The sequence below is a fragment of the Thrips palmi genome, unplaced genomic scaffold (assembly GCF_012932325.1).
Source record: "Thrips palmi isolate BJ-2018 unplaced genomic scaffold, TpBJ-2018v1 HiC_scaffold_1, whole genome shotgun sequence".
In the NCBI taxonomy this organism is placed as follows: Eukaryota; Metazoa; Arthropoda; class Insecta; order Thysanoptera; family Thripidae; genus Thrips; species Thrips palmi.
In genome coordinates, this window is record NW_023144620.1 from 9,104,715 (window position 1) to 9,240,849 (window position 136,135).

General features: G+C 55.6%; 11 protein-coding genes across 15 annotated transcripts; 5 read left to right on the forward strand and 6 right to left on the reverse strand.

Moving 5' to 3' along the window:
- The first annotated feature begins 402 nt into the window (after positions 1–402).
- LOC117643855 (larval cuticle protein A1A-like) lies at positions 403–4,088 on the forward strand. Its single transcript, XM_034382978.1, has 7 exons — positions 403–443; positions 528–695; positions 776–996; positions 1,218–1,231; positions 2,990–3,066; positions 3,459–3,560; positions 3,772–4,088. Exons 1-7 carry the CDS (start codon positions 432–434, stop codon positions 4,033–4,035), a joined length of 858 nt encoding a protein of 285 aa, XP_034238869.1. The 5' UTR covers positions 403–431; the 3' UTR covers positions 4,036–4,088.
- A 1,399-nt stretch (positions 4,089–5,487) lies between these two features.
- Positions 5,488–22,196, reverse strand: LOC117643864. The gene is made up of 5 exons (XM_034382990.1): positions 22,025–22,196; positions 7,224–7,395; positions 6,939–7,153; positions 6,332–6,545; positions 5,488–5,517 (listed from the first exon to the last, which is right to left on the reverse strand). Exons 2-5 carry the CDS (start codon positions 7,368–7,370, stop codon positions 5,488–5,490), a joined length of 606 nt encoding a protein of 201 aa, XP_034238881.1. The 5' UTR covers positions 7,371–7,395; positions 22,025–22,196.
- LOC117643871 (stress response protein nst1-like) lies at positions 14,389–16,365 on the reverse strand. The gene is made up of 5 exons (XM_034383003.1): positions 16,322–16,365; positions 15,774–15,869; positions 15,313–15,562; positions 14,800–15,161; positions 14,389–14,719 (listed from the first exon to the last, which is right to left on the reverse strand). Exons 1-5 carry the CDS (start codon positions 16,360–16,362, stop codon positions 14,389–14,391), a joined length of 1,080 nt encoding a protein of 359 aa, XP_034238894.1. The 5' UTR covers positions 16,363–16,365.
- Positions 22,197–22,480: 284 nt separating the features above from the next.
- Positions 22,481–24,845, reverse strand: LOC117654277. 2 transcript variants are annotated; one of them, XM_034400784.1, is made up of 7 exons: positions 24,457–24,845; positions 24,192–24,373; positions 23,976–24,118; positions 23,692–23,804; positions 23,452–23,586; positions 23,175–23,359; positions 22,481–23,097 (listed from the first exon to the last, which is right to left on the reverse strand). In XM_034400784.1, exons 1-7 carry the CDS (start codon positions 24,690–24,692, stop codon positions 22,871–22,873), a joined length of 1,221 nt encoding a protein of 406 aa, XP_034256675.1. In that variant the 5' UTR covers positions 24,693–24,845; the 3' UTR covers positions 22,481–22,870. The 2 variants fall into 2 exon arrangements, with proteins under 2 accessions (XP_034256675.1, XP_034256664.1); XM_034400773.1 differs by having other exon boundaries at positions 23,961–24,118.
- A 2-nt stretch (positions 24,846–24,847) lies between these two features.
- Positions 24,848–31,480, forward strand: LOC117654271 (phosphatidate cytidylyltransferase, photoreceptor-specific). 3 transcript variants are annotated; one of them, XM_034400758.1, is made up of 11 exons: positions 24,848–24,978; positions 25,685–25,777; positions 25,997–26,130; positions 26,242–26,338; positions 26,420–26,596; positions 26,686–26,888; positions 26,976–27,132; positions 27,214–27,366; positions 27,458–27,589; positions 27,679–27,813; positions 27,907–27,996. In XM_034400758.1, the coding sequence occupies exons 2-11, from the start codon at positions 25,694–25,696 to the stop codon at positions 27,994–27,996; spliced, it is 1,362 nt and encodes a 453-aa protein (XP_034256649.1). In that variant the 5' UTR covers positions 24,848–24,978; positions 25,685–25,693. The 3 variants fall into 3 exon arrangements, with proteins under 3 accessions (XP_034256649.1, XP_034256628.1, XP_034256639.1); XM_034400737.1 differs by having other exon boundaries at positions 24,854–24,978; positions 25,682–25,777; XM_034400748.1 differs by lacking the exon at positions 24,848–24,978 and having other exon boundaries at positions 25,694–25,777; positions 27,907–31,480.
- A 145-nt stretch (positions 31,481–31,625) lies between these two features.
- On the reverse strand, positions 31,626–38,189 carry LOC117654267. The gene is made up of 10 exons (XM_034400722.1): positions 37,872–38,189; positions 37,332–37,466; positions 35,857–36,023; positions 35,386–35,543; positions 35,223–35,300; positions 34,803–34,952; positions 34,578–34,658; positions 33,889–34,040; positions 33,508–33,714; positions 31,626–33,298 (listed from the first exon to the last, which is right to left on the reverse strand). Exons 1-10 carry the CDS (start codon positions 38,048–38,050, stop codon positions 31,873–31,875), a joined length of 2,733 nt encoding a protein of 910 aa, XP_034256613.1. The 5' UTR covers positions 38,051–38,189; the 3' UTR covers positions 31,626–31,872.
- A 1,274-nt stretch (positions 38,190–39,463) lies between these two features.
- LOC117640815 (39S ribosomal protein L41, mitochondrial) lies at positions 39,464–40,316 on the reverse strand. Its single transcript, XM_034377734.1, has 3 exons — positions 40,070–40,316; positions 39,866–39,966; positions 39,464–39,770 (listed from the first exon to the last, which is right to left on the reverse strand). Exons 1-3 carry the CDS (start codon positions 40,263–40,265, stop codon positions 39,486–39,488), a joined length of 582 nt encoding a protein of 193 aa, XP_034233625.1. The 5' UTR covers positions 40,266–40,316; the 3' UTR covers positions 39,464–39,485.
- Positions 40,317–40,636: 320 nt separating this feature from the next.
- On the forward strand, positions 40,637–45,770 carry LOC117640813 (symplekin). The gene is made up of 16 exons (XM_034377720.1): positions 40,637–40,666; positions 40,787–40,983; positions 41,077–41,310; positions 41,400–41,555; positions 41,639–41,787; positions 41,864–42,018; positions 42,092–42,226; positions 42,319–42,435; positions 42,529–42,681; positions 42,769–43,081; positions 43,169–43,315; positions 43,408–43,612; positions 43,695–43,890; positions 43,966–44,210; positions 44,296–45,220; positions 45,318–45,770. The coding sequence occupies exons 1-16, from the start codon at positions 40,637–40,639 to the stop codon at positions 45,408–45,410; spliced, it is 3,450 nt and encodes a 1,149-aa protein (XP_034233611.1). The 3' UTR covers positions 45,411–45,770.
- A 225-nt stretch (positions 45,771–45,995) lies between these two features.
- LOC117654073 (glycerol-3-phosphate acyltransferase 1, mitochondrial) lies at positions 45,996–70,123 on the forward strand. Of its 2 annotated transcripts, none has more exons than XM_034400242.1 (15): positions 45,996–46,235; positions 64,110–64,332; positions 64,579–64,692; positions 65,164–65,319; positions 65,412–65,584; positions 65,688–65,921; positions 66,009–66,196; positions 66,284–66,519; positions 66,603–66,810; positions 66,899–67,083; positions 67,179–67,338; positions 67,424–67,644; positions 67,731–67,832; positions 67,922–68,117; positions 68,205–70,123. In XM_034400242.1, the coding sequence occupies exons 2-15, from the start codon at positions 64,123–64,125 to the stop codon at positions 68,396–68,398; spliced, it is 2,577 nt and encodes an 858-aa protein (XP_034256133.1). In that variant the 5' UTR covers positions 45,996–46,235; positions 64,110–64,122; the 3' UTR covers positions 68,399–70,123. The 2 variants fall into 2 exon arrangements, with proteins under 2 accessions (XP_034256133.1, XP_034256123.1); XM_034400232.1 differs by lacking the exon at positions 45,996–46,235 and adding an exon at positions 58,147–58,205.
- Positions 70,124–70,299: 176 nt separating this feature from the next.
- LOC117654082 (Golgi resident protein GCP60) lies at positions 70,300–74,266 on the reverse strand. The gene is made up of 9 exons (XM_034400255.1): positions 74,049–74,266; positions 73,604–73,745; positions 73,296–73,436; positions 73,107–73,211; positions 72,938–73,025; positions 72,588–72,846; positions 72,382–72,503; positions 72,089–72,269; positions 70,300–72,000 (listed from the first exon to the last, which is right to left on the reverse strand). Exons 1-9 carry the CDS (start codon positions 74,227–74,229, stop codon positions 71,765–71,767), a joined length of 1,455 nt encoding a protein of 484 aa, XP_034256146.1. The 5' UTR covers positions 74,230–74,266; the 3' UTR covers positions 70,300–71,764.
- Positions 74,267–95,187: 20,921 nt separating this feature from the next.
- LOC117640269 (POU domain protein CF1A) lies at positions 95,188–101,215 on the forward strand. The gene has a single exon (XM_034376633.1). It carries the CDS (start codon positions 95,369–95,371, stop codon positions 96,698–96,700), a length of 1,332 nt encoding a protein of 443 aa, XP_034232524.1. The 5' UTR covers positions 95,188–95,368; the 3' UTR covers positions 96,701–101,215.
- The last annotated feature ends 34,920 nt before the right edge of the window (positions 101,216–136,135 follow it).

Sequence of the window (136,135 nt, forward strand, 5' to 3'; positions counted from 1 at the left end):
CGAGTCATTGAAATAGTTGGCGACGGTCGGTGAGCCCCGCCCCCCGCCCGCTCCGCCAGCAGCGACATCCACACGAGACGGTGAATCATTAACTTTGCGGATGACTGTTGCTTGTCCTTCCAAAATCAAAGGCTGTGGATTGTCGAACTTTTTCGAGAGTCTGCCACTGTTTTCCGCGTCTCCCCCAACACCTCGGTCTCGCTGCGGCCGCCCCGCCCCGCCCCGCCCCGCTCCCCTTTCCCAATGGATCCCACGAGCCCAGCCGCCGCCGCCCCTCCCCCTCTCCCCCAATCCTCTCTCTCATGATGGCTCAATGAACGTGGTTGGGGGCGGGCAGGCTGAGGCCCGGCTAGCCCGTATATAACCAGTGTCGTGGTGCCTAGTGAGTCAGAACCCGTCCATCGCTCACTCAAGCAGCAGCAGCCGCCGACATGTCTGCCAAGGTACGGTACAACGGTACAGTCGACTTCAACTGCATCCCGATACGCAGCACCTCAGCCAAAACCTAATTTTGTTCTCCTGTCCAGATCGTTCTCTCCGTCGCGGTGGTGGCCGCCCTGACCACGGCGGCGCTGGCCGGCGTGCACGGCAACAGCTACATCGAGATCGCCCATACCCCCGTGGTTCACCACGCCCCCATCGTCCACCACGCCGTCCCCGTCGTCCACGCCCCCGTCCACCATGAGGAGCACCACGTAAGTCGCGTGTTCCAATACTCATCAGCTCAAAGTTTGGCCTAAATTTTACAACTTTTCATCTTCTTCCTTCTCCTCAGGGCCCCCCCTCCCCCTACGCCTTCAAGTACGGCGTCCACGACGCGCACACCGGTGACGTGAAGAGCGCCTCCGAGTCCAGCCACGGCGGCGTGGTCAAGGGCGAGTACTCCCTGGTGCAGCCCGACGGCATCACCAGGACCGTGCACTACACTGCCGACCCCCACCACGGCTTCAACGCCCACGTGAGCCTGTCCGGCCACGCCGTCCACGGCTACCACCAGTAACAAGTTCCTGAGCCGCCTGGTCGCACTAGTCAGACGACCATCTGCCTCCGTCTCGACTGTCGAGAACGACTGAATGTGATTGAAAGATGAAATAAATTATATTGTGTTGAAGCGAACCTGTCGAAAGGCATTGATTTCACACCCATTTCCCCTCCTGACGGCAAGAGCAATCACTGCTAAATTCTTTGACAAGACACCACTTTTTTGTTCGTGTCAGAATCTGCCAAAATCGTGATTGCTGAAGCACACACCTTTGGTTATACTACGAAGACACCTCAGAATTTTCCTAAATACTTTCCGAGCGATGATCAGCAACATGATTGTTTCTTGAAATTTGCACAAACAAGCTGCGTTAAGTGACAAATTGTACGCAGTGTAAAATGACACCTGATAAAGTCTAAGAAAGAAAAGAAAATCCAACATGAATCCCTATTGAAGAACTTGGCGAGTATTTCCCACCTACATTTAGTGGAGCATAAAAAGACTGTATCTCAAGAGTACCTGCAGCAAGTTGCCGGTGGGCTTTGCCGAAAGTTGAACTGGATGCTGTGGCGAGCGACGCAGTAGCTAGCCAAAGTCAGAAAAAATACGCAACTCACAGAATATTTGGCCAACTTTGCCAAGCCGGCGCTCCTCAACTATGTGGTCAACCTGTTCCTGGGCCGTGACATGAAATAATTTCCTTCGGGGCCTTCGGGTTTGGGGCCAGTAACACCACAAAGCTAGTCAAAAAGTGATTGAATCTCCGAAAGTAGCCGTTTTTGCTGAATTTGGGCGGCCACTGTGTCCGATCTAGTTGCGGCCAACGGCGTCCCTCGACGCCCTAATATTCTTAAGACCCTACTCTTTCATGCGCTGTGTCGGGAAGACGTTGACCACAACGATTTTGGCTTTGACCGCAACGATTTTGGGACCAAAGTTGTTCAAAAAGTGGTCGAATCTCGTAAAGTTGCTGATTTTGCTGACTTTGGGTGGCCACTGTGTCAAATCTAGTCGCCGTAAAAGGCCTCCCTCGACGTCCTAGTATTCTTAAGACCCTACTCTTTCATACCCTGTATCGGGAAGACGTTGACCACAACGATTTTGGCTTTGACCGCAACGGTTTTCCGACCAAGTTGGTCAAAGAGTAGTCGAATCTCGGAAATTTGCTGATTTTGCTGACTTTGGGTGGCCACTGTGTCAAATCTAGTCGCCGTAAAAGGCCTCCCTCGACGTCCTAGTATTCTTAAGACCCTACTCTTTTATGCCCTGAACCGGGAAGACGTTGACCACAACGATTTTGGCTTTGACCGCAACGATTTTCCGACCAAGTTGGTCAAAAAGTAGTCGAATCTCGGAAATTTGCTGATTTTGTTGACTTTGGGTGGCCACTGCGTCCAATCTAGTCGCCGTAAAAGGCCTCCCTCGACGTCCTAGTATTCTTAAGACCCTACTCTTTCATGCCCTGTATCGGGAAGGCTATTGACCGCAAATAGTTTGGGAGCGGTAGCCTCACAAAGTTGGTCATGAAGGGTAAAAACATAATGATGATCGGGGGCCTTTTGCGATCTTATCTGCTGGGGCCTTTTCGGGGCCAGTCCGAGCCTGACTATGGTCGCCCAAGAAGGGAGCAATGCGTGTTGCATTTTCTGACATTTTGACCGTTTTCGGAGGCCGGCACTCCCAAACTAAGTGCGGCCAAGGCGCTCCTACAGCCACGAGCGTTAGAGAGCAGCAAAAGTGCCCCAAAGTAGCCGACTAGACCGTCGCCGCGCTCGTACTTTTGGAAATGCTCCAAATATCGGACCGGCCTCTCTCCTCTCCGCATGCGGCTCCTCCGACGTGACGCGCTTGAGGGCGTGCGTGCGTGCGCTGCGGGCGGGGGCGGGCCACTGGTTATGTGGAGGCGTGGGCGTTTCGCTGCTGCCGAATTTCAGCGCATCCTCCTCCGAACCGGATCGGGCCAACGCCTCCGAGCCCGGCGTATAAATAAGAGGGCTGCTTCCCTAGCCGAATCACCACTCACCTCTCTCCTCCTGAGCCGAGCAGACCCACTGCACCCTCTCCTCAACATGCAGTCCTTCACGGTAAGTCCAGAATTCTCGGCTGCGACTGCTCGTCTGCCAACGCGAACCGGAGCTGGAGACAGCGCTCTGGCCCCTCGTCTCCTGCTGCGGCCCTTGCGGCCAGCGTCCCCTCACTCCAATCGCGGTCTCCTTCAATCTGAAGGCGGAACGCGAAGGGCAGGAACGCTGTCTGCAAGTGCATGGAGCGGCATGAAGCCATAAGCGCCAGGAAAAATGTCCGGCCCCGTTGTCAGTAGTATGGCACTGTCGTTGTGAGTAGTATAGGTGGCCCACAGTCATGGGCCGCCATGTTGGAAATGCGTCCGCGCCCTTGGCGTTATGCGTCCGGTCCACGCGAGCCCTCGCACTGGTCACGTGGTCACACGGCACTAAGGCCTCCTTTCTGCCCCCAGGTCGTGGTCGTGCTGGCGGCGCTGGTGGCGGTGGCATCGGCCGGGCTCGTCCCCACCTACGTGGCGACCGCGGCCCACGGCTACGCCCACGAGGAGTACGACGTGAGTAACATCCGATCTGGTTGCGAGTTTGAGTTTGAAAGTCGACTCCAAAACGGAGTAAAGTCGAAAACCTGCTTCTTCGGCGAGCTGCTTCCGCCGTTCGCCAGGGCGCCAGGCGTAGGCCGGCCCGCAACACGCGGGTGTCGGGCCTGGCGGCCCAGGTCGGCTTCTGCAGGCGTTCCAGGCACTGACCCGCTCGCTCTTCCCGCAGGCCCACCCCAAGTACTCCTTCAAGTACGGCGTCCACGACGCGCACACCGGCGACGTGAAGAGCGCCTCCGAGTCCCGCGACGGCGACGTGGTCAAGGGCGAGTACTCCGTGGTCCAGCCCGACGGCATCATCCGCACCGTGCACTACACCGCCGACGACCACAACGGCTTCAACGCCGTGGTCACCAACTCCGGGCACGCCGTGCACGCCGCCGTCCCCGTCGTCCACCACGCCCAGCCTGCTCTGGCACTCACGCACTACTAAGTCAAAAACGAAAACACATAAAAACAGAATAAACCCTTTATTTTCGACTTAAATCCTGTCTTTTATTTTTGACCACGCGCCGAAAAATGTGAGCCTCGCAGTGCAAACGGAGCCTCGCAAAAATGCCGATGTGTTGGCGCCGCGAGCACCACCTGGCGGCAGTCGCCTCAGCCGCTCTGAACCTGAGAGACGTTGCCGTCGCTCTGTCTCTCTCTCTTTCATGAGACGGGCCGTATAGGTGCGAGAGAGGCAGAGTTATGAAAACGACTCTCGGAATCAGTGTGCTGCAGCCTCGTATTACGGCACAATAACCCACGCCCCGCGGCATGCCGTGCGCTGCAGTGCACTGAGGCCAATTACTACCGGATCAGCCGCTCTGCGCCCGGGGCGCTCTGGACGCGCATCGGGGGGCCTGCCTGGAGCCTGCTGGAACGGACGTCCGCTCCAGTGAGGTGGCGTCACATGGCGCGGCGTGGGGCGGCGAGGCGGCCAGGCGGCCAGGCGCGTGCGTGATTTTACGAGGGCCATAAACCGGAGCGGGCTTTGGACTGGGCCGCAGTGGTCGCTTGGGTGCATCTCCTCTATCAGCTCGCGCGCCACCGCGCGCCACCGCGTGCATCGTTCACACGTAATTCGAAGGGAGAAGGGGCGGAGTAGTTCTGTCCGGCTCACGGTGGGCCAGAAGACCGGCCCAGACGGCCAAACCTCTAGACGCGTTTTGAACTCCAGTGTCGCTAAATAGGCCTCGAACCGAAATTGTGACCCCACCAATGGATTGCTCGTTCGGAGACAAATCCATTGGTGGGGTCACACGTTCGGTTCGAGTCCCGGTTAGCGACTCTGGAGCTCAAAACGCGTCCGGGATTTTGACCGCCTCCACCGGTCTTCTGGCCCACTGTGCACCGTGGCCCTTGCAGCAATGGAACGAGGCGGGCATTTGGGCAATGGGTTGGCGATAGCATCGAGATGAGCTTCGGCCCGCTCGGCCTGCTGCACTACAAGCGTGCCAACACGAGAGCGCAGCCCTTGTCACGGCGAGGCTCTGAAATCGAAAGCGTGTAGCCAGCAGACTGATTTCGAGAGTCGCTTGCGTCGCTCCGTCTCTCTCCCACGTGCACGGGACGCTCCATGAGTGCGAGAGAGACGGAGCGACGAGAACGACTCTCGGAATCAGTGTGCAGCACAGTTTAGTTGCCAAGCACGAAATCCGATCCGTGCCGTGCAGAGAGGCCCTTATCGGTGGCTGCACTTTACACGCGCACCGCGACGCGCACCGCGGGATGGCCTGGCCTGCCGTGGGCCTGCCTGGCAGGACACGGTCCCTTCAGCTCGCGTCTTGCGTAGCGCCGGTCAGCGTTGCTCTGTCTCTCTCGCACTCCCGACGCGCCGGACGATACTAGAGCAGAATGAGCGAGAGAGATAGGGGGAGGATTAACGCAGAGGAGTCGAGTTTCAGGGGCACGTCCCCGTGATTGAATTTTTCTTCTCAAATTTTCAAAACCGTGTTTGTTGAAAAGAAGACGTTTTGTATTATTGAATGTCCTCCCGGGATGCTACGCGCACCTGGCTTTGGGGATTTGGGAAATTTTCTGGACGTGTAGGTGCGATTTGGAAATTCCAAGTGCATTGGCGAAGTACAAATGAGAGAGGCACGCGAGAAACTAGGACGAACGTCATGTGACCGGATTGCCTTTATTTTGCCGTGGACATGGCGTGCTGCTACTTCTTGGCGCTCTTGGGGTGCTGGCGCGCGGTGGCGCGGCGTGCGGCTGGCGGCGCGCTGGCGCTGCGGTGCCGGCTGCTGTCCCTGCTCGCGCCGCCGCGGTTGCCGGCGTTCCCGGCCGCGGACCGCGGAGCCTTCTTGCCGGGCTTGCTGGGGCTGCCCCGCCGGCTGGGGGGCTGCGACGTGGCGGCTGCGAGGCAAAGACACCAATGGCAAAATTTGACTCCCTGGCCCCGGACTGCCCTCTGAGAGAGCCGAAGTTTGGCACTTCAGCGGCCAGGACGAACCGGAGCGTGTGACCCCACCAATGGATTCCTCGTTCGAAGAGCAAGCCATTTGGTGGGGTCACACGTTCGGTTCGGGTACCATTTAGCGACTCTGGAGCTCAAAACGCGTCCGGGGCTTTGACCGCCTCCACTGTGTGTACTGACCCTTGGCGCTCTTGGCGGCGCGTCGCTTCTTCTTGCGTCCGCGGCCGCGCTCCTTGCCGGCCTTGTCGCCGGCCGCCTTGTCCTTGGCCGCGTCCCCGCCCCCCGCCCCCGCGGCCCCGGCCGGCAGCATGCTGGTGCGCACGAAGCAGTCGTAGGTGAAGAGCTTGCAGGCCGTCCCGTCGCAGAACTCGTCGCCGCACTGCGAGCACGTGGTGGCCTTGGTCTCCACCACGCCACTGCGCGACTTGAAGCGCTTCACCCAGGACGACGACGTGGCCGCGTACGTGCTGCGCGGGCCCTCGCGCTGCCGCTCGTACTGCAGCGTGGACCGCGTCAGCTTGCCCAGCTCAATCAGCCTGCAAAGCAAGGGGCTCGGGTTCAAGTACCGGTCGCGGATTTTATTTTGACGGTCGGCTCCGAGGGAGTATGCACTCTCAAAGCGTGTATCCCAACTATGAGGTCTATTCGAGGGGGTAACGACTTCGGGAATCCGGCTGACAGCAAATTGGGAGGTAATCCGGGGTAATCCGGGGTAATCCAGGAATATTTTTGTTGCAATCCGGAGGTGATTTGGGGGTAATCCGGGGTAATCCGTAATCCGGCTGACACGAAATTTACCAGTCGTTACCCCCTCGGGTCTATTGCACCTCAGAATAACAGGGATTGGTCTAAAAACAGCTTTAAACGACCCAAAAATAGGTTGAAATCGAAGAATTTCTGCCGTTATTGCGCGAGTGCACACGCCGTACCGCGAGAAGAACTCCTCGTCCAGCTTGGTCTTGGGCCGCAGAGTGGTGAGCATCCGCCAGTCGATGGGCACCGAGATGAGGTCCTCCAGCTTGACGGGCCGCATGTCCGCCGGCACGGGGTTGGCGAACGTGAAGTCGGCCACGTAGCGCAGCTCCTTCTTGGTGGGCTTGAACGTCCAGTCCTTGTCGCGGATCTTGATGTCGTCCGCGCGGATCTGCCGTTGTCAACGATAAGTTAGTCTTTTTTTTTCGTTTTAATTTCCATTTTGTCGTGACTTATGTTACCTTCTCCGCCTTGCTCTTGAACTCGGGCACCTTGTCCAGCAGCTTCTTGAGGTCTTCCTTGGTGCGCGCCACGGACTTGGACAAGTCCAGCACCTGCGCCACCTCCTTCTTCTTGGACAAGAAGTCGTCCAGCCTGATGCCCGACATCCTGGCCCGAGTCCTCGTTCACCTGCTTCAGGCGGAAAGAGGGATGAGCTCAATGACTTGCGCAAAACACTGGCCGTTCGTGGTTGGGAAACGAGGGTAAAGAGAAACAACAAACTGCGTACATGAGATAAAAAATTTATTCAAAGCAACAACTACGCGATCAATGTGTTAAGACGTCATAACCGTGAAACATGAGGACGTGAGGATCGCAATGGGGCAGTGGCGTGGTGAACGAAGAGAACGACGCTCTCGGAGACCTCTACGAAAGAGTCGCCGTCTCCATTAGAACATGGTCCAGCTGCTTTCGCCTCATCAAAAGTCCCTGAAAGACAACAGCAAAATAATGCAACGCTGTTGTTCTGTGCATGTGTGTGTGTTTTAATACAGCTGTTTTGTCTGTTAAGTACCTGTCTTAAAGAGGATAATCTGGTGAGAATGTCCTCTTTGGGACTGTCGCCGCCCGGCCGCTCCTCCAGGGGGGCCTCCTCCTCGCCGGGGGACGCGCCGCTGCCCCCACTCCCCTCGCTGCCGCCGCTGCTGCCCCCGCTGCCCCCGCTGCCCCCGCTGCCCCCGCTGAGCTCCCGAAGGGAGAACCGTCCTGGCCGCGAGGCGGGCGTCACCCGTCGGCCACCAGAGGCACTGTCCAAGCCGACGCCTGTCAACGAAGGGGGTGATGACAACCCACAAACCCAAATCCCGAACCTGAGCAGCAGACTGATTCCAAGAGTGGTTTTCGTTGCTCTATCGCCCCACGAGCGCGAGAGAGACAGAGCAAAGCCGCTGGGAATCAGAGTCTGCAGTTGACCGGGCTTACCTGCCGGCGCCGTGGCCAGCCGGTCCAGGTGCTCCTGCAGTCCGTGGCGGAGTCCCGGGCGATGCGCCGCTCGAGGTCCGTGGCCGTCGGCGGCGTCGGCCGTCCCCGGGTAGCGCCTCGACGCCCCCGACGTGGACGACGACGGCGGCGGCTCCCGGCAGATGCGGTACGTCCTGGACAGCACGTCGCCGGCGGCGTCCCCGGAGCCGGGGCTGTCCCGCATGGGCGGCGACGGCGACCTGGACACAAAGGCGGCCTCCGTGAGGGTGCTGACCGCGCTTACGGCATGATTGGCCTCCGCCGCGTCGCGCTCCGTCGCCTCCACGCCGTAAAGCCGCGCCCTTGCCGTCGAGACCGAGTCCGCGGCTCGAAAATAAGCAGCCAGTGGCGGCAACGCCGGGCAGCGCCGGGCAATGCCACAACATCCATCTCTCCGCCACTCACAATATATCTGTTGTACTCAGTCCCTCGCACAGGTTGTTACGGCCGCTAACACTCCGTTGCGACATTATTGTAAGTCAGTCCGGCGGCGTGCCACTGCCGCGGTTCTGCCGCGGGCCCCGCGCCGCGTGCATAGCCATAGTCAGGCCCTGCGCGGGCCGCGGACTAGGGACTCGCTGCCCTAGACTGCCGACGCGGCCGAAGGGGCCGAAGCCGAGACCGCCTAGGCCGGCCTAGGCCATCGGCTTGAACGCACACAGCTATCAAATCTCCTTGCGCCATGCTCCGCGCTGCTTGGTCCGCACTGCGCCGCGGCGTGGCTCGGCGGCGTGGCTGGGCTAGGCTGGGCGGCTTGCCACCGCCATGCCGTGCTTCACCACCGATATGGGCCGCCCCGCCGCGGCGCGCCGCCTCGGACAAGGCGTGCATCTGGACCACAATTACCTCCTGGTCCTGCTGGTCGCACGGGCCGCCTGGCCGGCACTGCATTACTTTGGGCAGGACAACGTGTTTACGCGGCAGCCTACACTGTACTGGTCGTGCACCGAGTGACGAAGGGCCCGATTCAGGCGGCCGTTTCCCCGCGCTGGTGCCGTTCTCGCTGTTCCTCCGTGCAATCATGATTCACATTCACATTCCAGCTCCCCCCCCCCTCCATGCGCCGCGGCGACAAAGGCACGGCACGCACGAGGGCCCTCCAAGCAGTACGTTATGCTCGAGCCGCACGCGCGGCACGGCCCGGCACGGCACTGCAGGCCGATCCCCAACAGTGTGCTTGCCTCTCTCGCGCTCACGGGGCGTTCCGTACGGGAGCGAGGGAGACGGAGCGCCGTGGCACCGTTCGGAGTGTGGCTGGAGTCGGAGGCACGGCGGCGGCGAGGGACGCGCGGACCGTGTCCGTCCGAGGGGTGGCCTAGGAGTCAGGGGCAGCGCCGCGGCCGCGCTGCCAGCGGCCAGCGGCTTGGCGGCCGTTGCTGCAAGGGCCTGGCGGCCCGGCTGCCTGGCCTGGCCGATGTCCTGCATGGGTATCGCGGTCAGTGTGCCGGCGCGGCCGCCGCGGCGCCCAGGATAGCGTGCCACTGGGAGGCCCAGGCCGAGGCCCAGGCCCCCGCCGGCCCGCCGGCCGCCCAGGCTTTGGTAATCTCATTCTTCTTCACGGTACGTCGCATACTGATGCACGCGGCACGGCCGGCAGGGCGGTAGAGCGGCGTGCAAACCCAACATTCTCTGAGATTTTCGGGCGTCTCTACCTCCTGAACGACTAGAGATAAAAACAATGAACATTACGCTCAGTCAGAACAGATTGAATTTAAAATCGACTTTCGAACCTTGGTCAACTTTGTAACTCTTTTTGCGAAATAAAATTCCAAAATTCACACAAGAATTGAAAAAGTAAGCGTTAAGTTTGCCGGCACGGCGGCTGCCGCTCTGCTTCTTCGCCTCCTCCGCGCGGCGGCTGGGAAGCGCGGAGCCCGAAAGGAAACTGCATTTCAATGAAGTGTTGGTCGATTTGTTTCCAAGCCGCCATGTGGCTATGCGGCTGCGGGTAACTGTCCGGCGAGGTCGCTGACCCGCGGCCAGGATAGGGGTTGTCCACCGCGAGTCGCCCGACGCGGCGGCGGACGCGGCGGCCGCCAGGGGATCGATTTGCTGTCATAATCAACTCGGCAGGTTGTCGCTGTCGGGGCGGGGTGGCGCGGGGCGGGGCGGGGCGGGGCGGGGCGGGGCGGGGCGGGGCGGGGCGGAGCGGGGCGGCGCGGGGCGGGGCGGTCCCGAGTACGCCCTGCACTGGGGCGGGGTGCACGCCAGCCAGGCTCGGCACGCCACAGCGCTGCCGTTCGGTCCGCCACCCCGAAATAAAGGCAAAGGTGTCACGGCCGCACGGCGCATTCATTGATCCCGAGCCGCTATTGCCACTTTCGACAGAAATAATCGGCTCCGTTTCATTGCTAACACCCGCCGAGCCGAGCCGAGCCGAGCCGAGCCGAGCGGCCGTCGTTTCGCGAAATGCCATTCACCTTGGAGCGGCGACGCAGCCGCGCAGGGAAACGCCACAGCGACGTCCCGAAGGCCCTCATCGCCTGCTTCGGCGTGCTTCGGCGTGCTTCGGCGTGCTTCGGCGTGCTTCAGGCTCCAATGCGGTCGCTTGCAGTGCAGGCGGCACGGCGGCACCGCCCGCGGCCCTTGGAGGGCCACGGCCACCCGCCCCGCCCCGCCCCTCCCTGGACACCGAGCTGTGCGTCAGTGTTATTACTGACTCGCACCGAGTTTGAGTGGACGCCTGGAATAGTTGTGCAAGACGCTCGGTCAGTAACCCGCAGCCCGCCGAGCCCACCTAGCCTCGCGCCTAGCCGCCCCCAGGCGAGTCGGGCGAATCAGGCGTCCCCAGGCCCGGGGCCCTAGTCCTAGTGCGAGTGCCGCCCCGCCACTGCTAGCCACCGCCGTGCCATTGCCACAACCAGCGTCATTACCCCCCCCCCCTTTCCCCTTTCCCCGTTCGCGTTTTGAAGGGCTGCGCGCGGCCTTGGCGTCGGCGGGCCTTGGCTGGCCGGCCGTCGGGGTTCGATTCCGGCTAATGGTGTGGCTGACCGGGCCGTGTCCTTGATCTCTGGCGGCAGCCACCTCCGCAAACCAAGGACACGGAACTTGCCCCCGCCCACGCTCTGCTGTCTAGGCTTTACCTGCGCCAAAAAAAAATTATAGATTTTTTTTTGGCAGATAATGTTCGCTTGAACTGTCAATAAGAGCAGTGTGGCTACACACTTTTTAACTTTGTTTTGATTTGATTTTTACCGTGCTTTTCTTGCGGAGCTGCGCGTGATATCTCACTACACGCTCGCGAGCCACAAAGTAAACGCCCTAACAAGGGAGAGTTTCTCCACACGGACTGAATCAATCACCATCGTGGCAGCCCGACGCACTGCATCTACATGCCCCAGCACAAGAGCAAAACACACACGCACTCACACAGACACACACACACACACTCACACACACACACACAGAGGCAAATGCATTCCTCGGCGAGCACGCGTACAACACAGGCAGAGCATGAGTGCTAATCGCTGGGCTGTGCAACGCGCAACGCGCGCACTCCGATGCAGACCGTGCGGACCGGCACACTGTGTGTACAGTGCACGCACGCAGCACGCAGCACGACCGCCAGCCCGACGCGCTCCTTCGTCTCGGTCAGGTTCGCCGCGCGGACCAGATAAAGTATGCAAAAGTTGCAGAGCGAAATGGGAACCGGCGGACGTGGGGCAACGGAGGCCTTGCCCGCGATGCCGACGCGTGGGGCACTGTGAACCCGAAGGCCCGAAGGCGATGATCATCGCAAGAAAGGCACGATGCACAGTGGGCAGAAGACTGGTGGACTGGCGGTCAAAACCCCGGACGCGTTTTGAGCTCCAGAGTCGCTAAACAGGACTCGAACCGAGCGGGTGACCCCGCCAATGGATTGCTCTCCGAACGAGGAATCCATTGGTAGGGTCACACGTTCCCATTTAGCGACTCTGGAGCTCGAAACGCGTCTAGAATTTTGGCCGCCTCCACTGATTTTCTGGCCCACTGTGCGCGAGGGCCGCGGTTGATAGCTAAAGCGAAACAATCCGGCAGGGGGCAACGGCCAAAGTGCGCAAAGGAGGCGGCCACGCCGGGCCACGCGGCCAGAAGAGCGATGGGTCGAAAAGAGAAGGGACTGAATGATGAACGAGCACGGCATGGGATAAGGTGGCCCCGAACAGTCCCTCGCCAACCGGTGCCACCCCCAGCCCCCTCCGCCGCCCCCACATGTAGTTCGGCCTGCCACGGACTGAAATGCCTCCACGCCGCCCCCGCCCCCGACGCCCCACTTCCAGTTGGCCTCCCTTATCACTGCATTCTGGCATTGTGGCATTGTGGCCGGCTGGCCGCACGCACGACCACCGCCATGATGTATGAGGTGGCGAAGGCGAAGCATGCGAAGCGCATGCCGCGACCGAATCACCCACTTTTCTCTTTTCTCTCAAGTTGCCACTCGTATTGCGTGGGCGCTAGAGTTGCCACCCCTTTTTTCCAAGCCGCTCCACTCCGCCGTGCTCCACTCAAGCAGCTCGCGACCCAGATCCGCGGCCATTTTTATCCGGGCCGCCATTTAATTTGCATTATTCAAGGAAAGAAAGCGAGTGTGTTTTCGCGCGTCCAGAGCGATACCCGCTTTGCCGAGCGCAGCGCAGCGCGGCGTTCAACGGAGGCGCTCTCGCCTCAAACGCCGCGAGGGGCGCTTATGGGGACGAGCACCCCGTCGAGGGGTCGGCGACCCCGACCCCGGCGAGAGGCGCGCCGAGGCGCTGCGGCCTGCTTCATGAAAAATGCATGACCCTCACGGGGGGCAAGTCCGAGCGGGTAGCGCGGCGGCGCCCTGGCGGAAAGGCCCGGCCAGGCCGCGGACAGACGGGACGGACTTGGTGGTCGATACTGACCAAACATTTAAACAGCCCGCCAAGACCTGCTCGTCTCGGTTCCGGGTTCCGGTGTCGGCCGGGGCGGCGGGGGGCGGCCCGACCCACGAGACAGCCTACCCGCTGGGCCGAGGCGCCCCGACGCCCCGAGGCAGGTCAACGGCCCGCTCGCGCAGAGCCGCAGAGCACGAAGGGTGCAAGTGGAGATAAGGGCGAACTCCAAGGGGGACCGCTTAATCAGCAAGCAGCGGCTCGGAACCGGACGGGGGCAGGGCGTCGTTTTTGTTTCTACCGTCCGCCCTGCCGAGTGATTCAGAAAAGCGGACGCTCTGTCTCCCTCGCGCCCTTGCGGAGAGCCCCATGAGTGCGAGAGAGACAGCCTGACGGCCTGGCACACCTGCTGGCGTCCAGCTCGCTGAACTGCACGGTGGTGCCGCTGGTGGTGCTGCTGGTGGCGCGGAGGTGCCGCAGCATCCGCTGGTGCAGGCGCTGCAGTCGCTGCAGGCGCTGCTGCCCGTAGTTGGGGTCCTTCTCGCTCTGGGTGCGGTACGTGGTGCCCGGCCGGTTCACGCCCCACTTGGGCCGCTCCCCCAGCGGCGCGCGCCCGCCCGCCCTGCAAACACGGTGGGTGAGAAGGCCAGAAGACGGGCGGAGGCGGCCGAAATCCCGGACGGGATTTGGCCTCCAGAGTCGCTAAATGGGACTCGAACCGAACGTGTGACCCCACCAATGGATTGCTCTCCGAACGAGGAGTCCATTCGTGGGGTCACACGCTCGGTTAGAGTCCTGTTTGGCGACTCTGGGTTTGAAAACCCGGTCCACTGGCCCACTGTGCAACGTGTCGTACCGCGATCGGTTGTTGGCCCCCGACGAGACACCGCCCGCGCCGCGACGCCGCAGCCCTGCCGACGTCTGGGTGGCCACCTCGCGCAGGCGGCGCCGGAACTTGGTGGGCGTGAGGAGGCGAGGCCCGTGGCTGAGGCCGTGGCTGAGGCCGTGGCCCGACGGCTCGCCCATCGGCATCCTGGACATGAGGAGCGCCATCTGCTGCGGCGTGGCGATCACCCTGGGCCCGGGGTACAAGGGCGCGGCGTGCACGGACTCCCTGGAGCTGAGGGCGCCCGCCGGCATCACCAGGGCCAGGCCGCCGTCGGGCAGCGGCAGCAGCGGCGCGGCGCTCGGGTCCACCTTGAAGCTGCGCAGCGAGAGGGTGAGAGTGAGACAGCGCAGGCCCCGTAATGGGAATGGAAATGCAAGGTAGGCCATCCCGCGGCGCGGGCCTGTGCTGCGGGCCTGCCACCCGCCACGGCGCTCACTGAGGCACTTACTCCGGGGGCAGCGTGGGCTGGAGGAACTCCAGCACCGGGAACCACCCCGTGGCAGGTTCGCCGATGGCAGGTTCGCAGTGCTGCTCCACTGCCGCCACCGGCGCGCCGTCCCCGCCGTGGCAGCGCTCGCCGTCCTGACTGGCCACCGCCGACTCCGCCACGTGCATGAAGGCCAGCTTCTCGGCCAGCTCGGCCGCGCCGTCGGACGCGAGGTGGCGTCTGGGGCTCGCCGGCGGCGTGCGCGCCACCCTGGGGGCAGGCCTGCCCGGGCTGGGGACGCTGGCGGGGGCCTCGGTGTCGCGGGCATGCTGCTTGGACTCGGCAGTCCTGTTTACGGAACAACAGTTGCGGCTTTCAAGCCAATAGACGCACTTTATTTTAAAGGAGGATGAACTGACGTGACTCACCTCGGCGAAACGGTCTCAACAGTCGGCGTCGTTCCCGGTGACGCTCTCGGCGACGCCCTGGGGGACACCCTGGGGGACACCCTGGGGGACACCCTGGGGGACACCCTGGGGGACACCCTGGGGGATACCTTGGGGGACGCCCTGGGGGACGCACGGGGCGTCGCCTTCCGCGGAGACGTGGCTTTGCGTGGCGACGCGCGCGGCGATGACGTCCTAGGGGACGACCTCGGGGACGACCTCGGCGACGGCCTCGGCGAAGACCGCTCCTTGGCGCGGGGGCTGCGCTCGTCCACGGCCTCGGCCTCGGCGACGTGCTTGCGGCTCGCCTTGCTCTTCTGCTCCCTGGCCTCGCGCTCCGCGGCCTGCAGCGCCTCCAGCATGGCAGAGGCGCGCCGAGCCTCCTTCTCCTGCGCGAGAACACGGCTTTGAAAAACAACGCATTCGGCCTTGTTTCAACTGACTGGCGGTAAGTGGCGGCGAGAACGCTTCTTTGCAGTGGGATGGACGCGCTACCTCCTTCTCGCGCTGCAGCCGCTGCTCCTGGTCCAGGCGCTGCCGCTCCTGCTGCTGCTCGCGGCGCAGGCGCTCCTCCTCCAGGCGCTCCTCCCGCAGGCGCCGCTCCCGCTCCTCCTTGCGCCGCCGGTCGCGCTCCTCCAGCTGCTTGCGGATGGCCGTCTGGTGCTCCATCGCCTTGCAGCGCCGCTGCTGCCTCTCCTCCAGGATGCCCGCCTCCAGGGGCACGTTCTGGCCGCGCAGGAACGACCTGGAACGATCAACGGCGTCACGTTTGAAATGAGGAAAAAACTTGGGGGGAAAATGGCGTTGGTACACTGGATGCAAATGCACCTGCAGACTGATTGCGAGGGTCGTTGCCGTCACTCCGTCTCTCTCGCACCGGTACGGGACGTCCCATGAGTGCGAGAGAGACGGCGAGACGAAAGCGACTCTCGGAATGAGTCTACTGGCGCACCCACCTGCAAGGGTTGTCGTCGTTCTCGCCAGTGCTGGGCGGCGAGCAGTCCTGCTCCGAGTCGGGGTGCGACACGACCAGGACTTGCGACGTCACTTCACTACAAAAGAAGCAGTGCTGCTGAGCGCTAGGCTTCACGGCGCTACGCTTGGCCAGCTTGGCTACGCTACCTACACGTCGTTGCCATGACGCCCCCAAACAGCTAGACGAACCGCAGCTCATGACTACGCTAGATTTCATGGCGGGCCGTACTCCGCTCCGCGCCCCGCTGGCGTAATATAAAAGACCGCCTATATTTACGCGCTACGCTGTAAGTATAAATAGGACGGCGCCGCGGGGAGGGGCGGGGCGGAGGGAAAGGGGTTCGCTATCGACCACCGTGGGCTGCCAGTGTAGGCGGGCCGCCACCACCGGATTTCCACGGATTTCCCCAAGACGAAGAGGGGGAGGGGGAGCAAATTGCACACTAAGTGTCAGGGTGAAATAAAGAGACAGCTAGAACCTCGCTAACGACTAGGTAATTTCAGAGGACGGCGACTACGGCCGACTCACCTGTCCCGGTCGCCGTCGATGCTCCGCAGCCCGCGGTGCATCCAGGCGGGCGCCCCGGCGCGCAGCAGGACGGGCGGCAGGCGGGGGGCGCCGTCGGCCTCCTCGCTCGGCTCCCACAGGTGGCCCACGCCCACGCCGCGGTCGCCCCAGCGCGCGCGGCTCGCGGCCGCCTCGTCCGCCCAGGACGCCGAGGACACGCTGCTGCCCGAGCCGGAGCCCGAGGTGCCCGTCGACCGGGGGGCGTTGGTGCGCTCGCCGCTCTGCTGGGCCGTCCAGCCGCCGCGCATCACGTAGCGGCGCTCCTGGTACGGCGCCGAGGGCTGCGCCGGGGCCTGCGTGGCCTGGAAGGGCGCCTGCTGCAGCCGCTGCACCACCTGCACGCCCTGCACGCCCTGCTCGTGCAGCGCGCCCGCCACCGGGACTCCGTGCCTGCGCGAACCGCCGGGGGAACCAAATGAGTGGTGTTCGAACCCCACTGATGTTTGGTGCACGAGCCAAACACGGCGGCTGGAGCCTGGCGTGCCCAACGCCGCCCTGCTGCTCACCTGTGAGGCTGCGTGCCGCGCTCCCAGCCCGCCGACTCCTGCCCCGCGGCCGAGTCACTGGCGTAGCCGGAGCTCACCTCCTCGGGGTAGCTGAGGGGGAAGCCGCCCGCGTAGCCCACCACGTAGTCCTCGGTGCAGCCGCCCTGGCTGCCGGGCCCGGCCTCGGCGGCCTCCTCGGGCGTGCTGTCCCCCTGCGACTGGAAGGAAGGGGCGGATGACAACCAGTTCGGAGGCTCGCTCCAGGACGCCGTCGTCTGTCCTACCTGGTACTGCACCGGCCTCCGGATGGGCGGCAGGCTGGGCCTGCGCTGCAGCGTCACATGCAGTGTCCGCACCTCCTCGCTGCAGCTCTCCATGTGCATTTTCCTGGTTTGGAAGGAAGGAAACATTGAAAACGAGCCGAGTCGGGCGGAGGGTAGGGGAAGGGACCGAGACTGAGACTCACCTGGCGGGCACGCCGATGTGGTCTGCTCGCGCCCGGGTGGGGTCGGGCCCCCACAGGCCGCAGAGGCCGACCATCTCCTCTGCAGCAAAAGAGTTATCGATGTGTTCGGGGGCGTAACAGGCTTTGTAAACGCTCACTTTCGAATCAGAAGCAAGATTCTATCAGCACGGCTCGCGCGTGCCTGCTGCGTGCTGCGTGGCCCCGCCGGCGTGCGCCGTGACTGTCACCACGCGAGGCACGGAATCGATGGGGGCACGCAGCGCGTGGCAACGCGAGGCTAGGCCCACGCACGCAGGAGCGCCGGGGGACTAGGCAACCATTCCGGCACCAGCGCGCTCCTGGCAGCTAGAGCGCAGGGCGCCGCGTTCGCTACACTGCACAGCCGGCCAGAAGACCGTCGCAGGCGGCCAAAACTCTAGACGCGCTTTCAGCTCCAGAGTCGCTAAACAGCACTCGAACCGAGCGTGTGACCGCACTAATGGATTTCTCTCCGAACGAGGAATCCATTGGTGGGGTCACACGTTTGTTTCGAGTCCTGTTTATCTACTCTGAGGGTATGTCCAGGATTTTGACCACCTCCACCGGTCGTCTGGCCCCAAGTGCACTACACACCCTGTACTCACCCCTCTCCTTGGCCCATTGGATCCTCTTCTGCTCGACGAGGGACATTGGCTTGCCGGCGAACGCGGACGCGTGCAGCGCGGCGCTGCTGGTCATGGTGCCGGCATACCAGCGCGCACACGCGTGCGGCGCACGGACTTGGATCGGTCGCGCCGGCGACACGCGAAAACGCCAAGGCCGTCCTCGTCAACGCGTGGGGACCCCTTGGGGACGCCGTGGAGGACGACGCGAGGCTTGACTCACTGGCGGCAACCCGCGCTACCCGCCGCTGTGCGCGGGGTCGTCTTCAAGCCGCTCCGGCGGCGCTCACTCCAGCGTCGTTGGCGGGCCTGGCGGGCTTCCGCTTCACTTCCGTCCGCGCGCCCCGACGCTCGGGGGCCGACTGGACTCGCCGGTAGCGGCAGGGGGGCTGAAAGGGGGGGGGGGGGCTTGTTCCGCGGGCGCGTGAGCGTGTGGCCGTGCGTGCACGCGGGAGGTGCATTGCTCCCTGCTCGCCCCGGGTTGGGTTGCCGCCGGCCTGCCACGGGGGGCGCTAGGGCCGCCGTTGCCCCGCTGGCGCCTGCTGGGGACGGCGGGGCCGCGAGGGGTCGCTGGGGGTGACAGGGGCCAAGCTGGGGCTGGGGCCGCCGGGCCGGGGCCGCGACGGCCGCGCAGCCCCTGACAAACTGAGGGCCAGGTCAACTCGGGGGTAACTCAGGGGTAACTCGGGGGTAACTCGGGGGTAACTCAAGGGGAAGTCGGGGGGAACTCGGGGGGAACTCGGGGGGAGGTCGGGGGGAACTCGGGGGGAAGTCGGGGGGAACTCAGGGGCAAGTCGGGGGGAACTCGGGGGGAACTCGGGGGGAACTCGGGGGGAACTCGGGGGCAAGTCGGGGGGAACTCAGGGGTAACTCGGGGGCAAGTCGGGGGGAACTTGATCGACTCGCCCAAACACTAGAAATACGCTCCAAACTAGCACCGTTGCCTTTGTCTCGTTGCCCCGATTCTAAAAGTGCCCCTACTTGCCCCTCTAGCTCAGCGGTTCCCAACCTTGGGGTCGCGACCCCAAATGGGGTCGCGAAAAAATTTTGAGGGGTCGCGGCGAGGTGGCTGGGGTCGCCTGGGGTCGCGGTGGTTTCCCGGCTGGCCCACACGCCGAGCACTGGCTGCTTAAATGGCGCAAAGTTGATCAAAACGGTCACAAATGTGTGTAAAAGATCGTGTTTTGGGTCGACTTTAAGCATCCACTGCTTCTGATCCGAGGCGGTAAATCGCCCTCCCTCAACGGGCAATTGGTCTTTGGACCTTCCTTTTGCATGCCTTTGTTACGGAGTGCGATTATCTGCCTTAGTTTGGGAGCAGTTTTGCCGCAAAGTTGATCAAAACGGTCACAAATGTCTGAAAAATCGTGTTTTGGGCCGACTTTAAGCATCCACTGCGTCTGATCCGAGGCGGTAAATCGTCCTCCGTCAACGGGCAATTGGTCTTTAGACCTTCCTTTAGCATGCCTTTGTTACGGAGTGCGATTATTTGCCTTAGTTTGGGAGCAGTTTTGCCACAAAGTTGATCAAAACACGATTTTTCAGACATTTGTGACCGTTTTGATCAACTTTGCGGCAAAACTGCTCCCAAACTAAGGCAGATAATCGCACTCCGTAACAAAGGCATGCAAAAGGAAGGTCCAAAGACCAATTGCCCGTTGAGGGAGGGCGATTTACCGCCTCGGATCAGAAGCAGTGGATGCTTAAAGTCGACCCAAAACACGATCTTTTACACACATTTGTGACCGTTTTGATCAACTTTGCGCCATTTAAGCAGCCAGTGCTCGGCGTGTGGGCCAGCCGGGAAACCACCGCGACCCCAGGCGACCCCAGCCACCTCGCCGCGACCCCTCAAAATTTTTTCGCGACCCCATTTGGGGTCGCGACCCCAAGGTTGGGAACCGCTGAGCTAGAGGGGCAAGTAGGGGCACTTTTAGAATCGGGGCAACGAGACAAAGGCAACGGTGCTAGTTTGGAGCGTATTTCTAGTGTTTGGGCGAGTCGATCAAGTTCCCCCCGACTTGCCCCCGAGTTACCCCTGAGTTCCCCCCGACTTGCCCCCGAGTTCCCCCCGAGTTCCCCCCGAGTTCCCCCCGACTTGCCCCTGAGTTCCCCCCGACTTCCCCCCGAGTTCCCCCCGACTTCCCCCCGAGTTCCCCCCGACTTCCCCCCGACTTCCCCTTGAGTTACCCCCGAGTTACCCCCGAGTTACCCCCGAGTTGACCTGGCCCTCAGTTTGTCAGGGGAGTCGGGCCGCGCAGTCGGGCCGCGGTGGTTGGTGGCGGCGGCCGGGTGGCGCCTTGGGGGTAGCGGGCCTGGACGGGCCTACCGGGTCAATGCGCAGGTGGCACCACCTGCAGGCTGATTCCGAGAGTCGTTTACGTCGCTCTGTCTCGCAACTTTAAGGGAGGCCCTAGGGGTGCGAGCGAGGTGACAGCGACGAAACCGACTCTCGAAATCAGTCTGCTGGCCCCACGGCGCACCACGGCGCGCTTCAGCCCTCCCCGAGGCCCTCCCTCTGTCTTCCAAGAAAACACGCGGCGCATGGCGCTGCAGAAGTACAGAATAAACACGTGAAAAAATGTAAAAAGAAATAGATTGGGGAGCGCCGAAGCGAGTCCACACCTTTCCCTTTCCCGCGTGGCTTACCTCGCCGAGCGAATCAGATGCCCCTCCCCTCCCCCTCCCCTCCGCCCGAGTCGCGTTCGAGAAGCGCGCGGCCGTCTTGGCGTGCCCCCGGTGCGTGACGGGGCAGAGCGCGCGGGCCGAGTCCGAAACGCGCCATAAAACGACCCGGCCGGGCCGGGCCGCCTGCAGACTGATTCCGAGAGTCGTTTTCGTCGGTCCGTCTCTCTCGCACCCATACGGGACGCCCTATGCGTGCGAGAGAGACAGAGCGACGAAAACGACTCGTCTCGGAATCAGTCTGCTGGATAACCTAATTGGCTTGCGCGGGAGGTGGGCGGTGCGGTGATACACCATAAGCCATGCCGCTGCACGGCAAGTCGCTGCACGGCAAGTCTCTGCGGAAGGCTTGGAAGTCTCCAGGTGCCTCCCGCACGCCGACGCGCGTGGACTGATTCCGCACATCGTTTCGTTGCTCTGTCTCTCTCTCTCGCCTTGCCATTGAGTGCGAGAGAGACAGCGCGCCCGAAAGCGACGTGAGGAATCGCTGGCTGACGTCACCGCGGCGGCGGCGGAGGAGGAGATGAGCGTGTTGCAGGAACAAGCTGTGAATCAATACTGCGGTGAATTTCACTCGCCGCCACCCTCGTCGTGCAGCAGGCGAAGCAGGCGACCGCGGCGTGGCGTGCTGCTTGCTGAAAACCGCGGCGGCTGAGGCACAGCGCGCAGCCGCCAAAACGCGACCGACCTCATCGGGGATCGAACCCGATCATGAGAGCCGCCCGCCAAAACATCACCGCATCCCGAGGCAAAGGGATAGGCAGGCAACCCAAGGAACTCCTGCTTAGCCTTTTCCTGGGAGGCGTCGTCGTTTTGTCCCCTTAGGAATCGATGGCTGTCGGATGGTTTGCCTCCGGTCCGGCGGCGGGAGCACTACCATTCGGAGGCCTTCGAGGGTCCCACACCTAACTGACCCTCAAGGTGAGATAGCACCCCACTCCACCGCTGCCCGTGCTGTGACGTCATCGCGGTTCGCGGGGAAGCACCACAGTGCCCTGGTGCCCTGGGCCTGCCCTGCTTGCTGTCGCACCGCGCCAAACGGGGACGGAGGGAAGGCCATCTCCCGCCCCGCCCCCTTCACCCGATCCACCGCCACGGCGTCGAAAAAGATGCCTCTTTTCGGCAGCCTGCTGCGAACGATGCGAACGCAGTGCAGGCATCGATCAAACTCCACCGCCACACTGCTCAGGCACTACTCACGCCGGCGAGCCGGAGCCAAGCAGCCAAGCCAAGCGAGCGGTGGTTCGCCTCGCCGGTGTTACCCTCGCCGGCCGACACTGCAGTGGCCGCACCGCCACGCCGGCAGAGGGAAGTACAAAGTACGCGCCGATGCTGACGGCACGGCCAGTCAATTGAACCTGCGTGCTTCAGCGATGCAGTGCAGTACCTGGGGCTTCTGCTGGCGATGCGTAGCGGTGCGTTCCCCGCGGCGGAAGGGCAGCACCAAGGCCCGGCGTGGCCCCTATGACTCGACAAAGAAAGCGTTTCGGCGTCGTCTCTCGCTGTGCGGACCTGCGGCGTCGGCGGCGTCTGCTAGGGCGGGGTGGTTGGGCCGCGTCCCCCTGCGTCCCGCCATGGCCAGGATCGGTTCGCGATTCGCGCTCCCGGCGAAGGTGCCGCCACGCCGCCCTCGCCGTCCAGGGCGCCGCGCCCCGAGCCCCTCTTCTTCCGCGTCCCGGACACCACCCACCCCCTCCCCCCTCCCTCCGACTTTCCAGTGCCGGGGAAGGGGGCTGGGCTTTTCAGTTTGTTGTGACAACCACTGGAAGGTGGTTGAGGGGGAGGGTGCACTTGGAATGCACCTTAGATGCACGAGGGCCTGGTAAATGAAATAAGGTCCAAGCCAACACAGAAAATTCGTCACTTTATTTGTCAGCCCTGCCACTTATGTTTCAGTTCGGTAAAATAACTGGACGGGCTACAAAACTGGCAATTAATTCACAGTTATCATGCATCATATTTTCTGTATCACATAAGTTAAAAACTTAACAAGAACACATGCTCTCATGCTTGAGATAACTCACAAGACAGAAACAAGAAACACTTAATTTTTTTAAAAATTGCAAAGTCTCACTCTCTTTGTCAGAACACAAGGTACTAAAAATATATGCCTACACACTAATACTTAAGTTGTACAGTAGGTCAGGTCACAACACTTTTAAAATCTCTGAAAGGACTTCTGATTTCCCCCTTTCAAGAGCTAGATCTACAGATAATATTCTTGCCCAGGCAACTATGCCCTTACACTATTTGCCGTCGGAAAGAATTCCCACAACCTCTCAAACTCCCTTTGAAATTCAGAGACAAGATCAGCATCCCTTATTACTAGCAGATTTTCATAATTGCCAAAAAAACTCTGCATAGTCCAGTTTAGTGAACCTGATAGTACAGTTTTCCCATCCACAATTATAAACTTATGATGGACGGTTTCTTGATCAGATTTCATATGAACTGGAATACCTGGGAAAAACAGGGGGAAAAGAAACAATTACATACCTTATTATTTAAACAATGATATTAAAAATTCTGAACTTTACCTTCTTTAATAAAATAAGGTATTTGGCTTCCAGTGCCTCTTGCATATGCTCTATCAGAGATGACTCGAATTTTGATACCATTATCATGACTTAGGACTAATTCATTGCCAACATCTTCCAGTGTCAATTGTTGTACACAGATGTCGATAGACACTGATGCTGATACAATATGGTGAAGAACAGCTCTGTTTAAAAACAAAAGAAAGCAGCTGTTAGTCAAGCCCTAGAAAAGAGGGCAAAATCAGGCTGGATATATTGATAATATTTTGCAACTTGCCTGTAAACAGTGAACATGCAGTCTGGGCGGTCACACTTTTTTTTTCGGTTAGCATCAGGTCTACACAAGAGGGACTGCTTCCTAAAAAAGATAGCTTGGAGAGAAGGTCCAACTGTCGGTCTTGTGATGTAAGTCCTTGTTTAAAAAACAAAAGTAATGCAAAATTACTTTCTTAGAGAATTTAAAAATGATAAACATTGCAATAGGTATTGTAATTACGACTAACAATAGCAACCTTACTTTTCATCCCCACCAGCACCCCCAGCATGAAGGCATTCAAATTCTTCAACGAATTGGCTGACTAAAAATTTGTCTGTGCTGATGATGATATGGTCCCAGTTTGCATGAAAGCTCTGAAACAAATAAAATGAAGCACGAAGATACAAAACGTGATATGAAACGAGAAGAATCTAGTCTCCGAGACTTTTATAAGGGGCACTTTTGAAGCAGAGGGTTCTTTTTTTTCTCGAGATAGCTCAATGAATAGACCAAAACCTCAATTACTACACCTGAATAACACTTACAGATGTAGTCCAATTCATCGAACCTGTGATTAAAATTCTGTTGTCGACAATTACAAACTTGTGATGCATAAGAAGGTATGGAATTACAAATTTTGATGGAACTGTTGCAGGTGAATGGCGATCTTTCACTGTCACAAAGGCACCTGTAACATTCACATAAGGCTTGCCAAATAATGCTCAACATTCTGTTTAAATGAATAGCAAAAGCACACTCACCTTCTGATCGAAGTAATTTCACTGACCTATCCTCCTCGTCATTCCTCATTCCAAACACACATCTAACCTTCTTCCCATTTTTGAGGAGATTCAAAAACGCGTTCTCCAAATCTGGATGTGTCAAAGAATACAGACACACATCAACTGTGTATCTTGCTTCACTAACAATCTTTACTATTTTCCTGCAAAATGAGGGAGAAATATCGTCATTGAACAAAGAAGCAACAGGCACCTTAGACATGTGGCTTTCAGTATACAAACATACCACAAATGTCTCAATGGGCATTGCTCCACAAGGCATGTGCTAATGTTGTGGTCTGGGCAAGAATAACACTTGGCTCCAGATTCGTCAAAGAACAGTATCATGTTCTCCTGCTGCTTCTTGAGCCTCTTCTGCCTCGGCGATTTTGCCTTCACCGGCCGGGACAGACAGTAATAACCGAGAGCACTTATCAAAGAAACACCTGCGACCGGCAAGCCGATAGACCTCCAGGAATCCATGATGAACAGCACTCTCGGCGAGGTTTCAAGTTCTAACAGATTTCAGTTTTAGCATGTGCCTCGTGCTTGCTTCCAGGGTTCCTTCCTCTTCCTTCCTCCTGTCACTTGTCACCTGTCAGCAGAAAAGCGCTGCGGGGGGCTGCGGGGGTGAGGGGAGAGGACGTAAACAAAGAGTTTGTTTTCTTCTTCTTCTTCCATGGGAAAATTCTAGGCAGGCGCTCGAGCCTCGAGCGGAGCGGGCGGCACTCTCTCGACAAGTCTTGGAAAGCCAGTTGAAACCAGAGCGGTGAGTATTTTTGAAAACGTTCGCCTTCTAGACTCAAAGGATGTAGGCGACTCTTCTTTCATTGGCAGGCCATTTTGTCTGCTTCCGAAAATAGCAGAATCCTGCGCTTCTAGCAGACGATTCGGATTGTCTTGCAAATGTCAAAACAGATGGAGAAAAGTGAAACTTCTTTACTTAATATTTAGACAAAAACATAACATTTCCCAAAAAGAAAGATATTTGTATTGGACGTTTTTTTTATTCCTAGGGCTTTGAAAATGTTTTCCTGCTTTTAACGAATGAAATGACACGAAAAACCGCTCTTCTTTGACTCTTCCTTATAGATTATGTTGGCAACGATCCTTGTTTTTCATGATAGGCAACAACACAATCCGTTCGCACATTTTCAGAAGCTCACAAAAATTGTCAAGGGGATAGATTTTGTCAAAACTGGCTGCTAAGCTGTTTATTTTTCCTTGGGGGTCGATTCTCTCGTCCCCCTTTAGCATAATGGTCTCTTTAGGTTAATGTAAATGGGGCGTGTTGCTCAAGGTGTATCGATTCGTGACGTCACAGTCGTGCGTATTTACCACATTAAAGAGAAGTTGATGTCTCACGTCCTGTGCCTTTAGATATGGATATTAAGGCCTTGTTTGTAAACAATTTCATCGCAAAGTTTGTGCGTTGAGTTGGGAAATACATTGTTTGTTGGTTCTTCCGTCAGAAGTGCTGAAGAATGGCTGAGTTACGGAAGAGACACACTGAGGCGGCGGCAGCAGCAGAAGACTCAGACAAGGGTCAAGAGATTGACAGTGATCCGGTGGGTATTTTACTCAAATTTTTGAACACATTGTTCACTCAATGCCTTTTCTACTTTCCTGGTCCAGTTTAACTAACTCGTTTCTCATACATCAAACCTCATAGCTCTTACAATCTTGTACGGAAGCTTGTGCTGTGATATGACAGTGCCGTGTTTTGATGCGACTCTTTTTTCATTCAATTCAGTATTTTTTACTCTTTGTTTTCTGGTTTGTTTCAGCGAGAAGATCTAGATTCTGAAGATGATAAAAGCCCAGATGAAAAAGTGGATGTTGTTCTCACCAAGACTATACCAACAGGGACTGACAAGACACCTGAACTGCTCGATACTGCTTTGAAGGGATTCTCCGATAGGTAAGTTTGAATGTCCTCCATACTTTTGAAACAACTCTGGCCCGTTTCAAAATTTCTTTCATGAAAGTTTTTCACAGCTTCTGGTCAATTGAACAATAAATTGGTTTTCAGATGGCGAAACTGGACAATCAGAGGAATCTTCACGTTTGTTATGATTGGAGGGTTTGGTCTGCTGATCTATGCTGGACCACTAGCGCTTATGGTGGCAGTAAGTTATGGAACTTTTATTTCGGAGCACATGTTTTATGATTTTACTCATATCATTACACAAAATATGTCTTTCTTGCAGACTTTGATTGTCCAAGTGAAATGCTTTGAAGAAATTATTAACATTGGATATGCTGTCTATCGCATACATGGCCTACCTTGGTTCCGCTCGCTCTCATGGTATTTCCTGATCACATCTAATTACTTCTTCTATGGAGAAAGCCTAGTGGATTATTTCAGTGTTGTCATCAATCGTACTGTAAGTTCATTTTTACTATTTAGAATCTCAGAATGCAGTTTTAACCATTGCGCTTGATTCCTAATTCTTATTTTGTCTTTTTTTTTCAGGATTATCTTCGTGTTCTTGTAACATACCATCGTTTCTTCTCATTCTGCCTCTATATCGTTGGCTTTGTGTGGTTTGTCCTTTCTCTTGTGAAGAAATATTACATGAAACAATTCTCTCTTTTTGCATGGACTCATGTTGCTCTCCTCATAGTAGTTACTCAGAGCTATCTCATCATTCAGAACATATTTGAGGGGCTAATCTGGTAAGTTTGATTCTGCCTATTCATAATGGATACATCAATATGGATACATCTTATATAGAAACTTATCCTTTTCATTTAACTTTCCAGGTTCATTGTTCCTGTTTCTATGATAGTAATTAATGATGTGTGGGCCTATGTGTTTGGATTCTTCTTTGGTCGCACACCATTGATTAAATTGTCACCTAAGAAAACATGGGAAGGATTTATCGGAGGTGGGCTTGCCACTGTGTTCTTCGGACTTTTGGTAAGAGGGTGCTTCAATTCTGGTAATTTCCTTGAAATTAGACATTTTTCATTACACTCACATTTTATTACCATTTTCTAGATGTCTTATGTGATGTGTCAATACCAGTATTTCGTGTGCCCAATTGAGTATAGTGAAACTCAGGGCGCTATGACAATGGAATGTGAGCCATCTCGTCTCTTCCGCCTTGAGGAGTACACTCTCCCTGAAACAATGTCTGGACTCTTGAAACTGGTACATGCGGCAGTGTAGTGTGCAATGTTTTAGAATCATCATTTAGCAGCTAAAATTTATAAATGATGAATTGTTTAACTTTTTTTTCCAGATTGGTGTGAAGAATACTGTCACTCTGTACCCCTTCATGCTTCACTCTCTGTCTATGTCCACCTTCAGCTCTGTCATAGGTCCTTTTGGAGGTTTCTTTGCCAGTGGCTTCAAGAGAGCATTCAAGATTAAAGTAGGTTTCATCAGTTATTATTAGTAATAGTATTATGTGAGTGTCTTTGCCTTCCAGACAACAAATAAATTTTTGTCTGAATGTTGTAGGATTTTGGAGATGTGATTCCTGGTCATGGTGGCATTATGGATCGCTTTGATTGTCAATATCTGATGGCTACATTTGTGAATGTTTACATCTCAAGCTTCATTCACAATCAATCACCACAGAAACTGCTGCAAATGGTATAAGATATTATTTTTTCTCCTATTTCTTTCTGCATCAATCTTCTTAGTTCCAAAACTCAGGTACTAACCAGGTTTTTCTTTTTGTCTTAGGTATTGTCCCTGAAACCAGAACAGCAATTGAATCTGTTCTACACACTCAAAGAGCATCTTGAAAAGCGTGGCATTGTGCAGCCTCCTTAAGCGTTTTGTTCCTGGTTATGTGATCCGAGATCTTGCCCAGCTTTTCATTTGCAGTCGTCATTTGCTTTCAGACCATTCCAAGACATGATTTCTTGACCCTCATTCTCAGAGCAATGTGTTAATTGATGTTGCTTTCCTAACAATGTTGTGACAGTGTCACAAAAAAAAAATTGACTTACCAAGCAAGCAAGCTAGCTCATTGTTATTTTATAAAAATGCAAAAACACTAGTAGTGCGTTCTATTGGAAATGCTGGATGTTTTATGTTAGGTACTGTTTTGTTGCATTATTCAATATCACTGATCATTGTTGGATGACATAGATAAAAAACACAGCATCCATGGCATGAAGAATTTTAACAAATCTCACATTTAATCGCTTTAGCACTATGAAATTTTAAAGGAATGGTGGTGTAACTAATTAATATTATTATTGTCATTATTCCAATTGCGTATTTAATCAAATATTGAAATAGTGCATTAGCAATAAATTTTACTGTAATTGTGCTAAAGCTTTCTATGTGTTTGTGGGCTTTTAAGTATTCTTGTGGTTCCAGCTTGAGCCTGTTTGGTACCTTTAAAGGCCACTAGCAGTGTGATAGAAGGTGTTACTTTCAAATTCCAATGCTAATATCATTTCTGTTACATCATTAGTTTTCTTGCATTTAGGCATTATTAATTTTTGTTACCAAAACTTCAACGCTAATTTTAATACGTGTGGTAATTTTATGACTCATTTTCAATTCCTCAAAACATTATTTACTAAAAACCAAAAGACATCGTTATTGTTCGAATTCATGTGGCAAATATTTATTGAATCTAACCTACTGAATGGAATGTGTTGTAGGACTTCAGTGAATTATTATCGTTGTCAAATACTATTTATTAGTGACCTTAGGGTATTTTCATATGTGTTCAATTATGAGAACTTACATGTAGATGTGGTGTGTAAACTCTCCATTTATAAGTGTGCTAGTCAGCTACTAAAAAATCTTTGGTGTCACACAAATCGTGTATACTAGGCCATAAGGCTCGTTAAGTGTCTTTACCTTGTGTTGGAAACTAATGGTGCCCTCTGGTACCACTCTTTATTGTTGTTGTTCAGTACACTTTGTGTCATATTTTTTGACCAACTCTTTATTAACTCTGTTAATGAAATTTACTGGAGTGTTACAAAATGTGCCAATACCTTCCAGCTAGGTTCATGCTGGTACAGTGTTTATTGATGGATTAGTGTGGCAATTTTTTTGGCATTTATACTTATTGCTTTGTTCACTGTGAGTTCAAGGTCGAACCATGAACTTGAACAAGGCAACGCATGTTAGCTTAGCCTAGTAGAAGTGAAAATGTTCTTATCACTCTCCATATTTGTTTGACTTGCCTAGCCAGTACTACAAGGTTTTGGCTGTCTTGTCGTTACATCATGGCTTCCCTTTTTCTCCCTCTTGTTTATGTTTTTGTTCTCATAAATACAGTGTAATGTGTAGGTGCTTAGAATTTTGATAGCTTAGGAGTTAATAATATCATCTGTAGAGTCCGTAGAGTTCTCACTTATCTCTTTAGGTCTTACTTCAATCATTCTCAGAAACAATATTGAATGTGATGCTGGTATTATTTTTGAGGTATTGTGTTGCTCATTACATCTCAGTATCTGCTTTTTTTTTCTTCCAACTGTTTTGTTTCTTTTTATAGTAATGTTTTGTAGGTGTATTTTTAAATTTTTTGTTTGCATTTTAAATGTACCTGTTTTTTTCTTGTTTTCTTTTTTTTAGACGACATGTTACAAAGAGGAAGGTGGCCTATTTTCAGTTATTTGTGAGTGTCAATCTTGGCATATATGGTCAATAAGGCTGAACATCATCTATAAAGTACCATAAGAAAGGAGTTATTGTTATTTGTTTTCTTTATCTATCGCTTGGATACATTGTCTCGTTGTTTATCTCAGATGGCCCAATATTATTTCTCAGAAGTTGAAGAAACCTACCAATAGGAGTGGAAGTGTGAGTGCTTTCTTGGTTGTAGGATATTTTGGTTCAGGTGTGACTGTGTTGCTTCTTTCATTTCTTTCAATGGTGGAGGTTGGTTTTGCCTGTGTAGTTGCTCTCTAGTTTTGACAGATAATTAAATGATGTTTTAAAAAGGTTTTCATTTATTTGACTTTTTGTCGGGAGCATGAAGTACACATAATGATCAAAAGAGTTAATGGATGTTGTGAAATTGTACCTCACTCTGTATCTCCATATCCTAGGACATTGTCCTCTTTATAAATTGTTTTCCGTTATGTATGTACTTCATTTATTTGTTTCTTTTTTTTCCTTAGGTTTGTAATTTATTTGTGTAGTACAATATTTGTTGTAGTTTAATTTTAAATTGATTGTTGTTAGTGGCTTTCCTATAACAATTTAGTGCGTAAGTTCCTATTTAGTAATGCCTTGGATGTTGTTGGCAAAGTGCTTTCCTTGTCTTCTGTTTCCTTGTTTTAGCGATGCCTGGAAACTATGTGTTCCATGCTTTGTGCATTCTAGGAATCCTGTAATGACTGACAATTGTAATTTATTGTCAATATGTCTGGTCAATGAATATCTCACCTGATGCAGCTGGCTGCCAAATATGCAACTGAAGGTCCCATGTATGAATTCCTATGCTTTCTAGGATTGTGGACCAAACGAGTTCATGCTAATGGGAAGAGTTGTTGCAGTTTTCTCTTAAACTCCACACTGTGGGTCTTTATCATAAATCATTTACTGTGAAGTGATATATTATGTGTTAGTAGACAGGTCTTCTTTGTCTAATTATTATGTTGTGTGTGGTTGTCTAATGTATACTATATAGTTTATGTAGCATGACTGAAATCAATGTTTTAAGTGTTTATTGTGCGGTGTAAAAGTTTATGTTGAGACTTAAATTGCCAGTGTCATTATCTGCAAATTGTGCACTTCTATTACCGTATTTGCAAACTTGTATGTTATTGCCTTGTTTCATTGCATGATGTTTGGTGTTCCTCATGGAGCCTGGTTTCATGATTTTGTTGTTTCTAACATTATCCAATTGCAGCTGAATCAATATCTTATTTTGTAATAAACTCGGTCTTTCTGTAGGTTGGATTTTGTTGTGTGACTTGTCTTACGAACAAACAAAGTTTTTCAGTTTTTCAAAGAAAGAAAAAAGATGAAAAGAGACATTTTGTGCATTGAGTTGCACTCTGTAGTGTTGCAACTGACTCTACCTTACTTTGAAATATGAACAGAAAATGAAAATCATCCATCATTGACAATGAGTTTAAATCGCATTACCAAATTTTTAAGTGCCTACCAGGAATAGAAAATTCATTCCCAAAACAATTATTTTGTGGCAAGTTGTTGGCTTCAGTATATTGTATGTTTTAACCATGAAATGTTGGTAATTAGAAATTTATCTAAATGAAGTTGATGTGTTAGTTCTATATGTGCTAATAATATAAAGAGTAATAAACCTTTCTCACCCTGACCTCTTTTCCATTCAGAAACCCCTTCATTTCTAGAAAGAACTCTCTTTGACAATAATCACAGAAAATGATGAATACTTAAGTTAGGCAAGGAATTACATGTGGTACTAAAACTTATGACACACCATTCAAAAAAGAGGCAAACTGTTTAACTAAAAATAATTTAATAACACTTCAGTTTTCTGTCTGTTTCTTGCAAAAGAAACCTGTACAATTATTTAAAGACCACAACAATGTTTAAGACAGCTCAGCTGCAGGAAAACATGTTATTTGGCCGGATCTGTCCCTATGTATGTCCCACGGCCTGAAGTGTGCTCCACTGGGACCTGGCGGACCTGGCCCGCCGGGAGGGTGGAGGCCTCACCCCAAGCCCGATGCGATGCGCGCACGGCCATCAGGTGCCGCAACTTGGACCCCCCGACTCCGAGGGGGGCTCGGAGGGGGCGGCAGGATGCGAGGCGCCCGCGTCCGCCACAACGGCCTCGACCGCCTCGACGGGCACGTCAACAGCGGCGTTGGAAGGCGCGGTGGGGGCTTGGATGGGGGCTTGGACCGGAGTCTCGACGGGCGCCTCGACGGGGGTGTCGGGCTTGTCCGGCACCCCCGGCAGCGCGGGCAGCGCCACGCAGTCCGACGCGAAGGGCCTGCTCCCGATCCGCTTCCGGATGGCGGCGATGTCCGGCAAGCTCCTGCTCACCGGCGAGGCCTCCACCGTCAGGATAGTGTCCACGACGTTGCCCACCGCGTGCGTTGAGGCGTGGCAGGGGTGGTTGCCGCCCGCGGCAGCCCCCTCCACGTCGACCAACGCCCCCGGCAGCTCCCCGACGCATGCCACGCCACCCGAGCCGCGCCAGAACATCATCTTCTTGAGGATGCCGCGCGAACCGGCGCGCTGGCCGAGCGCCAGGACCGGCGGCGTGCCGGGGAACTTGCCGCCGCGCCAGTAGGTCTCGTCGCGGACGAAGGCGCAGTGGGCGCCCAGGTCCGGCGCGCTGCCGGACATCTCGGGCTGGTCCAGGCCGCGGCCGAACGCCCAGGGCCGCCGCCGCACCGCGGGCCGTCGCAGGAACAGGTGGCGGTCGCGGTCGCGGTCGACCCGCCGCTCGCGGCAGCAGCGGCACAGGTGGGCGGGGTCCTCGTCCGAGTCGCGGCGGCGCACCGAGGACGGGCCGCCGCGGACGTCGTCCAGGACGGGCTTCCAGCGCACGCCCTTCTTGCGGCCGTCGCGGCTCGTCGAGCTGGTCGAGTCGTTGCGCCCCACCAGCACCAGCAGCTTGGGGCAGCTCTGCAGCCGGGGCCGCCCTGGCCGTCCCGGCCGCGGCGACGGCGTCTGCGACGACGAGTTTCGCCGCTCGAACGCCGCGGTCGCCGCGCCGCTGCTGCCCGACGAGGAGTTGCTGTTCCGCGGGCCGGCCGCCGCGGCCTCCGCGGTCGCGGCCGCCTGCTGGGCGACGTCGTCGTCCTCCGACGACGCGATGCTCTCCTCGGAGTTGGCCGCGCTGGGCGAGGACGAGTCGTGGTCCTTGCGGGAGCCGCCCAGGCTGCTGAAGAACGACTTCCAGCTGTGGAAGCTCTCGTTGCGCGGCACGGGGCCCCCGACGGGGCGGGCCGGGGCCGAGGCCTGCAGGACCGCGTCGGCCTCCGAGCCCACCGAGCCCGCGGAGGCGGTGGAGCTCTTGGCGCCGCCTCTGGGTCCCGTCACCGCGGTCGGCCCGGTGGCGGACCCTGCGGACCCGACCGCCGCGGTCCGAACGGCAGCACCGCCAGCAGCTGGGGGAAGAGCGCCGTCCTCGCCCTTCCTGCTCTTGTCGCTGTTCCGTCTGCAAAAGAGGAGCAGTGGCGTTCGAGTAGCACGCCAGAACCTGGGCAGGGCGCGGCCGCTGCTAGTGCTCATGTCGTGGCCGACTCACATGACGGAATGACATCTATTGACGGCCCCTCACCGCGACGAGCCGCACAGCCAGCGCCGCGGCCAGCGCAGCCTCGCCACGGGGGAGCGAGCGCGAGCTAGCGCGAGCGGGGTCCTTACCGCCAGATAGCTGCCGCGGACTTGAGTTTCTTGTTGGCAGCGCCAGCGCCGGCCTGCTGCCCCGGCTGCTGTTGGTGCGACTGGCTCGACAGCCCCACCTTGTGCAGGCTGAGGATGGACGTCTTGGGCGTGCGCATGCCCAGCGACGCGCTCTCGTCCTCCTCCTCGATCTCCGGCAGGAACATGCCGTGCTGCTCCTCGGGGACCCTGCGACAAGCAGCTCGCCGTCATCCACCTCCAGAGCGGCACAGTGGGCCAGAAGACCGGTGGAGGCGGCCAAAACGCGCCTACAGTTTTGGCCGCCGGCGCCGGTCCTCTCGCAAATCCACTGTGCAAAAAACGCCACTGGTACACTGTACACTGGAACACGGGCACACTTACACCATGTTGTGGACGGAGCCGCGGTACGTCTTGCGCTTGTAGGCGCTGGCCGCCTCGGTGTACGGCAGGGACATGTCCACGTCGTTGTAGTACAAGTCCTTGACCAGGGGCGGGCTTCGGGTCATGAGGGTGTCCACGCCCAGGTACGACACCTGCAGGCACGCCAACGGAAAAGTACCACTCAATGAGCCGCCGTCGCTGCTAGTCTTGTTGTTGGCTTCGCTCCCTGTTCCCTGATGCACCGCTTCGATACACACACAAGCAGATGTCAGTTTGACAGCTCCTCTCCGCTGAGTCGGGCAGTCGGGCGCGGTTGGACTGGGACTACAGAGCGCGGTAGCGACGTCTGCGTCGCCCTGATTTCGTTTCGCCATCGCGCACCGTAGGCCAGAGGGCCAGAACGCCAATTCGAGCACTACTGTTGAGCTCTAATTTCCTCCAATGAGTGGACTGGACAACGGGTTGTCTTTGGGGAATCTCTTGGTTTCATCACATATACGATTCGAGTCCTTACAGGACGTTATAGCTCAAAACGCGCTCTGAGGAAGCCTACAGACTAATTTCTAGCGGTGGTCTCTCTGTCTCTCTCGCACTCACGGAGCGTCCCGCATGGGTGCGAGAGAGAGCCCGAATGAGTGAGCCGCCGCGGCCGAGTCGTTACCGCATGCGCGTCGACCAGTGGCGCTCACCTTGGTGTGCCTGTCTATCAGCCAGTTGAGCTCGAAGTCCTCGTCGTCGTCGCCGAAAGGGTTGATGAGCTGCTCCGCCACCTGTCACAGTCGGAGGGAGGGACACGGTCAGCGGGGGCGGTTGTTAGGGTCGTTACTAGAGCGCGACGCGCGACGCCGGCCGCGCCGACGGCGACACAATGTTGCCGCCGCCACAAAACGGGGCGGCACGCCCGGCACGCCCACCTTGAGCAGGCCCATGTAGAAGAAGAACTGGAGGATGGTGAACACGGGCAGGTAGATGTCGATCTCCATCTGGAACGACTTGCTGTCCTCGACGTACTGCCGGCCCACCAGCGCCGCCAGGAAGAACGAGTACGTCGCGATGGTCACCACCTTGCGGTTGGGCAGAACGAGGAAACAGTGAGGAAAACTGTCCGCAGCACTCCGCGAGCGAGTCAGTCGGCACACTCGGCGCGGCATTTCCTTCGACGCGACGTCGTTTCTCTTGTGACTAATGGTGACGAATGATAAGTTGCTTAGGCCACGCGCCGTCACGGACGCGCAGCGGGTGGCCTACCCTCGGATCCACAGGCGCTACGCGCTGCGCTCCGTGGAGGCCGAGGGCGACGACACCGCCCGGCCCGGCACGGCCGCCTCGCCTACCTGCGTGTACACGAGCGGGATGCTGACCCAGTCGTAGCTCCACAGCATGCCACACTGCGACCGGTACTGGTTGAACTCCTGCGACAGCAAGGCGGCCAGTCACGGGCGTTTTAAAAACAACAACAAAAACAAACAACAACGTGAAAGGGGAAGAGTGCACCACCTCCATGATGATCTTGAGCCCCTGGGGATCCGCGATGCGGTTGGACCGCCGCGTCTCCTTGAGCAGGTGTATGAACCAGGTGCACGGAATCCAGTACGTGTTGAACTCGACGGAGGGCACCGACAGGTAGATTTGGAGCTCTGTCGGCGTCATGAACCCTGCGCACAATACAGTGTTTTGAGTAGTGGCGTGGGCGAGCGATCCACAGTGGTCCAGAAAACCGGTGGGGGTGGCCAAAATTCTTGGCGCGTTTTGAGCTCCAGAGTCGCTTAATGGGACCCGAATCGAACGTGTGACCCCACCAATGGATTGCTCTCCGAACGAGGAATCCATTGGTAGGGTCACAGGTTCGGTTCGAGTCCCATTTAGCGACTCTGGAGCTCAAAACGCGTCTAGAGTTTTGGCCGCCTCCACCGTTCTTCTGGCCCACTGTGCGACCCAAACGGGCACTGAAGGGCTCCGCCAACTCACCGGCCTCGACGAGGTGGTCCAGCTTGGGGAAGCGGCGCTTGACGGCGGACGAGATGGAGCGCAGCACCAGGATGAGCGTCAGGTTGAGGTAGCGCATGAGGTTGCGCCGCGTCATCCGCGCGTGGTCGTCGTTGCCCTGCACGTACAGCGCGATCGAGTGCATGATTCTGGACAGACAGAAAGACTTTTGGAAAGTTTGTTTGACGGTGTGGGAACCGATGTGCATAGGCTGCAGGCCATTGCAGTGGCTGTTTGGAAAGGCGCCTAATGTCACCCACGGCGCGCGCGCACGCACACACACACACACACACACACACACACACACAGACGCACGCGGCCGCAAGCAAACACACGTGCGAAGTGAGCGATGCCGCGCGCCGTGAGTCGGTTTATGCGGTCCAACGGGCCGCGGACACGGCGAATGTGTCATGCGAAGCAAAGGGGATGGGGGCGGCGCTGTCACGGGTTCAAATACCACCCTTTTTTTCTGGCACGATTCTTTTTCTATTTTTCCGGTGAGCAAGGAAGGCGGATTGCTCCCACCTGCGGGAATCCAGGATCCCAGCACCTAGTTTTCGCAGAGCTGCATGGCCCCACTGCCCCCGGCCTAGAGCCCTAGCCCAGCCATTGGCAGCTCGTACCTTTCATTTCCTATTTTAAGCCCGCAATTAATCAAGCAAACACGCGTGCGGCAGTGCGGGGCAGTGCGGGGCAGTGCGGGGCAGTGCGGGGCAGTGCGGGGCAGTGCGGGGCAGTGCGGCCGAGGCTCCAACGGGCCGAGCCGCGCGATGAGTCGGCCGAGCGCGCCGCCACGCGCCGCCACGCCACGCGCGCCAGGCTGCAGCCTGCAGCTTCCCAGTGCAGCATGCTTCCCTTCCCGGGGGTTGACGCGCCACTGTGGAGAGGCGGCCGTGGCCTTGGCTGGCCTTGGCAGACTGACATTGACTAATCTCTTGGAACGCGCGCTCCTTAGCGGGCCGCGGGCCGCGTGTACTGTAGGCTGATTCCGATCCGGGAGTCGTTTTCGTCTCTCTGTCTCTCTCGCGCCTATAGGGTACGTCCCGTGAGCTCGCGCGAGAGAGACAGAGCGACGAAAACGACCCTCGGAGTCAGTCTCCTGCGTGTACGCCGGCCAAACAGCCCTGCCCTCTGACGTCCTCTTTGTTGATGGCCTCCGCGATGGCGGCACGCGCGCCGGAAAGGCGGGACATCCGGCGGGGAAGGCCGCGTTCGGGGCGACGTCACCCATGCGTCGCCCATGCGTCGCCCATGCGTCGCCCCAGCCCCAGCCGCCACGGCGACATTCATTAAACGAGGCAGCTTAATGAAAAGGACACCGGTATTTGAAGCTAGGCGGCTCAGTCGCTTTATTTTGGCTCGGTCCGCGCTGCTCAGCTGGTTGGGCACGGCCCCAGCGCGACGATGACGAGACCGAGCCACCCCACTACACCCCCGGCCGCCATGATACCACTCACTTGTCTGGCCAGGGGATGGCGAGGTACTGGTTCCACCAGCGCGCCGCCACGTAGGCCACGTAGAAGCCCAGGACGAACGACAGCGGGATGAGGTTGATGAACGTGTCGCAGTACACCACCACCTTGACGAACAGCCTGGAAAGGAAGGCCCCCTTGAGTCGGTGTTTGAATACCGGGTCTGTCTGCTCCACAGACGGACGGCGGTCCTGCAACATGTGTGCCGGCCTGGCCCTCGCCCTGGCCAGACCATGCCATGTCCCGTGCCCGGCGATGCGTCTGCAGACTGATCGCCGCTCTATCTCTCTTGCACTCAAAGGGCGCCCCGAAAATGGGCGAGAGAGACAGGGCGACGTAAACGACTCTCTACATAAGTCAGCTGGCGAGGCGTCCGGGCAAGGGATTGGTCGTAGGTCGGGACTGCTGCCGACGCGCGTCCCCAGATTTACAGTGCTGCGTGTTTTGAGGGGAGTCCCCTCAGGCGGGGGCGCGGCCACGTGGTCCCTGGCCGAGTGGCCGGCGGCCGTCCCCATCATGGCGTACCGTTTTTGCTCGGCGGTGAAGAGGTTCCTGTACAGCGCGCTGAGGATGCCGAAAGCCAGCAGGAACAGCAGCAGCTCGCGGTAGATGAGCTTGTACAGCGACCCCTTCCACATGAACAGGAGGCGGGTGAAGCCCCCGGAGGTGGACGACGCCACCTCATACTGGTAGCTGACCGTCATGCCGCGTGCTGCACCACTAGCACCTCACCCGACCCGTGACGGTCTTGTTGTGGCCGCGGGCAAGGCCGCGGGTCACCGACGTGTTCTGCCGCCGGGTGGCCGCCCCACGCACCCGCCTCCACCCACCGCCGCCTGGAGCATCTCGCCTCTCCACCCCACGGCGATGGCGACCGCCGCGACCGCCGCGACCACCCGGAGGACCCGAGGCCGATCGACAGCCAAGCAGGCACTGTCCCCCCGGCCGGCGCTCCGGGCAGCCGCTTCTGGGGTCCCCGTCGTCGTCGTCCTGGCTGGCTGGCCGTCGTCGGGGCGCCTCTCAGAGCGCGCATGGCCCCCGGAGCATCGCCGCGGACATCACGACCGGCCGCGGCGCGGAGGAGCCATGGCGCCGGCGCAGGCCGCGGCAACGTCACGAGTGCCTCGACGGCGGCGGCGCGGGGCGCGCGGGGGCACCAGGCCGACCAGGATACGCGGCCGCGACGAGACGAGACGATCCGCCGCCACCACGCTGTGCAACGCGCTGAACGCGCTACGCCTCGGGACGCGCCACGCCAACCACTGGCGGCGAGGCGAGGTGGGCGAGGGCGAGGCGGGCCGTCGGGGCGCGGCGCAGCGGCGGTCGCAGCTTTAGTCGCGGCTGGCCAGAGGCAGCCAGAGGGCCAGAGGCGGCGGGGCACGGCGGGGCGGCCATGGCGTGGGACAAAAACACATCAGCACACGTAGAAATACCGAAATAAATACCGCGGCGGTGGCTGAGGCGGCGAAGTGAGGACCGCGGCGGGGAGGGGGAGGCCTAGGGGGGCGCCCCACGGCCCCACACCGGTGTCGCTGCTCAAGCTCGCACCTAGGGCCCAGGCGCACCTCGTTTTCGCCGCTCCGTCTCTCTCGCTCCTAGACGCAACGCCCCAAGAGCGCTAGAGAGAAAGAGCGACGAGAACGACTCTCGAGATGAGACGGGGGAGGAGGAAGGGGGTGCCGAGGAGTCGCCGCCCGGCCGGGCCGGCGGCGTGGGCGGCTAGGTGCAGTGGCACCTTGCACTGCCTTGCACCGCAGCTGGTGCGAAAAGTCGAGCGCTCGCGCGGGTCACTGTCGTTCCAAAGGCCCTGAGATGGTCTCATGCGAAGGGCTGCCACCCTCTGCTCCGCTTCGCGTCCAAGTTAACTTGTTTCGGTTTCTAACGGAGTGTTTTACGGGAGGGGGAAGGCCCATGCAACAAGCGTTCATTTGAAAGTCTAAACAGGGCCATTCTACTCCTGACTGCTCTGTCGCTCTGGTTGGTTCCCCTCTCTCTTTGAAATTCAAAATTGATACGAGTACCAGACTGTGTAACGATTCACTTATCCAATTCAAGACAGCAAGAAAAATAGAGACAATGACGGGATTGCAGGTTAGATAAACAATTTATTGTACAGATTTCATAAACATACACAGTACTTTAATTGTACTCCATCTTAGGCTGCTCTTTCATCCATTCACTGTCATTAACAATATTCTCGGTATCAGTAAACATGTCAGCTCCTAGCTTGAGGGCAGCGTCTCTGGCTTGTTCAGCTGTCAGAAGTTCATTCTCACTGGGTTCCAGGGGCATTCCATTCTCATCCAATCTTCCCTGTTCATAATCAGCTTCAATCTTCTCGGCATACACTGAGTAAAACAAATCTTTGGCTGTAAAAGCTGGTTCAGGCTCAATGGGAACTCGGAAAGACACATAAGGTTTCAGCTGAAACAAGCACAATCATGTATCATATTAAACTCATACTTAAAATTTAACTAATTTAATTTATGGTTGATAATTCAAAAATAAACCCAACAAACCTCAAACCCTGTTAAGTCTGGAACAATTAATTCTGGAATCATCTCCGGCACAGGAACAAGGTTGTGTTTCTCATCAAAATAACCTGGTACTCTGCCGTAACCTGAAAAGCAGAAAAAGCAAGTGAACCACAATTTTACTGAAGTGCATGAATAATTCAGTCGGATAGTATTAATATTCGATCAGCTAAAACCTAAAACACTCACGGAAACTTGGAAGGTTAGGATCGGGATTTGTCCTTTGCTGTTCGTTAAACTCGGCAGTTCCTCTGTCAAAGTACGGGAATTTGCGGAATGATTTCTTAGAATTCTGAACACATGTTGTAGATATACTTCTTGTGCAAGTCTGAATTAAAGACTTTTGACAAATGTAAATGTAACTTCGTGCTGAACTCAACGCCATTGTTGTTACTTTACTTCTGCTATATTTCGTTCCTAAAGATTTCTCATACTGCCAACACCCACCGCCTTTTCACAGACGACTTGCGGTTTCTAAATTTTTCTTGTCTTTCTTCTTCTCGCCGGTCTCCCCCGAACCGAAATTTGAGTTGTTGTTTCAATTCAAAATAAAGACAAATAAAGACAACTTACCATTTTTGTTGAAGCATTGACTATGTCTAAGTTCTGCAACGTTCTCTGACCTTAATATATTTTGGATTTCGAACCTCGAATTGCAACCTTTCGCAAGTGCCTCGTAGATTAACCTTCAAAATTTTTAGCCTTTCCACTTTAATTTTTCTGTCATCTTGGTTTACTCCGTAAATTGGGGTAAACATGGGGGAAAATGAGAAGCCGTTTAACAAGGTGAATTATGTTCGTGCGGCAAGAAGTTAAACTGTCATAAAGCTCATGAATTTTAAATATTTTATCACACATTTTAGGGTTTTGTTTCTAAAGTGAGTCACTTTTCTTGTACCTTTTCAGATTGTGGAGTGGCTGAATGAAGCCACCTCTTCTACGGACCCTAAATTAAAGACTGAAAACATTCATAAAATTCAAGAAATCATTCTCAATCAGAACCCACATCTTTTGGATTCATTCCTTGACGATGTCATTGCTTTTCAATCAGATCGCACCATGGAAGTACGACGTGCAGTTGTGGGGTTTATTGAAGAGTCATGGTGCATACTTTTTTTAACATTGTACCTTAGCCACTTTTTGACTTATTTTATTTTTACCATATTTTAATGTCTTTTTCTGTTTCTGCATGACAGCAAGAAGGATCCAGCTATTTTGCCAAGGGTTATGGATAGTCTTGATCTCTTACTCCGAGACTCAGCACCCCAGGTACAGAAGCGAGTTGTTCAAGCTGCATCTCAAGTTTACCGGGGTGCGCTTATGTACATAGCTCGTACTCAACCAGTGCCTTCACAAATGGAAAAGGCATGGAGCTCCTTGTGCACCTTGAAATCAGAGATTGTCAAATTAATTGACAATGATAATGATGGGTATGACTCTTTCTTAATGTGCTCATGTGTAGATTAAGCCAACAATTTGTTTTCTAAGTATTGTTGCTTTGTTTGATTAATTTCTTCAGCATCCGAACTCAGTCTGTTAAGTTCTTGGAGGGAGTTGTACTGCTCCAAACATATCCTGAAGCAGATAGTATGGTAAGAGAAAATGATTTTAACCTTGAAGACATTCCACTAACTTTGAAGATAGTGCGGAGACGCAGATTAGAAGAAGAAGCCAGGTTAGTTCTATTTTTGTATTTTGGTTCTCTGTTATTTTTCAATATATTGTGTATTTTATTATTAATGGTAATTGTAATTTCAGCATGATATTTAATCTCCTGGTGAAGTTTCATGGGGAAGCTCATGTTAGCAGTGTCAACCTAATGACTTGCATGGGATCACTTACTCTGATAGCTCGAATGAGACCTCAATTTATGGGAAAAGTAATCACCTGCCTAGAAAACTTAAACAGTAAGATCACAATATTAAAAGCTTCATTATCTCTTACATTTATAAAGAACTGTTACTGACTTTTTTCTGTCTGTAGAAAACTTACCACCTACTCTCTCCAAGTCACAAGTAAATTCTGTAAGAAAACACTTGAAACTGCAGCTAACAAATATGCTGAAACAACCATGTGCTCTGGAATATCATGCAGAAATTTTGAAACTCTTAACAGATCTTGGTTGTACTCCTCAAGAGGTATGTTCTTCACCTTACTGAACCATTAAATTGTTTAGGGAAACACAAATAAGTTATCTCAAATTTTTCACAGATATCTAAAATAATGCCAAAAATGGATGATAAGACACGGCGTAGTCACAAACGTGCTGTTGTCGAAAGTGCCCCTAGTGTACACAAGAGACCAAGATTAGAGGCTCTTTACCGCCCAGAAAATGTGATTGAACAGGTATGTTTGCATTCTTAAGTTTAATAGACAATTTATTTCAACCTGCAGCATGTTCTCTTTATCTGTTGGTGTTGTTTGTTTATTTTTGATAGCCAAAAAGAGCTCATGTCACTAAACCACCTGCTGAGCCATCAAGTGATGTTACTGAGAAATTTGTCTTGGAGCGGCTCTCACCTGAGGTTGCAGCACAGCTTGTCCTGGCATTCATAGTAAGTAAAAGGCTGTTTGTGTGTAATGTTTTTTTTTTTCAAATTTTAAATTACCTTAGCTCTTTGAAAATAACCATTTTTGTTTTTGGACAGCCTCAAATTCCAGATTCCATGCCATCGCACTTCTCATCTAATTTTGCCCCAGTTGTTGGCGCAGGATCTCAAGCCCAAATCCAACATATCGCCAAAATGCTACTTTCTCAATCCTCTGGATCAGGAAGGCAAATGCCACGCAAATCGGGCAGGGTAAGAATGAACAGTGTTTTCCATTATAATATTGTGCTCGGTTATCTCTAGATTCCTGTACAAATTGCTTTTAACTTTTGAATGCAGGTGTTAACAGAGTTAGAGGAGGATGATACCGAGGACGCTAACCCGCCTCCTCCACCCACAGCCATTGCTCCTGTGGCTGCTCCAGCAGTCGTATCAGAGCCGGTAATGCCTCCCCCTCCACCACCTGTGGAGGAACTCATGGACCATGATGGGGATGATTTAGAAGGACCCATTCTTCACCAGCGGGAATCATCTGAGCAGCTTCTAGCTCAACGAGAAAAGCTGAAGGAACTTACACCAATGACACCCCTGACAAGACCATTGAAACAGAAGGCTCGAGCTTTAAAACTTGCAGAAATAACGAGACCCCTTAGTGAGTTACAGTAAAGATACTGTTCGAGAGGGTATTATTTAATAACTTTTGTTAACCCATGTCTATTTCTCCCGTGAACTCTGGCAGGTCCAGAAATGAAAACCAAGATGTGCCTTTCTGCTGTTAAACGTATATTGAATGCTGAAAAAATAGCCATGTTTGGTGGTGTCAACTCCATACGCAACAAAATAATTGTCACGCTAGCCTCTACTTACAATGCAGATGTTAGGAGAGGTATGTTCAGACTCATTAATCTATATTATATTTAATTGAGATTCTTGGTCCTTTAGTATATACTGGTTTCATAATTTCTCTTTCTTTTTCAGATATACTTAAATTTGTGTTGGAGGATTTACAAAACCGATTGGATTTGGAGTTAGCTATATCATGGCTTTATGAGGAATACAGTATGATGCAGAGTTTCACTAAAAAACCAGTGTTTACTACTGATGAGGACTCTGCCTCAAAAAGATATGTTAAACTCTTCTGTGCGCTTGCTGAGCATTTGGCGGAGAAACCCGAGAGAGAACCGTATGTATATGTAACATTTTTAACTATTATCACTGTTTCTTTTGATGTCTGCCATTTACCAGTACTTAAATATTTCTTGCAGCCTCCTCAAACGGTTATATTTGGAGGCACCCTGTATTACTGATGATGCTACTGACATTTTGAAGGCACTAAGTTGTGATGAAACAAGATGTTCTATTGGACTGCAACTTTTGCAAAGCCTTGTTATAAGGCGTCCTCCAAAACAACTCACTTATCTGAATGCTTTACTGGAACACACTGCCCATGACAGTGTAGAGGTGAGCATAATCCATTGTTTTCTATAATCATATACCTGACTTTGTTTTTATTCTACTTGAGGTTCCTCATTCCAGGTTCGATCCAATGCCATGAAGTGTGTCCTTTCACTTTATGATGATCGGTCTGATCTTCGATCAATTATAGAAGAGTATGCAATCATGTACCTGGGCTTTCTCCAACTACCAGCCCCTCCAGATGTGTTGTTTGGTGCAGAGAGAGGACGCCCGGCCAGGGCAGACAGCTGGGCTGAAGGGCCAACTAAAGCCTGTTTGTTTTTATACCTTGAGCTTTTGCCTCACGAGCACCGATTAATTCATGAGTAATTGTTATTTTACCCACTTGCTGTTTCTGCTACAGAGTGAAATTAACTTTGTATTAATATACTGCTTTCTCATTTTCTTTAGGTTGACTCGGGTATATGTTCAGACTGTAGCAGATGTAAAACGCATTATCTTACGGTTGCTGGACACTCCTGTTAGAGGCATGGGCATGGACTCCCCAGACTTGCTGAAACTAGTGGAAGATTGTCCTAAAGGGGCTGAGACCTTAGTCACGAGAGTCATTCAAATCCTAACAGATAAGACCCCTCCTAGTGCTGAACTTGTCAAGAGAGTCAGGGAACTGTATCAGTCAAGGGTATCAGATGTTCGGTTCTTGATTCCTGTGTTGAATGGTTTGACTAAAAGGGAAGTTATTGACTCCCTCCCTAGACTTATCAAACTGAATCCTATTGTTGTCAAAGAAGTCTTCAACAGGTTGCTAGGAACACATTCAGATTCCCTAAGTCATAATTCACCATTAACACCAGCAGAGCTACTTGTAGCTTTGCATGTTATTGACCCCAAAAAGTGTGAACTAAAGACTGTTATTAAGGCCACTACTTTGTGCTTCTCTGAAAGGCAGGCTTATACTCAAGAAGTATTGGCCATAGTAATGAAGCAATTGATGGAAATGAATCCCTTACCAACTCTCCTGATGCGTACTGTTATTCAGTCTCTGGCTGCATATCCCAATCTCAGTGGATTTGTCATGAATATCCTTCAGAGGCTGATTTTAAAGCAAGTTTGGACCCAGCGCAAGGTGTGGGAGGGTTTTATTAAATGCTGTCAACGTACAAAGCCTCAGAGCTTCCAAGTGCTTCTGCAATTGCCTGCACCACAACTACAAGAAGTTTTAGAGGCTTGTCCAGAAATGAGACAGCCACTCCTGCAACACGTTCAATCCTTTACTGAGAATCAGCGGTCTCATGTCCCACAGTCAGTAATGGACGTTCTGACTGGCACAAGACATGTAGTTCAAGAGGAATATGATGCACAAACAGTGGAGCCGGTGAGTCTCAAGCTGGTTTCACATGTGGTTTTTGTTCTCAGTAAAATTAACAAACTTGTTGTAAATTCTGTCTTTTAAACTTTTCCTTTGTTTGCAGATGTCTCCTGATGGACTCACAATTGATGTTCGAGAAGATAATATTGCAGAGAATGCAGTAGGATCTGAACCACTTCCACCAGGAATGGATTGAAGATCATGGGACTTCCCTTTTTGATTAAAAGGCTGTTATCAGTAAATGCATCAAGAATGTGTATATTTTTCTGTATTATATTGACGTGTGTACATAAGAGAGCAATGAACTTTGTTTAGCTGCTAGTTCTGTAGTTATTATTATGGTGTCTTTTGGTGAGGTTGGATTATGATTTTTTTTTTACCTGCAATGTTTATTTTAGCTGTACTAAGATTTTCACTTTTTGAGTGTGTTTGTGTGTATTGGCATGTCTTATTGTGTGAATACTCTTGGGCGGGTTAAAAAAAGAATCATTGTTATTAGAATGTTTTTTTTTGTCCATCAAAATATTGTTATTGAATTAAAATTGAAAATCCAGAACAAAAAAAAAAAAAAAAAAAAAAATCTGATTGTGCTTTCAATTGGAACTTCCCTGCCTGCCCTACCTGCCCCTGCCCCTCTTCCCCTCCCGTCTCTTCTCCTTCGTCCGTCTCCTCCTGCTCCGGGCCAGATGTGACAAATATCTTAAGTGCTCAGTAACTACTATCGTTTAAAGATAAGCCGAATCGCAGATATCAGAAACAAACGGAGCACAGGAGTGTTCGGCCCCAGTCGACACCTCAGCCTTCGACTGCACGCACCTGCCAGCTATTTGCAAATCAGTTGCAAAGGTGGCCAGCAGGTAGCAGCACTGGCGCCACAGGTGCATCATCACAACAACAGCAACAGTGCATCGTCGGCGTTGGCGGGGTTAGCTCTTACGTGTGCAAAAACCTTTAAGGAGTGTATGAAATCCTCCTGTACTTGACTTTCTGGAGCCGCACGACATCTGTACCATTCTGAGGGGTAAGTCGAAGTGTAAAGACTCGAATGTATTCTTTTCGGTCCGTTCGTTGATCAGTATGTTAATAGGTTATGTTAATACAGTTAGCACGTTTGTGCAGAAATCGCCACCCGGTGCATGATTTCGCTCATTGATGTTGGTTGATGACAACCATACAGACGGTACGGTAATAATTTTCTTTGTTTTTTGGTTGACTCTACGTGTTCTGATGCTGTACAGTACTTATTTATGAGAGACGAGCAGAAGATCTACTTGCCCATGATTTGAGGCCTGAGGCCAACAGTTTACTTGTTGTCACTTTTACCCAGCTAGTAAATTTTATTGCCCCTCATAATTTCATTAATTTTATTTTATTTCATTCGCGATGATAACGACTTAATTTTTTATTGAAGACCTGTTACCAGGTTTTCAAATGTTGTTGTTTCCTTTTCATTGAGAGCCTTACATCATTCAATGTATGATAAAGATGAATAGGCGGCCTTCTGTGAAGATTTCTGTCTGTGTGTTGATTAGATACAGTCCTTTTGGTTTCATTATGAAAGTCTGCACACTCAAGTTTATCTTCTCTTTTTTTGAACGGCTCAGTGGCAATCTGTTTTGTCATTTTTGATACCATGTTATTTGAAGCGGATTCTTGTGACTCATTTGGAGATCCAAGAAATGCAAAAGCACTTTCCAAATGCAATGTCTACAAGCTGGAAAGAAGAGACTCAGTTTGGTGGTGAATACGATGGTTTTGTCTCCACCCATCAGCTGTCTTTTCAACGGTACCTCTTTTACGAGTGCCAGCCTCAGTCTCCCTCTGGGTTTGCGTTCTTCTTACAAGGGTCGAGGAAAAGTGTATAGTGTAGCTCCATGACCTGTGAGCTATTGCCACCTCTCTGTTCTAACTTTCAAACTGGAAGTCTACTGTCGTTTCTTTTCCCTGCTCCCTCTCCCAAGTGCCCGGCCGGTCTGTCTGTCCGTCGCCACGCAGGCCCTGCTTTAGTGGCGCTCTCTCCCCTGCCCCCGCACCCAACCTCCCCCCTCTCCCCTGTGACTTGTTGGGGCTCGCGATCGTATGATGCGGTCCATGTCAGGCCGACCCAGGCCGCGGGCTAGAGGCACAGCCAGCTTTAGCCCGGCCCAGCCTGGTCAGCCTGGGTCAGCCCTGCAAACTGCCTCTCTCGCACCTGAACGGGACGCCCCATGAGTGCGAGAGAGACAGAGCGACGAAAACGACTCTCGGAATCAGTCTGCAGCCTGGTCACAGGGTCACGCTTGTGTAACAATGGCGATACGAGGCGGTGCCGCCCTGCCCCGCCAGCCGGGCGCGCCCCGCGCCCCGCGCGGCCTGGCGTGGCCCCACACGGGGCCATCCCGCACACTTCACATCGCGGAAGCCAGAGCAGCCAGGCAGCCAGGCAGCCAGGCAGGCAGCCAGGCAGTCAGCCAGGCAGTCAGCAAGTCGAGTTAAGAATCGCTGCGCAGCACAGCCTGCTGCCTGCCTGCTGGGGCGGGGCGGCCGGCAGAGGGAATTCCCCCGGAGGCCTGCCCGCCAGCTCTGCCTGCCCGCCTGCTGCCGGAAAATGATACGACACCAGAGATTCTGGCCATTCTGGCAGGACACGTCGCGATATGCCGCGGGGAAATGTGGCCGTGTTGTCCGCGGCACACAGTGTACAGTGTCCCAGTCCAGTCGCCCCGCGCACCGCGGCACCGCGTCGCTGGACTCTGGCCCAATCTTCATCTTGTCCCCCAACCAATGCCGCGGGTCCTTCGCGGTCGTGCGCAGCTCGTCTCTCTCGCACCCATGCGGGAGGCCCCACGAGTGAGAGAGAGACAGAGCGACGATGACGACTCATGGAATCAGTCTGCCTCGGCCTTCAGCCTTCGCAGGCGCGGATTCAGGGGAGGGGGTGAAGCAGCCTGGAAGGTAGGCAAGAAGCCTCACTTATCCTTGCAGGGAGGCAACTTTCGCGACATGGCCCCCCTGAACCCGCGTCTGGATCCGCTCCACAGTGGGCCAGAAGATTGGTAGAGGTGGCCAAAACTCTAGAAGCGTTTTGAGCTCCAGTGTCGGTAAACAGGACTCGAACCGAACGTGTGACCCCACCAATGAATTCCTCGTTCGGAGAGCAATCGATTGGTGGGGTCACACGTTCGATTCTGGTTCCTTAGCGACTCTGAAGCTCAAAACGCGTCTAGAGTTTTGGCCGCCTCCGCCGGTCTTCTGGCCCACTGTGCGCCCCCGCGCCTTGGCGCGTCGCTTCGCGACCCCCGTGGTGTATTGTTACACAGTTACTACAGTTACTACGCTCTGCGACGCCGGGATGAGACGACGGTTTTATGTTTACCGATAGCTCCGGATGGCTATCGACTTCCACAAGGCCAAGGCCTTGTGATAAATTTCTCTGACGTCAATTATAAAGTACGTATCGTCGATCTAAATTACGAACCGGCGCTGTAAGTTTCTGCCCGTGTAATTTCTGTTGCACATGGCCATGGCCCGTGAGGGTCTGAGCCGAAAGTGGCAAAGTCGGAGTTTCGCCGAACGCGACTTCACTGTACATTTTTTTCAAAATTATTTCTGCGTTTGCGATGCGGCCTGAGACAGTGGGTGGCAAACTCACTCGGTGGCAAAGCGCGGCCAAAGCGTCGCTGCAAATAGACCAATGAAGACGGATGAAAGGAGTCCTCGCTGGAGTCCTTAATGCGGCTGTGAATAACATTTTTTTTTCTGCCGCTTAGGCACGCCAATTGGGCCGTAAGGTCAAGGCGACTGGGGGTCAACAGCTCGGTGGCCGTACTTGTCGCACTTCTGCGTGCTCACTGGAAAAATTTGTCGTCAACCGCCTGTATGACATTTGCCTCCATTCAAAAATGATGACAGTTTCATTACAAATCAAAATTGCTACACTTATTGCGAGGGCATGTCGTGGGCTTATTGTGACGACAATGTCATCAACTGCTTTGGCGTGAACCGTTTCGTATCCTGTCGTCGCCAATTAATCTCCCCGCTGCAGTTGGAAGCGGCCGCTGGACGCGGCGAATAAAAGGGCTGCTTGTTTTGTGGAAAGGGGCCGGCCTTGCGTGCATTGCGCTCGGCGCCTGCAGGACTGATGCCGAGCCGTTTTCGTCGCTCCGTCTCCCTCGCACCCTTACGGGGCGCCCTATGAGTGCGAGGGAGACAGAGCGACGAAAACGACTCTCGGAGTCGGAATGTGCTGCATGCAAGTCGGTGGCCGGACACAGCCGGACAGACTCTGACAGGGCGGCGCGAGCGGCGCCCGTCGCGCGCCGTGGAAGAGAAGGGAAGATAGGAGGTCGCGTGTCGCGTGCGCGCCGTGCCGCCGTGCCGGTGTGCACTGCAGTCTCATTCCAAACAGCTCTCTCTCTCTCCCTCTCTCTCTCTCTCTCTCTCTCTCTCTCTCTCTCTTTTTTTTTCTCTCTCTCTCTCCCTCCCTCCCTCTCTCTCTCCCTCTCCTCTCTCTCTCTCTCTCTCTCTCTCTCTCTCTCTTTCTCTCTCTTTCTCTCTCTCTCTCTCTCTTTCTCTCTCTTTCTCTCTCTCTCCTCTCTCTCTCTCTCTCTCTCTCTCTCTCTCTCTCTCTCTCTCTCTCTCTCCCTCTCTCTCTCTCGCTCTCTCTCTCTCTCGCTCTCTCTCTCCTCTCTCTCTCTCTCTCTCTCTCTCCTCTCTCTCTCCTCTCTCTCTCTCTCTCTCTCCCTCTCTCTCTCCCACTCGTGGGGCGCTGCGGAGGGGTGCGAGAGAGACAGCGCGAGGCTAGTGACGCGTGGCGTGTCGAACGGATGCTGCCGCGTGGACCGGACGCGGCAAAAGCGGGCCAGAAAAGCGGAGGCAGCACTGCGCCAGCGCGGCAGCGCGGCACGGCCTGTTTATCCGCGGCTCCGATGAAGACAATAGCCCAATAGCGACGCAGGAACGCATTTCTGGTGTGGCGGCAAGCGCGGCGCGGCTCGCGGGCCGTTGGACCGTAGGACATTAGCCGGGTCGCCTTCCCATGACCCCCGTGGGCGTGGGCCCCCGTGGGCCCCGTGTGCTGGTTCAGTACAGTGGCGATGCAGGCGTATACAGGTAGCGCTCGCCGGGCGTCGAACTCGCGCCCCACCTCTCTCTCCCTCTCTCGCTCTCCCTCCCTCCGTCCTTCCGTCCCTCCCTTTCTCCGTCCCTCCCCCCGTCCCTCCCCCAAGCCCCCCCGTGTCGTACTCTTTGGGACCACGAAACGTGACCCCCTTGGCGGCACACTGTTGAAGGACGTAAGTACGTTCGCGGGTCGGGCGTACTTGGGTCACTCCTAGCGCGCCATGGTGCGCCATGGTGGTGGTGGTGTTGGCGTTATCGGCGGACCGGCCGCGTGGCGCGATAATCCGCCAACATCGCAGTTTGCCAATTTTGCGTGGCTCGCCCGCCCTCTCCACGTGAACGGCACGTGGGGGAGGGGGTTGCAGTAGAACGCAGAGCAGCAAGCTGCGGATGCTGCAGACAGAGTCCCGAACAGAGCGCGCTCTCTCTCTCGGCGGTGTTTCACACCTAAATTAACGCCTTCCAAAGAGGTGCTAGTTTGCCCCCATAACCCCTTCCCCGGAGAGAGACAGGGCGACGAAATCGCTCATCGCGTGGAACAAAAGTTCTCCCGCCGTTATTCAAACGCGGCGTGTATGCTATCCAAGGCAGCCAAGTCCTCTTGACACGCGGAGTGGCACATTTGTCGCCCTCTCTCGCCGCCTGGCTCACCGGAGCATTATGTCACGCAGACTGATTCAGAGAGTCGTTTTCGTCACTCTGTCTCTCTCGCACTCATGGGGCGTCCCGTATGGGTGCGAGAGAGACAGAGCGACGGAAACGACTCTCGGGAATCGGTCTACCGGCGTACGAAAGAGTGCTCAACGTGTCTGCTTGTTCATTTTTTTTTTTGCCATTGGCATGTCGACTTTTTCTGCGTTTCTATAATAAACACATCCCCTCTGGCCACGCTGCGTGTAAATAAATTTCTTTTTGCTGCTACTATTGAAACGGAGCGTGTATCCAAGGCTGCAGTGTACACAGTGAGCACCCATTTTCGGGCTATCGCTGCAACACAGGCCTGGGCTTTGCGAGTGTTTGCTGCTCCGCTTGTGTATCGTTTGCCATCGCTTCGCGTCGCTTTGTCCAACGATAACCTGGGCAATGTCACTCCGTATCTCGGCAGCGCTTGGAGCGGGAGCGGCAGTGCTTGGGGCGTATCGCATCCTCGAGTGCATCGGGCGCTGCCTGCCGAGTGTTGAAACGGTCAAGGGTTGGCGGCACTGCGGCACGCGCCGCGACCTGCCCTTCCTCGCCCTGTCCTTGTCGCACTCGTGCACTGTGAAAATTTGAGTCGTCACTTGATGACAATTTCAAGGCTAATTTTCCTTACAAGGATGTCATCAAGTCAATTTATGACATTGTTGTCACGCCCATGCAATAAGTATATGAGCTTTGATGAAAATGTCATCAATTTGTGACGAGATTGTCATCATTTCAAAGTGATGAAAATGCCATTCACGTTTTTGTCATAAAGTGACAACAAATTTTCACAGTGTGGTTCTCCGCGTCGCTTTCGCGAGCGCCCTTATCTGGCCTCTCTGTCTCCCAGGAGCCGTCCAGACACTCACTCGCTCGCTCTCTCACTCACTCGACACTCGAGCGGCTCTCCCTCAGATTTGTAATTTGTACCCGCAGATTAATGCCGAGGCCCTTGTTAAACGGCGGCCCGCCGCACTTTGGCCCTGTTACTGCGGCATGGCATACCTGTAGCGTGCCGTGCCGTACCTCCCTGTCACTGTCACTAGCCGGCCAGATATTAGATAAGCAAGCGGCCTGCCAAAAAACAATGGCGGCGCGGCCCGGCCGAATCATGCCGGCAATCGGTCCGCGGGGGTGGCGCTCGCGTGCTCGCCTGGGCTCCAGCCGACTCCGGCGGACTAGCTCCAGAGGCGCTACAGTGGGTCAGAAGACCGGCGCTGGCGGCCAAAACTCTAGACGCGTTTCGAGCTCCAGAGTCGTTAAACAGAACCCGAATCGAACGTGTGACGCCACCAATGGATTGCTCTCCTAACGAGGAATCCATTAGTGGGGTCACACGTTCGGTTGGAGTACCATTCAGCGACTCTGGAAGCTCAAAACGCGCGTCCGGGATTTCGACCGCCTCCACCGCACCGGTCTTCTGGCGCACTGTGCGGCGTGCTCCAGTGGCGTAACCGCCTTTGGCAAACCATGCGGCAGGAGCTATTGCACTTGCGCATGCACCATCATTTATAAGCAGCTCTCAACATCACTTCTCTTTTTTTCTGGCCGTGTGCAATGAACAAACGGTTACCAAGGAATGCTTCGTGAGCTGCAAAGAAAATGAAGGCATCGTCGCGTTGCTTCGTTTCACGAAGAAATTTTTCGTATTTGCGACGAAGGTTCTTTGCAATAGAAAGCCCTCGCGAAGGTGTGCGAAGCCCATCGTACAAGGCCTTCCCTTTCTTCGTATTTTCTTGGCAGACTTTTGACGGTGTGGCGGTGCGCGTGTCAGCGCCTCTGCGGCTCGGCGTGCCTGTTCGTCTGCCTTGTTTTGTTTGTCCGCCCCCGTCCAGCCTGTGATCCGCGGCCGGACTCAGTCCAGTGCAGCTCGGCCCGGCCCTTGCACCTTGCCTGCCTATCTAATCGGACCCCATTCTCGAGTGCCAAGCACGTATTGACGCTTTGGGGCTTTTCGGCGGCTGCGGCGGTGGCCCCTTGACGGGCACCTCAGCGCGCACCGCGGGGGTCGCCGCCCAACGGTCCGCGAAGCCCCTAAGCCCCCGGACGGGCGCCTCCCCCGCCGTCTCTCCTGCATGACCCCCTAGTACGCAGCGGCAGGCATGCCACGCCACGCCACGCCGCGAGTCAAGGAGGTTCATTGGGACGTGGCTTTGGAGAGGGCCCAAGGCAGTGTGCCGCATGCAGGCGAGGACGGCACGGCACGGCCCGGCACGGCACGGCACGGCCCCCTCGATGCCCGTTCCTCGCCGCCACGCGCTGTTTTCACTTGGCGCCTCCCCACGGCTGGCGGTGATGGTGGTGATGACCCAGGAAGGCGGAAGGACGCCTTTTAGGCTTCCCGTCACGCAGCCCCGTGTGGCGGGTCGGCCTACCTGGAGGGCGGCAGGCGCCTGGCGAGTAGGCAGTCCCGTCACGCAGCCCTGTGTGGCGGGTCGGCCTACCTGGAGGGCGGCAGGCGCCTGGCGAGTAGGCAGTCCCGTCACGCAGCCCTGTGTGGCGGGTCGGCCTACCTGGAGGGTGGCAGGCGCGTTCCCGTCACGCAGCCCTGTGTGGCGGGTCGGCCTACCTGGAGGGCGGCAGGCGCCTGGCGAGTAGGCAGTCCCGTCACGCAGCCCTGTGTGGCGGGTCGGCCTACCTGGAGGGCGGCAGGCGCCTGGCGAGTAGGCAGTCCCGTCACGCAGCCCCGTGTGGCGGGTCGGCCTACCTGGAGGGTGGCAGGCGCTCTGGCTGGTCGCCATGGAGCACGCTGTCGGCGTGTTGCATGCCGTGTGCGGGTTGTTGATTCTAGGTCAGGTGCGCTGAGTACACTTTATTCTATGCTGGGACACAAAAAAATCAACAACAACATCTCAAACACACCCAAAAAACCGTCGGGTAGAGCGTTCTCCTTCCCACCGCGCATAGTTTGGTACGATTCCAGAAGTGAGCGCGCTAGAGGGGAAGCAAAAACAATTTTTTCCAGCTTTGTCAACAAAGACAAGGAAGCAATGCAATGGCTGGCTGTACCTTTGGGTGTGCAGCGACTGTAGATCCACCCCTTTGGATTACTCTAACGTATCTTGCGGGCGTGGTCATCTCAAAGCATCTTCCAATGATCCTCCAGGGTTTCTCCATGTTTTCTCCAGTTTTTATCCAGGGTTTATCTAGGTTTTCTCCAGGGTTTCTCAAGGTCTCCTCCAGTTTTTCTTTTGGTTTTCTCCAGTTTTTCTCCAGGGTTCGGCCAGCAGCGCGGAAGGCCTGCCGGACACCTTGCTTGTCAGATGTGTGAGCGGCTTATTTTTTACTACCAGTGCGCCTGCTTCTCGGAGTGAGGAGGGCAACTGTGTGCGGGAAACCTGGAAACCTTCCGCGATGCATACACAAATTTGCGCTATTTTGTTGGACGAGTCCTTGGGTCGTCTTGGCTGGGCGTCGCAAGCAGGTTGGCTGGGCGTGAGAGTTTTGAGGTTGGGCCACTGGGCTGGGCGCGACCAGTGTTGTGTTGGCTGCCGGTCGGACTGGCCGCGTCTTGACCTACACTCACTCACACTCACACACACTCACACACACGCACACACACACGCACACGCTTGCACGCACACACACGCACACACACACTCACACACGCACACACACACACACACGTTGTCACAGCGATGTCCGTTCGTCGGGCGTCCGTTGAAAACTGTCGCGCTTGGCTTCCTCTCCGTTCTTCTCGCTTCTTGCGACTCTTTCAACTCAGATCCCCAATTAAACTCGCCTAGAAATGGCCAATTCAACCTTTCTAGCGCAGCCTATTTGGGATGCTGGAAATTCCGTGTGTTTATGCACGCAGGCTTGCCCGACCAGCTTTGACCAATGCGTCCATCCATGGTCGTGGGAGGCTGGGGGTTTTCCTGCGGATTTTATTGCTTCCTTGACGCCTTTTCTTCTTGACCGGCCACACAAACACAGGAAAACAAACAATTTTTTTGTAAGGACACGTATGGCGCCTCCAGGTCCTGCTCCTCTGCTCCTCGCAGACGGGCATGCTAGGTCGCTCCGTCAGCCACAAAGTGTTCGGTCCGTTTTGTGTTAGGGGAGGGGGGGGGACTCGACCGATTTTGATTTGATCGCAGTGGGCGGCGGAATAAAGTAGCGCAGTTTTCTATTTACGTCGAATTACGGCCGCTTTCCGTCCATTGGGCTGCGCAGTCCCACGAGTCCTCCCCACCCCCCACACACACACTCCACCCCGCGTCGCTCACGTGGATGTGATACGAACGTCGCCAAGGCTGCCTTTGCGTGTCGCGCATTATCTGCGGCCGGAAGAAAATCGGGGATTTTGAAGGGAATCATGGTTGGTGGTTCCCAGCACTGCTCTGGTCGCGCTGTCTCTCTCGCACCCACAGGGCGTACGGTGTGTGCGAGAGAGACGGAGCGGCAGCAGCCTGCTGTGGGGGTGGGTTGACTTTGGGGTGCCCATCCCGGTCGTCGTCACCTTGGCGGGCCTGCGCGCTTTGCCGCGCCGAGCGTGGCGGAAGCGTGCGCGGACACTGTGAGGACACGCGGCGCGACCCCGCGGCCGCGACGCGATGCACGCGGCATGGGCACGCGGCGCACGCGACCACCGCCTCGCTTTTGGCATGACTCTAGCCGCGGCCCGGCTGGGCTCTGTCGCCGCGTTGCTCGGCGCTACTCGGCCAGCCGGTGCGCACAGTGGGCCAGGAGACCGGCGCCGACGGCCAAAACTCTAGACGCGTTTTGAGCTCCAGAGTCGCTAAACAGGACTCGAACCGAGTGTCCCCTGACAAACTGAGGGCCAGGTCAACTCGGGGGTAACTCGGGGGTAACTCAGGGGTAACTCGGGGGTAACTCGGGGGTAACTCAAGGGGAAGTCGGGGGGAAGTCGGGGGGAACTCGGGGGGAAGTCGGGGGGAACTCGGGGGGAAGTCGGGGGGAACTCAGGGGCAAGTCGGGGGGAACTCGGGGGGAACTCGGGGGGAACTCAGGGGTAACTCGGGGGCAAGTCGGGGGGAACTTGATCGACTCGCCCAAACACTAGAAATACGCTCCAAACTAGCACCGTTGCCTTTGTCTCGTTGCCCCGATTCTAAAAGTGCCCCTACTTGCCCCTCTAGCTCAGCGGTTCCCAACCTTGGGGTCGCGACCCCAAATGGGGTCGCGAAAAAATTTTGAGGGGTCGCGGCGAGGTGGCTGGGGTCGCCTGGGGTCGCGGTGGTTTCCCGGCTGGCCCACACGCCGAGCACTGGCTGCTTAAATGCCGCAAAGTTGATCAAAACGGTCCCAAATGTGTGTAAAAGATCGTGTTTTGGGTCGACTTTAAGCATCCACTGCTTCTGATCCGAGGCGGTAAATCGCCCTCCCTCAACGGGCAATTGGCCTTTGGACCTTCCTTTTGCATGCCTTTGTTACGGAGTGCGATTATCTGCCTTAGTTTGGGAGCAGTTTTGCCGCAAAGTTGATCAAAACGGTCACAAATGTCTGAAAAATCGTGTTTTGGGCCGACTTTAAGCATCCACTGCGTCTGATCCGAGGCGGTAAATCGTCCTCCGTCAACGGGCAATTGGTCTTTAGACCTTCCTTTAGCATGCCTTTGTTACGGAGTGCGATTATTTGCCTTAGTTTGGGAGCAGTTTTGCCACAAAGTTGATCAAAACACGATTTTTCAGACATTTCTGACCGTTTTGATCAACTTTGCGGCAAAACTGCTCCCAAACTAAGGCAGATAATCGCACTCCGTAACAAAGGCATGCTAAAGAAAGGTCTAAAGACCAATTGCCCGTTGACGGAGGACGATTTACCGCCTCGGATCAGACGCAGTGGATGCTTAAAGTCGGCCCAAAACACGATTTTTCACAGACATTTGTGACTGTTTAGACCAACTTTGCGGCAGTACTGCTTCCAAACTGAGGCAGATAATTGCACTCCGTAACAAAGGCATGCAAAAGGAAGGTCCAAAGGCCAATTGCCCGTTGAGGGAGGGCGATTTACCGCCTCGGATCAGAAGCAGTGGATGCTTAAAGTCGACCCAAAACACGATCTTTTACACACATTTGTGACCGTTTTGATCAACTTTGCGGCATTTAAGCAGCCAGTGCTCGGCGTGTGGGCCAGCCGGGAAACCACCGCGACCCCAGGCGACCCCAGCCACCTCGCCGCGACCCCTCAAAATTTTTTCGCGACCCCATTTGGGGTCGCGACCCCAAGGTTGGGAACCGCTGAGCTAGAGGGGCAAGTAGGGGCACTTTTAGAATCGGGGCAACGAGACAAAGGCAACGGTGCTAGTTTGGAGCGTATTTCTAGTGTTTGGGCGAGTCGATCAAGTTCCCCCCGACTTGCCCCCGAGTTACCCCTGAGTTCCCCCCGACTTGCCCCCGAGTTCCCCCCGAGTTCCCCCCGAGTTCCCCCCGACTTGCCCCTGAGTTCCCCCCGACTTCCCCCCGAGTTCCCCCCGACTTCCCCCCGAGTTCCCCCCGAGTTCCCCCCGAGTTCCCCCCGAGTTCCCCTTGAGTTACCCCCGAGTTACCCCCGAGTTACCCCTGAGTTACCCCCGAGTTACCCCCGAGTTGACCTGGCCCTCAGTTTGTCAGGGGGTGTGACCCCACCAATGGATTCCTCGTTCGGAGAGCAATCCATTGGTGGGGTCACGCGTTGGGGTTGAGTCCCATTTAGAGACTCTGGAGCTCAAAACGCGTCCGGGATTTGGACCGCCTCCGCCGGTCTTCTGGCCCACTGTGCGGTGCAGTCCAAGACGCACGCCGGTGGCGCGGCTACGCCCTGCTGCGCCTTGCTGCGCGGCTGGCACCACGCGGCCGTGGCGGCGCGCGGCGGGGCGGCCGTCGCGGCCCCCGAGTGCCCCAGCCGGGCCGCGGCTACGCGGGGCTACGCGGGGCTACGCGGACGCAGAGCGGAGGGCCAGCCCGCCCCGCCAGCGCGCCAGTCAGACAGCCGCTGTCCGAGAGAAAGGAAGGGAAGCAGCCTGTCTCTTCGTCTGACAGCCAGCCGAGTGCTCTGTCGTGTGCGCGCTCGCGTGTGTGTGTGTGTCTCTGTGAGTGCACGTGTGTGTGTGGGCCGTCGCGTGTGCCTGTGTGTTAGTGTTATGGAGGTGGCCGCCGGCCACTGTGCACACCCCCTCGTGTTGTGATTGAGAGTGCACCAAGGTCACCATGACGGGGCTGGAGCTCATCCTCGTGCTGGTGGTGCTGGGATTTTTGTGGAACTCCAGGTAAACACTGCACCTACGCCCCCTTCCTGGGCATGAGCTGAGCTGTGAGCTCTGGTTTGTGTAATACGTACCCTCAAACAGTAGTATTGCACCGGCGAAAAGTTTTTCATTGCCCCATACATCTACATGAAATTAGCACCATCTATTCGTTGAAACCAATTGAATGCTACCCATAAAACACGTACGAACCGTTCCTTCGAGCCGCAGCCTCGTGTCAGAATTATCCTTCTTTCATCCCAGGCTGCTTGGCGTCTTCATCATGTGCCTTTTTTTCGCAATATCCTAATAATGTGTGCAAATCGTGCTGAATTCTGTCACGCATTGGACGATGAATTTGACCGGTTGGGCGTCTCTACAACGTGACTACACTGATGGTCCCATTAATGCCATGACAACTGATACTCGAAACATGGACCCGGTGCGACTGCTGTGATCCTACTTAATCCTGCGTAATCTGTCAACTCGCGAAATCTCCTCCATGGATAACTCTCATCTGGCCATGGACTCCTGCCCTGCAGGCGAGCCTGCAGGCTCATCTAGAAATAGTATCAATGTTGTGATTATGGTAAATACTTAAAAGACCAGTTAGGAAATTGTCACCAGCTTTACAGTTACAAAAATTTGTTCATTGGGATCTAGTGTCCGCTTGTGAACCAAGACGTTGCCTCCAGTGCCCTGTGGGTCTCGGTGAACCTTTGGCGGCTTGCAGTTGCTGCTTACAGCGTTGTTACGGGAAAATGAAGGTTCTGCTGAGCTTTAAAACAGCGTCGTCGTGGGAATTACTCTTGGGGTCGAATTGTTTGTTGACAATGTTCACGTGTCCATGTTTTCACTTTAAGATGATGAATGGGGCAGAGTATCCTTCAAATTGTGCACGTTTGGCAGGCAAATGTTTGCTGGTTGTTCACGTCTTCAACACGTTAGGAGGAGGGGGAGGGGGAACTCGTAGCAGTTCACCTACTCGCTAAAAATGCTTTGGGAATTTTTTTTATTTATTTATAAAAGAAATTTTTAATACCGACAAGGCACTTTTTTTTTGCACTCGCCATTCTAAGTGATGGAGGCCATAAAGAGGTGCCTTAAAAAAAAAGCTGCCCCCCCCAAAAAAAAACTTGTTTGTGGTGAAGGTGAAGATTAACTCTAAGCGAAATTTCGCTATTTCGCCTCAAGGCGATTCATCTATTCTCACCTCGGTGGTACTTAATGTTTTTTGTAATTAAAGAAACGGTGAGATTTTTCCCATAAACCACCGGAAGAAAAAAGTACGGAACAAGTCTGGTTAACAATTTAATCGCCGTACTCGTCAACTTCCGTACTTGTTTTTCGCACCGGTCTACGTGGCGTGGCACAAGTACACGGATATTACGCACTCTGCTCTTGCACATTTTCCGTAACGAAGTACGGAATTGTTTTGCAGTGAAGAAGCTGCATAAATCGTATCACCATCCGCGGAACAATAGTTCGTAAAAATGCAAAAACCCAGTGAAATTAATTCATCTTAGATTGCTGCAGTCTCTCGACTTTCTCAGTATCTAGCAGGGACTTTATTTCTTCCGCACGCACGCCTCTAGAACATCTTTGACTTAATTGGGTGAAGAAGGGGCTGATAAAGATTGCGAATGTCGTCTGGTATGTTTGCAGCTTATTTCCTCCTCGTTTTTTAAAGTGGTGACACACCTCAAAATCCAACCTTAAGGGTTCAAGGCTCGACTAAGTATAGACTGCCGATTTAATTGGCACCTAGCTCGAAAATGGTAATCTAATCAGCAGCTTACTGCAGTGTACTTAGTACACTCAAATTAGAGTTTATACCTGTAGCCATACTCTCCATAACAGTACAGTTGAATCGGTCAATGGGGACTCGTTCGAGTTTATAGAGTAGATTCGGAATGAGCCGGTCTCCAGTAAACGGAGGTGTGCGGTATTTTGTTCTTCTCTAAATCAACTACCGTGGATTCCCACTTGCAAGTCTCGGGTCAACTCTTTGTTTCACTCGTGGAACTGGTTTCGGTTTGGCTTTGTCGCGGGGCTGGCTGCGCTGCAGACTGATTCCGAGAGTCGTCGCTCTGTCTCTCTCGCACTCCTGGGGCATTCCGTATATATCGATATATCGATATCGATATATATCGATATATCGATGCGAGAGAGACAGAGCGAATAGGGCCCGTGCAGGTCGAGGATCTCGAAACGGTGCTGTTAAACGACGCATAACGTTCCCTTCCGTGCTGGTGGGAAAGCAGCGCGAAGTTCAAATTTGGTTCTCGCGTTTTCGCGTTTTGAGAAGTGACTGGAATTCATCCAACCTTTTACATTGTCGAAATTAAATTAAATAAAAATTTCCGACTCGTGTTGAGAGCTTTTGTGGCATACTCGTATCGGGAAAAGCAGAAAAAGGCTGTTTCGTTTGCCCACCAGCAGCGACGGGTGCGCGGAGTTAACATGGCGTCGACCTAGCAGACATCTTAGTCAACCTAACCTGCACTATCTTGACAAGTTCACTTATTTTGCTTAAGGTTCGGCGTAATCGACTACAGTTTCCTTCTCCAATTATCGTGAACCGACACCGCAACCTGCCGCGATCCTTAGCCACTTTGTTTAAAACCGGTAAAAAATAAAATACAACAAACAGGCACCCCCAGCTGGGTCCCAGTTTGAAGGCTCGCGCGGAAATGCCCACCAGGAGTTTTTGTTCTTCCTCCAGCGGTGCACGGGCCCTATCAGTCTGCTGGCTTTCGGCGCAGCGCTGCTAGCGCGCGCTTGGGCCCCAAGTACCCCTCCAGACTAGAGATGTGCGCTGACCGGTCACGACGCCGCCGCCGTCGAAGGCAGCCGCGCCGCCGCCGCCGGTCGAATCGGTCGGCGTAATCGGCGTGAGTGAAACGTTTGTTGCTGAAGGTCTCAGATCACAAAATACCTCGAAAAACTGAAGTTTTGTTGAGCTAAACACGTTTTCCTGGCAAAAATTTGCTGTCCCAACTTCGCCTTACCTTCCCCACCCCTCTCTCCGCCTTGGCGACGTAGTTGATTAAGATGCCGAAAATCAAACACCCAGAAAGTAAATGGTCTATTACGTATTTAACTTATGTATTTGTTAATAACTTGCTCTATTTGCGCACTTATATCATTTTTGACATGTGATTGACTAAATTTTAAGACCCAATGGTTAGTAAAATCAAAATTTTATTCACGCCGAATACGCCGATTACGCCGCCGCCGCCGGCCTTAAATTGGCCAAGCGCCGCCGCCGACCAAACTGGGGTCGGCGCACACGTCTACTCCAGACACACCTCCAGGCCTCCACACCGGTAGCAGCGAGTTGCAGCGGCAGCCGACCGGGAGAAAAGAATGACGTCACTGGGACCGGCGAGACGAGACGAGACGGGGCGGGGCATGGCGGGGTGGAAGGACAAGGGACGCACCGAGCTTTGAGTTGCTCGGCGCTGATTAGGACCGGCCGAGCAGGCTGTCGCTCTGTCTCTCTCGCACCCCCAGGGACGCCGCTCGAGTGCGAGGGAGACAGGAAGCGCCGCCGCTGGGACGCAGCGGACGCAGCGGACGCAGCCCGCGTGGTATTGCCATGGCATTGCCATGGCATGGCGGGCCGCGGGACGTGCGGCTCAAAGTCCGGCCGCGTGTATGGCTGTATGGCACATCGGAATCACACGGGAGCAGCCTGAGAGCCATGATGAGAGCAGGGCCCGGCCAGGGCCGGCCAGGGCCGGCCAGGGCCAGCTCGCATGATGCAGTGGTGTCGCCTTGGCTGACCCGCGGGCACACTGTCAAAATTTGTCGTCACGACGTTTCAATCACTTTGAAACTTGATGACGTTTCATGGCTGAAACGGATCCTGGTTTTCCGAGGCAAAGACATGGGGTGGTTCGAGGGAAAACCAGGAACCTTGCCGTGTTTAAGCATGGCTTTGTTGTCAAGTGACATTTGAAATTTTGGCAGTGCAGGACTGTGTGGCTTTCTTCGCGGTCCTCGCTCTGCGGGCCTTCCTTTTCGACAAACACTGGCGCTGGGCACACACTCCCGTGAGGCCTGCCTTTGTTCCTCTTCCTTGTCGCGCTGTGCAGGACTCTGCGCGCCGGGGCTTCTTGGTTTCGGAAGACGAGCATCGGCTGGAGCTAAAGTGTGACCCTCGCAGACGGGAAAGCAGTGTAATGAGTTACGCCCCCGTCGGCCGCCGCCAGCAGCGTGTCTCTTGTCTCTCTCGCACTCCTGATGAATGCCCCGTGAGTGCGAGAGAGACAGAGCACCGCTCGGAATCAGCCTGCGGGCCGCCACCCACTAATGGAGCGAGCGCCATGCGTTGCCCGGCCATGCCGAGTGAATTTGGCCGTCTTTGGCGTGGCGCGGCGCAGTGGGCCAGATGACCAGTGGAGGCGGTCAAAATCCCGGACGCGTTTTGAGCTCCAGAGTCACCAAATGGGACTCGAACCGAACGTTTGACCCCACCAATGGATTGCTCTCCGAACGAGGAATCCATAGGTGGGGTCACACGCTCGGTTCGAGTCCCACTAAGCGACTCTGGAGCTCGAAACGCGTCCGGGATTTTGACCGCCTCCACCGGTCTTCTGGCCCACTGCGGCGCGCTTCTAGCGGCTTGGCGCCGCCGTTTAGCCACGTTCAGTGCCTCGTTGCCTTTTCCAAAGGGGGAGGGGAGGGGAGGGGGCTGATCGACAGACGCATTTTGGCAGGCGTCCAGATCCGCATGGCACGGCCGGGATGGCCGCATGTCTTGGCCGCACGGCGCGATGCGTCGGTACACTGGTACACCTGCACCAGGCAAAAGCGGACTGCCATTTTGTTTCGTGATCTTGATTGGCCTGTGGGATTTTGCGACACTTTATGGTCTGGACTTGGTGAGAGAGTCGAGGATGGCTGAAATTGCCTTGTCCAGCGCGCACTGTACGGACCTTTGATTTGCGACTTTGTTTTTCGAGTGTCGTGTTATCAATTATGCATCCGATGATGTCCGTCGAGGCGTCCCGGTCGGTGGCACGTGTCGGACTTCGCATCGCAAGCGAGCCAGGTGCCAGGGTAGGCAACCTAGGCAAGCCAAGTAACCCACCCCCCAAATGGCTGACCATCAATTGTGGTCCAACCTCTCAAGTTCAAGTTCAAATTCGAGTTCAACCTATCTTGGCAACCCGACGGCACCGGTTCTCCTTTCCCACAGGCCGGCTGCGGGCTGGGGCAACCACAATGACTGCTTATTTGTATTTTAATTGTATCTGCAAACTGTGATGTCATTACTCGTCTGCCGGAGGAGTGGGTTTGACGTCATATACTTTCCAGATACGATTTTTTCTGAACAGGGGCCTAGAGGCCTGCTAAGCAACGGCCTCCTAACAAGCTCTGTCCAGCCGGCAAATGGGGCTGTTAAGATCCAGGGTCGCCGATAGCACTGCCCCCTGTCTGGAAATGTAACTTGTTCGCTCACTTTTTGCATATTCTAATTGTTTCTGTTGGTATTATTGGAACACCCAATTCCCAGGTTGTGCGTGAAGCTCCCGTTTCTTTTACCTGACCACGCTGGTGGCGTACGTCACTGCATCTCTCTCGCGACGTCTTGGTCCGCTTTTCATTCATTTTCGTTCGTGACATTCATTCGGATGGATGCATATCCGAAGGACAATGAAACGCTCACCGTGATTTGATGCCAATGTGACCGCTCCAAGGGGAAATAACTCCAGCCAAATTGTACATCGAAATTCATCAAACATGTAAAAGTCACTGAAGTTCATGAAAATTCATCGAAACTTGACTGAAATTCGACTGAAATTGATTGCATTTGTACACCGAAATGCACAGTGATTTCCCCTTGGACCGCTTTTAGTGAAAATTGAGACGGTTCGCTGATTGCTGGCCTGTCTCCTCACGGACCCGTGCTTGTTGCAGTGTCGCCCGGGCCATGGTGGATGTGCTGACGGCGCGCGTGCAGGACATGTACTCGACCTACGTCCCCAGGGGCGCGGCGCACGCCCCCGCGCCCCCGCAGCCCATGACGGTGGCCGGTGGCGCCGCCATCCAGGATGACGGCATCACGGGCATCGCCATGAAGAGGATGGCGTCCTACCAGCGCAGCCAGCGCCGACTCGCCAACCAGGAGCTCACGAAGCAGGTAAGCTCGCTGCCAATTGGCCCATCCCTCGGCGCCTAGATCGCCGCCTAAAATGTAGGCAGGCGCAAAGCCAGACTTTGCCTTGCCCCCGTATCTCAGTGCGCCAGAAGACCGGTGGAGGCGGTCAGAATCCCGGATGGGTTTTGACCGCGGCGCGTGAGTCCGACTGGCTGTTTAAAGTCTTGACTTGTCTCCGCGTGAAACAGAGTTTGATATGAAAGTGGGTTCGTCTGCTTCGTCCAACAGATTAGCGACAAGCGGCTCTTCCTGCTCAAGGACACGCCCTGGGACGTCCTGCACGAGAACTTGCGGCGCCCCCTCATGGGGCTGGCCTGCAACGCGTGCAACGCCGACACGCGGGTGAGTACTTCCCTCTGCTCCCCTGTGCTTCCCTCTGCCCCCTTGTACTTCCCTCTACTCCCCTGTGCTTCCCTCTGCCCCCTTGTACTTCCCCCTGCCCCTTTGTACTTCCCTCTGCCCCCTTGTACTTCCCTCTGCCCCCTTGTACTTCCCTCTGCTCCCTTGTACTTTCCTCTCGCTCCCTGCGGGTCGGGGCCCTTGGCCCTGGGCCCTTACTTTGGGTCGTCTGGGCGCGGTGTGTATTAGCGGAAAAGGAGAATGGGAGGGAGGCCAGGTGGCTAGAGACGGGGGAGGGGAGGGAAACTATTTTTACCCCCAACACTGAAGTAGGACAGTGCAACACAAACATGGAGGAGGTAGACGAGTGGCATGGCTCTTTCAGCAAGTGTTGTGAGGTTGATTTGGTTTGATACAGGCCGTGTTATTTGGTCTGCACTGTGTAAGTAACCGCTTTTTTGTGTCGTGTTTCAGGCGCAGGCTAGGGATGTACAGGACAAGTCAGTCAGTTTGCGCAACATCCTTCAAGAAGAGTTTTCGTCAAACACCTCATTCCTATCACAAACCTTCAAACACTTAGCTCAAGTTTACAATGTGCGCAAGTTTGATTATCCTACCATAAATGAATCTGTAAGTTTTTTTCTTTCAATCTTATTCTCTGGGGGCTCTGATTTTTCTTGTTAATCACTTCTGTTAAGTCCACATTCAATTTGACTGTGCAGGTTTTGAAAGATGAACGTCTTAGGGAAGCTATCGCCCACACAGCAAGGGACCAATGCAATCAGAGAGGAGAAACAAGTGAAGAAGCTCTTGAAAAACTGGTCCGTAGTCATGAAGTCCGTGCAAAGCGCCTTTTGGATGAAATGCGGTCTAAGCTGTCAGATCTTTTGCTCAGGTAAGTTAATTATTAAAGTGCATTTTTATTTAGAATGGTTTACTCCTTCCCTAACACTCCTTCATCTCATCTTGTATTTTGTTTTTTCTATTTTTATCTACAGGTTTACATCTTGGGTTCTCTTGAAGTTGCTGCCTTGTTTTTTAACTTCAGTAGTGGTTCATCCCAGCCAAGTAGAAATGCTACAAAAGGCTGGGCGAAGCGGTTTACCTGTTATTTTCCTACCTCTGCACCGTTCGCACCTGGACTATATCCTTGTTACTTTCATCCTCTTAAACATTGATGTGAAATCTCCAATGGTGGCAGCTGGTGACAATCTCAAAATTCCAGTCTTTGGGTAATGTATTTTACATATCTTAAATCTTCCATCAAAGCCGTCTAATTTTTATGCGCCTATTTATATGTGTGTTCATTTATTTTGCAGTGGCCTTCTTCGAGGCTTGGGTGCTTTCTTCATCAAGAGACGAATGGATCCTGTGGCAGGGCGCCGGGATACTGTTTATCGTGCTGTCCTTCACACTTACATGATGCACTCCCTTCGTGCTGGCCATAATTTGGAATTTTTTGCAGAGGGTGGACGCACTCGTACTGGAAAAGCTTGTATGCCTAAAGGTATTTGCTATGCAACATTTTTCTTGCACTCTGAATATTTCTATAAAATAAGTGTTCCACATTCTTATTCAAGTAAAATGATTTCAGGAGGGCTTCTTAGTGTTATTGTGGATGCTTACATGGATGGCACTGTTCAAGATGCTTTATTGGTCCCTGTAAGTCTTAATTATGAAAAACTTGTGGATGGTAATTTCACAAGAGAGCAGATGGGTCAACCAAAACAAATGGAATCATTTACTTCCGCTATTAGAGGAATATGGAAAACCTTGACTTCAAACTATGGTTCTTGCCGCATTGACTTTAATCAACCGTTCTCGCTTCAGGTAAAATATGTGAAACATTTATAAATATTTTTCTCAGTATGTAAAATTTTTGAAGCAAACTTATTTTTTGGAACGTAATCTAGGACATGATCAAGTCGTTCCAACAATCTCAAATCTCACATTTGAGAAGAAATGTGCTTGAAGATGATGAGGAAGACGTCCAAAGACCAAAGAAGCATGAAAAAAAAATCCTTCAGTCCACACCCTCTAGCTCCTCCTTGTATGGGACAGATGTGGTGGTAGAGGAGCACAGGCAACTGGTAGAGAGCATTGCTAGGCATGTGATCCATGGTAAGCAAACAACCTCATCTTGAAGTGTCTTCCTATTTCAAACTGTTAATTTTTTTCTATATACCTATTTAAAAAATTTAATTTACAGATTGCACTAAGTCTACAGCAGTCATGACCACCAACATTGTTTCATTTTTACTGCTTTCCTCATTCCGTGATGGTGCTTCAATTGATGAAATTGCAATTGCACTGGATTCCCTAAGAAGGGAATTAGAATGGGCTGGTCGTGATTGTGGATTTACTGGAAATTCTTTGGATGTTATCAACTATGCTGTAAGCTTTATTTTAAAAACTACTTTTCTCAAATATTTGACTTGAAATTTTGCTTGTTACATGTGCCTTTTAAAACATGTTTTTGTTGGTTTAAGGCTGAGCTGCTGGGTGAAGGTCTAGTGAAACGTGAGAGGCACAACATAAATGGAGAGGAGAAATTAATTGTCAAACCTGTCACAACTCTCCCCAATGTAATAGAGCTCTCATATTACAGCAATGGTCTGTTATCTCATTTTGCTGTTGAAGCTGCTTTAGGTCAGTGGAAGACACCTAATTAAACCGTATGATTAAAAAAAAACATGAAGTGCAAAGTATTGCTCACTTGTTTTTATTTTCACAGCCACTGCACTTATTTCTCTTATTGGATATAACCCTGTTGATTCCTCTCAACCCTCTGAGTCAGTGAAATTTACCTTGAAAGAAATTATGGAGCACTCAAAAGCAGTCTGTGATATTCTTCAATTAGAATTTATTTTTGCCAAGCCTTGTCAAAATCTTGACTCTGTTATTAATGATGCTCTTCAAAGCCTGGTAGAAAATGACATTCTAGAGCAAGTACAGGTCAGTAAACTAATATATCAAAGTTAAAATGAATACAAATATTAATTTGCTTTATTAGTAAAATTCATTCTTTTCTTCCCTAACAGGAGATGCTCACTGAAGAACAAGAATGGAGTAACCGTTATGCCAAAAATATAGACCAGGACAGTGATGAAGATTTTGAAGAAAGCTCAGGCCCTGAGTATCGGGTAAGTTGTTGGTCTACCTTACCTTTTTACTGAAACACATTCATACACTAGCTGTCTTCCTACAATTTCCTGTAAACTTGTTCCATCAGGTTAATTTAAAAAATAAGGAAGCTATGAATAGATTGCTCGGCCGCCAAAGCCTTATTCAGCCTTTGATAGACACTTACATTGTAACAGCAATGTCCTTGAGGTTCCTTGTTGAAAAAGAACTCACAGAGAGGGATCTCATGAAAAAGATATTGGGTGAAGTACAATCACATCTGGACGAAGGGTTTGTTAAATGTGGTAAGTTGATAGTTCACTCACCAGAATTCATTCATGCTTTACTTAAGCAAGACAATCTCTCATTGTTGTACTTACTTTTCTTTTCAGCGGAGAGCGTTTCAACAGACACTATTAAAAATGCTCTGAAACTGTTAGAGCGCTGGGACATAGTGGAATGTCACACCCAAGATCGTGTCAAGTTGTACTATTTAAGTTCCAAGTTTGACAACATAGACAGTTTATTAGAGGTTGTCAACTTTATTGGAGAATTCAAAATTGACTTTCATAGGGATGATTCGTGACTGGTTACTCCATAATTAATATGTGTTGATTAGTTCATTTTTTTCTTTTTCTTTAAATATTAAGACTGTGTTGCTGTATTCGAAAATGTACACTTCTTTCTCTGTGCACTGTCCGTTTCTAGAAAGCAACAATGATCATTTAACTTATTGTTCTCTGAAGGCTTTACTAGACTAAGTTATGACTAGAAGAAAGAAGCCACATGTTTGTGAAGTATTTCCAGTTTTATTTAAATTCTTTTTGTTTGCACCCACCCCCTCTTTAAAAAAAAACAAAGAAAAACATGTGTTGTTCTTGAAAAGGGTTGCTCATATCTCAAATATGTTGGGTCTACTGTATCTTAGTTATGTAGTGTACTTCAAAGACAATATACTGCAGGGTAGTACTAGAGCTCTTGAATTTTGGTGAGAGTACATAATCAGCACAATCCAAACATAATTGATATACACCTGCTCCTTTCTTTGATAGAGATGGGAATAGTGTTTATATAGGGAGATTGTCTGAGGAGGCAAATGAAAATTTCTTCTTTAATTTAGGATGTTATTTTCTAGTCCATCATGAAGTGGAGTGTGAACTGAATGTTTTGACTAAGTTTAAATGTGTGTGAATGTTAAATGGTGTCTGATATTTTATATTTGTTTTCCATGATTGTGAGATACTTGGCCACACTATCTAAAATATTTTGATGAAATGAAAGGGATAGATTTTAAGATAAATAAGCTCAATGGTCTTTAATTTATTTATACTTGTTTACTTCAATTCATGTTATTAGGATTGAGCTGTGACACTATGAAACCAATTCTTAAAGTTATGATGAGCTGCTGCAGTGCTGCTGTGTATGATTTTATTATTATTAATGAAAGCAAAATTAGGGCAGTCGGACAGTGATACAATGACTTCAATAAACAAAACGCCTGCCAGTTCAAGACATATGTTCTGAGAAACTAGCCTAATCATAGTAATTTCTTTCGTATGGCAACTTTTGATATACTTAACCTGGATTTAATGATTTTCTTCTCTTGGATTTCCATGTTGTAGTACCAAAGCAGTAGTGCATACTGCTAAGATAATCATGTATTTTATTTTTTGCAGAAGAGCCTTAATTTCAAACTATTTCTCTGACTTTCTGAAAGTGTTCAGATGATGTGCTCTGTGCATTGCAATTCATTCACTTCTTTTCTAAACCCATAAACATTTTCTTTCATTGTGAGCATTTAAATTTTGTGGAGCATTAGTTATTTTCTACATTCCATTGGTTTAGATCCCTAGGTCATGTCTGTGCACTAATCTAAGGTGGATAGCCTGCAATTGCTGTGAACTTTTCCTGCACCAGAGCCAAGCCATGCCGGGGGACAGTTTTAAGCTCTCTTAATGTTGTTGGGTTGATCATGTAATCACCAAACCTATTTGTACCACATATATTTTCCCTCTTGTACCAAATCTATAATGTACTGATGAATGTAATATATTTTTGTACCTCATCCTCTCAAATACACTCTTCAATGTGAAAGGTTCTTATGTTACACAAGTACCTGTCAACGTATGGGGCCAAGCTAGCAGCCCGAGTTTCAAAAAAGTGCTCTTTTCTATGTTTTGACTGTTAGGTATAGGACTATTATACTGACAATTATCAAATGTTCTGTATGTTGAATGTTTCTTATCAGCCAAATGTGTTGTCCTTGACAATGTAACCTTCAACATGACTTCAATAAATAATAATTATGAAATTGAGATTTCTTTCTGAAAGATTCTTTTACACAAATCCGTACATTCATCTATAACCAACGCATCAAAGCACATCAAAGCAATGCTGACACACTGCTGTTAGATAAAAATTGGCTTCTTCTTTTTTTTTTTTTTCAGGTGGAAGGGGCGTCATTGGGTGCAGTTCAGTATACTTAAATAGCTGGTAACTAAATTTATTATAAATTGTTGAAATTCCATAGTTACAGCTACAGCACAAGTAAAGAACATGTCTACTGAACATAAACACAGGCTCCGAATGCACACTTAACAGAAAGAAGATGATCACAACACACAGGTTTGCAGTGTATTCAAACGGGTGCAGACAAACTTGAAGACTACCATTTCTCAGACATGTTATTTTGAACTGATTGAACTGTATTTAAAAAGGTAGTTCTCTGCATCCTAAAAGAAAAAAAAAAATCAGAACTTTGTAGCACTTGACCCAAGTTGCCAGCAAAAACAAATAATTGCAATAGTCCACTAAGAGACATAATAACTATTATTATAATAAAATATATGATAAATACATAACAGGTAGAAAACAAATCAACGTAGCAACACTTCCAGTCCATCTCTCACCCACACAGATTCATTAAACTTTTGTTTCATTTCAAATAAATAGTAATTGTTATTTTGTATGCATTCTCTTTGCTTCTTTCAATAGCTTCTTGTTCGTCAGTCCATCATTATTGGATAAACAGAAGTACACTTTCAACCCCAGTTTGAAGCCTGAAAACTAAAATTTGCAAGTGTACAGCACTATGGACTAGTATTCAACCATACAAATATATGGATTGGCACACCATAGGTTTATACTAGAACTAGTTATGTAGAATAAGATAAATTATGCGTTGTACAGAGAATACATTGACAAGAGTTTCACTTGTACCCAGAAACAAAAAGAAGAATCTATCGAGATTAATCTCAATGAACATTACAAACATATCACACTTTGCATCTCAATTGGTTAGCACGAAAGAAAAAAAAATACTGCAGATTTCTCACAACAATGAATCAATCCCAGATAACACAAGAAACTGAATAGATTGTATAAGTGCAATGTGAAGCTAACAAAGACCATAAATTTCACTCATTGTATTTTGAAGAAAAAGAGAACCAAGAAGAGAGAAAACTATGTATTCAACAAAACTAAGTAGATGGGATACAGCACAAAACCAAACAAACTTTAACAAAGTAACTAATAAAATTGGTCGCCAAAGTCTTAAAAAAAAGCAAAAAAAAAAAACCTGTAACAACTCAAAACTTTAGCAAATCAGTTCATTCCACAACACTGTTTATCCGTAAACAGGCACAGATTTCTTTTACTTAGTCAACAAATGACATGTCTATATTGTTCTTAATGCATTCTCCCACATTTTGCACTCCACAATACAATTTCTTTGAATAAAATAACTTGGGAGCAATGGGCCTTGCATGATTTCCAAAACATTTTCATACAAATTTTCAGTTGAGAAGGGGACACTAGAAGCATCAAAGGCTTCATAAGAAGAATAATTAAAAGTATCAGTATACTTTAAAGGAACATTTTTTGAGATGTCAAGAGGTGTCCACCTCTTCTTATGAAAATACTGGGTTTTAAAAAAAAGTCTTAGATATAGCATTCAGGGATGATAATAGACCCTGTAGTACAGAGTTTTGGATCGCCACAAGCTGTATGAGTTGTCAAACTTTAATAAATAAACTCCTTCACCAGGATATTGGTGAATTCCAGCATACACCTCCTCTTGGCAATCCCGTCTGTATACAGGAACGATGACGGAGACAAGAGGTCGATTTAGAGAACTTGACTTATGAACCTTCTCTGAGGCCGCTTCAATATCGGAGCCTTCAGGGTACACTGAATGGCAAAAAAACAAACCAAAGAATGAGCATTCATGCAAAACAGCCAGGACACATTATGATTCAAATCTAAGTTCAACTCTTACCGATCTCTTCATCATCATCCTCCTCATCTTCCTCCTCATCTTCGCTTTCTGAAACATGCAAGGTAACTGCACTTGTTGTTGGCTTCGTCCATTCAAAATAGACACCAAAACCAATGTCATAGCTGTCAGTTGCAAACTCCCAGTATAAACTGTTGCCTTTTTCATGAGTAGGGACTCTGAGCTGCTCAAACACAAAGATAAAAGCAAGCATTTAAAAAAAAACAAATCAGTGCATAAGTACAAAGGTTATAAGAAAAAAAAATAATAATAATAAAAAAATAAGTGGTACTTACAGTGACTGTTTCACCATGGCCCACCTTAATCACTGCCTCACTGGCCTCTTTTCTAATTGAGTCCTTAAACTCCTTGAGGTCTTTGTGAGTCCACATTGATGCTGGAGATATCTCTGGGAAGTCTGGAAAGCAAAATATAAGTGGATATGTTAAAAGTTTGTTCAACAGAAGAGAGATAAAAACAGCAAAAGGACACAAATAAATACCAAGGGAACGTTCTTCATCTCTGTCATGGTCACCATCCTCCAGATCCCCATGGGATATAATTGTTCCAGTGCTTGTGGCCATAGGCAAGGTCTTAGTACCATTTGTATAATAGGTGATGTTCTCATTGGCAAGATTTGGAACAGAGCATTCCTCCCCATTTTCATTTGTTGAATCCCCTCCACTCATTTGCTGATGCAGGAGTTGTTGCATGTATTGGTGGTAATGTTGTTCTTGCAGCTGGCGTATCAGGACAGCTTGCTGTAAACAGTGCATGATGACAATCAACTGGATTTCGCAGAGGAGAGTAAATGCATGTATGTAATTATTTTGTTTATTGAAAATGCCTTACCTGTTCTGGGTTCCCTGGAAACTGCTGCTCAGCGTAACATTTGAACTGAGCAAATGTTTGCTGATTTAAGGCTTCTTGAATTTTCCTCCTGAGGGTTTAAAACAGAAAACACTTAGTACTTAGGTAAATAAAAAGTTAGCAAAATTAAGGAAGCTCAAAATAATCGCACCTTTGAGCTTCCTGTTGAGATGCCTCTTCCTCTCTCTGACGTTCCTCCTCTTCTCGTATTCTCTTCTCCTCCTCCAGTTTCTTTTGTTTTTCTACTTTCTCTTGACTGAAATAAAATTAAAACCATTCTTTTGATGACCAATCAAACTAATTCATAAACCTTTTCACATTGAAGGGTAGATTCACTCACGCTTGTCTTTCTCGCTCCTCCCCATCTCTTTTATGAGCTTCAATAAATGGCTTGAAAAGAGGACAGAGGGAATCTAACATGTCTGTGAAGTTTTTCATAGCCTCTTCTTGAGTCATTTCTCCTAATGCCTGCCATGCCAATCTAAGAAAAAGCAAATGAGATAAAATATACTCAGTTTGTAAATTTCTTCCAATAATCAACAATGGATAAAATTATTTTGATACAAACACAAACTATATTTAGGTCATTTGAAATATAAAGACAGAAGCTGAGAAACAAATTGAGTTTATCTCGTTTATCTGACCTACCTTCTGTCTCTGCCAGGAACATCCAAAACACCTAAAGGGGGAAGTTTCTCATCATTATATTTTCCACGGATTACTTGTTGGGTGTAGGCAACAAGTTTTAGCTTGTCTTGATAAGAAAAGTTCACAGCTTTCCCTTCTTTCTCTGCAACAATAAATATAAATCATGAAAGTGAATGATCCTTGGTGTCAAACATAACACTCATGCCAAATTCAAAGTCCAGATAGGCCCTTTGCTGAGATTCCATGACACCCTTGGTATAAATGATAAAAACTAACAAAAGGTCGAGAATTGGCTGCTCGGGTGGAAAATAATGAAGAGCCAAACAAGAAGAGCAAACTAGAGGTGTCACCCTCCACAACAACAGCTGAAACACTCAAACACTGCTTGAGTGACGTTTCAGTGAATAGGTTAAGTGACCAAGCAGTAGACAGCGGGTCCACCCACCTCTGTAAAACTGAACGGCCAGGCGGTACAGGTCGCTCAGTCGGAGGCCCCATTTTTCGTAAACGTCGCTCAGTTGATTCCGGCCGTTCTCCACCAATGCCGGGCCTGCAGGTTCCTCATTGACGGACAAAGCACTGAAATCTTCGATGTGGGAATCCGCGGACCGCTCTGTGGTGGCCATTATTTTTGTGATTGAAACGTCGCCGTCGCCAACCAAGCTCTCACTGCGGATGACATTGCTATTCCGTTATGGGGTAGAGGGTCGCAGTGAGGCTAGCTAGAGCGGCGATCACATGGTATGAGAAATTCATTGAGCACCCATTGTAAAGGGCGGTTCATTTTTTTTGCCGGTGATAGGTGTTCCTTAGCGTACGGACTGACAATTTTCAGGAGAAACAATCGATTGGTTAAATATAAGCACGCCGTCCGAGTGGAAAAGCACGGCTATGGCTACCGCCGTTTCTCATAGACGCACCAGTGAGCGTTTGCCGCCTGGTAGTGAGGCAACCCATTCGACATCGCGGCTCCGGCTCCTACCGGCTCCCCGTCCTGGTTATTGAAAGTATTTCTATTGAGGGCTGGACCACAAGTCATCCCGTAAGGGCGGATCCAGGGACGGGTTCAGGGGGGGGGGGGGCGATGTCGCGAAAGTTGCCTACCTACAGGGGTAATGTGCGACTTTTTGCCTACCTTTCAGGCGGCTTCGCCGCCTTCAGGGGGGGGCGACGCCCCCATCGCCCCCCCCTTGGATCCGCGCCTGTCATCCCAGTGAGATGGACAGACAGCACTTGCACTGTTTCTAAGTGGAAGCTTTTGAGTTTCGTCACGATTCAGCTGATGACACCAACTCGCACTCGCCAGCCGGACCTAGCCGGACCCCGAAGAGCCAATAATGTGGTCGACTGCGATCGCAAAGCAAAGAAATCACAGGCATGAAACGGGCAAAAAGAATAAGGGCACTTCGTGCCCAAAAAGAATCAAGATGTCAGCGTGAAAAATGTGTTTGCTGGACAACAGGGCGTCTTGTGGAGTAGCATTGAAACTGCTTGACTCGGCCACGTGAGAAACGTAGCGGGCCCTTATCAGGGCGTGGTGGGTGAGGATCTGGAATCGTTTCCTTCCGTCGACAACGTGCGCGTCCCATGCGTGTCCCGTGCGTGTCCCGTGCGTGTGTCTTGTCGCCCCTCCGTCTTTCCGCGTCTTGCCACCAGACACGTGCGCGCCCAGAGGTGCCTAGAGGTGCCTAGAGGTGCGCGCCTAGAGCGACCTAGCTGGGGTGCCGAAGGGTGCCGGGGTCACACCGGCACACGGCTATCGGCCGCCATCGCCTGCATCGAGCCCAACCGACGGGTACCGGGCGGGGCGGGGCGAGGCGGGGCGGGGCAGGGCGGGGCGGCGCGGGGTTGTGGGGAGGAAAAGGAAATCGGGAGCATCGGGATTTGCATAAGTCACGGATAACGACCAGACACTCAGCTACCTACCTGCCGCGCGGGCCTCACACGACACCTCGCCTTCCTCAAACCGTTCCCATCCAGGCCAAAGCGACACACACACACACACACACACACACACACACACACACACACACACACACACACACACACAACACCTCTTTCTCACCTTCACACAATCAGTCCCTCCCCACCAGGTGGAAAAGTTGATTTTCCCACGAATGCAGGTCGCAAGGGAGGTGAACCTGTCGTGGTGAACCCCGATGAACTCAAGGTCCCGCCGAGGCCTGTGGCTACTTCCCCCTACCCCTCTTCCCGCCCACCGAGTTGACACTGGCTGGCACTTCCCTGTGCCAGTGCGCTGGGCGACGCCGTGCCGACGCCGCGACTGCCCCAAAAAGAACGCCAAACACTCACGAAGCAGTCAGAGGAAGTCAAAATGACGTCAAAATGATGCTTTTGTCAGTCTCAGTCGGCTACTCCCGAAGCTGGGTTTGTTTAGCATACATTTAAAAATTAAGCGCGAAACTGCCCGTTGTTGCGCAGTGCGTATTAGTGCATATTCTGAATTTCGTGCAAATGCCCCCAAAAAATTAATTGTAAACTACTGTTTTCCTTTGACGCGAAATCTGTGTTTTTTCTTCGGGTGATTCGGGGTGGCCTGAAACGCCCGATGAGGAAAACGCAAGCCCCACCCACACCCCAGTCCCTCCCGAACCCAGTCCCCTGTTGACGGCGACTCGAATCGCTCGAAACTTTGATCCGATGACTCGCGAGGTGCCAGTCACGCCGCGAACCCGTTCGAACTGGCCGAAACTAGCGCCCCGTAAAACGAGCACCAGTGTTCCACTTCGAACCCCTCCCCTCCCCGTGTCCCGATTTTGGCTCCGTCAGAATGTGAAAGAAGAAACAAAACCAAATCGCGGCTACAACGTAACAGAAACTGTCCACAAGTTAGCATCATGGAATGATCATGGTAACGGTTCATGTTTGTTCATTCATTGATTTTGCATGGTTCGCCCAGGCATATTTGCCGACGTTTTTGTGAAGTCATCAGGCAAGCGTCGTCTGCTGTCCTTTGCTTTCGGTTTCCCACGGCACAACGTACCCCACTCCGACAGCGCGGCCAGCGCGGCCGGTAGGGCACGGCCCTGACGCGGCCGCCTACGTGGAACAATTTTACACCGCCAAAAAGAGTTTAAGAACTTTGGAGAGCGAGCAGAAAACAGGCCCTGATCGGACGGCCTCTATTGGCGGTGAAATTGAAACTGAACGAGGATTGGCCAACGCTCTTAAGTGAGCGCCTGGCGGGTAGGCATCCCTGCAAAGCAGGCGTGCCCGGCGGGCGGGCCTATCCTCGCTTGCGCGGGCGCTCGCTCGGGGCGGTTTTACCTCGGGTTTTACACTGCTACCGGCGGCAAGTTTGGCTGCCAAAAAATTGTCGAACCGTATTGAGTGCTGAAAATTGGCAAGCCTTGACCCGAAATCTTCACCTGCATGCCAGTATTTGGCGCTTTTGGCCGCCTACAGTGCCGAAGTCTGGTAAGCTGAGGCATATTTCGGGGTCAGACCTGCCAAGTTGGTATTCAAAACCGGCCTGCCAATTTTGCGGCCAGCAAACCTGTCTTTTCAGTGTACTCGATAAAACACCAAGTAAGTTATAAGCACAGATCCTTGTCTTGTCTCCGCCGTCGTCGACAGTGTCGTCGACATTGCCGTCGCCCCCAGCAACAGGCTGGACGCATCCACGTCGACGGCTGGGCCGCCGGCCGGGCCGATGGCTGACAAATGCCGTCGCATTTTCGAGCGTCGCGTCGCCATGCGTCGCGTTGTCGTCGAGAGATCTACCTCAAAACGCCCCGATGAATTCATTCATGGCCCCGCAGCCCAGCAGACTGATAGTCATGTTCGTCGCTCTGTCTCCCTCGCGCTCCTGGGGCGTTCGGTGTAGGTGCGAGATCGACGGAGCGACGAAACCGTCTCTCGGCATCAGTCTGCTGCCGTTCGCTGAATAATGGCCTTGTCAGCCAGAGGACTGTCCGAGGGACTGTCGCCCGGGGCAGCCAAGGGCACACTGCAAGAGGCTGGGCGGGCGGAGGAGGCCATGCAGTCCGTGTTGCTAGGGGCATCAAAGGCAGAGCCGGCCGAAAGGAGCTGGAAAGGGGCACAGGGGCAAGCACTCCCCCTTTTCAGCACCAGCGAGCTGAGCTTCAGGCTGAGCCCCGGTCGGAGCTCAAGTTAGGGCAGAGGAACATACAGGCAACGGAAACACCTTGAAATCGCTCCCGGTCGTCGCCATGCCCTCGACGGGGAAGTCCGCCACGGACGCGGCGCGACGCGGCGAGGCAAGCTACCCGAGGCCATGGACCGACGCGGACCCTGGCCGGAGGGCTGCCAGAGACTGCCGGGGCTCATTATGCAGGCGTCATTTTGAACCCGTGACGTTTTAATGTCGCGACCGGCGTGTCCGTCGGTGCCCGTGGACTCCGTGGACGTGTCCAGCGGGGCTCACATGTGTCGACATACGGACGACACGATGGGCCCGCGATATCCTGCGGGTGGCCTGGCCGGGGCGCGTCCCATCAGATCCAGGAGTAGCCGCGGTGGCGGCAGAGACCCGATGTCTTCACAGGGCGACACACAGAGAACACAGAAAACAGTTACAAACAAAAAGAAAAATAGCACTCTATCGTGATGTTCGCCTTGTCACCGCAGCACACGATTACGAGCTAAAGTCCTTCAAATAAAGGAAACTCGGATGCCTTTTTTCCGCGACTCGGACGCGTTTTCCGGTTCAAGTTTGTTGGCCAGTACGTCGAGGCTGGGGCCGTGCACGGTAGCCGGCGGTTCATGTCCATGCCAAAGGAGTCCGTGCCGCCATCATGTCGCTTGGCCCGGCTCGGCCCCCGCGGGGGCTCCGTGGGGCTCCCAGGTCCGGCCGGGGCGCCGCCACGTTCTGGAGTCACGACACAGCAGCGGCACCAACATGGCGGAGCAGCGGGCCACCACCTTCGGGGGTGTTCAATGAATTTTCAGCCTCCTCCTCCCTCCTCCTCCTCCTCCTCCTCCTCCTCCTCCTTCTTCTTCTTCTTCTTCTTCTTCTTCTTCTTCTTCTTCTTCTTCTTCTTCTTCTTCTTCTTCTTCTTCTTCTTCTTCTTCTTCTTCTTCTTCTTCTTCTCTCATCACGGCTGTGTCGCCTCCGTGTTCAAATCGTACTTGCTAATCAATTTCGTATACAATAAGTTCGCACAAAGAACAAATAGTTCGGTAAGCTATCCACTGCCGAATGGCGTCGCGCGCGCTGCGACTTTCGGACCCTTTTGACAGCTTTCCGCTCTCCTTGGGAATCGGTAAGGTCACACTTGCAGTCGGAGCTGCAGTGGGAAAGCTTGAAGGTGAACGGAAATCGGGCGTATGCAAATGCGCGAAACCACCTTTGTATACCAAGGGGCGGCTGACGCGCTGACGCACACAACCCGATTCCATTCACAAATGTCAAAAAAAGTGTCGCCAAACGGATTATCGTCAACATAGTGTGCTAAACAGTAAAGTGGAGGCCGTCGATAGAGGCACGGCGTGGCCGAAAGGGCTGCTGCGGTCTTCCTCTTGTTCGTGAGAAGAGAGAAAGGCGACGAGGGAGGCGCCTGCATTGTCCGCAGCCCCGCTTTGTACTGGCCGCAAAGTACAATCCGATGCAAAGCAGCAGCAGAGCCCAACTTATCCAGAATCATGCGCCGCAAACAAAAACCAAACGAAAAACAATAAAAAAAAGGGTACAGGCCGTCGGAGGTGACCACCGGCTGTCACCGGCCGTTTTCGGCAACGGCGGTTACAGGCCTTCAATGGCCGTTTTCGTCTGTCACCGGCCGTTTTCGGCAACGGCCGTTACAGGCCTTCAATGGCCGTTTTCGTCTGTCACCGGCCGTTTTCGGACTTCACCGGCCGTTTTCGTCTGACAGAACTGACAGAGCTGACAGAACGGCCGGTGACAGACGAAAACGGCCGGTGACAGACGAAAACGGCCGGTGACAGACGAAAACGGCAACAACAAAGATTCCACTTTGCTGCGTGAGAAGCGCGTGTTGTTTACGGTTCGGCTCGACCTGCCCCATTTGACGGCAGTCGGCTTGGCGCCTTTCCCATGCCGCTGTGCTGCGCTGCGGGGACACACGCGTGAGGCACACCGTAAGGCGATCATATCAGACATCTAGACTTCCGCGAAGCGCGCCAAGCGGCAGCGGCTCCTTCCTGTCGTAACATTTGCATAAAGCGCAGGACTCTACAAAACTCCTAAATTCGTGCGGTGAGAACGGAAGGGGGCGCCGTGCGTGGCCGTGCGAGGGTGCATGGCGGTGCCGGGGCAGTGCAGGTGTGGGGATGGATGGACGGCCCGGGCCTCGGCTTGGCACGGCTGGGGCACGGCTTGGGCCCCAAGGCGCTCGGCGGAAGTGCGTGGTTCCCAAGATCCTTCGACTTTGTCCACCTCGCGCCAGGCCGCGCCAGGCCGCCAGGTAGGCGGGGCAAAGATTGGCCGCGGCGTGGCGGCCCCTTTTCATTGTCTCTCTGAGTAAAATAACACGAAAAACAGGACTTTTCGACTGCTTTTGGATCCAAAAAAATATCCTTGAACGTTCTAAATAGAATTATGTGCAACAAGGCGACGTTATGACCGGATCGATGGTGGGGGGTGTGTCCCGATGTTGTGTCAGACTGTCCTGTCTGTGTGAGAGGGTGTTTCTGATCTGTGCGGTAGCTGCGGTGGAGTCCCGACGGCAGCCCCGCGCCGCAGCGCTCGCCACAATGCAACTCTTGACAGGATGTGGACTGATTTCGGCGTTTGTCATGCGTGTATAAACAGCGCTTAGTGAAAGGGATTAATGCACGAAAGGCCCCGCATTCCTTCTTACCCCGACCGCGTGCCGCCGGACAGTTACAAAGTGGGAAAAGTGTGTGTGTGTGTGTGTGTGTGTGTGTGTGTGTGTGTGTAGGAAAGAGGGCGTTTGGCGCGGGACTGACTGGACTAATAAGGAACGGTGTGGCGGGGGGTCTTAAGTGGCGTACGGACTCGATTTGATGGGCGGCCAGCTTGTGTGTACGTATTTAAACGCATATGTCACGTCCTAAGACGAGACAAATTGATATTGTGAGAAGGGAAAACAAAATTTACCAGAGGAGTGGGCTCTCCTTGGGGACGGCCTTACGCTCCTCTGGGGGAAATTTGCGCTTGTGCTGTGACTTGAAGGAGTTGCCGATAAGCGCAGAACCAGGGGTTCCTTTTGCGGAGGGATGACTGCGAACGGGCGAATTGCTGCGGCTGTAATTGTTTGTGTTGTCATGGAAACGGTAGCGTGTAATTTGAATAATGAGAGCAGCACACACACACACACACACACACACACACACACACACACACACACACACACACACACACACACACACACACACTCGAAACTGGTGCTTATTGATGGCGTGACACCCGGGCCTCTCCGTGTGCTTTCTGACAAACAAACTCACCGTACCGACACATGCACGTCCGGGATGAAAAATACACTCGAGTTTTCAATTTGCCTTTGAAATAGATCCCCCCGTACCGCGCGTCGAGTCGACCACAGTGCAGTACCAGAGAGTCATTCCGAGAGTCGTCGCTCCGTCTCCCTCGCACCCACGCGGGACGCCCCATGAGTGCGAGGGAGACAGAGCGACAAAAAGGCTCTTGGAGACGGGCGGGGCGCGAAGTGGCACCGAGGGCGCGACTGGGGGGCGCCTTAGGAGTAACGCGCTGCGCTCCGTCATGTAAAGCGTGCCCAAGGCGTACGTACCTCCGCCCTCCTGAGTGATGGGGCGCTTTACCCGGGATTATTTGAACGAGGTGATTGTCACGACGATGAGCTGGCCGTGACTGACGGCGCCGTTGTCTGGATGGATTTCTCGCATAGTTCGCGCCGCGCTGCCGCCGAGGCTAACCGAACGCAACACGTGCCCGCGCGCGGATTTCCACCGCCTTTCTGAATCATCGCCCTCGACCGGCTGCGGCGGGCTGCGGATCGCCGCGGAAGGCGACGGCTTCACTTTAGCGCGTTATTTAGATGCGCGCAGATTTACTGCCGTTCGATTTTCCGGAACCGAGTGCGGCGCGGCGCGGCCGTACGCACCTGCACCGTTTTATCAGGTGCGCCTCGGCTGCCCGTGGCCTGCCCGCCGCGCAGCCGCGCACTTCAGCCAACATTGTTACAACAATGGAAAGTAAGTAGACCAGCACGCTGTATTTACTGCCTGGCCCGGCCCTGCCGGGTGGTGCTCCACTGAGCCTGGACGGCCTGAACGCGCGGGTAGCTCACCGAGCGGCACACGGCAAAGAAACGGGCCGGTAGCAAGGCGGCATCGCACAGTGGATTTGCCAGAAAAACGGCGCCGGCGCCCAAAACTCTAGACGCGTTTTGAACTTCAGAGTTGCTAAATGGGACTCGAATCCAGCGTATGACCCCACCAATGGATTCCTCGTTCGTAGGGCAAGTCATTGGTGGGGTCACACGTCCGGTTCGAGTCCCATTTAGCGCCGGGATTTTGACCGCCTTCACCGGTCGTCTGGCCCACTGTGTACCGTCGACGTTAGGCTAGGTCCCCGGGACGTCTGTCGCGCCCCGCGAAGCGCGGCTCGGACCCACACGGCTGTCTTCGGTTCCCAAACATTACAACTGCGAGCAATTTTCCCGGCCGGCCTTTTGTTTGGGCCCATCAAGGACCGTCTCGGAGCGAGAGCGAACGGAGTCGGGCCGGTGACGCCGTGACGCCCTGGTGACGCTCCGAGGGCAGGGCGGCAAGCCGGGCAGGCCGTCGGGGCGGCAATGAGTGGAAAGGAGACGGTAATCGACGTCGTTATGAGGCTCTCTCTCTCTCTCTCTCTCTCTCTCTCTCTCTCTCTCTCTCTTAGCGCCCACCTGCACACGCTGCTGAAATTTGTAGCGTCAGTTAGCTTCAGTCGGCCGCCTTCCCCACGGAGCAGCGCCACTCCGAGAGAGAAGGGGAACCGAAGGGAACCCCCCGCCTAGCACGCCTAAACGGCGTGTCGAGAACAAGTTGGCGAAGTGCATGTCGGGGTTGTACGCGCTGTAAACGACGTGCAGTGGCCGGCGCACGCGGTGCGTGTACATTTCCAAGTGGGTGAAACAATTTCCCACAGCCCACCAACGTCTTACATCCAAAATTATTTTCAGTGTGTCTAACTGTTGGTCAGAAAAGTGCGTGCCAATAAGTGCTGCCGGGCGGTGGGGCTGGCTGGGGCTGGCTGGGGCTGGCTGGGGCTGGCTGGGGCTGGCTGGGGCTGGCTGGGGCTGGCTGGGGCTGGTGGACGCGCCATGACGGCTGCCGGCCACGTCACCACACGGCATAATGGACGCTGCATTATGGAGTGTGCTCGAGATATGCCATCGGCCGCGCCGTGCCGCGCCGTGGCCTGCCGCTCGATCCGCAACAGGAGCCAGTTTGTGAATCCCATTATCCGTTTCACGCCTTTTTCCTTCTCGCCACACCGCGGCGACGCAACCACAGGAATGGGCGTTTTTGGTCAGAAGTCAATGGTCGTAAAGTGAAAAAGCAAAGTGAAAAATGAATGTTTTACAGATAGCACGCTGGCTATGATCTTTGAAGTGTGACTGTTGACCACGACGCTGAAAAAAACATGGAAAAAAGGGTTGGCAGATCGGCTCGGACAACAAAGCGAATTTCCTGCCAGGCTGATTTTCCACATCAGCGTCACGTTCCTGGATGACGTGTTGACTAGAGGAGTCCTCAGACTGCAAGGTATCCAGCGAATATGGCACAGGTCAGACTGGGCCCGGCGGTCGGCCCGCCCTCTGTCCCTGATATTTATTTAGGCTTTGTAGAGCGCCGCCCCATCGCTTGCGTCCGTACCCCGTCCGTCAGGCCGACCAAGATGAATATCAGTCGATTTCCAACGCTCCGCCGCAGTCAACGCCCCTGCTGCCTTCCCCGACCCACGGCCGCCCTTCAGGCCCTAGAGGGGCCCCAGCCCTGCGACCCTCGGAGCGCCACCACCTCCCCTGCCTTACCTGGGGGCCCCCGCAGGGCCGGGCGGGCCCAGCAGGGCCCAGTAGGGCGCTGGCCCGCCCACTGCGAGGGGACCGTACCGATTAGACGACGTCAGCGGCAATTTCTCCGTCATTTATCGGCCATTCGGAAGGCCCGTTTGACTTACTGTCTGGAAGCAGTCTGGCCGTCCGGGCGACGCAATGGGTTGGCCGGGGCGGGCTGGGGCCGGCCGGGTCGCGCAGACACATCCACTTCCCACGCGCTCTGCCAGGACAAGCAGGACCGCTCGAAGCACCTGCTTTGTTTCTGGCCATTTCCTGAGGTTCAGAAGATGAAAATCAGAACATTCGGAAAAGACGAAAAAATAGCCAAATTTGCCTGAGTTTAGCGATTTTTCCGACGATCTTCTCGTTGCTGGCCGGGTGGAAAAATTTGCTGCAGCTGAGTTCGGTCCACCACACGGTCCACCACCATGTACTGAATGGCCTTCCTGAGAGGAGTCTTCCGTGGAAGTCCGATGCATTATGGATTCATCTTAATATTCACACGACTTGCCTCGCCGCCGTCGTCGTCCTCCTGGTCTGCGCCGCCCTCCCCGGTCCAGCACGGTCACCCTGCGGCCTGCGTCGCCCAGCTTGGTCGCAAGGAACACCTCCAACATTTTTGAGCCCATTTAGTCTCTCGAATTTCAATTGTGTCGATTTTTACTTTGTTTTCCGGGGTTTATCAATGTTTCCAGTCACCACCACCACAGTAACTGAACATGTGGGTGCTCATCGCTGCGCTAGACCGGTTAGGATGGCCTTGATTTCGCTACAAGTTTGTGAAGTCGTAAACCGCCGTAGTATTTGCACACCATACCCCAGTAGTGAGTAGTATGCACACCCCAAGGTCGTGCGCCGCCATGCTGGGTCGTCCGTGCCACTGCGGGCCAGATAGAGGGCGCCGCTACACCGCCGAGGACGATAGGGATCTTAATTTTCTCTTTACCTGGCCAAAACGTTTCGGACTGCGCGACTGCTGCTACCGGACTATGGCACCCGCCGACGGGGTCTTCATCGCAGTAATCGTTGAGGGTCACGGCGGGCAGGGGAAGGGGATGGGGGAGGGACACGCAGAAAGGCGTAATCTACATAAAGAAAGAGAGCTGCCACCGTGGCGAAGCGCCGCCTGTGCGCACGTTCTGTTGTGTGTGTTTTGCGGGCGTGCGTGTGCGTGCACGAAAGCGCACACCGTCGCATTAGGAGTGTTTCGGGGCGCTTCGGGGCGTTCTGCCCCCATCGTCGGGGCGCTGTGACGCCGGGGCGTTGCCGGCGATGCCCCAGCCCGGCGGTCGAGCCGCCGAAAATAACAGTCCCGTTGCCGGTTGCTTCTGGAAAGATAAAAACGGTGTGGACGACTGCACTGCGAGCATGCCCCGCATGCCCCGGCATGCCCTCGCCCGGCCCCGAATATGTGCCCTGCACTGCCAGTAAGTACGGGGTGCGCTTCAATAGGGAAGCGATTACGCAGCCGCAGACTGAGAGCCGTTTTCGTCGCTCTGTCTCTCTCGCACTCATGGGCCGTCCCGTGTGGGTGCGAGAGAGACAGAGTATCGGGATCAGCCTGAAGTTGTGCTCCCGTTTCGACCGGCGGCAGGCTGGCAGGGCGGCAGGCCGCGGCAGCGAACGTCGCCTCCACGTCACCGCCACGTCGCCGCGGGGGCAGGGCGGCAGGGCGGGCAGGACGACAGACTGGATGACAGTGACGGGCGCGGTGGCGGAGCGCGACGAGCCGAGGTTGACGTCCGGGCTGGAGACAGATGCCGCGCCACTCCAGCCGAGGTATCTCCACAAAGGGTTCGATTTTGCAAAAGGACAGAGCAGTTCTGAGCCCCTCTCGCGGTTTCAGGAGAAGAACTTTACGTCATGGAAGGTTTACCTTTGCCACGTGCATACGATGCACCACCTTCACCCCTTCGGGGGAGAGTCGCTAGGGACTCGAACCGAACGTGTGACCCCACCAATGGATTGCTCTCCGAACGAGGAGTCCATTGGTGGGGTCACACGTTCGGTTCGAGCCCTGTTTAGCGACTCTGGAGCTAAACGCGTCTAGAGTTTTGGCCGCCTGCACCGGTCTTCTGGCCCACTATGCACCGCTCCTCTTCATCATCGTCTCCGGCAGACGTCCCGTTCACTGTAACGACGGGCTTGGTAATCACGCGGCCGTCGCGATGCGATGCATGGGCCTCGAAAATCAAACCGCCTTTGGCGGCAATCTCGCCCTCGGCGCTGGGGCTGCAGGATCGCTCCGTCGCCCTGTCTCTGTCGCACTCATGGGCCGTCCCGTCGGGAGTGCGAGAGAGAGGCAGTGAATCACAGTCCTTCGGAGGCGCCCGGGCTGCCGGGCCCGTGCTGCCGGGGCCTATATGCTCTGCAGTGCGATTACAGGGGCAGGCCGTGCTGCGTGCAGGCGCTCACTGCAGGCACTGCAGGCCGGCTCCTTGAACGCCCCCTCGGGCACCGCGCGCTCCTTCGAGCACCTACTGGTTCAGGCAGGGCGGCCGCGGCGCAGCCGCCGGCAGGACCGCCACCGTTCATCAAGCCTCCCGGCCAAAAGGGACTTCTGCTGCACATCGCACCCGGCTGTTGTAGTTGTTGTTGCTGCTGCTGTTGTTGTTTGTACTCGTTGTTTATATATCACCGCATTCCTTGCCGCGCCGCGCCTCACTTTGGGCATCTTCAATTTTTCGACGAATAAAATAGCGCCCTATCGATTCCCCACACGCCATGCCAAAGGACTTCCCCTGACAAACTGAGGGCCAGGTCAACTCGGGGGTAACTCAGGGGTAACTCGGGGGTAACTCGGGGGTAACTCAAGGGGAACTCGGGGGGAACTCGGGGGGAACTCGGGGGGAAGTCGGGGGGAACTCGGAGGGAAGTCGGGGGGAACTCAGGGGCAAGTCGGGGGGAACTCGGGGGGAACTCGGGGGGAACTCGGGGGCAAGTCGGGGGGAACTCAGGGGTAACTCGGGGGCAAGTCGGGGGGAACTTGATCGACTCGCCCAAACACTAGAAATACGCTCCAAACTAGCACCGTTGCCTTTGTCTCGTTGCCCCGATTCTAAAAGTGCCCCTACTTGCCCCTCTAGCTCAGCGGTTCCCAACCTTGGGGTCGCGACCCCAAATGGGGTCGCGAAAAAATTTTGAGGGGTCGCGGCGAGGTGGCTGGGGTCGCCTGGGGTCGCGGTGGTTTCCCGGCTGGCCCACACGCCGAGCACTGGCTGCTTAAATGCCGCAAAGTTGATCAAAACGGTCACAAATGTGAGTAAAAGATCGTGTTTTGGGTCGACTTTAAGCATCCACTGCTTCTGATCCGAGGCGGTAAATCGCCCTCCCTCAACGGGCAATTGGCCTTTGGACCTTCCTTTTGCATGCCTTTGTTACGGAGTGCAATTATCTGCCTCAGTTTGGAAGCAGTACTGCCGCAAAGTTGGTCTAAACAGTCACAAATGTCTGTGAAAAATCGTGTTTTGGGCCGACTTTAAGCATCCACTGCGTCTGATCCGAGGCGGTAAATCGTCCTCCGTCAACGGGCAATTGGTCTTTAGACCTTTCTTTAGCATGCCTTTGTTACGGAGTGCGATTATCTGCCTTAGTTTGGGAGCAGTTTTGCCGCAAAGTTGATCAAAACGGTCAGAAATGTCTGAAAAATCGTGTTTTGATCAACTTTGTGGCAAAACTGCTCCCAAACTAAGGCAAATAATCGCACTCCGTAACAAAGGCATGCTAAAGGAAGGTCTAAAGACCAATTGCCCGTTGACGGAGGACGATTTACCGCCTCGGATCAGACGCAGTGGATGCTTAAAGTCGGCCCAAAACACGATTTTTCAGACATTTGTGACCGTTTTGATCAACTTTGCGGCAAAACTGCTCCCAAACTAAGGCAGATAATCGCACTCCGTAACAAAGGCATGCAAAAGGAAGGTCCAAAGACCAATTGCCCGTTGAGGGAGGGCGATTTACCGCCTCGGATCAGAAGCAGTGGATGCTTAAAGTCGACCCAAAACACGATCTTTTACACACATTTGGGACCGTTTTGATCAACTTTGCGGCATTTAAGCAGCCAGTGCTCGGCGTGTGGGCCAGCCGGGAAACCACCGCGACCCCAGGCGACCCCAGCCACCTCGCCGCGACCCCTCAAAATTTTTTCGCGACCCCATTTGGGGTCGCGACCCCAAGGTTGGGAACCGCTGAGCTAGAGGGGCAAGTAGGGGCACTTTTAGAATCGGGGCAACGAGACAAAGGCAACGGTGCTAGTTTGGAGCGTATTTCTAGTGTTTGGGCGAGTCGATCAAGTTCCCCCCGACTTGCCCCCGAGTTACCCCTGAGTTCCCCCGACTTGCCCCCGAGTTCCCCCCGAGTTCCCCCCGAGTTCCCCCCGACTTGCCCCTGAGTTCCCCCCGACTTCCCCCCGAGTTCCCCCCGACTTCCCCCGAGTTCCCCCCGACTTCCCCCCGACTTCCCCTTGAGTTACCCCCGAGTTACCCCCGAGTTACCCCTGAGTTACCCCCGAGTTACCCCCGAGTTGACCTGGCCCTCAGTTTGTCAGGGGTTGCTGCAGAAGCGACCAGCTTCTTGCCACCACTGTTTGATAATATGTTTGATATTACCGCGCGCGCGAGGTTGTTTCTGGAGGTGACCGCTTTGACGCAGGGCCGTCCGAGCGGCGCGTGACACACACAGGGCCCATCACACACTGGCCGGGCCGGGCGCGCCTAAACGCCTAAATAGGAATCAGAGGGTGTAATAACGGTAATAGCCGCAATTATTGCCCGGCTCTAATGACGGATGCTCCATATTGATCCTCCTTCAATCACCTCACCTGCCTGCCACCCGCCCGAGGGGGGCCGAGCGCGCCTGCCTCTCTGTGTGTGTGTGTGTGTGTGTTTGTGCGTGTGCGCGTGTTTTGTTAGTACGGCTGTGCGTGTGTACATTACGTGTTCGTGTGAGAGCCCGTTTGAGTTAAGACGGGAGGGGACTGCCCGCACGAACAGTTTAGGTTCTGTTCGGTTCAGTCAAAATGACTGCAGAGGGGCGGGAATGCGTCCGGAAGCGGAGCGACTTCGCTGCCAGTGTCGTGGTGGTGGGTCCGCGGGGTCGCCGCGGGGCGTACCTACACTGTGCCCTGCGACGACACGTCAGTGACATGTCAGTGACACGTCCACGGTGAGGCAGACAGTGACGTAATGTGAATCGCATTGCGATGATGCTTGATCGATTAGGCATGGCCCGCCCCGCCCCGCCCCGTCCCGCCCCGCCAACGTTATCGCAGGTCGGTATCGGTCCGCCGTCCTCCGTAAGCACGGCGTCTGCCCGGCTCTGCCCGGCTCAGCCTCGAGCCTCGGGGCTCCTGAATAATGGGCCAAAAGGAAGACAACGCTGTCCATCAACGTCGCCGAGTTCGTCCCGGCCGTCCTCCTGGGCCGTTTTTCTTGTGGGGGAATCACCGACAAAACGCGTCTGGACGCGAGGGAGAATGGTAAACCACCCGGGCCGGGCGAACCGCCGCGGTGACAGAAGAGCGCCGCGTTTGAATTCGGCCTCGCGGCCGCCGCGGCGCCGCGCGTGCGCCGTGACGCGGTGCCGGCGATACCCCCCGTCGCGCGGGAGTCCTGGAGTCCAGCGGCCTGGCACACTGCCTACCCCCGTCGCCGCGGGCCGCGAGATGGCGCGGGGGTGCCGCGGGCCGCGGCGGCAGGCCGCGGGAAGCCCCGAGCCGGTCGGTGGCGCCGCCTGGCGGCCGGCGGTCGAAACAGCGCCAGTTGGCGGCCAGCGCTGGAGCCGCGCGCCACGCCAGCGCCGCTCGCCCTCCGCGCTGCTGTTGCTGCTGTCGGGAGCACGCCGTGATGGCCGAGGGGGTGCAGGGGGTGGTCCTCGTGGGCGGGGCGGCGGGCGGGCCTTCCTGGCGCGGCGCTACCCAGATCAAGCAAGGGCCCCGCTAACGCCGTGCCTAACCCTGCCGCCAAGCCCTCCCCTCCCCTCCCCGCGCCGCGGGTTGTCGCGCTGTCAGCACCAAGGCCTTCCGCGTCCTCCTCACCAACTTGGCAATATTCATCTTTCCCTTTATTTCCTGATTCGGCCGGCAGCATAGACTCGTCGAAGGCGTCGTGGAGTCAAAACGTTTCTTGCCGCCAAGTTGTCTGCAAACTCGCCCGGCAGCACCAAGTCTCCGAGTCGCCGAGCACGGCGACGCAAGGAGCAAAGGCGTCCGCGGGGTGCGCGCCCCGGTCTTCCTCTTGCTGGCTCGCGCCGCCGCCTCGCCCAGCAAGTCGAGAAAATTAATGAAATAGTGATAACCCAGATACTGGACGACGCCCCCGGCGACGTCCGCTGCAGGGGCCCTGGAGCAAGGTCGCGCCTTTACGGCGTCTAGACAGGCGTCAGCCAATGCCCTGGGCTGGGCGCCTCGGTCCGCCAATCGGCGCGGCCGGTGACGTCATCTCGTCATCGACGAACCGCAGGGCGCAGGGTGCTCCATCTTTACGCCCCGGCGCGGAACCCGCAGACCGATTCCGAGAGCCGTTTTCGTCGCTCTGTCTCTCTCGCACCTGTACGGGACGCCCCATGAGTGCGAGAGAGACAGAGTGACGAATCGGTCTGCGCCGGCCGCAGCAGGGACGCGTATCCAACATTTCAGCCCAGCCGCACCGCGTCCTGAAAAAAGGGGAAGAAGACTTAATTACACGAAACAAGGTCTGCGCAAGACACGTGAGGCGCGGCGAGGCACGGCCAGGCACGGCCAGGCACGGCCAGGCGCGCCGCTCTCTTGTTCCTTGCCATGCAAATTCAGGGACGGGTAGCGGCGGATCCGCAGCAGGGTGGCAGGGCGAGGCGGCCGAGGCGAGGCGAGGGGGTTGGCGGCGCCGGCGCCCCGCGGACCCCGCGAGCTGCGCGACACCCCAGCACCACCACGGCGGCCAGGCACGGCCAGGCTGCTGGCAGGCCGGGCCGGGCCGGGCGGCCAGGGGGAGGCGAGGCGACCAAGGGCATGCGTACAACGCAGTGCTACGCAGTGCTACGCAGTGCTAGGCTGCCTGGCTGATATTCAAAGGATTCACGCTCCCTTCTCTCCGCCCCGCCCCGCCCCGCCCCGCCCCGCCCCGCCCCGCCCCGCCAGGTTTTCCTCTCGCATCTCAAATCCCTCGGCTGCTGCCTGCCGCCCGAGCCGCCACCACCCCTCGCGCTATTCTCACACATGCAAATTCCCGGAGATTTTTGAGGCGGACACCGCTCAGCAGGAGGGAAGAGGAAGAAGGTGGGGCGTGAGCGTGTTGCCGTGTGTGTGTGTGTGCGTGTGTGTGTACGCTGTGACAGTGGACAAGCAACAACAGCGCCAGCATCTAAATGTTTTTCAGTCAACGCAGACACCAAAAACACCCGTCGAAAATTATTTTTGTCCTTTCCTAATTTATGTACGTACTCCACTCTGCAGAGGCCGAGCGGCGCGTGATGATACTGACACCCTTCAGGGCGTGTTAGCGCCAAGCCACGCCGCCCCGCGCGCCCCGCGCGCCCCGCACGTCGCTGTGACAGAATCTCGGCGAGGCGCGGCGAGGCGCGGCGAGGCGCCTCCCCCGCGACCGCCACCTCAAGGGCTTCGTCGCCGGCGGCGTCGTCGGCGTCCTCGTGCACCAGGCTCGGACCGGATCGCCGCGCCGCCCGTTTCGGCCCGCCAGCGAGACGACAAGAGTCTGCCTCGTCGCTCTGTCTCTCTCGCGTCCCCACGGGGCACCCTAAGAGTGCGAGAGAGACAGAGCGACGGAAAGGACTTTCAAAATCACCCTGCAGACCAGGCTCGCCGTGCGCGGAGCCAAGGCCCTCAGATTTCCACCCCACCCACCACTATGGCCTGAAGCCAGAAAATTAAAATCCGGGCAGAAAAATCCGCCGCCGCCGCCGCCGCCGCCCCCCGCTCCGAGAACGCCGCGACAGGCGCGCATGACGTGCCACTGCCACTGCCACCAACGTGCGGCCGACGTGTCACTGGGAGTCACGCCCAGGCACGTCAGCCTGCGTCAGCGCGTCAGCCCTGGCAGGGCGCACTGGCACGGCGGCGCACTCTGCACCACGGCCGTCACCACCACTACCACCGTCACCACCACCACCACCAACAACAACAACGACTTTGTCAAGGACAAAAAGATCAACTCATCATCACCATCAACAAAATAATAACAACAACAACAACACAACGGCGATGATGACACACGACGTTGAGGATGACAAAGACGGCTCAACGACGAAACAACAGCAAAAACAACAACAATACAAAGAACAACAAACAACAACAAACGAAAACAACGACAACAACGGCAGCAAAGGACGATATCATCCTAATCTGGGGCGGGGAATGACGCACGCCGCCGTCCGCTCGGCGCGGAAATAGAACCGCCACACTGCGCCTTGCGCCGCCGCCTTGCCGCCGGTCGCAGTCACGCCGCACTCGCCGGACTCGCCACGCGCGCGAAACCGCGGTGGCGCGGCCATTCCAGAAAGAAGCGCGAGGGAGGAGAGGAGGCTCCGAGGCGCGGACGGCGCGTGTGTCCGTTGCGATGATTAGTCATTAATCAGCGCGGCCGCGTCGGCGTTAAGGTCACCTTTAACGGCGGGACGCGGCGGGACGCGGCCGGAACCAGGCGGCCGGGAGGAGGGGCGAGAACGAGGTGGCAAAACGCGGCGGAAAGCCGCTTAATCTCCGCAAACTGGCCACGCCGCCGCGCCGCGTCTTGCGTCACACGGTGCGCCGTGCGTGGTGCTGCGTGCGCCGCACGATGGCGCGCACCCGACGCGTCGCGCATCTCGCACGTGTCCGCGACGGGCCGCCAGCAGACTGATTCCGAGAGTCGTTTTCGTCTCTCTGTCTCTCTCGCACTCATGGGGTGTTACGTATGGGTGGGAGAGGGACAGAGCGACGGGATCGACTCTCGGAATCAGCCTGCAGCAGCGCGTCGTCGACGTTGGCAGGGCGCAGGGCCTCGTCGCGGTGCTGCAGGCTGGCCACGGGGCTGCCGCTGCGGCGCTCATCGCCAAGACGCGCGCCAGTCAGCTGATCACGGCAAGGCAGGGTTCGCTTGCTGCTCCGCTTGTTCCGGCGTTCCGGCGCGCGGGGCTGCATCGCGCCACGCGGCCGCCGTCCCTGTTCAGCGCCAAGCGGGGCGAGGCGGGGCGAGGCGATTCAATGAATGGAATCTGAACGCAGCCCTCGCTGCCTTCCTTGTCTGCATCGCCACGCCGCGCCACGCCGCGCCATGCTGCGCCCCCAGCCCCTCCAGCCCTGCGGTCGATCGCGGGCCCCTCCTCGGTCCCACCCCCGCCGCGCCGCCGCCCCGCCCCCGCGCCCCGCCTCCGCGCCGCCCCGTCCACCCCCACGGCGACGCCCTGCCCAGGCCACCTCCCCGGTGCCGTGCTAAACAATTATTTCGCGGTCGGCGAGAGCGGCGAGAGCAAGGGTCACTTGAGGGCGGCCCCGCGGCCCCGGTGCCGCGATGGTGCCATGGCGGCCCGCTCCGCCACGCCGCGGTGCCAGAGGTGGCCGCGGACCCCGTCGGGGTGGACCGCGTCCCGACCACGTCCTGCCGGTTGCGGCGTTGCGGCCGTGTGGCCGGATACCATTTCGCATTTCACTCAGCGATGGTCATCCGCCCCGCCCCGCAGCCCATTCCGCCACACACACGCACGCACACACGCACACCAGGCCCTTTTTTACAGCGGCAGTAAATTCGCTGTCGTGATGGGTGACTACAGGCCGGCCGGCCGGACCGCGGCACGGGTAAATAAATACATAAAAAAATAATAACACGGAGGCGAGCATTGTGTGTCATTGCCGCGGCGGCGTTGAGTGAAACTGCCCGCGGGCCGTACCGCCAGCGTACCGCGCGCGGAAGGCCGTGGGTTCAAATACCGCTGGGAAAGTTTTTTTTTGTTGTTTGTTTCCGGGGAGTCCTTTTTCTTCTTTTCCGGCTAGTGGTGTGAATGCGCGGCCGCGGAGGCCGCCTTGAACCGAGGCCGTAAACGGGTGTGACGCCGTGACGGGTGGCGCGCGGGGGTTGTCGCTCTTCTTGGCGCCCAAGTCCACGAGCTGCCAGTGTGCTGCCAGCGCCAAGGCTAAGGCTGGCGTACGCTAGCGCCGCGAACGAGGTGCGCGACGCGCGGCGCGTCGCGATTTGAGGCCCAGTGGGGCCTCAAATTCACCACAGTGGGGTGGCGGCCCGTGGCGCCATCAAGAGCCACCCCACCACGTCGTCGTCGGGCCTCCTCGACGGGGAGCCTCCTCACCTGGGCCGCCACGCCGCGACGCCGCGACGCCGCGACGCGCACCTGCCGGGCCGCGGCGTGCTGCTCCCCTACTTGTTGTGTGCCAGACGCCTCGTGCGCGTCATTTAAATTTCATAAATGATTGGAGTACGCGGCACCGCGGCGGCGCGGCGGCGCGGCGGACGGCGACGCACCGAATGGCATAATGCGGCGCGCGGCTCGTTGAGGCAGATCAGTGCGCGGACCCAACTACTTGGTATGCCGCCGTTCCGAGAGGGTTTTGGGTAATAATGCTGCATTAACATATCCACCCCAGCGCCAGCCCGCCCGGCCGCCGGGCCGCCAGCTCGGCCGGGCCGCGGCCGCCAGTCCGCCCCGCGCACGGCACGGGGGTTGCGCACGGGGACCAAGGACGCGCGCAAGGCCGCCAAGGACGCCAGGGAACGCCGGCGTCGTGCGCTCCGCCTGCCAGGATCACCTGCCGGGTCGCCATCTTTTAATACGACGCGCTCCTGAATATTTTTACCGGCGGCGCGGCGGCGGCGGGGGCAAAAACGCGAGGGGGTGTGTCGCGTAGCTCTGGCGTGATTGCGCGTGTGTGTGAGCGCGTGCGTGCGTGTGTTGACGGCTTTACTAACAGGCCGCTCGTGGCTGTCAAACATGACGAGGTGAATAAGCAGGGTATTGATTATTCGCAGTCACATGTTGCGTGCCCGGGGGAAGTACCACGGGGATGTCCTCGGAGCAGCGACTGATCTGGCTGGCGGCTCGAGTGGTGATGGTTTTCGATCGCTGTGTTTGGCGCTCGTTCTTTTCGCCGTGTAGCTCCCGGCCCTCGTTGACCACCTCAGCTGCGCGTAATGGCCGGAACCGCGGGCCGAGGTGGTGGCGGAGGCGGGGCGGAGGCGCGGCAGCCTCTGCACAGAAGTCACTGGCATTTCTCATGCGCGCACATGACAGATTAACAGGTCAGGAAATAAACTGCCAAAAGTAAGAGCTAATTAAAAGGCCATAAAGCAGGCGCAGGCCATGGTCAGCCCGTGAGTCTGGCGGTGCGGCGCGGCGGCGCCTCGCCTCGCGCCCGGCCCAGCCACCAGCCATCCGGTGGCGCGCTCTGGCGGCGGCGGCCGGCGGCACCCCGTGGCACCCCCTCCCGCCAGGCCCAATGAGCGGGCCGACGGACCGCGCCGTGCCGAGCCGCGGCCGCCGCTCCACGCGCAGCCAATGGCGGCGCTCGGCGGCGCGGGGCGGCGGGGCGCGGCGGGGTGGCGCGGGGGTCGGGGGGGTCCCGGAGCGAGGCTCGCGGCGCGGACGGCGGCGGACGGCCGCTAGTATCGAGTGGAGAGTCGACCGTGATGCATAACCCATGAGACTGTCCGCGTTCGCGAGTCGTTGTGCGTGTGTAGTCGTGGCCTCCATGCCGGCGCAGCAGTACTGGCAGTACTGAGGTTAGCAATTCAGATCAGCGGGCCGCGCTAGCCAGCGCACAGCCCCCCGCAGAAGCAGCATCGCGCCCATCCAGTCCATGGCTGCGACCTCCTACATGCCGGCGAGTACCGCAGGCTCGTCCGACCTGGACGGCAGCGGGAGTGTGCTCTCCGGCATGAACTTGGTGAACGCGTCGCTCGGGGGCGGCTACCACACGTCGCCGAGCCCGCGGTCCGCGGCCGACGCGTCTCACCATGGCGTGGAGATGAAGTACATGCCGACGGCGCAGCATCACCACCACCATCACCATCACCAAGTGCCCGCGTCGCCGTCACCCAACGGCCACCCCGTGTCGTTATCCGCGTCCCATAACCCATGGGTGAGCCTGCAGCCCGGCTCGGGGCCGGACCCCTGGGCGGCCAGCATGGCCACCATGCACAGTCACCACGGCCACCATCACCATCACCCTCACCAGGCCGCCACCATGGCCGACATCAAGCCGTCTCACCACGCCATGCACGAGCAGCATCGGGTGCCCCCGCAGCACCAGCAGCCCGGCCTGGCGTCGCCGCACTCGTGGCACGCCCCCGTCGTGTCCTCGGCGCACTACTCGTCGGCGGGGTCGCCGCTCAACCACCAAATGTACCACGCGGCCGTGAACGGCATGCTGCCGCACCACCAGACGTCACCGCAGCTGCACGCGTCGCTGCGGGACCTGCAGAGCCACTCCCCCGGGCCGCTGCACCTGCACCACCAGCAGCTCGACGGCCGCGGCGACCCGGAGGGCAACGAGGAGGACGCGCCCACCTCGGACGACCTGGAGGCCTTCGCCAAGCAGTTCAAGCAGCGTCGGATAAAGTTGGGGTTCACGCAAGCGGACGTGGGGCTAGCGCTCGGGACGCTCTATGGGAATGTGTTTTCGCAGACGACCATCTGCAGGTTCGAAGCGCTGCAGCTTAGTTTCAAGAACATGTGCAAACTCAAGCCGCTGCTGCAGAAGTGGCTGGAGGAGGCGGACAGCACCACCGGCTCGCCCACGAGCATAGACAAGATCGCGGCGCAGGGCCGGAAGCGGAAGAAGAGGACCAGCATCGAGGTGTCGGTGAAGGGCGCGCTGGAGCAGCACTTCCACAAGCAGCCCAAGCCGTCGGCGCAGGAGATCTCCGCGCTGGCGGACTCCCTGCAGCTCGAGAAGGAGGTGGTGCGGGTGTGGTTCTGCAACAGGCGGCAGAAGGAGAAGCGGATGACGCCGCCGAACACGCTGGGCGGCCCGGACATGATGGACGGCGGCATGCAGCCCCCGCACGGCATGCACCCCGGCTACCACCACCAGGACCAGATGCACGGGTCGCCGATGGGGCCGCACTCGCACAGCCCGCCCATGCTCAGTCCGCAGGCCATGTCCCACCAGTCGCTGGCGGCGCACTAACATGGGGCCCCACCGCGATCACCCAATGCCACGACCACAGGCCGGCCCAGTGGACCTGGGACCCCCAATGGGGCCCCATACTGGGACTATCTGTGAAGCAGGAGCCCGCCGTCGAGGCCGCCGAGGTCGCCGATGACGTCCACTGGGACTACTTCGGCGGCGATGGAGGCAGCGGCGGCGGCTGGACCAGCCTGGCCGCACCAACGGCGGGGACGTCAGTGGACTCGCAGCGTGACACCTTAGTCAAAGTGGAAACCAAATACGACAACTGAGGAGGCCAGAAACCAGGAGTGATTGTGTGCGTGCGTGTGTGTGAGTGCGTGTGTGCGTGTGCGAGTGAGTGTGTGTGCAAGTGGGGCCTCATGTGATAGAGTCGTGAAGTGTTGCGGGGGCGCGAGTGCCCGGCGTTCCTAGGGGCGCCTCACGGCCCCGGAGGGAGGCTGCTGAGCTCCCCCCACGCTCATGGCGCCCGTCGTCGCGCTGCCAAACGTAGTGCTCTGTCCCCAGTGTGGTTGCCGCCAGCCTGCCCGCAGGGGTGCCAACTCACCCCTCGCCGGCGGGTTGGCCAGGTTGTGGCATGAAGAGCCATATTTATTTTGGACTTTAAAGGACAATGATACCAAAAGACTGTGTGGTGGTGTTCGTCGGTGGAGAGAGTACCTTCTTTTTGTTTGTTTGTTTGTTCGTTCGTTTGTTTGTTTGTTTTAGTCCAAGACTCGTATAAATTTGCAAATAGATCTGTTTTATATGAAGCAAGCTCGGTTATGTAAATATAGTGATAAGTGGATATATATATAAAAATATATATATACGAATTCTATATATATTGAGGGGCCCAAGGCATAGTGTGGTGCCGGCACGGCGTGTGTACATATGGACATTTGAATTACCCGGTGAGCTATCGGGACGTGCCGCAAGCACTCCTTCGTACAAAGTTCTTGTTCCTTAGTGCTTCATGGAACCGTGCAGTCAGTGAATGTCATTACTAGGCGTTTGGTCCAAAAGTGTTAAATTCGATCGACGATTCATTCAGTGTCTTAGTTTTATTGGTTTGCGCTACCAAAAAAAAGGAAGCTTGCCCAGTGATTGGCCCGCGTGTGCACCTTTATCGTCTCCTCTTCGCAGAAACCTCGTTTCTGAATCAGTGACATCAGCGTTCAACCAAAGTGCAGTGCAGTGCCTTAGTGTGTGTGTCTGTGAGTGTGTGTGCGTCAAGAAAAAGTGATTTTAGTGCTGGCTGGGCCGGGCTGGGCCGGGCTGGGCCGAGGAGCAGCTGTGTGCCCAGTCGGGGCCTGGCCGGCCTGGCCGCCACGCGGGGCCCAAAGCCCTACCCGATCCCGGCTGGTTGGACAACTCACCGGGCTGGATGTCAAGCCGGGTAGGGCTGGCTTTGGATCGGCCTGCCTGCCTGCCTGTCCGGCCACGCGGTGCCCGGCCGCCCCGCCAGCAGCCAGCCAGACAGTCTCAGCCTACCTGCCGCCTTAGGCAACAAAAGGTGTTCCCCAGCAACCTGCCCGCCACTCCGAAAAAAATACAAGAAAAAACGTGCAAGAATGTGGTTCTAGCTTCGTCTATGGCCCTCTCTCTCGCTCGGGGACGCGCGCGCTCGCTCCGTCTTCGTCGCGCCGAGAGGGTCATCCGTGTGTGTGTGTGTGTGTGTATGTGTCTTGTGGGGTGCCGCGCCACCCACCCCCGCGAGGATTTGCCACACTGGAAGTGAAAAAGTTTTGTGAATCGTGCGCCTCGTTGGACTGCCACGCACCAGGTACTGACCAGGTAGGGCCAGCATCGGTCTGTTCTTACTTGTGTGTTGGATTGAACGCTGTTTAGGGCGAAAAAGCCAAAGAGAAACCGTTAAGTAATGAATTTTGCAGGTGTGTGTGCATTTTACTTCGGAACGCCACCGATTTCCTTTTTAAAGCTTAGATTTCATTCAAACTTTTCAATGTTTCTTGAAGTCATTTTTTCTGTGTGATAAAACAGTCCAGTTTTTCATTTTACACACGCCTGCAAAGTCATCACTTATTTGGAAGTGGTTTTCTGCGAAAGAGGATACGTCCAAAGTAAATAATACGCAAGAGGCATTGATAACTGTTCCGTAGACTGTTCCATTTTGCATGCTGCGAATTTAGATACACTTTTCTTAAATTTTTCTACGTTGATTGTCTTTGATCTCCCGTCCGAAAAGAAACAAAAATAATTGCATGACCGCTTTACTCGTTCATTCATTCATTCGTTTAATTTTCATTGAAACTCCATTGATTCGCACCTTCACTTTTCCGCCAACGTCGGTGTAATTTGTTCTGTATTTTCGATTTGGTCCCGAAAAGAGGGACGCACTTTTAACGCCTTCGTAAGATTCAGCGTTTGATAACGCGCCGCGAAAATGAAAAGGCCAGCAGTGCAGGGAGGCATCCATCGGGAGTCCCTCCGGGGCGACCCTTACTCTGCCGAATGCGAACAATGGCAAGTACGATGCCCCGTAATAGTCCATTGTGCACACGTCCCGACCGACTGTTCATCTGTCTAAATAAAAAACGTGTTGCTGTTTACGATATCGGAAGTCAGGTGCATGCGATTGACTTTATCGGTGTTCGTTCCCCCTTTCTGCGGGTCGCGCTGGGCGAAAAGTTAATGACGCAAAATGCGGTTAGTTTGGGAAAACTTATCAATGCCTCGTCTCATTTAGGGTTAAGCTGGATGAAAGTGTGTTGAAATTGATCGTTGGGATGTTGATTCGCAGATTCAATTGGTCTGGACCACTTTGTTTTCAATGTCAAATTTTGGTAGTGCCCATGCCAAGCTTCTTTGAACAGGTGAAGCACGTTGTTTTTGGCGCTCCCCGACGCCGTGCTATGTTTGTTGTAAGTCATTTTATAAAGCTTTGTTGCTCTCGTTACAAAATTTTCCTGTTTGACTAGTTTCAAATTAAGTTAATTGAGTCCTGCAAGCCTGTGAATTTCTAAATTTATTTGAGAATGTGTCTCTTCTCCGTGCACGGTTGGATTTGTCTCTTTAGTAATCATGCATATGTGTCATTCTTGAGCCGATTATTTTCTTTTTACTGAATGAATTTCACGCCGTTAACTCTAGTCTTAAAAGTGTGTAAGTAGAAAATAACGCGGTTGTCTATCGTAGTGACACGATGTCATGGTTGGTAAACAGGGTGTGGCCCGCTCACACAAAGCAGAAAGCGAAGCATGTCATATGTGGCTCGAGGCATCAAGCCTCCGTTCGTAATTCCTTCAAGTTGCCCATACGCCTGAAGATAAAAATTTGAACAATTTCTCCAAATGCTATTTTTATACATGGCAAAAATTATGTTCTAAGTAAAAGTATTTTCAAACTGTTTTTGAAGTAAAGTTGTAAAGTGTACTCTGTAGAGCCGATAAGTGACATGCCTCTATTCTTCTCTAAGTGACAGAAACAGTGACAGTTATCATTTGCACAAACCCGATTTATTTTATTGAAGTGTGTAGTGGTTGGTTCAGTGCGGTCCCTGCTCCATTCAGAATCTGTGTTATTTATGTATCTCGTTTCTCATTATTTATTGTTTAATGTGTCAGTACAAATGATCATGGTTAAGAACTCTAACTAGCCACGTTCGAAATGCAAAATTTTGGCGATCTGCCAAAAATCTAAATTTAGAACTTGTCTCATTTTTTTTGGTGCTTTTTGTCAGGCTTAGCGCGTCTAAATGAAACGCATCTGTATTTTAAGTGTTTTTTTTTCTTTTTCAAAGAGCTCAATCGTGTAGGCAAACCGAAATTTAACTACGATAGTGGGCCGTGGCTTGTGAATTTGGTTGTTAAGACTGGATCTCAAAACTTAATATTATGAAGATGTGTATAATTTTGTGTTCTTTCGTTGCCAATCTACTTATTTTATTGTCAATTCTTATGCCTGCTCGTTTTGTTTTGTCAAGTGATAGAATGTCGTGAAAAAACACTTCACGAGTAAGTTATTTGTTTCAGTAACAGAAAATTTCAACAACAAACAGATGTGTCAAATTCGAGTAAAGTGTACAAATCTGTTTCTGTCTTGTGTTACCATACTATATTTAAATTTAGTTACGTTTTAGCAAATCTGCGGATATTACGAAAGAAAATTCGTTTGCCTATATTCTATCGTAATTCATGTCTAGTAATCTTTTGTAGTTAAACTTTATATGGGCTCTTTTGAATGAAATGTATTCATATGATTTGTATTTTCCATGCAATTGTATGGATACATTTCAAAGGGTGATGTTTTAAATTGTACTGACCAATTGTGATTTTTCTCATATTGTTATGTAGATGTTTATTCTTATTTGTTTTGAATAGTTTTTTTAAAAATAATTTCACTGTTTTAGTTTGAAACATTCCACTATATGAAATATACATATGTATATATCTAATGAACAAATTGAAAGGTTTAATTGTAAGTAGATCCCCCTCCCCATGATTGTACTGACTTATACATAAAAGAAATCTTGTTCAATAAATGATGGCATTGTGTTTTTGTCATGAAGTGAAACAACTTTTTCTCTTTTATTATTTTTTTTATATATTTGTCATTTTTTTTCATATTACAAGCATTGAAAAAAGTTCAATCTGTAACAAAAAATATATGAGTCTCGGAAAGGAGCCAGAAACAAAAAAGAAGAAGCTTAGTCTCTGGTAAGCAGAGCGAAAACACGCACCGAGCCACACACGAGCATAGTTTTAAAATTTCCAATGCTACTTATCCAAGCATTTGCACGTACAGACTTGTCCGGGGGACTGGTCTGCCGGTCTATCGGACGCGCCGATCAGTGCAGCTACTGGCTGCTGGGCTGATACACATAATGAAGATAATGGTCCTTCGGAATGCCGCCGCCACCACCGCCTGCTCTTAGTGCTGCTGCTGCTGACCATCCCATTTCATCTCGGACTCCGGCGGGTGTCAAGTCAAGACTACCGTTCCTATCATAATCGTGATGAGGCACTTCTGTCTGTTGAGTTGGTGTATCAACGACTAAATCGCTTTACTCGCCGTGTTATTAAGGGCACGAGCATTTAGGGCTTGTGCCGTGAGCTTTCAAAGTGATTCGACTGACGGCGGTCCAAAAAACATTTAAAATGTATTGATGAGAGGCGTGGGGAGAAGCATTGTTTTACAGGGTAACTCTGCTGCTGTAAGTGCCTGTCGTTTTTGAGAACATGCGGCGGCGGCTCAGCGGCATCGATTTTCTTACAGACGGCGTCCTAGACGGGGTATTCATTTTTTGGGGGGGTAAAGAAAAACAGGAGGTACACGCGAATTGCGGAGGTAACCTTCACAGGCATTCCGATTATTTCGGGCATTCACTGGGCCGTGCTTTGCAGACAGGGGGAGGGCAAAGGGAATCAAGGGTTGAAGGGTCATTGCTCCCATGCACGTCATGTCCGCGTCCCGTTCGTCCGTTGGGTCTAGCCGCGGCTAAGCGCTACGCCCCTGCAACGACAGGCCGCCTCTCCCTTCCTTTTTCGTTTCCATTTTTTTATTCTTTTTATTTGTGGCGCGCGTATGGGATACCTGCTTGTGTCACCTTCCTCCGTTCCAAATAAATATCGCTGTCACGGCGTAAAGAGCAGTCGCCCAGAAGAGGTTTCCCGCACAACAGGTGACCGCCGACTCGCACCTGCTCGCTCACACACACCGCCTTCTTGGGCCGGAGCGAGAGCGGGGCGGCGGCGCGGCGGTCCGCGCCAGCTGGGGCTCCGTAGGGCGGCTAGGCGCGGCCAAGACAGAGAGTCGTTTTCGTCGCTCCGTCTTTCTGTACGGGAATGAGTGCGAGAGAGACAGAGCGACGCAAGGGCAAGGGTGCCATGCGGCGGCGTGTCCGGGTCAGCGACGACATCGGCCGCCTTGTCCTCCAGGAGCAGCGAGGGCCGAAAAAAGAGGACAGCTCGCCGAAAAAGGGGCGCGCGCCGATCGGCCGGGCAAAGCGGTGTCCGACCGCCCTCTTGTCGTGGCCCGTCTGGGGTGCGCCAGCAAGCGGCAGGCCAGGCCGGCCCCGACAGTGCACTCCCCCACGGCTGGCCAACGACATCTTTGAGGCTCATCGGGGATACGGTGGGATTAGCCACGTCTTTGATTCGTATGTCGCTGTTGGAACCGAGTCAGCAGTGAGTGTGTGCGTGTGGCGGCGCGGCTGGCGCCACCACGCCATTGTGTTTGTACCATTCATAGCTTTCAGGCTTCGCGACACGGCGAGCGAGGCAAACGCCCGACGCTCCACCTCGACGCCCCGAGCCCGGTTCGACGGCGTGCTCGTCGACGCGGTGCCTGGGACGCGGACCGCGGCCGCCGCACCGGGGCAGACGAGGCCGCCGGAAACAGCGCGCGGCGCAGAAGTTTCTTCTTTCATGATTTCCATGACAGCCTTGCCGTGCGTCGGGCCGTGCGTCGGGCCGTGCGTCGGGCTGGCCGTCGGGCAGCCCGTGCGCTTGCCTCTGCTTGCTTCCCATGGCGGCGACCTTCCCCACGCGTGGGCCGCCGTCTCGGCCGTCTCGGTCTCCTCGGAGGAGATGCGGCCGCACGCAACTTCCAGGTGGCGTCCGCCGCGTCCGCCGCGCGGGGGGGGTTCGGCACAACCTTCACGACCTCCAGCGGCGCGCGGCGCGCACGCGCTTTTTTGCGTATATCTCCCGCGTGGAACTTTTGCGCCTGGCTTCCGAACATAAAAGCCGCGGCGCGGAGCGCGAAGCGGCGGGGGCCTCCGACGGTGACCTTGGGCGTGAGACAGTGCGCGAACTTGGCCGAAAGGGTGCCAAGCGGCACAAGCGGCGCGGCGCTTTGGCTCGCTTTGGCGCGTTTGCGTCATTTTACGGTGTGGCGGTGCGCATGCGTGCGCCGCGCAGTGTGCCGCCGAGGACGAATTAAACGTCATGATGCATCGCGCGGTATTTACGCGCGCGATGACAAATCGCTGACGCCGTCCACGCCGTCCGCCATTACCGCGCGAAAAGGAAAGTGTCGGTGGCGTACCGGCTGCAGCCTGCGGGCTCTCGTCGCTCTGTCTCTCTCCCACCGCCATGAGGAGCCCATCCGTGCGAGAGAGACGACAGCTCCGTCGGGACGCAGCGTGCTGCTGGCGCCCGGCACGGCGATCTCCGCTGGACAAGCCGCGGCCCGGCGACACCGGCAGCACGGCGCGAGGCGCGCGAGGCGCGCGGACATCAATTATGCAATCCGGCCGATCGGCCAAGTCAGCTGTTGTGATCCTGTCGGCACCAACAGCGGGGCATCTTCGGTCAGCTCGCGTAGGTTATGGGCCGCGGCGGCTCGAAATTTGGCGACAAAATGAAGACCCCATCGCGGCTTGAACTTGAATATCTTCAGGTCACCGTCGGCGGGAACCTTCGGGACACCTTCGGGAACCTTCGGGAATCGAAACCTCGGGAACCTGCGGGAACCTTCGGGACACCCTTCGGGAACCTTCGGGAACCTTCGGGACACCCTTCGGGACACCTTCGGGACACCTTCGGGACACCTTCGGGACACCTTCGGGAACCTTCGGGGCACCTTCGGAACACCTTGGCGCCGCCGTCAGAGACCTTCGGTGACCTTGACGGCGGCGGAGTGCGCGTTCGGGAATTCCCTTTATCTGTGGCCGGTGGCGTTTCTCACCTCCGACTGCCTCCGACACCGCGCGCGGCCGCACGCGGCACACAGCGCCTCGCGGGTTGGAACGCGGCGCATATCTCAGCCGTCAGCGCACCGTCTAGTCAGCTACTCTGCGTCTGACGGCGTCTCTGACGGCTATGAGCACCGTACGAGGGCGTTCAAGCTGAGACGGCGAATCGATAGCCTCGTAGCAGGGCGCAGCAGGGCGTAGCAGGGCGCAGACCCTCGCAGCCGGGCAGCAGGCAGGCAGCAAGCAGGCGGTGGAATGGGGTGGGGGCCGTTCCGGGCCGTTCTGGTCGCAAGGCCGTGCCCGTGGCCATCGATCCCCCAGCCACAGCGGACCAGCAGACTGATTCCGAGAGTCGTGTTCGTCGCTCTGTCTCTCTCGCACCTGCACGGCACGCTCCACGAGTGCGAGAGAGACGGAGCGACTTTCGGAGACGCGTCTGCAGAGACGTTACGGCGGCAGTGCTGGCCATGCTGGCTCTGTTTAGAGGTGTTTGGAGGGCAGTTCCACGAGGCTGGATAAATCGGTCGCCCCGCCCCAACCTGAGCCCGCCCCTTGATCCAGCCAGTCCGCCACTGCCGCACATTTTTCTGGAGGGAAAAAGGAATGGCGGTAAATTGAGAGGTCGCCGTTTGCTCCACCGCGAGGTTCGGGCGAATACACGTCGCATGCACTGTTGTGGCGGCATGTGAACGCTTTAGTGCCCTTCTTGGTGTCGAGGCGGGGCGGGGCGGCGCGTGGCTTGGCGGGTGCGCGCTCCTTTCGCCCCGCCCTGCCCCGCCCCGCCCCGCCCCGCCCCGCCCGCGGCGACGGTGCCAGACCACACACCTGACTAGCGAGGCACAGCAAGAGAAGCTGCACTCCGCCTTCAACACACACAGCCGTCGTAAAAAGCACGCGCACGGGGCATAAAAAAGGGGCGCTGGACCGGTATTCGAAGCCGGGACAAACACTTGACAGCCGATAACTTGGGGCCCGGCCCGGCCGCCCTGGACCCTGCCCTTCGCGCGTCGCGCGCCTTCGCGGCATATGCAAAGTGGGTGTCGGCCAACGTGCCGGCCTGGCTGGCTGGCGCGGCGCCGGCAGAGTACATGGCGGGTAGCGGCGGGCGGCGTCGGGTTGCAAAGGGGTGGCCTGCCGCCGCCTGCCGCCGCCTGCCGCAGGGCGCGGGGCAGGGCGCGCGGAGTGCGCAGTGGTTGCCTGCGCAACGCCGCCCCCCGCCACCCCCAGTGGCGCCGCCCCCCGCCGCCCCTGCCGCCCCCTGCGACGCGGGGACGGGGCGAACCCGGCGCGGCGTTACCCGAGTATCAAAACTCGAGTCGAGTCGCCTCTCTCTCCACTTTGCCAAGTTCCGGGCGGCGTCCGAAGCGGCCCGTCCGTCCACCTGTGGGGACTGCGGGGGCTGTCTCAGGGGGAGGATGTCGTCCTCGGCCGCGTCGGCCGCGTTGGCGCGCACTTTGATCCGGGTTTGATTGAATCCGCGCCCCGACGGCGGCCGCGCTGGCCTGGGGGACGGACGGCGGTGTCGTGCACACTGTCGTGCCAGCGGGCAGTATGTTGGCGGCGGGGAGCGCGGGGCCGGTCTGCACTGCAGGTACCCGGGGTGGCGGCCCGGCCGGTGGCGGCCGGTGGCGGCACAGGCCCACAAAATAAAGAAATAATAAAAAAGTAAGTGCACCTACACGTCGAATGGCTCATGCCTCATTTCCATGGCACGGCGCAAAGCGCCCCGGGCCGCGGGCAGCCACGGCCGCCTCGGCACTGTAGGGGGTCACGCAGGGTCAATCGGACCTCGCCGTCGTCCTCACCGCCACTTCCCTAATCGGGGCCCAAATTTGTCATCCGGCCGATCTGAGATCGCGAGCCGGAATGCTATTGGTCGGCGCCAAGGTCGCGGCGGCACGACGTCGCGCACGGCGTCGCCGTCAAGCAGTGTGGTGGCCGCTGGTCCGGCCACTGACTTTCCGACCCCGGCCGCTTATCGGCGCGAGGCCCAGGGCAGGCCCAGGGCAGGCCCAGGCCCTGCAGGGCTTCGAGGGCGGTGCGCTGAAATACGACGTTCGGCCAGTCGCCATGGCGCGAGGCCGGTCGCCAATGAGCTCATTTTGGAGCGACGGCGTCACGGCGGCTGCCTGCCGGCCTGGCTGGCTGCCTGGGGGTGTGGTGGGGGCGCTAATAGCGCTCTAATGATGGCCAATGCCGGCGCGGCACGGCGGCGCGGCCTCGGCCGGGCCGGACAGGGGGTGGCCAGCGAGGCGCGGCGAGGGTGGCCGAGGCCGACGAGGAGTAGCGCCACTGGCGGTCACAGCGGTCAGCAATGCACGCCAAAGCCGAAAGCCACCCCGCCGCCTCATTACCAGTGTCTCTCTCGCTCTCGCGGCGCGCCCCGCCCTCGGCGCGAGGGAGACGGAGCGACGAAAGCACGCGGCCTGCGGAATCGATAATAGTCGGGGTGTTCATGTCAAAACGGGCCGCTAGTGCACTGCGCAACGCGTCTGCGGACTTCTGTCTCGCTCGCACCTACGCGGGCCCCATGAGTGCGACAGAGACAGAGCGACGGAAGCGGTGACGGTGACGGCTCGGCGGGGACGCGCCGTAAATTACGCGGCTCTGCGTCCCCGGTGACCGCGACGGCCGCGACGGACGCGACGGCCGGGCGGGGCGAAAACTCGTATCGCGATCTGGAATCGAACGCGCCAGCGCCGTTCCCCAAAACGGGAGCGAGCCACGCCGCCACGCGGCGCAGTGCGGCCAGCAGCGCGAGCCAAGGCGATAAACTTGGGAGTGCAGCGCGGCGCCGCGGCGGCCGGGCGCAACTCCGCCATTTGAATTTGTTGCTAGCGCGCGGGGTGCGGCCCGCCGGCCGGCACCAGCCGCATTCCCATCCTGAAGGTCAGCCGCGCGAAGGGGTGATCCCTTCGCTCCGCTTCCACGCGACTAAATTCGAGTCCCTGATGGACGGCCCGGATGACGGTGCCCTCGTGTATTACAAGATGTCGAACAGCGCGCCCTGCCGATGACGGATGGGGTCCGCGCCATGGGCTGCCATGGGCTGCCATGGGCTGCCATCGGCCGGCCGGTCGCAGCGGACGCGGTGGACATTGTGGACGCGGTGGACGGACGCAATGCGGACACAACGCGACGGCCCGGCCGAGCGCTGGGCCGCTGGGGCTGCAAACTGGTTCCGAGAGCCGTCGTTTTCGTCGCTCTGTCTCTCTCACACGTATAAAAGGTGCCCCATGAGTGCGAGAGAGACAGAGCGACGAAAACGACTCTCGGAATCGGTCTGCTGCTGGGGCTGCGACGAGGCACCGGAGCGTCGCACTCCGTCACGCGCAATAAGCTGTCGCTCGGCGTGCGCGGGCATAGGACCTATGGAAACTGCACCGCATTCATTCATTCATTCATTCATTCATTCATTCATTCATTCATTCATTCATTCATTCATTCATTCATTCATTCATTCATTCATTCATTCATTCATTCATTCATTCATTCATTCATTCATTCATTCGATGTTTGTCAAGTTATTCATTTTTTCAACCAATCCATTTTCTTTTATTTATTCAGTAGTATCAATTCCTTTCAATTTCATCAATTCATTTCGAACTCACCAATTCATTCGTCTCTTTAATTATTTGAGTCATTCATTTCATCAATTCATTTGTTTCACCAATTCATTTGCACCAACCCATTCATTCATTCCATCAATTCATTCTCCTTGGTTCATTCCGAGGTTCATTCCTTCATTCGTGCCTTCATTTGCCTATTCATCCATCATCTTTCATTCAAATGTCGGGCTCCGAAGCTACATATGAGAAACTTCCACGGCCCTCTTGAGGTCTTGCAGGCCGGAGTGCCTTGCAGTGCCGCCCGTCTCGCGGGCCGCCTTGCAGCAGGCCCAGCACACTGCGAGTCGCTTTCGTCGCTCTGTCTCTCTCGCACTCGCAGGGCGTCCCGAAGAGGTGCGAGAGAGACAGAGCGACGAAAGCGACTCTCGCGGAGTCAGTCTGCGGCAGGCCTGCGTGTGCGTGTCGTGACCTTCGGGCGCTCTCGCGCGTGCCAGCCGAGCCTCGTGCGCGGGCTGGCTGGCTGCTGGCTGGCCGGCGTGGAGGGGGGCACGCGTGGGCCTCACCTGGCCGGCCGGACTATGCGCCCCTCGGGCCCCTCTGGGCCCCTCTGGCGCCTCGGCGCGTCTTTTTCTGCATCGGACGTCACGACAAGCGGTGGCTGCGATGCGTTTTTCTCTCTTTCTCCTCGGGTGGTCACGTCGGATCCAGAGGGACGGATTCAGGGGGGGAAGACGGCGCAAAATTTGCCTACGCAGAGGGTCAAAGAAAGTCCTTCAGGAGTCGCCAAGTCGGACTCGAACCGAACGTGTGACCCCACCAATGGATTGCTCTCCGAACGAGGAATCCATTGGTGGGGTCACACGTTCAGTTCGAGCCCTATTTCGCGACTCTGGAGCTCAAAACGCGTCTGGAGTTTCGCCCTCCGGCCCCGCCTCGCATAGGGTGGCCCAAGGTCCGAAGGGCATCGCGGGGTCCATGATGCAACGCAAGTGTTTTCCCTCTTACCTTCCTTCCGCGTAGGCTGGCCGGCTCGCCGTTTGGCATCAATGTCAGAGTCACACTCACACACTCTCGCCTTCGCGCACACTCACACACTCTCGCGGCGCGAACGCGGATAACTTGGCAACGATGCAGATGCAGGCCCCCCGATAACTAGGCAACGACAGAGGCATCCTTCATTGGATCATGGCACGAGCGTGCGAGTGCCTCGGCGAGTGCACGAGTGCGAGCGAGCCAGTGAGTGTCAGTGTGAAGAAGAGTGCGTCAGTTTATTTGCGTTGCATAACTCCCCCCGGATGCGCGATCACCGAATGATAGGCTGTTAAGAACTCGTTTTCTCCTGCGCTCCTCCTCCTTCTTCTTCTTCTTCTTCTTGCTCCTCGCGTCCTTCTGGTGAATGGAGGTAGGCAACCGGCGGCGTGAAGCCGTGCAGACCCACGGCCTCATGCGGACTCGACACACTGGACACACAGTGGGCCAGAGGACCGGGTGGAGGTGGTCAAAATCCCCGACGCGTTCTAAGCTCCAGAGTCGCTAAATGGGACTCGAACCGAACGTGTGACCCCACCAATGGATTGCTGTCCGAACGAGGAATCTAGTGGTGGGATCACATGCTCGGTTCGAGCCCTGTTTCGCGATTCTAGAGCTCGCTCAAAACGCGTCTAGAATTTTGGTCCCCTGCACCGGTCTTCAGGCCCACTGTGCTGGTCCTTTAATTTCGCCGTCTGTTTGCCTGTTAGTCCGTCTGCCTGTAAGTCCGTCCGTCCGTCCGTCCGTCCGAACGGCCGCGGCCAGCACTGTGACGCCTTATCAGCCTGCAAAAGGAAGGGCCGGCCGGCCGTTCCACTCGGAAGAGTTCCCTACGTGGTTATCGCCCAGGGAACCTGTTCCTAAAATAAGGTTCCCGTTCGGTGTGGCCCTCCATGTCGCCGACGTCTGCGTGCGCGCGTGTGTGTGTGTGTGTGTGTGTGTGTGTAGTGTGTGTGTGTGTGTGTGTGTGTGTGTGTGTGTGTCGGCGAAAAAGAGGGCCAAGAGAATACAAGCAACTTCTCGTGACGTCGTAACTGTCACCCGGAACGACCGGGGCGTCAACGTTTGAGGTTATGTTGGCCTGGCGGCCGCAGCCAGCGCGGCCAGCGCGCGAACGGGGTCCATTGATTTGAGTCGTCGGCAGTAATTGTTACTTTTCTTCGCAGGAGATGCCAACGCGCAGTGGGCGAGAAGCCGGTGGAGGCGGCCAAAACTCTAGACGTGTTTTGAGCTCCAGAGTCGCTAAATGGAACTCGAACCGAACGTGTGACCCCACCAATGGATTCCTCGTTCGGAGAGCAATCCATTGGTGGGGTCACACGTTCGGTTCGAGTCCCATTTAGCGACTCTGGAGCTCAAAACGCGTCTAGAGTTTTGGCCGCCTCCCCCCGGCTTCTGGCCCACTGTGCAACGTATCGAGAAAGAAACCGAATCTCGGCTCGTGTTTGTCTGGGAGTGTGAGTGCCTGCAGGCCGGCCTCGTTGGCCTTGGTCAGGAAATCCCAGTTATCATACCTGCGGTCACTTCACCTGTTCTGGCAGGAATGCCGAGTGTCACATGACGCGTTCATACTACTGACCCAATTATACGTCTGCCAAGTCCGGCCGCTCGGCTCGGCCCGAAGCGCTTCGTCTGCTTTTTTCGCGCATTCGGAAAACAATCAATCGATGGGTCGTCTAGAAAACAGGAGCGTCGTCCATTGTTCGACGATTTTTTTTTTGAAGTGCGTCGTCTGCCGGCGCTAAATTCTGTCTTAATTGTTCGGCAGTTTGTCGAAAAGTGCGCCAATTAACCCTCGGACACGCCAACCCCCTGACGGGTCGCTGGGATGTGATTTGGAGCTCACATCATCCAAACTAGGTCCATTTCGTGTCTGTTGCATCCACCTAGCGTCCACCCCGCGTCCACGCAAGTCCGCGCCAATCCACATTTCGAGCATTACTCCAGTCGGCATCCTGATCGCGTCCACTTCATCCCGAGCAGCCGCAGACGGATCATCCATTAAGCATCCGACACATCCAGGAGATCTACAGACATCTAATTCACGTCCACCACGTCCACATAAATCCGCAAGGGGTCCACATTACATCCGCAACATCCACACAAAAGTGACTGGGCTGCAACACCACATCTCCGTCAAGTCCAACACATCCACGAGACACCTAAAGTCCAGATGAAGTCCACAACATCCAAACGTTCATAATCCACATCACATCCAAGCCACTCCAACACATCCAGACTGCATCTACCACATCCAGACTGCATCTGCCACATCCAGATCGCATCCAAAGTACATCTACCTCATCCCGATCGCATCCCAAGTACATCCACCACACCCAAAGTGCATCCACCACATCCAGATCGTATCCTAAGTGGATCCACAACATCCGGATCGCATCCAAAGTGCATCCACAACATCCAGATCACATCCAAAGTGCATCCACAACATCCAGATCGCATCCAAAGTGCATCCACCACATCCAGATCGCATCCAAAGTGCATCCACCACATCCAGATTGCATCCAAAGTGCATCCACCACATCCAGATCGCATCCAAAGTGCATCCACCGCATCCAAAGTGCATCCACCACATCCAGATCGCATCCAAAGTGCATCCACCGCATCCAAAGTGCATCCACCACATCCAGACCACATCCAAAGTGCATCCACCACATCCAGATCGCATCCGTAGTGCGATCTGGTTGCGTTGAGTGCGATCCGAGTGTAGCGGATGCGTTCAGGATGTAATGGATGTGCATAGGATGCGTTCATGTTGTGATAGATGTGCATTGGATGCGTTCAGGATGTGATGGATGTGCATTGGATGCGTTCAGGATGTGATGGATGTGCATTGGATGCGTTCAGGACGTGATGGATGTGCATTGGATGCGTTCAGGATGTGATGGATGTGCATTGGATGCGTTCAGGATGTGATGGATGTGAATTGGATGCGTTCGGGATGTGATGGATGTGAATTGGATGCGTTCGGGATGTGTTGGATGTGCATTGGATGCGTTCAGGATGTTGTGGATGCACTTTGGATGCGATCTGGATGTTGTGGATGCACTTTGGATGTGATCTGAATGTTGTGGATGCACTTTGGATGCGTTCAGGATGTGTTGGATGTGTATTGGATGCGTTCAGGATGTTGTGGATGCACTTTGGATGTGATCTGGATGTTGTGGATGCACTTTGGATGCTTTCAGGATGTGTTGGATGTGTATTGGATGCGTTCAGGATGTGATGGATGTGCATTGGATGCGTTCGGGATGTGTTGGATGTGCATTGGATGCGTTCAGGATGTGTTGGATGTGCATTGGATGCGTTCAGGATGTGACGGATGTGCATTGGATGCGTTCAGGATGTGATGGATGTGCATTGGATAAGTTTAGGTGGTTTCGGAAGCCAAGTGGAGATTGTGGATGTTGTCTGGACGGTTGATGCCTGTGGACGAGCTGGACTTAACGAGGATGCTGTGTGGACCATACCTCGCGTGAAGTTTAAGAGTACCTATTGTTCTTGCTCCTCTAACAAGGATGTGGTGGCCGAGTGACTTAAGTTGTTGGCTAGTATGCGGAAGGTACCAGGTTCAACTCCCGGTAAAGGCTCACCAGTTTCGAGAAGTTCGTCACTCATCCAGGCAACATCAACACGACGAGTCGACAGGCTACAAGAAAGATCCATCCCATCCGCATCCGGAGGTCGTCCAGCTCATCCAGAGTAAAGGAGTCATCCATCATATCCAGAATAGGCCCTAATCACATCCAAATAACACCTTGGATGTGAAATGGATACGATCTGGATACGATGGATATTTTTTGGATGCGTTCGGGATGTGCTGGATGTGGTTTGGATGCATTTTGGATGTGGCGGATGCATTCTGGATGTGAAGGATGTGTGTTGGATGCGCAGTGGATGCCGGGGATGCGATCTGGCTCCGTTAGACACATTTTGGATGCGCAAGGAGAGCGTTGGATGCACTTTGGACTGCATGTGGATAGGTTGGATGAGAAATGGATACGTCGCAGTTGTGGATGGTCTGGATGTGCTCTGGACGTGTTTAAGACGTTGTTTGGACATCATTGTGGACTTTGTGGATGCTACCTGGATCGATTGTGGATCGATCGAGCTCGTCCTATTCGCATCCAATATGAAACAAATCGGATGCGATCTGGACGTCCAATCCACGTCCCCGCGACCCGTCAGGGCCCTTTTAATTATTGTTGCAGTAAATGCTCACCGAGCGGAAGTAAATCTCTCAATAATCCGCTCAGCCTCGCCGCCTCTTCAGCAGTGCTCCAGCCTGCGACGCGAAGACGAGCGAAAGAGCGAGGAAGTTAGATTGATCAACGCGCTGATTCGTCGCTCTGTCTCCCTCGCACTTGCCGGGGCGTGCCGCGTGGGTGCGAGAGAGACGGAGACTGGGGCCCGCAGCGCGCTGCAACGTGTGTCAAAGGAGTAACGCCAGCGCGCAACTCAGCGACGGAAATGACGTTAGAAAATTACGTTGCCAATTAACAGTGCTGGCGCTGAGCAGGTCACGGCGGAAAACCGGCTGATTTTTCAGGGACGGCGTCGACTGGCGATGGCGGCAACATTCTCATTCATTTGCTAAGCGTTGAAAAAGTGACAGGATTTAGATGATGGAGAAAAAGCGTGGGCTCGACGTGTGTGAAAATCCCTATTTTCGCATTCATGAAAGCCAGCTAACTCCTTGGAAAATCTTGGACTCTGAACCAACTGCATATGTTCCAGGCAGAAAATGGAACGTGCAACCGTGGGCGACGTGCGACCGACCAAAGTTTATCCATCGGAGTCGATCCGCCGGCGTTCGCTGCCGTTTCTGACTGTGTGTGCGTGTGTGTGTGTTTGGCCCACCGTCCGGACTCGAAAAGCCCAAGCTCTATCACTTGGCTCGCTAGCTGAGCGAGTTTTCGCCTCGCCCGGAGTTGTATCGCCGTCACGGCAGGCCCGGCCCGCGGCCCGCGACCGACGCCGGAGGGGGTTGGTGACACGCAATGCCAACCTGAAAAAAAAAAGAACAAAACCAAATGAAAGCAAATTTACCACATCCAGAAATTAAAAGAAAAGTGGCCCATGAAAAATGTTCCAGGTGGAATAGTGAACGCGAGTCTCGAGGCCGAAGCTATGACTCACGCCGAACGAGTGGTGACAGTTGCAACTATTCCAGTCCACGTTCGTAAACGGTTGGCTTTAGTCCTTGCGTCCCATGCATGGCTAACATTGCGCCGTTTGAAAACTTTGGTTATTTGATGACACAATTTTGAGGCTAATTTTTCCCTGACAGTGAAATGTTGTCACTACCATGCTAGCTTTCGTGAGTGATCAAAATGTCATTCGCTACTTTAAACAAATTTTTGTCAACAAACGTTGACAGTGTGCCGGGCGGCGGGGCCGGGCCAGGCTCACTGCACGGCCCCGCTGTCCTTTTAGGCGTGCCGCACTGAAAGGCATCGCGCAAGTGAAACCAATGTGGGCCAGCACGCGGCCACGGCCGTGCCACGGGGCCGGCCAGGCTCGGCCAGGCCCTTCTCGGCGTGGACGGGTCACCGCGTCGCGCCACGCCACGCCACGCCACGCCACGCCACGCCACGCCACGCCACGCCACGCCACGCCCCCGCTCCCTCCACCACCCTGCAGCCACGCCGGGCGCGCCTAACCACCGTGAAACCATAATACCGTAAAACCATGAAAGCGGTCCGCGGGGCTGCGCGGGGCTGCGCGGGACGAGGGGAGGGCGCCGTCCTAGCAGGCAGGGCAGGTGCACAAGGTGGGCGAGTGCGAGCAAGGTGCGCGCGGAAGGGCGCGGAGGGTTGGAGCGCGCTCTCTACTAGTCCCTCCTCTCTCTCTCTCTCTCTCTCTCTCTCTCTCTCTCTCTCTCTCTCTCTCTCTCTCTCTCGCTCGCTCGTATTTCCCGAACCTATCTCCCAAGTCGTTATTTTTTACAGTGTGTCCCGCTCCCCGCCGCCGCCCTCGTTGGCCGAAAAGCAAAGGGCGAGTAGTTTCGTTGAGTGGAGTTAAAAGGGACGTCGGAGTGGACGGGGCGGGGGCCTTGGCTGCGCCTTGGCGGGGGCGGCGGAGGTCCTCGTGCTCGAGACGGACCGAGACGGAAGAAGCACCTGGCGGCTGCACTGCGGACTCATTCCGACAGTGTGTCTCCCTCGCACTCGCGGGGCGTCCCACGTGGGAGCGAGAGAGACAAAGACGCTCGGAGTCAGCCTATACGTACTGGCAGGACGAGCGTGTAAGTGGTGGAACGGCGAGTTAGCACCCACCCCTGCCGTTTTCCTTGAGCCGCGCGTCGCCGACATGCAGGCTGGCCGGGCGGCTGATTCCGAAGCAGGCTTCTGCACCCTGTCTCTCTCGCACTCACGGGCTGTCCCACACGGGTGCGAGAGAGACAGGGCGACGAGGTGCGGAATCGGCCCGCAGGCCTTCAGACGGATTAAACGCCGCCGCGGTCTTGTTCGTCAGTGAACCTGCCAAGCGCCTCGCGACGCGTCGGGACGGTTTTTGGTCACCCGGAGAGGAAAAGCATGAAAAATATGGATCGATAAAATCGAAACTAATGCAAGGACACCAACGTGTTCACGAGTATTTTGCACGAGGTGCTGACAGCACTTTACGAGCGCGTATCTCATATTTAGGGCAAACGGTGTACGAGTGAGACGGCGACAGTCACCAGTGAGAGAGAGAGAGAGAGAGAGAGAGAGACTGGACGCTCCGTCCGATGGAGACATTGAGGCTTGCCTACGTGGCGCGAAAGCTGCGTAGGGTCAGTTCGTAGGAAGGTGGTCGGATCGAGTGCATTCCGCGGTGGAGCTGCAAACTGGACGGCCTCTCGAGTGACACGCCGCAGCGCCGCGGCTCCAGAGGCCTGGATAAAAAGCCCGGATCAGAGGCCTGGATAAGAGGTCCGGATAAGAGGCCACCTCGAAGCTGAGGCCATTTCCGCCGGACATCCACAATAACGCACAGAGGCCGCACAACAGGTACCATAAGGTACCATAAGGTACTCGGGGCGCGGTTTACACCCCAGCACGGTGCTATAACGCGGCGGGTAGCACCGCGCACCGGTACTGCGCCGCCTCCGCTGGCCTAAAGCCCTTGTAAATCTCTCCAGCGGGCCGGCCGGCAAGGGCAATGCTGAATTCCGTCGCGGGTAGGCAGCCGCGTGGCAGCGGCGCACCGCGGGACTGCCTGCCCGCAAGGCGCTCGGACCGCTTCAACTACTCCGGAACTCCCGCACGCTCTGCACAGGTTGTGGTTTTATAGTGGCCCACCCTCTACAAGTCAATGCGAAGAATGTTTGCCGTTTTGGTGACGATGTCACACGCGGTGTGCCCGTCGTCCAGGACACTGCTACCACTGCCGCAGCCTGGACACCGCTACATACTCCACCGCCCTGCCGCCACACCGCTCGGGTGGCCGGCCGGCCCCGCCCGGCCGCTGCCCGCACCAGGGCGCAACAGCGTGTGCCACGACCGCAGTCAAGAAAACCGCAGCAGCCGACGCGTGGAGTAGCCTGTGCCTGGCGGGGCTCGCCGGGGCCTGACGGGACTTTGGCGTGGCGGGGCGTGGCGGGGCGTGGCGGGGCGTGGCGGCGGGGCGCTTGAGATGATATCTCGAGATGATCCGGTGAGTGTGGGCGGGAGGGGTGGGGCCGCCAGTGCCGCAGGGGGGCGGGCGGGGGCGGGGGAGCGGGCCGGTGGATGGCCGGCTCGTGGCCGGTGTATGGCCACACCTGCTGGTCCCGCGGGAACAGCGCGCCAGAGAGAGAGAGAGAGAGGAGAGAGAGAGAGAGAGAGAGAGAGAGAGAGAGAGAGAGAGAGAGAGAGAGAGAGAGAGGGGGCGCAGAGGCGGGGGAGGCCGCTGGAAGGAACAGCAATAATTATTGTTATTAATGCCCGGAGCAAGATGTACCGGAAGCATGGCCACTCCGGCACGGTCGTCTTTCCGGTCGGCCACGGAGCTGGCCGGCCCGCCGCCTCTCCGCGGCACAGAGGAACAGAGGGCCGCCACGCCCTGCGCCGCCCCGCCCCGCCCCGCCCCGCCCCGCGCTGCGCCCGGCCGGCCCTCTGTCCGCGGCCCCCCGGTTGGCGGGTTGACGCCGGCGGGCCCTTGGCCAGGCCGTCGCGGACGCCGGGGACGCCGCCATTGGGCATCGCGTGACACGCAGCCCGTCGCGCCGCCCAATGGCAGCCCACTAGCAGCCCAAGGAGGCACGCGAGCAAATCGTGGCCGCGCTTCGGCATAAATGCTGTAAAAAATACGAAGAAACGAGAAAAAGAAAAATTGCTGAAAAAAAGAGCAAAAAAAAGTGGCTGGAATTTGGCAAAATTGATTTTCTTTCTGAAAATTCTAGTAGGTCACAGTCAACGTAGCCAAAACTAAAATTTACAAAATTTTTACTACGGAAGGTAAGCGAGAAAGCAAAAAAGGCTGGGTCCCCGGCGCGGTGTGAGGGCATTGGCATTGAAATCGAGGTGGGTAGGTATCGCGGTGGAACCGTATCTCACAAGAAACAGAAAACGAACCTGTCAACTTCATGCCGCCCCCCCCCCCTCTCTCTCCGAGCCATGAGTCCCAACCCTCGCTAGACCGTTGTCTGCTGACCCACGCGTGTGTGCACCTGCACCTCGTCCGTAACGGCAAGAAGGTTACCCTTCTCTTCCAAGCTTCTTTTTTAAAAAAGCACACTTCTACTGCTTGCTTTTTTTTCCTTTTCTAAAAGTTTTCCCTCTACGGCTCGTTCCGCGCGTCAATTATTTTTCTCAGCGCGTCCAGCAGGCTGGAAAGGAGAGGAGGCCCGGCACTGCGAGTGTGGAGTCGTGGGGCCGCCTCAACAACAACAACAACAAGCCCCCGCGGATAGAATCAGCAAATTGAATTTAGGCAGCAAGTTTCACTCCTGCCTGCGAATATGCGGCCACTATCTTAGATGTGACGTGTATGACATTTGGCAAGCGGTGACCTCTGCGCCGCTCTGCGCGCCAAAAGTGCATCGCCAGGTTTGCCAATTCCCCCGACGCCGTTTTTAATTACGCTTCACCCGCGCCATCACACTGCAAGGAGCACTTCATCATCCGCACTTTGGAACGAGCCGAGCCGAGCCGAGCCGAGCCGAGCCGAGCCGAGGCGGGCGTTCGGACGGCGGCGTTTTGCGCGTCGCCTCGCGCCTCGCTGCAGCCCAAATGTGTGCCGACCATAAATCGCGCGGACCAGGCCTCAAGCCGGGCCTCCACACTGGTCGCTCAAATGCCGCAAGATTGATGCGCGTGCATTCACGTGCCCGCGTGCGTCTGCATGCGTGCCCGTGCGTGGGTGAGTTTGCGTGTGAAACGCACGTCGGGCCGCGCATGTGCCGCGCCGAGGTAAGGGACCGCGCGCCGCGTCTTGGCTGCGTCGCTCCTGGCGCCCCCTAGATGAGCGCAGTGGCACGGACGGGAACCAACCTTGAGGAACCCGGCGCAGGAACTCAGCTGATGATGCACACTTTGGCCTGCGGAGCAGCAGCGACCAGACTGTTAAAAGATGGTTTGAAACGGAAATGAGAACCGAGGTTTCATTTTTCAGAAATATCGTGTGTTTTCCGACGATTTTGTGGAAACTTTTGTCGGGAAAGCAATGATTGGTGCCCCGGTAGGTCCCGTCCCTTCTCTCCCCGTGTGGGAGCTGCGTCCGCGCCCCGCCCCGCCCCGCCCCGCCCCGCCCCGCCCCGCCCCGCCCCGCCCCGCCCCGCCCCGCCCCGCCCGGCGTATCTCCCCCATCTTCACGGGCCTCTTTAATAAGCACTATTAGCGAGCCATCTGCTGGCCGCACTCTTCGGCGCCGCCGCGCCGCCGCCTCTCCGTGCCGACGACGAAGACGACGACGACGCGACGGAGGACAAGCACTCGAACCGAGCGTGTGACCCCACCGATGGATTCCTCGTTCGGAGAGCAATCCATTGATGGGGTCACACGTCCGGTTCGAGTCCTGCTTAGCGACTCTGGAGCTCAAAACGCGTCCGGGATTTTGACCGCGGCGCAGCCGTCTTGGAGGACTCGGGGCTCGCGGAGAGCGGCACGGCGTCGTTGACGTCACCGCGGCCTCGCCCCGACAGTGTGCCGCCGTGAGGCCGCGGCGCCGAGGATCGTCGCGGAGCGGAGACACATCGGTGCTTAAAAAGTCGCTATTCTCCTCGCGCCGACACTGCTAATACCGGCGCGCCGCCGAGACACCTGAATGCGACGCGTGTAACAGAGAGCCCGTGGCTGCGGCGCTGCGGCGCTGCACCAGTCCGCCAACTGATTTGCAGCTTGTGCAGCCTGCGTTCAATGAAGTGCTCACGGGCGACGCGGCCGCGCGGCAGGCGGCAGCCAAGGCAGGCGGGGCGGCCAGGGCAGGCAGGCGCTCCGCAAGGCTCACCGGGGCGGGTCGGGGCGGGCCGAGACACCCGTCTTGGTTCGAGCCCCCGGGCGCCCCCGGCCTGGGCCCTGCCGGCCGGCCGGCCGGCCAGACTGACCGGTCGCATGCCGCTAAAGGCAAAGGCATGGGTACGCCGGGCTGCGCCGGGCTGCACCGGGCGGGCAGCAGGTCCTGCAGGACCTCGGTTCAGATACTGGAGCAGGACCCTGGCGGGGCCCTGGCGGGACCCTGGCGGGACCGGGGAAGGGTGGCCGTGCTTCGCCGTGCTTGCTGCTCATGAAATGCAAAGCGCGCCACAATAAGGCTACTCAATTACCAGTGGTGCCTCCCTGCTACCGGACAGCAGCGCGGGCCGGGCGGACGGACCGACTGGACACCGGCAGGCGGACAGACAGACTGACCGACCGGGTTTGCCCGCACTTGGCTGGGCCTGCGCAGGCCTGCGGCGGTGCTGGTCCAACCCGATCAAAACCGAGGAACCTCGCGGCGCTTGTTCGGTGCAGACAGTCAAACTGGCGGACAGGCGGAAAGCTGGAGGTTCGTCGCCGTTTTCTCGAGTGACCGGCCCTATAGAGTGCCAGCATTTGGAGCTGACACCACACACGCTGAAAGGCGAGAGTCGAACCCAGGCCTTCGCTGCAGCGGTGTGTGTGTGTGTGTGTGTGTGTGTGTGTGTGTGTGTGTGTGTGTGTGTGTGTGTGGTGTGTGTGCGACACGGTCACGTGACGTGGACGCGCCCGGAACACGGCGCAGGACATGAAAACGCACTAGCAAGGGACTTCCCCGTCCTCCGGGTCCGCGCTGCTGTTCTTGCCCCTCCCCCCTCTCCTAGCAAAACAGCCACGTGACCGCAAGCGAGGAGGACATAAAATGAAAACTTGCTTTTTTTTTGGGTGCGGGATTCGAACCGGTGACATTCGCGCGTTTTAGCGGCGCGGCTATTGGTCGGCGACGGCGGCGCCGCGTCGCGCATCTCGCGGCGTGACGCCCGTTTACGACCGAGGAGCATCGAACGGGGCGGCGGGCAGCGGCGGGCAGCGACGCCGCGGACCAGGGAAATGCCAGGGACACGCCGATTTGCACCCACTGCAGCGCCAAGCTCGAGGAACACACGCACACACATACACAGACAAACACACACACATGAAAAAGACAAAAACCGCGCCAGTAAGTACACGGCCCGCCACGGACGGGGCACTGACAAAAAACACACGCGCGATCGAGAGAAAAAGGTTTGTCACCGACGCGGCGTGGCGCTCTGTCTGTGACTCCGTGACGTCTCACTCGCACCTCCTCTCTCTCTCTCTCTCTCTCTCTCTCTCTCTCTCTCTCTCTCTCTCTCTCTCTCCCCCTGTCTCTCCGCGCGGTGCGGCCCAATCTGCCCATCGCTGCGGCACGCTGCGGCGAGCGCCTCAAATCGCCGCCAGCACTTACACAGGAAGTGCCCCCTCCCCCCGCACAGGGGTCACCACACCGCGCCGCGGGCCAAGAACCCCCCCCCCCCCCCCTCCCCCCGCGGGGCCCACGACGGGGCTGCCACCCACAGCGTGTATCCTCCAAGTGGCGATTCGGGGACCGAGGCGGGGACCGTCGGGGACCGTCCATAAGTTAGCCGGAAGCAGTGTACCTCCATCCACCACTCTCATTGGCTGACCTAACCTAACCTAACCGTGGATGAACACTATTTCGAGAGTCGCTTTCATCGCTTTGTCTCCCTCAAACCTAAAGGAGCGCCCCATGAGTGCGAGAGAGACAGAGTGACGATGCCGTCTGGCCGGGCGCCTGCCATGCGCCGGGTAGGCAACCCGCTGGGCTCGGCAGTGCGGCGGGCGGGACTCGAAGTCAAATGGCACACTTTCGCCGTCACACTGTAGGGCCTCGCAGTGACAGCGGGCAGGTGGCGGTACACTCGGTACACTGTTTCTCCGGAGACGCGAGGCGTGAGTGTGTTCGGACTGCTGATGATGTGGCGACCTTTCGGCCGGCCCACTGTGGGCCGGAGGACCGGGCCGGCGTCCGTCTGTCTGCCTCGCACTGACTCGCTGACGCGCGTACTCGCGTGCGGGACTGGTACCGAAGTGACCCCGCGGGCGAGGGAGGGAGAGAGAGAGAGGAGGAGAGGGGAGAGGGGAGGGGGTTGGGGGGCGACATGACCTGCAGCGGGGGCCGTTGGCGCCCTGATGGACTGGATGATGTATCACTCGGCAGCGCAGTGCGACGCCTAGAAGTTCAGCAGTCCGGCCACACCGCGGGGCGTGTAATAGTGTGTGTGTGTGAGGGGGGGGGGGCGTGCATGCATGTGTGTGCGTGCGCGCTCTCTCTGTGACCCCGCGGCAACTTCACCCCCGCGAGTGCGAAACGAGTTGGTACGAAGGAGGGAAACGTCGAAAGGTCTGTGGTTGTCGACTTCGGCTGGCAAACAATTTAATTTTTTTTTTCAGAAAATCTATTAATTTTTGAATTATTTTATTTTAAAAAAGAAAAATGCTGCAGTATACGTATGTCATTTTTTTTTCTCGCGTTCCCGCCGGTGCGCGTGCCGCGCGCGATAAGGCGCTGACCCGCGTCACGCGTCGCACGCGTCTGCCGGAGCGGCGGGGCGGGGCGGGGCGGGGTGGGGTGGGGTGGGGCGGGGCGGGGCGGGGCGGGGCGGGGCGAGGCGGAGCTTTACAACTCATTAGGCACGAGGTGTGATTTTATGGCAGCTATTTTAATTGCGCTCGCCCCGTAAAACCCTCTGCGAAATATGCGGTCGCACCGCCGTACGTACCGCCGGGGCACTGCTAGGGCACCGCCTGCTGTCTGCTGCGTCAGGCAGCAGACTTGATTCCGAGAGTCGTTCTCGTCGCTCTGTCTCTCTCGCACTCGTGGGGCGTCCTGGATAGGAGCGAGGAGGGACAGAGCGACGAAACCGACTCTCGGAATCAGTCTGCTGGGCGCACGAGACGTGCCGCCGTCGCGTCCCTATTCGCGTCGCAACGCGCGCCAGCCGCCTCAGTTGCATCATAGAGCGCACGAAAAAAAAATCCGTAAAAAAATTAAAAATGAAATTAAAAGCGAACGGATGAAGCGGATCCTGTTGGTTTTGGCCGCGGCCCGTGCGCCCAGTCAGTGCCCGGCCGGCCGGGCCCGGCACGGCCCCGCGTGTGGGTTGGGACGTGGCGGGGCGTGGCGGGGCGTGGCGGGTGGCTTGTGCTAGGCTGCTAGGCGTTCATCGCGTAATTGCCGGCTTCAGCCACCAACACCATAAAATACATGGGCTGGACCTGCCGGCCGCCGTGACACACACACACCACACACACACACACACACACACACACACACACACACACACACACACACACACACACACACACACGTGTGGATGCAGACGGGCGGGCGCTGGACGGACAGACGTGCAGACTAATAGTCCCATTGTTGCAACGACGTGAGCAACGTGCGACGATGGGAAAAGCGTTGCCGGAAAAGTGGATTTCCTCTCGGATTTCTTTCTAGCGTCTCCACTTGCAGTGTGGTGTACAGTGTGCGGTGGTTCGGCACGGGCCGGGAAGGAGATGGAAGGAAACCCGTCCCGAGTCGCCACCTCGTCATGAGGAGCACGACGGGCATCCCTGAAAAACGTTGGAACTTCTTTAACGGGCCCAGTCCCTACTACACCTGTTCCCTCCCGCGGCCTTGGACTTCCCCCCGGCCAGGCACGCCGCGCCCCGCGCCAGGCACACTAGCGCCGCCCGCCGGCCTTTGACAGCACTAGCGGCCGGATCATCGCAACAGCAAATATGTCAGACAGGTGCACAATAAAGAGCCCAAGCACCTGGTCAGGCGGGGCGCGGCGGGGCGGGGCGCGGCGGGGCGGGGCGGGGCGGGGCGGGGCGGAACCGACGGCCACGGGGAGGGGGGTAAGAATTTGTGATGAGCCGCGCGACTCGACATGAAACTTTCTGCCGGGACTAACCTAGGCCAACAACGGCATGCAATATTAATGACGGGACAAACACAGTGTGGCTGCCTGGCGGATGCACGCGCATGTCGAAGAGGCATACAGTCGGCGGCAGACATCGCGGAGCCCGGCGGAGCCTCCGCGACACCGCAAACGAGGACCGAGCGGCAGCGAGAGTGTTGCAGGTTATTCGGAATGGACCATACTGATGGACACTTTGGAGTGCCGCCGACAAAATAAGCCCCTGGGGCGGCGGCGGCTTTGATGCGAGGGATGATCCAGATGCCGAGGGATCGCCTCTGTCTCTCTCGCTCCGCCAATGGTCGCCCCGTGAGTGCGACCGAGAGGGGACGATCCTCCAGACGGTGGTGCGACGGTGTCGGGTCCCCTTGGGCCCCGCGTCGGCGCGTCGGCGGCAGGGAGGTCCCCGCCGTCACCAGGAAAGCGTCATGGCGAAGGGGGATTAGCAGACACCTCACACCTCGCGGGCCCCTTTTTGCTTCCGCTGCTTTTGCGAGTGCCGGGCCGTCGAGCCCCGTGACGCTTTTTCCACTTTTTTTGCTCGTCTTTTCGACGCACCAGAGACTTTCGTGTGGGCCTTCCCCCGGAGCAGTTGGGTCCATGATGCTAACAGGGAAAGCCAAGACGTTTGGGAACAAATTAAATTTGTCATCGAGACCCAAACCAACAAAGTGATGCTCCCCGGATTTCCCCCAAGGAGATGAGACCTAGCTGATGAACACCGTTCGCGCAGTAAAATGCGGAACAGAATGCGAAAACACTGACAAATCCCAGAAAACGGTCGATGCTTGGAACGGTGCAGCCCTGACCGGCCGTGGCCCTTTGATCCGCCCTAGCCGTCCCGTCCTGTTCCAGGGCCCGTCGCGAGTTGTCGCAGGCATTCCACTCCGTCCCGTGGGCACCGTCCAATCGCATCGCAGCATTCCTGGAAATCGATTTTGGAGCCTCTTAACGGTTCCGGACGGGCCACCGCCGTGAGAACTTTGCCCTTATCTGTTCAAAAAGCCCGCCGAACGCCCAATGCCGCGGACCCGCGCGGCCTCCACACACTATAAACACACTTTTAAGTCGCCTGGCGACGCGGCGGCGCGGCGGCTCGCGAGGCCGAAGTCACGCACGTGTCGTCATGCGGTGACGTCACGCGGTCCCGTTCGCGCCTCGTCACGTCCAGTCACGTTCCGTCACATGGGTGTCACACTGGCGGCCTCGGCGCGACGACGTGGCCAGTGGCGGATCCAGGGCCGGCCCGAGGAAGGGGCAAAGGAGCACTTTGGGGCCACTTCCAGGGGGTGTGGCTTATCGTCCACCTTTAAGGCAGGGGACAGGGGGTCCTTTTGCCCCTACACTGGATCGACGTGGCCTCTACAGGGCAGTGCGGCGCCACACTACAGTGCGCCCTCGACGAGGACTTCTCACAAACACAAGTCCAACGCATGGGGGACGTTTGCCCGTCACAATCGCCAGTTTTCTGCAGACGGTGTTCGCTCGGCTGAACGTGTGACTGATGGCTGAGTACGGCCGACAGATTGGAGCTGCCCGACTGCATGGCTGGCCCGCGGCCGCGCGGACAGCTCTGGTGGCGCAACGCGGTGGACCTGCAGAGCCGTCTGTCTCACTCGCACTCATGGGCTGTCCCGTGGAGGTGCGAGAGAGACAGTCTGGTGGCTGGCCGCGCCGGCCGCGGTGTCACCACTCCTCTTACCCTAGATTCGCGCCGTTCGCGGCGGTGGTCGCGCGCCGTCGCCTCGTAAATCCCTCATTTGGGGTTGTCTGTCTCTCTCGCTCCCTCGTAAAACGGTGGGAGCTACAGGAGGCGCACGCCAGGCGGTGACATGAATCAAATTGGCGGTTAAACCCGATCGTGAACGGACTTTTATTTTATAAGAGTCCTGCTATGTAGTGGACCGGGATACTTATCTATGTGGGTTTTATTCGAACTGTTTTAGAAACCACGTTTAGCAGTAAAGTTACTGCAAAAACAATAAAACATTTTTGATTGCAAGTAAAGAGGTAGACGCTGCCCATTTTGCGTTGCAGTGAGAAGCCTACACATTGAATCGTTTGACTCCGATCATAAGTTCGGATTCAGTTTTTTCTTCGACTTTTCTGCGCTGACGTTTATGCCTTTGACTTTTTACAGCGGCCGTCTCTCCAAGCTGGAAACCCCTATCGCGACCTCTAGGACCCGCATTCAGAGAGCTGAGGTCGCGAGCGACGGGCCGCCCGGGCGACTCGGCGACACACATCGGCCGGCAGGAGTGCAGTCCGTGACCCGCGCCTCTTGCAGTGGAACAGCTGGCCGTCCTTCGGCCAGAAACGACTGGGACCGCGCTTTAAACAGACTTGGGACGGCACTTTGAACCGAATTGGAACTGGCACTTTGAACCGACTTGGAACCGCATTTTGAACCTGCTTTGAACCAACTTAAAACGGCACTTTGAACCGAATTTCAACGGCACTTTAAACCGACGTGGGACCGCACTTTGAACCGACTTGGAGCCGCACTTTGAACCGACCGCATTCTGAATCAATGCGGATCGACCGCCTCCCCGTTTTCCAGCAGTGTCCGCGACACCGTCCTCGCAGGCGGGCTGCGGCGACTCCGAGTGTGACCCCGCGCCGAGTGTCGCGGCTGCAGACCGATTCCGCAAGCAGCGTTCCGTCGCTCTGTCTCCCTCACTCCTGCACGAAGCGCCCCATAAGTGCGAGAGAGGCGGAGCGACGAGAGCGGCGTTCCGAAACGCTGTGCTGGTCCGGGCCGCGCCTGGCCGCGCCTCGACGACACGGAAAGTCGATTGGACGCGCGCCGGTCCGCAAGGATCTTGTGAGGATCCTGTAAAGATGCCACGACAGGATCAGCGCCGAGCAGCGACACTTCCAGGACGTCCGCCGTCTGTCTGTCTGTCTGTCTGTCTGTCTGTCTGTCTGTCCACCTGTCTGTCAGTCTGCCCGTCCGTCCGCCCCGCCAAAATGGAAATAATGCCCGTCAGCGCGGCGTGTCGTCTGGAATCCCGGACAAGACGGACAGCATCGTCGTCGTCGTCGTCGGCCACTGTCCTGTCCTGGAAGAAGGTCGATGGAAGACAGCCAGTCCTTTTATCCGTCGAACGGCGGCGAACGCGCCGAAGCCATCCGAAGCCAGCCGAACCCAGCCGAAGCCAGCCGAAGCCAGCCGAACCCAGCCGAAGCCAGCCGAAGCCAGCCGAAGCCAGCCGAAGCCAAGGACGATAAACCAAGCCGGCGATATCGCCAGCCTCAACGGACGAACGCTGCGCCGTGGAACGCGGCAGGATTTGTCGACGACGGCCAATTTCATTCCTCTGCTTTTTACCAGTGTCACACCGTTCCGTTCACGCCGAGCCGACGTCGTCGTGTGCGCACGGTCAGCTTTTTGTTCAACTTTTCTTTTTCCTTTTTTTTTTAGTTTCACTGGATGTCGTAAAACAAACCGCGACCGCTGCGTGGTACCCAGCGAACGCCCCTGAATGCCGCGGAGTGTGAACAGTTTTGATTTGCCGCCGGTCGACAATTTGCTTTCCGCCACAATGGCGTCTGCGTCCGGAGGTGTGTGTGTGTGTTTGAGAGAGAGAGAGAGAGAGAGAGAGAGAGAGAGAGAGAGAGAGAGAGAGAGAGAGAGAGAGAGAGAGAGAGAGAGAGAGAGAGAGAGAGAGAGAGAGAGAGAGAGTTTGTGAGGTGCACTCAGCGCAAGCTAAAAGTTCACACATGAAAGGCTTTGCTCGATCCATTTTTCCGGTCATTGTTGAGTGAGTGCACTGTAGGACACCGCAGTGCTATTCGACAGGCGCCACCGCTTTACCATCAGACATTTGCACATAGCTGACGCCGGAGTCCCGGATTGTAATAAGCTTGCTCTGCGTTGGAGAGGCTGGCGCACTGGAGGTGCTTACCGCAACACGCTGTACCCTCCGCACACCTCGCAACGAGGTGAATCATGTGCAACGCACTGGCGCGCTGGCAGTTCACCGGTCCTGCCCTCATCCGCCCAGTGGGCACGGCCACACCACGCCACGCCACGCCACGCCACGCCACGCCGCACCATGCCACGCCACGCCAACGCCGAGCGATTCCCGCCTTGGCGCACCATTCAAAATGCCTCGAGGGCCAAAAGAGCCGGGGCCCATCCCATCAAACGGGCAGCCAGCCTCTCGTTTGGGGACCGTCTTCAAATTGCTTACCAATCTCACGAAAAATAATTAATCAAAATTGCCTCCCGATTACAAAACGAAAAAGAAGAAAAAAGAAAGAGTTGACTTAAAAAATATTTTTTGGGGCGCGCGCGGGTGCGCGGCTGTCCGAGCCCCCCCCCCCTCTCTCTCTCTCTCTCTCTCTCTGTGTGTGTGTGTGTGTGTGTGCATGCGCGCGCTACATCTGAAAATACTCCGCCAACTGGCTCAGTACTCCGGTCCTAACCACGGCCACGCGGCCACGCCCAGCTCACTCCTTTACAACGCGCGTATGTTTGCTCTGCTGCTGCTTCCCCCTGCGCCTTCCCCCTGCGCCTTCCGCCCGCCCTCCGCCCGCCCGTCGGGCTGGCCGAGCGGTCAACACGGCGTGGTGAAGACACTTGATTTTGAAGCCACCAGTCCGTGATTCATGGCTGCCTGCCGCAGGATTTGTACCGGGCGTGTCGGCGGGGCAACGAGCTGGCAGGCAAGCGTCGCCCTTCGAATCGCCTCGCTGAAAAGTTTATAATGATAATACGCAAACAAACATGCGAAAAAATAAAATGCAAAAAACAAAGACGTGGATGGAACTGTGTGGCAACTTTTGGAAGTCATTGGGGCTCAGTGAAAAGATTTGACGAGAGTAAGAGGGTCGCTCTCAGGACTCTTGTCGGTTACGTGCGTTGAAGTCTCCGCTCGGGGAGCAAGCTTTGTCGCCCAGCCTGTCTTCCAAGAGGAAGTTTTTCGCACATCTGTGGGCACCCACGCTGCACACGAAACAAAAACAAGGGGACTTCCCACTTTATACTAGTATTTCGAATTTCAAGTATTCAAACTAAACCAACAAAGCGCTTTTCGGCTTTAGTGCGCCAACAAGCGACTCAAGTTTCAAGTTAGGGGTTCCAACTAGCCGGTCGACCTCTTTTTTCCCTCGTCCGCTCTCTCGCCTCTAATCGCTCGGCCGGTGAGCGCACCGTAAAACAATAGGGTGGCCAGACTGCAGTGCGTAAAGGTGTGCAAACACAGCCGATGATTATACGGCTGACCTCAGTCGCGCGCCGCGTCGCCTGGTCACCTCTTGACCCGGAGTAAGGTGCCCACACGTAATTACAACACCTTAACGGCGTCCCGGGCAATGACACGCACACTCACACACAGCGACATTCGGTTCGCTTTTGTTTCTTTTTTTCGTCGGCTTTACCGCTCCGGTCATATGTAGTGACATTCGGTTGCATTGTTTTGTCGTGTGCGCGTGTGTGCCACGCCGTGTGTTTGGGCCCCACACAGCGACCGATGAAGGTGCGAAGGAACATGCAGGCACGCGCGATAACACACACACACACAGTGCGTGGGGCACACACACACTCACACACAGAGGTGCGTGGGGCTCACACACACACACACATACGCACACACACACGGCAAGGGATCATTGTGGGGTGCGTGTCCCTAGCTTTTGTCCTTGCGCTCTCATTACACTTGTTCGGTGGAGAGAGAAAGGTTGATTAAAAAAGTGTTCCGGCGCACGCCGCGACGGAGCACGTGTCCGAGAGAAAGAGAGAGAAGGAAAGACCATAAGGGATGGAGAGCTGATTATGGACGCGTGGACGAAAAGCGCATTCATCAGCGGACCCTATTTGGTGGTCTCAAGACAATGCGCTCATTTCAGGTCGGCTTGACGTCCACTCTGTAAACAAGGCTGACTTCGCGATGTTTCTAGGGTCGAATCCATTCTGCTGTAAAGGCGCTAAATAGGACTCGAACCGGACGTGTGACCCCACCAAAAGATTGCTCTCCGAACGAGAATCCATTGGTGGGGTCACACGTTCGGTTCGAGTCCTGTTTAGCGACTCTGGAGCTCCAAAACGCGTCTAGCGTTTCGGCCGCCTGCGCCGGTCTTCTGGCAAATCCACTGTATTTGAGAGAGCGGCTCTCTGAGGCCGTGGCGGAGCCCCTCGGCATCCAGCAGGCCGTGACAGCGCCGTATCGAGGAGGCCGTGGAGCCATACGTCTCAATCGGCGTGCTTGCCTGGCTCGCCTGGCGGCCGGGCCGCGGTGGGTGCTGTGCGGTTGGTGCACTACACTGCCGCGCCGTGCCGCGCCGTGCGGTCTGAATGGCCGCCTACTCGTTCGGCATGACTGGCAGGTAATGGAGCGGGCTATTCTTCACAAAACACCACCGTGAGATTGAGATTGATTCCAGGAGAATCTACCAAAACAAACAACAACAACAACACGCAGCGCGCGCCCAGCCGGCCCCGCGCTCCATTGGCTCGGCGCGGGCGGTTCAATCAGTCGAATGGGACCGATGGGGCGAAATGGGGCGCTCCAGCTTTCAAGAGGTATCTGGAAGGGCTTGCGGCGTCCGGGAGCGTCTAGCTCACAGGAACACTCGGACGCGCTCGGTCGATACTTTGTCCAGGCTCGGCTGCGACGCTTGCTGCACACTATACGAGCAGGAAGATATTTCAACGACTTCAACTGTGGCCAACAAAGCCCTGCAGACTGATTCCGGGAGTCGCTTTCGTCAGTCACTCTGTCCCTCTCGCGCTCGTGTGGCGTCCCTTTTGTGCGCGAGAAAGACAGACCGACGAAAGCGACTCTCGGAATCAGTCTGCAGGGGTCGGCGGTCCTGTCGGCCCTGCGGACTGATTCCCAGAGTCGTCGCTCTGTCTCTCTCGCGCGCAGTGGGCTCGCCCCATGAGAGCGAGAGGGACAGAGCGGCGAAGAGGACCCTCGGAGAGAGTCTGCTGTCACACGCAGGAGGCTGCTGGCTGCTCCTACGCGCAATAAAACAGGTGCCGGCCCAAACAGACAGGTAAATGCCATCAACACTTTGTCGGCGAACTGCGCAGGTACCGCCGAAAAATGAACAAGGGTACACGGCGGCGGCGCGGCACGGCACGGCACGACACGGCAGACGGGGGGAGTGACATCAAGGGAATGGGTGAGGGCGGGGCGGCCAGAGCCCCAATCTCTACCCAGAAATCAAGAATATGGAAGTCAGTCTGATGACGGTGATACCAGCCCATAAATCCTGAAGCGATGAGCAAATATCGCAAAAACTGAAACGGCCCGGTATGACGGGTTGAAAAATTTTAAAATATATATTTGCAAAATGAATGTTTCTATATGAATTTGGCAATAGATTGACCAATGTTGCCTCAGTGGTTCATACGCAATTTTTTATAGTATAAAAATTTCCGTGGTTGCACCGGTTGTGTCATCGAGTGCCCGCTAAACTTTAGCCCGCTGAAGGACTCTTCATTCATTTCCACCGAAAACAAAAAATCTTGTCAAGCTGAGCGGATAATCTTCTCAGCGCACCTGTTGGCCGGTGATCTCCTCGTCATGTTTCTTGGCTGCAGACAGTGTGTCAGACTGTGCAGACAGGCCGGGTGGGGCGGCGGGCGGTGGGGCGGTGCCGGCACGGGGATGCCCGGGGAACAAAAGGACTCACACCAGTGGTGACAATTTTTACGACTGCCTCGCATCAGCGGGAGAGATATGGCGAAACCGTTTGCAGGTTTGCAGCAAGGTGTCTGGGCAGCTTTCCCACGCGCCAGACGGACACCGGGACGCACCGGGACGGGGACGCCCGAGCAGAGAGTCAGCCGGAGTCAGCCCTGCCGACAACATTTCGGCGTTTTTCTGCTGTAAAAATTTCATCACTTTTTTTTTTTTTTGGAGGGCGCTTTTCCAGGGGACTACGAGTTTCAAGGGGTGGGATTGGTCATGAACAAACGAGCTGGAGAGAAATTTATTTTCCCGAACCCTGAAAAAAAAAGGGCGAAACGATATCGGAATCAGTGCTGCAGGCGGCATCAAAGCACAATGGTGGGGTGGGTCCTGGCTTGACCACAACACAGCAGCGATGTGTCCCGATGGCCCGATGGCCCGACCCCATGCCGGTCTTATAGCGCTCCCGGGGCGCCCCTTTGTCTCCTGTTTGACCTGTGCTACCTTTGGCGCAGCGGACCCCTATCGGCCGCACCTATCCCTATTGAAACACCCCTTGCTCCCACCCACACAGACAGACACACACACACACACACACACACACACGAACACACCCGCACACACACGCACACACACACACACATTCGCCCGCCCTTAGAAATGGAAAGTGTACCCCTTCGGCTCCTTTTCACGTGTCTCCTATAAATCTCCGCCCACGTGTCTGTCCGCTCGTCTGCTCCGCGTCGTCTCGTCGTCGGTGACGGACTGACTGACTAACGGACGGACGGACATGGTTCGGACACGGCAGCGCCCTCTCGCGGCGGCACTGCAGGAGCTCCACTGCAAAAGGCGCCGCAAGAGATGGTCGTAACTGGCCGGATAATCCTTCACGGTGACCACCTCGTTTTCGCGCTGTGCCACCCCTGCCATAACCGTAACGGGGATTATTCTGTTTACCTGTAATTGTGTTGCCAACCGACAAAAAAAAAATATGAAAGAAAATGAAAGCGCAGCGAATATGAGGGAGGAAGGCAGAAAACAGTCACCAAACAACATTATAGCGGATTAAATGGTGCGGCGCATGATGAAAAAAAAAATGAAGCAAAATGAATCTCTAATTGGAAGTTATCTGGAGGAAATTAAAAAGGTTTCAATTAAAGGGCGCTGCGGTGACCTGTTGATCGGGCCGGCCTACAGCGTGCCTACAGCGTGGTGGCGCGGCGGAACGCGGCGGAGAGGTCCGACCGGGACAGTCGGGTCCAAAATGCGCGCGCGAGCACCGCGTCGATGGAAGCGATCACTTCGGCTTGAGGCCGGCGGCGGTGTAAGGTATATTGAATGCACACGACGGGGCGGTACAGTCAGGGCCAAGAGGCGGTGGGCGGCAGGGCGGTGGCTGGACCATGCCGGACCCTCGGACCGACGGGACACTCTCGGCGCGGGCTGTCCGCGGCCGCCGGGCGCGCTGGGCGCAGGCTGAGCGCGCGCGGCCGGACCTGCTGCCGCCGATGCTGCCCTGCTTTTATCTCCTCCATTTCGGAAAAAAATAATGAAGAGCTATTTCAGGTTAGGCCCGCCGCGCTGCGCCGCGCGGTGATGGGCAGCACCGGTGCACGGGCTGTTGTTGTTGTTGTTGTTGCTGCCGGCCAGCTTGTTGTTGGCCGGGCTAAACAGTAGCCCTGCTCCCAAAAACGTGACTCGTTCTCGTGTACTAATTATCATGGCGGGGCCGTGCAAGATGCGCCTCTCCGCGAGCCTGGCGCCCGCCCCGCCCCGCCCCGCCCCGCCCCGCCACGGCCGCCGTCTACCCCGTCCGACCGGCTACCGGGCTTCACCGATTCGATCGACGGGTGTTGAATACGCCGGGTAAACGCCCGCCACGCCCCGCCGAGACGCTTCAAGTCGGATTTTAATTTTCAAGAGCCGCTCCGCTATCTGGCTCGAGGTATCGAACTGCGGCGAGAAGCAGAACGGAAGTCGAGATGGGATCGATCATGATCTTGAAGTATGAGAATTTTGCGCTGCGGCAGCAAAAGCACCAACAACATTCGTTTCATTTTTTTCTAAGCTTATGTTCTGTTCGATCTTTTCGAATTTGAAAGAAGTCCCGAAATCCGGTTCACAGTGACACAAGACCGCGTTGTCCTGATCACAATAAACTCCTTCCGACACGAAATGGCACATCCACCACCGGGCCCTGACGCTGTTGCTCGGGAAGCACTTTCGCCCTCGGCGGGCTGCTTATACGGTGTGGGTTCATCCGATCGGCACTTGACACCCGCGGATTCCGGCGTCCAACCTAATTCACATGCCCGTCGACGCCCCATCCGGTCCGGCTCCGGAGGTTGCCACCCCGCCGAGCCCCCGACCGGATGGGCGGATGGCACCCCTAACCCTTTGGAGGTGGCCGCCGAGGCCGTACCGGGGGAGGGCGGCGGCGTGGCGGTGGCAGTTTCCTCCTGGTGACCCAGAAAGCCCTCTGCTCGCTCACTTGGCGGTCGCGGTGCTTCGCGGCCTCGGCAGTGGCGGCGGACGAAGTTCGTTGCGACCGGAACAATCTTATCAAGGCGTTGGGGTAGTCTAGGCGGGCGGTGCACTGCCACAACCCCTCCCCCTCCACTTTCCAGCGGAACAAACGCGTTGGGCTGGCAAGGCTCGCGAGGCAGCGAGGCTCGAGAGGTTCGGAATGATTCGAAAATTGCCGGTTCCGCGACTGGCATAGGAATAGAATCGTCTTGTCGCCTTCGACGCGACGCTGCGAGAGTCGCAGCGCTAACCTGCAATCTTTAGCCACTATTCGTGCACGCCTCTGCATTTGCATACGCGACGCGGCTCGCCACGGCGCGGTGGGGCGGGGCGGGGCGGTGACCCCGTCGCGAGCACCACACCTCTTTGGTATATTTTGTGAGACGCACGTCGCGTCAAGTTCTCCGTTAATGTGTGACTCAAAGGGGTGAGAAAGTACTCGACAAATTACACACCACTCACCCCGCTTGCAGTGTGCTTGCAGTGCACAGCGCCAAGGCTGGGGGCTGACACGCAGGCAGGCAGGCGGACAGACAGACAGACAGACTAGCACAAGGAGTGCATGAACTCGAAGCAGAAAGTGAAATTTGTCCACATCACCAAAATTTGTCACAGAAAGAAAAAGATCGGTAAATTCAAACGAGCGAAAAAAAATTGTGGTTTCAACCTCGGTTTTCCGCTCGGCTTGGTGTGCTGCTGGTTGAACCCGACGCGCTCCGTTCCGTGCGCTCCCCACCCCCCACCCCGGCCGGCGAGGCCCGGCGTGGCCCGGCAACCCTCCACTAACGCCCGGGGGCACTCTCTCCTTCAGACGCTCGCACCAACCCCCTACACACCCCCTCCCTGCCCACTTTGAATAATATTTCATAATGAAGACATTTCCCCCTATTTTCACCGACGTTTTGTCGCCACGAGAGAGAGAGGGAGAGTGCGCGAGCGAGAGAGACGGAGTCGTTTCGCCGAGGGCAACATGTTGACGGAGGACTTTCGACGCCTCCTCTGCTCCGCGGTCCTGGCGGCGCGACACTTGCGTCGCTTTTGTGAGAGAGAAAAAACGCTCCGAAAAAAAAGTTACGTTTGATTGAATTAAACTGATAACGGAATTAGTTTAATTTTAGTCGATTTGTCTTAACTTTCTTCGCAGAGAGCGGAACGAAAATCGGTCGCGGATGAATGAGCGCCGCGCGTCGCGCATGACCAATGCAACGCGAATGCGGCGACTGCTACGCCTGCTACGCCCCGTTGTGGAGGAATCGGCGAGGAATCCGCGAGAGGAACGGGGAAGAATGGCAAGGCGACGGACAGACGGACGGACACGCGGACAGACGGTCGGAGGAACAGGCAGACGGACCGACGGACGGACGGACGGACGGACAAAAGGCTGGAGTTCGGCTGGGGTCAGTACGTGCCCAACACAATCAGAAGAGGTCAACGAAGGGGATTTCTGTGACACCCCCTCCCCCCTCCCCTTCCCCCCCGGGCCCCCCATCCCCTCCAGAGTGACCTCCTCCTGCGTGGCCGCGCCGTGGCACCTTTCGAAGAGCGTCGCCCGCCTCGCTCCCAGTTTCAACGTGAGACACCACACACCAACGGTGCGACCATGTCCAAATCTCAACCTCGCGCACGCCACACGCCAAAATGACCGAAATTAGTATACCTTTTCGTAAGTAATCAGTGAATCCGCGCGCGTGAAACGTAAACACCGGAGACGTCGTCGGGCGCGTAGCGCGGTGGCGTTACGACGCATTGATGAGGACGCGGCATTTAAAAGGGAAAAATTGCCCAGCCATTAGTGGGAACGCCACGCCACGCCCCGCCACGCCACGCCACGGGCCACAGGCGCGCCTCAACGACCAATAAAGGATTCTTTTCTCTCGTCCGCGGAACATTTACGACCGTTTACTGAAAAATAACCTTCCGTGCGTACGTGCACCATTAATTCCGCGCTATAAAAATAATGCCCGTGGATGTCCGGCACTGTGTGTGTGTGTGTGTGTGTGTTAGTGTGTGTTTGTGTGTGTGTGAGTGAGAGTGGAGGCGCCAATAACGCGAGGATTATAAATGGATGAGCCGCGGATTACCGTGAACAAAAAAAAAGATGCAACTGAAAATGAAAGTTTGTGGAAGGAGGGCGGGATGAAACGGGGAGGGTTTTCACTTTTCCAGTGTGCCCGGCTGGCCGCGCGGTCAGCCGTCTCTTTCCTACGTTCGTGGAGAACGCGAGCAAAGCTGCAGACCGATTCCGAGATTCGTTTCCGTCGCTCTGTCTCTCTCGCACCCGCATGGGACGACCCACGAGTGCGAGAGGGACAGAGCGACGAAAACGACTCTCGGAATCGACTCGGTGTGTGACACACACTGTAAGCTGCCTACCAGACGACCCCCTCCCTCTCGCTCCTCCTTGGAGTCGCTGCGCCTCGGCTGCGCCACACTTTTGTTCGATCTAGTGTGACAAGTTTCGCGCATGTGTTATTGACCTGTGTGAACTTTACTCGACGCGAATGCAGCCGGCCGGCCTGTGCGGCCGCACCCCGTTTTCTCTTTCCCCTGCGTCACCACGTCAGCGACCTGACCTTCAGCTCGCCGAAATGACCTAGAAAAAGGGAGAAAAAAGGCGGCCTCTCTTTGTCGCGCTCA

Bases quoted from the DNA above. Each gene is read 5' to 3' on its own strand.
- LOC117643855 (XM_034382978.1), top strand. The intron at 696-775 runs GTAAGTCGCGTG...CCTTCTCCTCAG, and splicing joins TCCACCATGAGGAGCACCAC to GGCCCCCCCTCCCCCTACGC. The intron at 3,561-3,771 runs GTGAGTAACATC...CTCTTCCCGCAG, and splicing joins ACGCCCACGAGGAGTACGAC to GCCCACCCCAAGTACTCCTT.
- LOC117643864 (XM_034382990.1), bottom strand. From the start codon at position 7,370: ATGTCGGGCATCAGGCTGGACGACTTCTTGTCCAAGAAGAAGGAGGTG. The intron at 6,546-6,938 runs GTACGGCGTGTG...CTTGCTTTGCAG, and splicing joins GACGAGGAGTTCTTCTCGCG to GCTGATTGAGCTGGGCAAGC. The intron at 5,518-6,331 runs GTGCGCACCAGC...AAATTTGAGAAG, and splicing joins TCTTCACCTACGACTGCTTC to AAAAATTCAATCACGGGGAC.
- LOC117643871 (XM_034383003.1), bottom strand. From the start codon at position 16,362: ATGCACCGCGGGCTGCGGAGCATCGACGGCGACCGGGACAG. The intron at 15,870-16,321 runs GTGAGTCGGCCG...CTTCTTTTGTAG, and splicing joins ATCGACGGCGACCGGGACAG to TGAAGTGACGTCGCAAGTCC. The intron at 15,162-15,312 runs GTAGCGCGTCCA...GAGGCGCTGCAG, and splicing joins GGCTGCAGCGCGAGAAGGAG to GCCGCGGAGCGCGAGGCCAG.
- LOC117654277 (XM_034400773.1), bottom strand. From the start codon at position 24,692: ATGGATTCCTGGAGGTCTATCGGCTTGCCGGTCGCAGGTGTTTCTTTG. The intron at 24,374-24,456 runs GTATGTTTGTAT...CTCATTTTGCAG, and splicing joins TGCCCATTGAGACATTTGTG to GAAAATAGTAAAGATTGTTA. The intron at 24,119-24,191 runs GTGAGTGTGCTT...TGAATGTTACAG, and splicing joins GAAATTACTTCGATCAGAAG to GTGCCTTTGTGACAGTGAAA.
- LOC117654271 (XM_034400758.1), top strand. From the start codon at position 25,694: ATGGCTGAGTTACGGAAGAGACACACTGAGGCGGCGGCAGCAGCAGAA. The intron at 26,889-26,975 runs GTAAGTTTGATT...TTAACTTTCCAG, and splicing joins ATATTTGAGGGGCTAATCTG to GTTCATTGTTCCTGTTTCTA. The intron at 27,133-27,213 runs GTAAGAGGGTGC...ACCATTTTCTAG, and splicing joins CTGTGTTCTTCGGACTTTTG to ATGTCTTATGTGATGTGTCA.
- LOC117654267 (XM_034400722.1), bottom strand. From the start codon at position 38,050: ATGACGGTCAGCTACCAGTATGAGGTGGCGTCGTCCACCTCCGGGGGC. The intron at 35,544-35,856 runs GTGAGTTGGCGG...TATTGTGCGCAG, and splicing joins GGACCACCTCGTCGAGGCCG to GGTTCATGACGCCGACAGAG. The intron at 33,715-33,888 runs GTAAGTGTGCCC...TGCTTGTCGCAG, and splicing joins GGCTCCGTCCACAACATGGT to GGTCCCCGAGGAGCAGCACG.
- LOC117640815 (XM_034377734.1), bottom strand. From the start codon at position 40,265: ATGGCGTTGAGTTCAGCACGAAGTTACATTTACATTTGTCAAAAGTCT. The intron at 39,967-40,069 runs GTGAGTGTTTTA...TCTGCTTTTCAG, and splicing joins TCCTAACCTTCCAAGTTTCC to GTTACGGCAGAGTACCAGGT. The intron at 39,771-39,865 runs GTTTGTTGGGTT...TGCTTGTTTCAG, and splicing joins CAGACTTAACAGGGTTTGAG to CTGAAACCTTATGTGTCTTT.
- LOC117640813 (XM_034377720.1), top strand. From the start codon at position 40,637: ATGGGGGAAAATGAGAAGCCGTTTAACAAG. The intron at 42,682-42,768 runs GTAAGAATGAAC...TTTTGAATGCAG, and splicing joins TGCCACGCAAATCGGGCAGG to GTGTTAACAGAGTTAGAGGA. The intron at 43,082-43,168 runs GTGAGTTACAGT...GAACTCTGGCAG, and splicing joins AGAAATAACGAGACCCCTTA to GTCCAGAAATGAAAACCAAG.
- LOC117654073 (XM_034400232.1), top strand. From the start codon at position 58,147: ATGACGGGGCTGGAGCTCATCCTCGTGCTGGTGGTGCTGGGATTTTTG. The intron at 66,197-66,283 runs GTATTTGCTATG...AAATGATTTCAG, and splicing joins AAAAGCTTGTATGCCTAAAG to GAGGGCTTCTTAGTGTTATT. The intron at 67,339-67,423 runs GTCAGTGGAAGA...TTATTTTCACAG, and splicing joins TGCTGTTGAAGCTGCTTTAG to CCACTGCACTTATTTCTCTT.
- LOC117654082 (XM_034400255.1), bottom strand. From the start codon at position 74,229: ATGGCCACCACAGAGCGGTCCGCGGATTCCCACATCGAAGATTTCAGT. The intron at 73,212-73,295 runs GTGAGTGAATCT...ATTTTATTTCAG, and splicing joins GAGGAGCGAGAAAGACAAGC to TCAAGAGAAAGTAGAAAAAC. The intron at 72,001-72,088 runs GTAAGAGTTGAA...TTTGCCATTCAG, and splicing joins GGATGATGATGAAGAGATCG to TGTACCCTGAAGGCTCCGAT.
- LOC117640269 (XM_034376633.1), top strand. From the start codon at position 95,369: ATGGCTGCGACCTCCTACATGCCGGCGAGTACCGCAGGCTCGTCCGAC.